The 113,753-nt window shown below is 31.4% G+C and overlaps 7 protein-coding genes and 1 long non-coding RNA gene across 10 annotated transcripts; 7 read left to right on the plus strand and 1 right to left on the minus strand.

Annotated features, from left to right (window-relative positions):
• Window positions 1-3,413: 3,413 nt before the first annotated feature.
• On the minus strand, window positions 3,414-11,326 carry LOC128177178 (alcohol dehydrogenase [acceptor]-like). Its single transcript, XM_052843767.1, has 12 exons — window positions 11,261-11,326; window positions 9,352-9,490; window positions 9,029-9,237; window positions 7,776-7,965; window positions 7,484-7,615; window positions 6,769-6,890; window positions 6,346-6,513; window positions 6,038-6,188; window positions 5,772-5,920; window positions 5,262-5,454; window positions 4,901-5,132; window positions 3,414-4,809 (listed from the first exon to the last, which is right to left on the minus strand). Exons 1-12 carry the CDS (start codon window positions 11,303-11,305, stop codon window positions 4,644-4,646), a joined length of 1,896 nt encoding a protein of 631 aa, XP_052699727.1. The 5' UTR covers window positions 11,306-11,326; the 3' UTR covers window positions 3,414-4,643.
• A 3,431-nt stretch (window positions 11,327-14,757) lies between these two features.
• On the plus strand, window positions 14,758-35,742 carry LOC128175218 (uncharacterized). Of its 2 annotated transcripts, XM_052840674.1 has the most exons (15): window positions 14,758-14,869; window positions 15,019-15,153; window positions 15,662-15,775; window positions 15,855-15,926; window positions 18,711-18,868; window positions 18,956-19,042; window positions 20,504-20,596; window positions 20,695-20,802; window positions 20,925-21,135; window positions 21,518-21,670; window positions 23,734-23,819; window positions 25,357-25,427; window positions 33,766-33,845; window positions 34,294-34,576; window positions 34,700-35,742. In XM_052840674.1, exons 1-15 carry the CDS (start codon window positions 14,806-14,808, stop codon window positions 34,788-34,790), a joined length of 1,806 nt encoding a protein of 601 aa, XP_052696634.1. In that variant the 5' UTR covers window positions 14,758-14,805; the 3' UTR covers window positions 34,791-35,742. The 2 variants fall into 2 exon arrangements, with proteins under 2 accessions (XP_052696634.1, XP_052696635.1); XM_052840675.1 differs by lacking the exon at window positions 15,855-15,926.
• LOC128175219 (uncharacterized) lies at window positions 28,999-31,906 on the plus strand. Its single transcript, XR_008242642.1, has 3 exons — window positions 28,999-29,105; window positions 30,112-30,399; window positions 31,119-31,906. It is a non-coding gene; the product is annotated as an uncharacterized LOC128175219 (long non-coding RNA).
• Window positions 35,743-42,045: 6,303 nt separating the features above from the next.
• On the plus strand, window positions 42,046-47,771 carry LOC128177294 (uncharacterized). The gene is made up of 15 exons (XM_052843955.1): window positions 42,046-42,117; window positions 42,458-42,592; window positions 42,688-42,801; window positions 42,893-42,964; window positions 43,140-43,258; window positions 43,367-43,453; window positions 44,122-44,214; window positions 44,410-44,517; window positions 44,641-44,851; window positions 44,984-45,136; window positions 45,230-45,315; window positions 45,422-45,492; window positions 46,429-46,508; window positions 46,708-46,984; window positions 47,639-47,771. Exons 1-15 carry the CDS (start codon window positions 42,051-42,053, stop codon window positions 47,769-47,771), a joined length of 1,806 nt encoding a protein of 601 aa, XP_052699915.1. The 5' UTR covers window positions 42,046-42,050.
• A 2,160-nt stretch (window positions 47,772-49,931) lies between these two features.
• LOC128177292 (uncharacterized) lies at window positions 49,932-63,362 on the plus strand. The gene is made up of 15 exons (XM_052843952.1): window positions 49,932-50,048; window positions 52,046-52,180; window positions 53,218-53,331; window positions 55,093-55,164; window positions 55,737-55,861; window positions 55,986-56,072; window positions 58,190-58,282; window positions 58,922-59,032; window positions 59,185-59,395; window positions 59,528-59,683; window positions 60,540-60,625; window positions 61,175-61,245; window positions 61,472-61,551; window positions 62,223-62,523; window positions 62,683-63,362. Exons 1-15 carry the CDS (start codon window positions 49,979-49,981, stop codon window positions 62,777-62,779), a joined length of 1,809 nt encoding a protein of 602 aa, XP_052699912.1. The 5' UTR covers window positions 49,932-49,978; the 3' UTR covers window positions 62,780-63,362.
• A 1,558-nt stretch (window positions 63,363-64,920) lies between these two features.
• Window positions 64,921-72,369, plus strand: LOC128177295 (uncharacterized). Its single transcript, XM_052843956.1, has 14 exons — window positions 64,921-65,477; window positions 65,729-65,863; window positions 66,714-66,827; window positions 66,950-67,021; window positions 67,306-67,430; window positions 67,812-67,898; window positions 68,138-68,230; window positions 68,351-68,458; window positions 68,598-68,808; window positions 68,994-69,146; window positions 69,229-69,314; window positions 69,404-69,474; window positions 71,733-71,782; window positions 72,232-72,369. The coding sequence occupies exons 1-14, from the start codon at window positions 65,408-65,410 to the stop codon at window positions 72,240-72,242; spliced, it is 1,386 nt and encodes a 461-aa protein (XP_052699916.1). The 5' UTR covers window positions 64,921-65,407; the 3' UTR covers window positions 72,243-72,369.
• Window positions 72,370-73,002: 633 nt separating this feature from the next.
• LOC128177291 (toll-like receptor 4) lies at window positions 73,003-76,991 on the plus strand. The gene is made up of 2 exons (XM_052843951.1): window positions 73,003-73,080; window positions 74,274-76,991. Exons 1-2 carry the CDS (start codon window positions 73,066-73,068, stop codon window positions 76,560-76,562), a joined length of 2,304 nt encoding a protein of 767 aa, XP_052699911.1. The 5' UTR covers window positions 73,003-73,065; the 3' UTR covers window positions 76,563-76,991.
• Window positions 76,992-90,357: 13,366 nt separating this feature from the next.
• LOC128177293 (uncharacterized) lies at window positions 90,358-108,720 on the plus strand. 2 transcript variants are annotated; one of them, XM_052843953.1, is made up of 13 exons: window positions 90,358-90,433; window positions 90,635-90,757; window positions 92,482-92,592; window positions 92,714-92,791; window positions 92,882-93,000; window positions 93,691-93,777; window positions 94,054-94,146; window positions 100,235-100,339; window positions 102,176-102,368; window positions 105,014-105,172; window positions 105,417-105,502; window positions 108,178-108,248; window positions 108,383-108,720. In XM_052843953.1, the coding sequence occupies exons 1-13, from the start codon at window positions 90,373-90,375 to the stop codon at window positions 108,459-108,461; spliced, it is 1,365 nt and encodes a 454-aa protein (XP_052699913.1). In that variant the 5' UTR covers window positions 90,358-90,372; the 3' UTR covers window positions 108,462-108,720. The 2 variants fall into 2 exon arrangements, with proteins under 2 accessions (XP_052699913.1, XP_052699914.1); XM_052843954.1 differs by lacking the exon at window positions 108,178-108,248.
• The last annotated feature ends 5,033 nt before the right edge of the window (window positions 108,721-113,753 follow it).

The raw sequence follows: 113,753 nt of genomic DNA on the forward strand, positions 1-113,753 counted from the left end.
TTTTTTATTTTACAATCTTGCGCATGCGCATTACACGCATGCTAAATCACAGTATGTTATGTATGTTCAACTTCATTAATTTTCTCCAAAATCTTTTAGGAGGGATTCGATCTGCAATTTTCTGCTAGGCCTACATTACTGATTACGGCAGAGACATTTATATGTGTTATACATGTTATATTATATATCTCTGATTACGGGTATATGGGAGGCATTTCAACCATGGTGAAAGCCTGTTCCGAGACACACTTAGATTATTCTAACAAAGCAGAGTGAAATTAAATTTATAGCATTATTGAAGGCTTAAAGCTTTGTTATGTAAATGTCATCAATACTATGTGTTGATCTATCTATTTTGTAAATGTCCGATATAACATGCAATGTCAACCCGTGCACGCACTGGTCAAAGCCTAGTATATACCTAGAAAAAATAAATGCCCAATATTGATAAACATGTTTTTTGTTTTAATTGCTAAAAACATTTTGTTGGACTTTTTTTTCATACCACAATCTTTTATTTACAAATAAATCTATCGTTAAAGAGAACTTAACATAAAATTATGAGTTTATTCTGGATTGAAATCTAGTTTCCGCATTACATGTACGGTAAGTTATGTATAAAAAAAAGCGGATCCTCATTTCCGTCTTTCATGTATATAAACAATTTTAAATGACATGCAATATCGATCTAGTCTACCAAGAAATAGAAACATTTGTCTTTATGTCCTTTTACTAACCAAAGGCCGAGATTCGGTGTACAGAGTAGAGGAGGTGAGTATTTCGAGAGTTCTTGGACAATTTTTGGACAGGATGGAATAAATGAATTTTACCTCTTGCGTTTTTGCAATCTCGTTCAACATGTCTATCACATTTCAGATTTGCCTGTAATAAACAGCCAGCATAGATATATAGATGTTAGAGTTATAACTCTATAATTTTTAGGATTACTTTTATCTTTGCTTTACCTTTAAAAACTGATATAACCTTTCCAGCATTGAACATTTCAGGAACATGTGCATGTCTAAGTATCGAATTAAACAAAATACATAATTCATCAACAGTTTTATTGCCACAAAAATAATATGTTCGTTCGTGAGAAAATCTGGAACAGATGCTTTCCCTTGGATAGTGATTTAATATGATGTTGAATTTCCTCATGTGATAGCAAAATTTTTGAATTAAATGTTGGATTGAAATTATTGTCAATAGCGTATACAAGCTGGTCAATTCGCTGTTTAAATACCATGTCAAATTTAGTCAGGTCCTGAATTTCCTCTGCTAGACTTAAGTAATAGTCTTTCAACAATTTACACATGTCAGGTATGTTTGCGGACTTGCCTTAATAAGATTTTGAACTAGGAAGTTTGGATAAGGATCATTTCATGTTTTTCCATGCCGTTTTGTAGAACGTCCTCAGGTCAATTTATATTGCCTTGTCGATGAAAAAAAAAAACAAACCATCTCAAAAATCCATAAAACGAAATACAAATTTAAAGCACAGCAACGAAGGACCTCCAAAAAGATAGAGGTGGGATTATGAGCTTAGGAGGAGTGAGCATTCTCTGCTGACCGGTTACATCCGCCGTGTGCTCTTTGTCGTAATCGGGAAAAAACGGAAAAGTCCGTAGACAATTAGGTGATTAAATATTGTCTAACAATTAGTATTCAAAAAAAGGCCAGTCAGCATGCGGCCCATTGGAAGATTGTATTTGCTGACAATGTCGTTGTATCGACCATAAATCTTATGAAAAGATGATTTCAAACGAGACAATTGATAGTCCTGTTTTATCAACTTGTTTGTCAGTAGCTTGCCATGCCTTAGAAACTGTTCATACGAAGAGCATGCCCTTGCGTATCGAATTAACTGAGAGACAAAAACACCATATGCAGGTGATGAGGGTATATTGCTACATAAGTAAGGAAAGCTGTCTATAGAAAAATTGAAGTCATCGCGTTTATCATAATTTTTTTTGTTACCATCAATGTCCATTTCCAGTAAAATGTCCAAATATGAAACAGACGAGCAGACTCTGTGGTAGCTTTTATTTCAAGTTCACTGGAATATATAGAGTCGACATAATTAGGGAAATAACAATTGTCTATTGATAATACGTCGTCGGTATACGCGAATGTTGAGTTGAAGGCCAGTGATTGATTTTTTTTTACGTACAAGTTTCTAAATAAATTCTGCTTCACAAGAATACAAAAATAGGTCTGCTAACATTGGGGCACAATTGGTACCCATGTGATTTTCGGAGCATTTCATTTGGGTATAATTCTCGATAGATTATATGAAGTTTGTGTAAAAACTTGTTTGTTTATTATGTCTGTATTAAAATCTTAAAATATAATGACAGTTCCGGTTTTGCATAGTCGTCATAGAGATCAAAAGGATCTAGGAGCACATCCTTGTAAGCTTCAAAAGACAGGTTGGTCGAAGGAAGTAGGCAACCATTGATTAATACATGACTTTGCCGGATTGTCATTTTGATTGCAAGAATACGTATACGTAGAAAATTCAATCTGATTCTCCTCTTGAAGTATTATTTGTGGTAACACCATTTTTTGCAAATGTTGTAACTTGATTATCAAAAGAGGTCTCTAGAATTGACAGACAATTTTTAGACAGTCAGTGCTCTGATATAAATACGATATCGCTAAACGTGACTACTTGTTTGCTACCTGAGATAATCGAGATATTTTACCGTAAGAAGAATGTTTTTGTTTATTTAACACTGCATAGATGACACATGTAAGGATTTATACTAATATATTCATTCTTTGTAAAAAAAAATTAAATACGTAAAATAAATATATTTTGAAGTACTTCCGGTGACGACCGGAAGTTACGACGAACAAAACAAAATAGTTTAAAAACATCTACAGCTATACAGTACCGATCAGACCCAACCTAACACCAGAGTAAACCCCAACTAAACCCTGGGTTTACTTTTGGGATTCACCTAGGGTTTACTCTGGGTTTACCTTTTGAAAATTTGGGTCCACTCAGGGTTTACTTTGGATTTGTTCGGGGTTTACTTTGGGTTTACTTGGAAAATTGGTCAACTGTACGCACTGCAGTGTGAAACAGACCCGTAATTAATCTTACAATCCTACTGCCTGTAATTCTTGCCCCTTGTGTATTCCAAATACACAGTTAGCGTCTGTTTTCAGGGGTATACTTCTGATCGGGGTTTACTCTCTGTGTCACCTCTGGGTTTACTTTGGGTTTACTCTGGGTCCACTCTAGTAAACCCGAAGTAAACCCAGAAGGTAAACCCAAGGTTCAGTTGGGGTTTCCTTTCTGTTAGGTTGGGTCTGATCGGTACTGTAGGTCTTTCATCCTACAAAGTCTGGATGCTCAAGTCTTTACCGTTTCTGAGATCCCGAGGTGACAAGCTTTTTGTCGCGGAACAGGAAACAAACGACCGGAAACGAATTTTAAAAAAAGAAAAAAAAAACGCCTCAAGTTATTATCATTGTCTATAATTCCCGAAAATTTCAAGAAAATCTACCCAGCAATCTTTGAGAACTCTTGTGGACAAAAAAGGGAAAAAATTAATAAGAGGAAAGAAAAAAAGAAAGGAAGAAAAAAACATTACAATAACTACAAGGTCTTCCATTGGAAACAGAAGACCTTAAAAAGGTAAAAAAGAAACCAATGTCATCTATTCCATTCATATATTCAACAATTGATACATAAGCATACATCTGATGTATACCACAAGTATGAGACACATTATGATACCTAGTCTTACTGATCAAATAAACATATTTTAATATGTTTGTATAATAAAACAATCATATTTCATTTATAATCATTAATACTTATAATGACATCATCAAATTCTTGCACTTTTCTTATGGCAAAAAGATAAATTTACATGTATGAATATAAAGTCTGTAATATCGTTCTCTTGTGTGAAACATATTCTATTTTAGTAATATTTAATTGTAGTTATTAAAAAAGATTAAAACGTGACTAAAACGGGAATCCGGGCCAACATTCAATAAAGGTTTTTAATTCAGCATCAATTTACATGTACATGGGTATATCCCTCATATTAATTTTAGAATCGGTAGGACAACAAAGTCGCTATTTCAATTGCACTTCTTTCATAGATATGTGTTTTTTTTAATCGTCCAAGTGTGCTGCATAAATATCTTGGGACAAATTAAAGTGCGTTTAATTAAGTAATATAGGTTCCATTCTTGCAGAGTGCATATCCATTTTAGTGACATTTGGTATCAAAATGCTTGCGAGAATAGTGGAATCGCAATTTTAAAAGCAATATTCTGAACTGAAATATCATTTGAAGAAAAAAATAAACATGGTTAAGTACAGCAAAATGTCGACCGGAGAGAGATAATTTGATGACCTTCCATTCAAGGGGTCATTCATTTCTGAACAAAAAATAGGAATGGAGCTATAAATCATAATGTTAATAGTTTTGCCTACGGAAAATGTATTTGGACAATACCAACATGTAGGTTTGTTTCTAATACAAAGCTGTTTTACAGAACGTACTAATAACTGGAAATAAATTTTATTAACAAAAGCAAATGTGTTGCGTCTTTTGAGGTCAAGCTACTTATTAAAAAATAACCAGTTTGAAACATTTGTTGATTCATATTTACAACCTTCACAACTTATCAGTTTTTTCTCTCATGGATGTCACACTATTGATATTTCTTATCATGTCAGCTGCCTTTTCCGCTATCATGATTGTAGGAGCGTTTGTATTTCCAGATATTGCGTTTCGCATGACAGATGCATCAACGACGCGTAGGTTGTCTATGCCTCTCAATCTGAAAAAAAAAACTGCCAGGTTTTACACTGTGTCAATTTTTGGAATACCTTTCTAATTTCTAAGAATATATATAACCTTGAGTACAGTACCTGAGTTCTGGATCTACTACTGCCGTCGGGTCATCTTTAGACCCCATTCTACATGTAGATGTAGGATGATACAGTGTATAAGTGTAGTGTCTAATTCTACATATCCAGTAATCGTCGGAGTTAGGTGTGTGACTTTCGCATTGCGGGGCATACAACTCCAGCGGATCCTGGGAAGAGGCACCAATCTTTTTAAAAGTTACCGTGTCGCCCAACTTCAAAACTTCTCGTATCCCTTCAAGCAAAATACATTTTGATAGATCTTTCTGATTTTGAAATATACTTCATATTAAAATGCCAATTTAAAATAATACACACATGTATCGAAAACACAATAATAAAATTCAAACACCAAAGTATTTACCGTTTATTAACGTTTTTATGTCATCTGGATGGTCAAGGTAGTTTGGGTCAATGATCGGTGGATCAAAGGGGTCAGCACTTTTAAGATTTATCGTACCTCTACTCTTTGGATGGAGTAGAATCGAGATTATAGTGAATGTCTCTATGTTTTTGTCTATCTTTTGCTGATACTCCTTTTTCTTGCCCTCTTTCATCTAATAAAGAAAGAATCTGCACAATTATATTTAACAACATTTTGAATGTTCCTTCTCACAGAACTCAAAATGCTATAGAATGCTTAATATATAAACATTCATAGTATATATTTTCAATTCAGAATATTTTATAATTGGAGAATTGTCATATAACATTAAAATTTAATTTTGGAAATACGAAGTGGAAATCCTCAGAGTGCGAAGATAAAAACAATTTAAAATATAGAATATATGTTGCATTTGACCTTAAGCAAACTTAAAAAGTTCCAGATTGACTCACATATTTAAATGTGTACTATCAAATGACTCCAACATACTTTTTTATCAATGTTATAGGAATCTAAGAACACATCTGTATCTTCTGGGTGATAACTATAGGTGAGAAAATGAAGCTGGATTTCTGGAGAAATACTTCTATCGCTCCCAAGAAACGCTGTTCCTTCAGCATGCGTTTTACTCAATGCACCTTATTTTACATGAACAAAGAATGATATTACCTATTTGTCAGTTACCCCGTATTTAAGTGACATCTTTGATAAATCCACTAAATTTTATTATATTAAATGTATTGATAATGATTTACCCGTTCCAAATAATAAGTACTTCAGGATATTCATAGGCGATGCAAGTTTGGGCTGGGTAGCCACTCGCGTCGTATTATCATGAAATTCTAATAACGTCATAATATGATCCTGCAAATTTTTCCCTACCGGAAGATCAGCAACAACTGGAATCTAATTTAAAAGTACGTTAAAAACTTCACGAAGAATATCATTTTACACTTAATATATGTTCTGATTTACCATTTTCTCTTTTTGTCAGTTTTTTTTTGTTTCATAATCTTAGTTTTCTAAAACAAATTTAAATTATTCTATTTTATAATATACCTACCTCTAATGATTCAAGGTGTTCTTTTGGTCCAATTCCTGAAAGCATTAGTATTTGTGGGGAGTTAACAGCTCCGGCGGAAACGATAACTTCTTTGTTAGCCATTATCTCATGCTTTATGTTGTCTCGAACAAACCATACACCTAAGGCTTTTTTGTCTTTTATAATAATCTGCAAAAGTAGGGAAAAATCAAGGACTGGTAAAATTAATAACTGTGGTAAGATCGACTCGTTTTATATATAAATTGTCTCTTTTAATTAAAAGTTTTAATTTCTTTTATGGTGTCGGTTATAATCAAAATCAGTAATTAGAGGAAGGCTTTTTTTTATTATGAAAATGATATGTTTGATATAAGTTTTGATTAAACGGAACTTTTGAAGTATACTGTATCATTCCATACAATAATAACATTTTATTTTTTTTACCTTGGTGACATGTGAGTTCATAGACACATGAAGGTTATTACGTCCCATGACAGGTCTGAGGTATGCCTTGGCGGTACTACTGCGCTCACCATTCTGAACTGTTTCCTGTGATGAACAATAACCTAGAAAACAATTAAATGAAATAGTTAAAGTTGAAAATTAAGTTTCGAAATGGAAAAACTTAAATGAAAGATACATCTAATTATCTGACAAAATGCAAATACCTAATGTTAAAAATAATGTCCAAGTTCAGTTTGAACAAAACGCACCCATCTTTACTTTTAAAACAACAAATCCAACACTTGCAAAAGTGTAAACTTCCATGATATCAACAATTTTTTAATCATTGTTTACTCCTTGTTCTCTAAGTGATAGAAAAGAGGTCGTAATTTTTAATTGAGCTTTCGAGATAAAATATGTTAAGATTATTTTTGCGAAATCATCGAAACTCTGCAAGTTTGCATTCTTTAAGATGTTTATTTTTTTTTTATTTGTAAAACAGTATATTCGTATAGTCGCGGATATCTCTTTACACAAGTATGTTGTCTTCGTACTATTCAATGTTATATCTATGGTCAGGATGTGCGGGTTTTATAGAATTATTTGGTAATATATATAAAACAGGCTGACCCACAGCCTAAAACGCATAGAGTTAATGTACAAAAAACTTAATTCATACTTTGCATGCAATCGACGTCATACTTGTAGCACTTGCCTATCTGTGATTTTCCGTTGCAGTCTACCGTGGAGTAGCCAAGCTCTTCCATTGCTCGTGCATAAACCTCTTTATTGAGGGGCGTGGCAGTTCCATCACTGACAGACAGGTATCCTTCTCTACCATGATAGTCTAACATAAATATATCAAGCGTAGTAATGTATCCATAATTTGCTCAAATTGAATATTTTAGTGTGATAAAATCTGAATATAAATATTCTTAAATCACAACATTTTCATGAATTTAGAGGAATAAGAAAGATATACATGTACATTTAAACAAAATAATTACCAGAATTATGGAGTTCAGGTATTTTTATATTTTCTGATTTTATGAAATAAGGAAGAACATCTTTGTAACTCCAACCAGTACATCCCTCGGCGGACCATCCGTTATAGTCATGACGACTGCCACGTACATACTGCAGGTAATTTAGACTACTGGTACCTCCAAGAACACGTCCTCGTGGCCAAGCAGACCTCTGTTGCAAAACAAATCATTATGTGTTTACAAGTCAATCATTTTATCTTTCTGTGACGTTACTTTTTCAGAAAAACGCTTCTTTTTCTTATAACGTTAACATTTTCCGAATCCTATAACAAATATACGTACTTTTGCAACGCACTTTTAATGAAATACTTAACTTGGTGTTTTTTTTCAAAGTGCTTTTATTTTGGGACCAACACACCGCACTCAGTTTTTTTTCCCAAAGTGTGGTGCCGCACAGTATATTTTTACAGAGAGTTATTAAAAACCCATTAAAAATTTCTATAAATATTGTATATTGTAACGTTATTGGCTATTATTGACATTCCTCTGTATCAATATTACAAAGAACTTCAAGCTTCGACTATCTTACAATATCTTACAGTCATCATAAAAATTAAAACTGCCCCAGTAACAGTAAGACTGTTGCACGAACCAAAGAGACTATTACTTTAAATAACAAATTATATAAGAATATAAAGACACTTAACGAAAAAAAAAACGTTAGTTATGGTAAATGAAAACTATTTGAATGTCGCTATTACATGTATATTGCTTATGGAGGAAAACACAAAATCAATACATGTAATCATGCACTATCTTAAAACTGAAAATAGGTGATTATTGAAAATATCATTTCATTATCGAGTTTTCTTTCTTGAAAGGGTATTTGACATTGTACTACATTTTTCTTTATTAAAAAAGTGTTAGTAAGTAATTTTTCAAACCCTTTAAAATTGAATATTTAGGCCAGATATATAATACTAGTACCAGGAAGCCTTGGCCTTGATTCAAATTTGCCAATGGACATCATTACACTATATTTTTTGGTGTGTTGTGTGGGTTTTCATTTACATGTATATATTTTGCAAAAATGAAATCAAATGATGGCTGAAAGACATTAACATGCATGATGTGGTTTAAAGGTGAATATCTTAACCAATTTAAAATCTCATTGATTGTTTTCCAATAAAAACCCAAAAGATTTTCACTGCAATGTAAGTTTCAAATTGAATGCACAATTGTGTCAAATAACATGTATATGTAATGTTACATGCCTGATCCCGCAGGGCTAAACACGCTTTCTTTTGTGGTACAGATTTGAATTGCCAGTCTTGTTTAGACAGAGGTAGTGTAGGTGAAGCAACCGGAATACTGATGTTTGGATTTTCCTGTTCTGAGCCCCCAGCTTCTAAAATGAGGACTGAGACATCTGGATCTTCCGAAAGTCTATTTGCGAGTACACACCCAGCAGAACCTGCACCTACTGTAATTAAACAAAAGAATCATCGATATACTTAACATTATAAATCATATGAAATTGCGATGGCATCTTTGCAGAGAAGAATTAAAATCAATACCTTATTTTTTTTTTACTTACTTATGATATAATCATACGATGAGTTGAGTGAAATGATACCATCTTGAGAACTATTAGAAAAGTTCTTTTTAAAATATATAATTAGTACTGCAATGATTAAAACAATGGCTGATCCTTTCAAAATGCCCATGTCACATTTCTATAAGAACAAAACAAAAGTTAATCATTGATTCTGATGATTTGAAATTTCAAAGATAGAAGAACTTCAATGTTACGTGAACTCATTTCAAACAATGCGTACAGAACAGATTGACTGCAATAAAACCTCTACGCTATTTCCTTTGATCAAATACTTGGTAAGCCACTGTTGACTGTAGATCATATATAAAAGGTATACACATTGCAATATTCAAAAGTTGTTAAAATATGTGTTTTATTCATTTAAATCTTATAATGTTTTAATGCTGAAGAGAATTAAAATACAAAAACATAGATTAAGATATATAATTGCTACCACTTAATACAGTTACCTTTATATTTTTACAAAAACACTGTAAGATAACAGGATTTAATGTATTATAAAGAATTAAAGGGTTGTTTGTGAACTTGATGTTTTTAATTAATATAACTTTCATTGTTATAATACTTTTTCTTCAAAATATTTCAAATAAACCCTCAAGATTACATGCGTTATTTCATAAAGTAATCACATCAATTATTTTACTTCTTTACATTGGAGATCAAAGTACTGAAATCTTGACGGGAGTTGATTTTATCGATTATTATGTATTTCAAAATAAACGATATGTTATTTTGCATGCTAAGCATTTTTCTATATGTATTTGAATTACGCACATTTTTTATTATATAAATTCTCCGACAGGATATTCGTGAAAACCCCATATGAATCTTGTTGTGTAATATTCGAAGAATTAATTCCATCAAACTAATTGTGAGTAATCGAAAAAGCTCTGAGAAATTGTATGGATTTATGCAATATTGAACTCTAGGTCTCGTTCAACCGATCGACGTTCGGCTGTCTCCGTTAATATCCGACAAGCGAGAGAGATTCTCTGCTTGTCGGAAATTTACGGAGACAGCCGAGCGTCTGGTTGAACAAGGCTATATTGACTTCTGGCGTAGGAATACATACAATGTACGACTACAAAAAATATCTAAATTGTTCGTACCATTTAAAATCTGACTATTTACAAGGTATCTATAAATAAGTTTTCTTGGAAACAAGGCTTTAAAAAACACTACATCGAATTTATCGATTAGAACTAAATGTTTTCAGCGATGTTGATCTGTGCATCGGTCCAAACACTGTTCACTTTTGATTTGCAAGAGTAACTGCATAGGAGAGTTGATAAAAATCGACTCCCAAAAAGTGATTTATAATCGTGATTGCCTTTAACGTTTAAAAATTAACACTAAAATAGCACAGCACTTCTCAATACTCCCAGTGCTTTGACTGTCTTGAAATTCGATACGTTCTCTTGAGTTTTTTTTCTTCATTTTTCATGTTTACGTCTTAACGTCTTTCTTAGACAAAAACTTGTTTTTCTGTAATTGGGGGAAGGATGTTCAACATGTTGTATTCGGTTACTGCCACAATGTTAGACTATATCACACTGACATTTTCTTTAAAAATACATGCTGAGTTGGCGGATTTAAATTAAACGCTTAATTCACATAATCAATACATCATTCCTCTCACGGTTATCCACGGAATTACAAGCAAATGGAATTATAATAATTATCCATACATGAATTATGCATAAATTAGCTTTCTTTAACAAGTGATGTGCAGCTTTAATTAACGTCAGATAATGTAGAAAAAAAGATTTTTTATTAATTTCTTAAGTTCAGCTGTTTTGAAGTTGTAATATGTTAATTAATGACTGAAAAAACCCATTGCGGATTAAGAAAGAAAGATTATGTTTTCAACATTAAGTAAGTATGTTACCTTGAAGCTCTTCGCTGGAGTTAATGCCTTCTTATCCAAATACATAATGTATATACGTGTTCTTGTGACCTTTTATAGGGACAATTTAACAGATAGGATATCCATTGTTTACATTTAGCGTTAGATTTAGTGATAAACAGAATGCAATGTTATACAATTTCATTGTACATCCTGCACGTGCCTTCCATATGTTTACCTTAAAGTGCACGTGCATGTAAATGTATGGTCTCTAATTTCTAGTAAATGATAGGTTATAAGCACGCGGTATTTCAGGGTTAATTGTTATAACGAAATATATTACACTGATGTTACTAAAACTTTACCCCTATCAACAGTGGTGCTGTTTTTCTCTGCGCCGCGTGTCAAATCATAATGAGGACGTACAAACTAAATCTCGTATATTAAACACAAAATCTCGTATATATGACACAAAATTTCGTATATATGACTTTGACCTTGTATGTCAGAGATGATTTATATTGGCAATGCCTGATCTCCCATTCGTTTATGTGATGCATAATAAAATATTGTTAAAGTCAACTAAATGTAGGTTTATCAGAAGAGAAGGCACTGTGAATGATATTTCACAGACGACAGTGTAGCTTGCATATAAGAGATAAACAATGAATCAAGATTTTATCAGCCATTTTATGCTCCACTCATTAAAGGACTGAATTTTGATAAATGATATATTTCATAATTTGTGTGAAACTTTTTTATTTAAAAAAAGAGAAAAGAATTAAGGTACATTGCCGCAATATCTATTTATTACTAGAAACTAAAAATGCTAGTATTGTACATGTATAATTATATTGTAGTATATGTACTAGCTTACTAAATTATCTCAGTATGTTTATTGGATGTTATCATTTTCTCAATGGAGATATATTTCATTCTACAACGGTTTTTCACAAACAACAGCACTTACACATGAATTAAAATATTTAAAAGTAACCGTAGGGCCGCATTCTGACACTATCCTGAATGTATTTAAATGTGTTACATTTTTACCAGTAAAGGATATGAAATTACATTTTTTATTGTATAAAGATTTTTTCTTCTCTTCTGAGAAAAATCACAATTCCTAGTAGAACGTCCGAAGAAAAAAATATTTTTCTGTTGGGAAACTCTTGATACCTTTCTCACATTCAAGCAATATTTTTTCCCATTATTGCATTATACATACATATACCTAAATTAAGAATACATCGGGTTATAATAGTTTTTCTACTAAAAAGCAAATATACATGTATCGTATATGTTATCTTTATGTTAATCATTCGATTTATGTAAAGTTTAATTAGTTTCTGGAACATAAAAATTAACAATTTTTTTGAAAATGATTTGTTCAAATGTTTGACGCAATTATCTGTTTGATTACTTTGATCGTATGCTCATCCTTGTAACATTTTTATGCCCATGGTGCAAAAATCTACTTTCCCCGGAAGACAAGTGACTCTCTAGACTCGTTAATAGAATAATATTATGAATAATAATTTTATTATTATTATAGATTCTACTATAGTTATTGCCGAGATCAAAGAGATGCCGCGGACATTATTCTCCAATATACCACGAATGTCATCAGTAAATTATCAGATCAGAAATACCTATTTGTCTCGCACTGACTATGAAAGTACAACTTCAAACCGTAAAAAGTTTTAAAACCATGTCAGTTTCACGTGTTAGTTCCAGTCAAAACGATGTGTATTGCCTCAAATGTTTATTTTTAAGAGATCAATGCGGCTGTTCCTTGCACCTCCCTAGCATTTTTTCACTGCATGTTTTTACATAAAATATATATCGTGTAGTAGTAATAATCGTATTAAATTGCCTTTATAATATTAGGAACATGATTCAAAGATATTTTATAAATAAGATAAGAGTATTAAAAAACCAAAGAAATTTCTGTCGTCTGCATGTGATTCCTTTGATCGATACACATGTAAACATTACCAACAAAACCATTGGGGTTACACGGAACAGCCGTCAAAATGACCTAGATCGTCTCTCTATAGGAGAAACGATCCGTAGAAATACTGGGCTGTTATTAGAATAGAAATAAAGTTCTTGTTATCGTGAATGTTGCAGGAAAAACCTCCTCGGTCTCGAAATGTTGTTTGAAATATAAAAGCCTCGGCTAACGCCTCGGCTTTTATATTTCAAAACAACATTTCTCGACCTCGGAGGTTATTCTGCAACATTCACGAAAACTCGTACTTTATTTCTTAAATAACATGTTTTCAGATTATAGCCATTACTTGACATTACTTCACCTTGTACATGTAAAATATTTCAGCATTAACATTCTGAAGGGAAGTATCTCTATGTACCTAAGCTTCCTCGAAGGGTAACTCCCCTCTGATATATATATAAATATATATATAAAAATTATATATATATATATATATATATATATATATATATATATATATATATATATATATATATATATATATATATATATATATATATATATATATATATTTGTCATGTTGCTAATCTCATTCGCATTTTTATCTAGAAAAGAAAGAATGCCCGATATTAATGAAAATTGTTTTAAATGTTATAAATGTGTATGTAACTAAATTTTCATATCACAATTTGTTTTACAATGTATCTATTTTTAATCATCAATGTAAACTTAATCTTTTATTAGGAGTATTTTATGGATTGAAATATAGTTTCCGCATTTCGGTTATGATAAAGCGGATCCAGTTCCGGTTTTCGTGTAAATAAAACATTCAAATGACATTCATTATTCAACTATACTATGAATGTAAGATTTGTAGAGCCTCAGTGCGCTCAAAGTTAGAGTATTTTTAGGATTCTAATAACAAAATTTGTTTTTCATTCGACAGACATTTCAATACATGTATTGAGAATAAAACTGTAATATTACCTTCCTGTATTTGTATTTCATTGGTAATGGCCTTATTATACAACATAAGAGCACATTGATCATCCTATATATTCATATAAAGGGTCTTGATAAAGACAGTCAAACAGTCGTACAATGTAATATACATGTACGTTTGTCAAAATATCGCATTAACAATGTATTGTCATCACAAGATATACACGTCTGCTCATGAGTTCCGCAAGGTGTTGTTATGTAATTAAATAAATGTATCTAGAAAATCCCAGAATGATCAGAGACGGATGAACGAGTCCTTCGCGTATGCCATATCACTGTCTTAATATATCTAAGACTCGAACACAACAGATACATGTACATGTAAAATGTAAGTTTTTAGTCGAATTGATGATGAAGCCCCCCGCCCCCCCTCCCCTCCATCCCCCACCCAAGAAAAAAAAAATAAATAAAAATTAATTAATAAAATCAGATTTTAAAAATGTAATCAAAGTATACTTTTTCACAATATCATACGGAAATGAATGAACTTACCCAAATTATTTATGTATCAATAAAAATGACGAGTGCATGAATTCTCATTATTTTATGTAAAAATATACACGACATGACTAAAATAATTGTAAATCTGGTGGCCTTGTTTAGACTAGTTCATGCATTGTAAAATACAATGGGATCAGAAAGACGTTGGTTTAATTACTGGAAAAATAAGGCATCTGAAGAAATAAATCAAAGTAAGTTAATAATTTTTTTAAGTCAAATTTTGATAATTAATATTTAAAAAAATAGTTTCTTTGAACCACTAGATGGCATATATTTTTGCTTTTGTGGGGCTCTTGATTTTTACGGTTTGTAATTTTTTTTTTTGTTTCTTGACTCGTAGATAGAGAAAGCTTACATTTAAATGGCCGTGTTTATGGTACGTATGTCACAACTGTCTTCTTACTGGATACATCAGCAAACATGGCGGGGAAAGGTCTGGAACAAATGAAAACAGCGTTCAAGGATATCATTCATGGTATTTGATAAGACAAATTACGGAAATAAAATATAAAGTAATAATTCGTGTTTTATATATATATATATATATATATATATATATATATATATATATATATATATATATATATATATATATATATATATATATATATATATATATATATATATATATATATATATATAAAGCACTAAAAATGGCTAACGACACGAACAATAGAAATTGTCAAATTTTCGGGACAACCAGTCCCTTCTTCAGGACCAAAAAATAAATTACATGAGTCGTGTCGTTAGCCATTTTTAGTGCTTTTTATATTCAGTTTACTGGCTTAGTATCTATATATTAGATCCGACACTTTAAAGATGCCTAGTGTTGTTGATTCTATTCAGTGCTTATATATATATATATATATATATATATATATATATATATATATATATATATATATATATATATATATATATATATATATATATATATATATATATATATATATGTTTGATGGTCATTTTTGTCGTTTGAACAGAGTTCTCTCAGCATCCATCAATAACAGAGAATGTGACAGTGATAACGTGTGGACGGGACGTCAAAGTCCTCCAGTATTACTCCGCAAACTACACAGAGATATCAGAGTGTGTCGGTAATACATTTATTTTGTTTAAGTAAGTAAATATAAACAGAAAATGACCAAAAATGATACCTTTGTCTCTTCTGTAAAGATGATATAGAGTGCAGCGGAGGAAGTCCATTGGGAGCAGGAATAATATTTCGCAATTCGGGCATCTGGTCAGGTATGGAGTTTATTGACCAATTTTAAAAGCGCTTAAAATCAAAATAACTCACTAACTTACTATAAAAGTTCGCCAGTAAACGATCAGTTATGAAATGAAATGAAACTTTAAAGCAGCAATGAAACCAGACCCAAGTTTGTCAGTATAATAAATGAACGAGAGAGAGAGAGAGAGAGAGAGAGAGAGAGAGAGAGAGAGAGAGAGAGAGAGAGAGAGAGAGAGAGAGAGAGAGAGAGAGAGAGAGAGAGAGCCCAGCCCCTGATTGTAGGTGTGTAATTTCCAACTTTTAAATTTAAAGCTGACATGAATTCATAAAAGCATTTGGACGCCATATTAGTTTCGATCGCTCCTCTACTGCCACTGGGGTATATATACCGGTCGAGAAAGTTACGGTCGATTGTTTTCCGATCGAGGCATTCAGGTTGCACGGACTTCAAAATGCATAATATACACGTTGTAGTAAAATGTTTGTAATAAAGAATAAAGGAAACAACAATCAATAAAATACAAAATATATTTATTCTTTGAAAGAATTTCAAGGAACTAGTATCCGAATTATTTTGCACAGATTGTGCTGCCTTACTTTACATGCACATCGAACACGTGTGTCGTTAAAACAGAGTGCACAACGTCTGCATCTTTTTTGAAAACCCCGGCGGCTTTACATCCAACCCAGTAGCTAAATGATAGTAAATCCAAGAAAGTAACAATGTATCATCTACTCGTTTCCATCGGTTTCTACGAAAACGCTTCGTTTCTAAAATCCATGCGATTATTGACATTGCTCCACCCCCCCCCCCCCCCCGTGTGTTTTTGCGCATGTGCAATGTTATAGCCATAAACAGGAAAACGGTCTACAATTATCAAGGATTTTTGAAGTACGAGTATCTGTGCCTTGATTTCTGTCTGTCTTTTTTCGTCGTTCATTGGATATTCCTAGCAAGAGCAGTGGTTGTCGTATTATTTTTGTTCAAAACGCTTTTCTACACGTCTTTTCGTCGAAGGTAACATGTTCGGGTGTAGGAAATACCTGAATGCGAAGAAGCATGAATAGTGCTTTCGGTCTTATATAGGGGATGTGTAGCGATGAGCAGAACAATAGAAATCGACAACTAATATGGCGGTAGTCGGAGAAAAAAGGGAAATAATTCGTATTTATGAATTCATGTCAGCTTTAATGGTTCGACTATATGCAATATCAACATACATTTTTCAACGTTTATTTTTATTTTATATTTTATTTGGTTCAAAATATCCTATTGTTTATTTCCTTCCTTACATGCATGGACAATTAGCTTAAAAATGGATCGATAAGACAGTAAAGTATGGCTCTTGCTAGTATATAGTATTTATAATATGTTTTACGGTGCTACCGTTCTGGCGAGCGCAGCAAGAATTACACATACATTGTACCTTGCATCATTGCATCATTGTCAACCTAGTGTTATTTAGGTATCAACGAATGTCAAAGAATGTTTGAGAGAGTATTGCTGTACAATAATCAAATCCAATAAAGCCCGAAGGGCTTTATGATAGATTTGATCACGCCCCGACCGAAATTATCACCTCAAAATATTCAAAGAATATCTATATAATTTCAGGCCATCGTACGATTAAATCTTTAGATATAAATAAGCAAACCCCGCCGGCGCCTCAATTCGGCGTAATTTGTATTATGGGTTATAGAGTACAAAATCGATACGTAGTGTTATCACAGACAAAGACACTGGAAAATGTAAATATAAAGCTTTAATAATCGGTCGTGTATTTTAAAAGATCATTTCAAACTAGTTAAAGTAGGATTTATATAATAAAATTCATTTAGTATTGGTGTTTCTTCATTTGGAAAATGCAGCTTCAATTAATTTCCTTAAGTAGAAGTAGCACAAATTTGAATATTATAAAATGTACTATTTCTGTCATTTAGAAATTGTGGTTTGATGTAATAAATGTCTCAAAATATATCATTTTATCTATTTTGCTGTTTTTTTTACATGTAGTTTGTCAATTCTTTTCTTTTAGAAAATTTATAGGAATTTTAAGATTAAATATTTATTGATTTTACTATTCTTCGGCTTACGGATTTGCACTTTTGACCAACTTTTGACCAGTATTTCTTTCCTCATTTTATTTTTCCTTGGGGTCTGAACATGATTAATACGTTTAATCAAGTCCATGGCGTTTTCAGATTACAAGGAATTGTTTGAAGATATTAAATAACCGATTTTCGGTTTTCAGTTTCTCAATACAGCCAATTAATCAAATTCATATATGTATATGATTATTTATTACTATTTGAAAATTGATTATAATTACATCATAATAAGATCAAATGCAGAATTGCGACATAATTCAATTAAATTTTAATTTTAGAATTACGTTTAATATTATTTTATATAATTTTACGTACTGATGTGTTACAAAGTTATTAACAATTAAAGTCACGCTGGTGGCAAAGAACTAGAGCAACATATACCATGTCTTGTTTTTTTTTTTTATAATTATATAATGTATCGAAAGATGGAGCTGATGGTCATATATCAAGTAAACTACATAAGGTATAGCCCCTTCATACGAAAATCAATTATTGATAAATAGGATAACTAATCAATCTTACGTAAATCTGCTTAGTCATACTGTACTTAAATTTATGCGTTCAACTTTTTCAAAATGACAGTCAGTCCTGTAAATGTATTTCGAAAGTATGGTACTTTAATTGTCTTAGCGTATTTAATATATGATTAATTGCATATGATTAATCCATCATTTATTTACATTGCATAGCTCCTTATTGCTCAATGGGATCATTTGATATTCGAACCAAAATAGTCATTATAACCTGTGGTAAACCTACAGCTTTTGACAGTGAGAACGACAGCGGTATCTTTGGGGATACGGACCTAAGTATTCCGGGTATTCAAAATCCGTATGGCCTTAACAAAGTAATCATGTCAAATATTTCATCTATTCTGTATAGTATTATTACGTTATATTAATAATATTACTTTTAAAGTCTTTGCTCGTTACAGATAAAAGAGTCAATAATTAACCTAGTAATGATGATAGGCAGGTATAACCCAATCTTTGTCATTCCTGTAGGAGATGAACCTGACATTGTGAATATTGTTAACGTTTATTTATTGTAAATGTAATATATTCATAATAAGGCCTTTCGTAAAAACGAATTCCGAAATAACAATTTTAAAAATCCCCAAAATAAACGCGGCAAAAGTACGAGGGTCAATCAAAAAATACGAAGACTTTTGTCATAGCTATGTTACTTAACGTCATATCATTACTAAATTTGGTAGACATAATTTAGCAATAGTTTCAAACAATTTGCAAGAAATTTTTTTAATAAATTCCTTAATTTCTAAGAATTATTTAGAATCTAATCCTGCAAAAATGAGGTCACGGCGCACGGTCAAAATTTGTTTTATGTCAACAATAAACCATATAATGTTGAAAGTAATATCTCTATAGATTGGGCTTAAAATCAAAAAAATATTGAAACCTCAAATTAAGTATTGTCATGGTATTTTATGTTCCAAATAATGACGGGATATATTGTTTTGTCGAACAGATATTAGTAACTAAAGACAGATAGTCCTCTTTAGAATTGACTAAAAACATCTACGTCGACGGACGTCACGGCGCAACGAGAAGTACAATCAAAATGGATTTAACTCAGGAAAAAGCCGATACAAGCTATGAAAATGCTCAATGGTGCAAAAAATAAGTCAGCTATTATTTGCAAGTTTGTGTTTAACTGTAATGAATTTTGTGGGTGTGGTGGAAATTGTATTTTGATTATAAAACAGTCCGAAAGAGAGTAGAATATCTGTAAATATTTGGTAAAAAAAAAAGTAACGTCAACCGACGTTCAGGGTTATCCTTACTGTAAACTAATAGGTACATGGTTAGAAAATGAAAACTTTGAAGAACTAACTTCTGATTCTTGAACAAATGTGTGCAAATAAGATGTTAAGTGGTTCAGTGCCATTTTAAATTGTAAGGAGAAAGGCACAAGAGACTAAGCGTGATATAAAGATGGGATATATCTATAAATTGTGCGTGTTTAATCTTGACGTTATGTTTTGAACGTTACCGTGCGCCGTGGTGACTAAACATGTTGTTTTTAAAAAGGGGTAACAAAAATACCGTTTCACCAAATGGACTAAAACTTCGCATATCAATAACATAAGTGTAGGTTCACAGATTAATCTGTTAAGTATGACTTTAATGAAAAATATATGATAGACAGCCACATTGTCTTCGTATTTTTTGATTGACCCTCGTAAAACAAAAATTTCCAACATCGACATTATGCATTAGATTTTCCTTTGAGATTTACAAATGCGTTTTCAATAGTAAATATAAAATTTTGCAATATATAACGTAAAGCATGCAATTCCTGTCAGAAAAATGGCAATATGTACAAACAATTGAAGCATATATAAAAGAACAAAGGATTTTATTAAGGAAGTATTCCGTGCATCTTTAAATGTTAACAAAACAGGCTTTGATTTTGAAAAGATGTTTTTTGAAAGATCGCATTTTGATGATTTTGCTTTTAGTGTTTTTTGGGAACGATGATTATGGGATGTCATGGTGGCAAAATTATTCCGTTACACGAAGCCAGACAGTTTGGAAGATATGCTTTGAATATAGTATGTATGATAAAAATAATCTTAAAAAAGTAATATAACGAGACAGAACACCACTTGTTATGAAAGTTCTTTAAAAATTAAAATCCTGTTATTCACAGATCTTGGCATCAAAAGCAACTCAGCGACATCCAAAAGAGGCAAATATCTCCAAAGAAAAGATTAAGATGGAAGTTTCTGGTCTTCAGAATGTGTCTGAAAAAGATTTGGTAAAATGGTTGGTTTTTTTTTAAAAAAAACTCAAAAAACATATATGATACTGCTGTATATTTATAAGCATTATCATATGCATCTATTTATTATTAACACTAGGCTTACATGTGTTATTTAGGAAGACGTCTGTGAAATCATAGAAAAGAAACACGCATACAGATCTAGCAGTTGCATCGAAAAGGAAATAGAAGAATCAGAGGAAGGAGAGTTTCAAGAAAAATATGCTCATATGCCGAACGTCGGGACTCGTGTTCAAAGAGGACCAGACTGGAGGTGGAAAAATCAAGATGGACTTGGAGCGGGAACTGTAATTGGGCATTCTGAAAAATGTAAGTCATAAAACACCATTTAAAAAAAGCTTCAATGATCTTTTTCAATGTTTTTTTCTTTTAAACAATTCTTATAATATTACATGTACTGTTAGGCAATTTTACCAGGTATGTTGACAGGGGATATTTTTAAGAAAACCAAATTCCATTATATAGGGGATCTTCGATATCATTATTCATTATACAAAAAAAAAAAAAGAAGCTAAATTGCTTTTAGTATCTTCTCAAATATATCTAGTATAACTGCTCAACTTGGATCTTAATCAAAGTTGATACTAGTAGTATGAATCAAAAGAGGTGCACAACCATGGAAAAAAATGTCCAGTTGGAGTTGACTGCTGTTCTGCTACATGCATAAACATTTTGTACGATGTGATTGTAGTTGGATGGGTCAACGTTGAATGGGACACTGGGCTTACAATGCCTTATAGATATGGAAACAACGGAATGATTACTGCGTATGATATTGAACCTTGCAATGAACCTAGAATTCTTGAGGACCAGCCAATTGCTGTTGGATGTCTTGTCCGCAGAGGTACTCCATCGCTTGTCTTTGAACGATACCTAAAAGTATTGAAATCGAGAACTATGTAATATGTAAATATTAGGGATGGCAATCCTCAACCGGTTACATTTTAACCGATTTCGCGGTCGGAACGACGGTAATCAGTTTCAAAATTTGTAATTGGTTAGTCGTATAGAAAATATAAAAAGTGTATATTTTAAAGCAAATTCAAAATATTGATTGTTTTTAGTCTTTCGAGACTTTTCTCAAATATCAAGTTAAATTGTAGACCGTTAAGACCCCTGGGCTGAGCTCTGACTAGACAATTGGTCAGTTGGTGTTAATTATAATTATTATTAAAACAACATGTCACTACCTTGTTTGTTTAGCTTTTCATAAATCGTTATTGAATGATACTAGTTTCACTGTTCATTACCGTAACATTATTTTAGTTACGTTCAATATGTTTATTCTTCCTTTTTCTTTAGTTGTAACACGACATCAATTTATTACATAGAATAAACAATTGTCTAAAATAACACATACATGTTCCTACTAATCAAAAAATAGTTCTATATGTGAGATTATGGAAAAGATGCTTCTTAAATGTATGTTTGATTACATTAAGTATCATGCTTTCTTTTCTAAATACCAATCTGGCTTTCAGCCAGGGGATTCTACTGTTAGGCAATTGTTGGAAATTTATGATAATATTATGTCAAACCTTGACAAAGGTAAAGACGCTTTATATTTTGTGATATTTCAGAGGCATTGATAGGGTGTGCATAAGGGTTTGATATTTAAATTTTAAAATCTGGGTTTTGGTGCAAAGATCCTAGGGTGGATTCAAGTTGATGATTATCTTACTGATAGATTTAAAAGGTTTTTCATTTCATTTCAAGAATACATTCTGGGGGTACCACAAGGATCGGTGCTTGGTTCTTTTTTGTTTTTGTTATATATTATTGATATTGGTAATGGCATATCAAATAACATAAGATTATTGGCTGTTGATACATTAGTTTGCCATTGATAATGATATAATTATTACACCATCTATGTCTCTTGCTGAGGATCTTAGAAAAATGTTTTTTAAAAAATGATCCAAATTTTAGGCTGTTGATTTTAATAGTGAAAAAAATCAATGTTAATTTCACAAAAGAACAGAGGCGTTATCACTGCATACAATTTGGTTATGGCGGTGATTATACTGAACAATCAAATGCTCATGTTACCCTTTATGGCTGATGGAACTTGGGCAAACCATATAACTAGATCATGTTTGTATGATGAACTGGGCTAGGAAACCCTATGTCTTAGGAGAAAGAAACATAAACTACATATATTTAGTGTATAAGATTGTTAATGGTATACGTATACGTGTATTTATTCTTTAGATTGTCGTGTGAACCTAGACATCAATGTTGCTCAGTCGATTACTTGAGTGACAGAAAGGAAATAACCAGCGTGCGTTTTATCGAGAGCATTGTGTGCATTGTATATGTAAACCAAACCGGATTAGATGATTTAAGGTCGAAATAATTATTTTTTTTTGTTTTCAATTCAAAAGAGTTCTGCACCATGTCAGCCTCCTGTAAATGGCACGGAATTCGATTTCTCTAATTCAAATGTGCATTAAAGCTTAATTATGTAGTATATTTTCAAAACAGCGTGACCACTGTGATAGTTTAAACCACTTTAATAGACATAGCACATGTATAAATAACATTTTTTTTTCTACTTTTTAAGATTTCTTTTTTAATAATTATCATGAAACACAATTTTAAAATTATATTTAGATTTACAAATTAACAGAATATTCCTATTGTGTTTTCTGTGTTACTTATAACAATCATTTAAAATGATAATAACATGTCAAATATCTGCATATTTTGATACGCGTAACCGTTTAATCGGTCGGAACATTTTGTGATTAACCGATTAGCATTTCTGAAACCGATTGCCATTCCTAATAAATAGTGTTGACACAAAGTCAAATAAAAAATACATTATTCAAGTTTGTCGAATGAATTTCTTATAATTGAACACATTCTGGTTAAGTTTTCTATTTTGCTAAATTTAAATATCGATAGGTCCTGATTGGAAGTGGGGTGATCAAGATGGTGGAGAGGGTAACATTGGAGCAGTTTATCGTCTTAAGACACCAACAGAAGTATATGTGAGTACACTTATAATGTAAAGTCAAGTTAATCAATAAAATATAACATTATTAATATCTAGATAATAGCCCATTCAAGCGCGGGAAATATCACTTTACACATTACTGGGCTTTGAAGTTGAACCCGATTTTTTAAACATAGATTTATTTTGTATATACTATGTCTGAGTTTTATAATATATTTTTTCTCAACCATTTTTGATAACTGAAAAAAGTAACTGACTGGATATTTAAAGGAACGGGCAGGAATGTAAATCCAAAATGAAATTGGTTGCACATGACTGAAAATCTAGAATTTTTTTTTTCGGCTTTTGACTGTTTATCCCATATGCAGTTTTTTTTTGCTGCAGCTGGGAATATTTTCATTTTTTGCATTATATATTGTATTATATGTCAGCCCTTAATAATGAAAATATTCTATTTATTTTAAAACGGGGGTTGTGTAGCGCGTCGTATCCCTTTTCTAAATTTGTTCTTTGTGTCAATTTTCACTACACTGTACCAAAGTTCGAAGTTTTTACCCGATATAATGCTTTGCTATATAAAATAAACACGTTTGTGTTGCTAATTATTTGACTGCTTTTCATCTAACTTCTAAGTGATTAAAAACGATGAAGCGATCCTGACCTCTAATTTCTAACCGAGATCTTGACCTTCGTTGGACTTCACGAAATCATTCGTTATGGTTGAATTTGGATTGCCTAATATTTAAAACAATGTCGATTAAAGCGATTACCATCTCTAAACACCAACATTCCAACGCCTCTGGCTCATTCATCAATTTTACCCGCAATTCATAGTCAATTTCGTATGAATCATTTCTAAGTTAAGAGCTAAATTAATGTAATTTGGTGAGCATAATTCTTTGCCAATAATTGCCTAGAGTTTATCAGATTGCTAACTGTAGCATATCAAAATATTTATATTATTGTTAATCATATTAATTTTATAAATTTTAGCACATTATGTGAATGATAAAATTTAATACCTTAAGTATATTTTAAATGAGTAAACTTTTTATGTCTTTTTATCAGTGCTTTCCCCACTTTACTTTTACAATCTTACTTACTATCAAGAACAAATAATTTTAAGTAAATGGTAATGCCTGTATTGCTATACAAACAATATCTACAACTAATTGGATGTTTATATAAGTTCCCACCTCGCATTAATTAACCTCAGAGCATTGAGGCGAAATGGGAATATCAACTTCTACGATTAAGGCAAAATGAGAATAAACCTACGAACACGATTGTTAAAATATTACAGGTGTAAGCATAGCTCTGGTGCAATCATTACGTAGTTTATTGGCAAAATATTTCATTTATAACTATAGATTTAAAAGTTGAACATATTCTTACTTCTGATTCTAATTGCATATGTATCAGTTTTATCATACTATTTTATCTCATTGGTTTTAAAGGGAACCAGTGTAAGCAATGTAATGAAATCATTGCTACCTGCACGTTATGTGTGTTTTAAGTTGCAATTTTGGTAAAATGAATACATACTGTTACTTTGGTTAACTGTATTTAAGGTCCGATGGCCCAATGGAAAAAAGAGCAATTACAGATTTGGATATAGAAACTGTTACGATGTGGAAATATGGTATGTGGAATACTCCTTTCTTTCCATCTGCATAATTGAAGATACCCACCCCCCCCCCCCCCCCTCGAAAAAAACCCCAAAAATGGGTAAAAAAAAAAATCAAGAGGCCCATGGGCGACATCGCTCACCTGAACAAAAGTTCATGTATTTCAGTCGAAATACTGAATATGATTATCTTCTAAAATATTGTAAAAGTCACAAAAACTCTTACATATAAAAAAGAAACCTACTTTTATAGATATCATATCCTAAGATTTAAGATGCATCAACTGACTAGTCTTATTATCCTTGGCCTCTACATTTCAAAGATAACAGAATTGGAAAACAGCTGTTTATAGATAATTATGAAAAGTAAAAGAAGGTCATTGTGACCTTGCTATAAATACATGAAGATATACTTACAAGGATGTTTGCATAGTAATTTCACAAATTGTAGCATTGTCGTTGTTGAGAAAAGTGATTTTTTTTTCAAATATATATAAATGTTGAACCCTTCTTGGGCCCTAGAATCTAAAATTTCAAAAGATGTTTGCAAAGTTATATAACAAATTGTAGCGTTATAGATCTTGAAATTGCGTTTTTTAAATATTTCCCTTACATATGTCGTATGTTGAATATTGAACCCATCCTTGAGCCCAAGTATTAGTCGGGGGGGGGGGGGGGGGAGGGGGCACATTTTGTACAATTGCAGTCTACTATCTTAGGATATTTGCATTGTTATTTCATAAATTGTAGCATTGTAGATCTTTAAACATTTACAAATATATTTGGATGTTTAAACTAAACCTCTCTTGGGCCCGGGTGTAATGGCTTTAACAATTTAAAATCTTTAATGTCTGAAGTTGTATGCATTGTAAGATCACGAATAATAAAATTGTAGTTTTTGAGAAGGAGATTTTTTAAACATATTCCCAATATACCTGTATATCTATGTTAAAATTTGAACCCTTCTTGGGGCCACAGTATTGGTCCGGGGGTCATGGTTTTACGAACTTGGAATCTACATTATTAAAACCCTCCCCCGCAAACAATTTTTGTGATGTATATAGGAATCACCTTGTCCGTCTGTCCGTCCGACTTTCTCTGCAGTCGTGTCCGGACAATTTTGGCAAGTTCAAAGTCACTGGAAGAAAAGTGCAAAATTCGTGTCCAATCCATATTTTTCTTATGGAGAAACGTTGGTGGTTCTTATTTCACACAAAGGTTGCTAATGACCTTAGGATGTGCCATGATTTTGACCCAAGGTCGTTTGGGCAAGTTGAAGGTCACTGGAAGAAAAAGTGCAAAAGTTGTGTTTGGCCTATACCTTTCTTTTGGAGAATCACTGAAAATTCTTACTTTATACAAAGATTGATTTTGACTTTCTGGTGTGTCTTGATATAGCCAAAGGTCATTCGGGCAAGTTGAAGGTCACTGGAAGGAAAAGTAAAAATTCGTGTCCAATCCATATCTTTTTTATGGGGAAACATTGGTAGTTCTTAGTTCACTCAAAGGTTGCTTATGACCTTAGGGTGTGCCATGATTTTGACCCAAGGTCATTTGGGCAAGTTGAAGGTCGCAGGAAGTGCAAAAATTGTGTTCGGTCTATACCTTTCTTTTTGAGAAATATTGAAAACTCTTACTTTACACAAAGATTGCTTTTGACCTTCTCGTGTATCTTGATTTTAAACAAAGGTCATTTAAAGAAGTTCAAGTTCAATACAAGAAAAAGTTTTTAGTTTGTTTCTGGCCGAAATACATAGAATATTCCTACTTCAAATTAAAACTGCTTTTGACTTGAGGGTGTGTCGTGAACTTGACCCTGGGTCAGTTGTGCAAGTTCAAGGTCATTGTTAAAAAAAATGCACAATTCCTGTCTTGGCCTACCTTGCAATGGAAAATGATAAGAAGCTGAATTTTGACCCAAAGATTCCCCGTGACCTGTAAATGTGTCCTTATCTTGAGCTTTGGTTATCTGTGAAAGTTTAAGGTCACTATAAGAGAAATGGTGCATATATTACTTTCCAGTAGAAAAATACTTGAGTTAATAGAATTTCTTAGCGGGGGGACTATAAATCGAGCTTGCTCACAGTAACTCTAGTCTGAGGATGCCTGAATAGTAATATCACAAACTGTAGCATTGCTCTTTTCATTGTTCTATTATTTGTACTTACATTTAAACCTAAACTCCTCTTGGGGACTACAGAATTAATTTGGGGGTCATTTGTTGTTGTTTTTTTTTTAATAAATCCTAATATTTATTAAATATAAAAGTTTTGGTGTACATATTGGCATTTCTGGTGCAGTGATTCTTGAGGAGAATATTTTTTAAGACATACGCCCAATTTGTACTGTATTTTTAATATCTCATTGTTGAAAAGGATTTATCCTCTATTTTGACATTCAATATTCCCTTCCCATTAGAGTGCTTTATAGTAAGTTTGGTTATATATTGTCCACTGGTTCTAGAGAAAAAGTAAAACAAATATGAAAAGTTTACGGACGGACAGACAAACGGACATTTCTTCGTTAAACATTAAATACATTCAATGTCTGATAAAGTCTGTTCCAGCAAAAAAGCATTACTACAGGACTACGATTACAGCCTAAAGTGTGGAAGCTCATAACCCCCCCCCCCCCCCCCAATACACTAAATCTAACTAAAATTAATGTTTACAATCCGCTCATCTACGAAAGTTTAACACTTTTCTGTACGTAGCCGCCTTTATAAAATAAATGTGTATTTCAAAGAAATTAGTTAAAGAGATTCAAACATTTATTTGCACGCTAAAAAAATTCTGCATCAAATTCACATTAAGCATAAAAATCTTACATAAGGATGACGTGTACTCAGTGGTCAATGACCTTCTTTTTGAGTTATTGGCCTTTAAATTTCGTTTTGAAAATTCTCTTCAATTTCAGACTGATTGAAATCTTCTTAAATGTTAGAATATTACAAATGACAATATCTAAAAATTGAAATAAAATACAATATGTAGATAGCAGTGTAGCCAAACCGATAAAAAACATTAGGTTTTCAATAACATTTTTAGGCGGAAGCGCCTATTGCAATTGCTTTCATGACCTTCTACGTCATAGGTCAAATTCCTGCCCTTTTTCATGGTAAACTATCGGATGTTATTTAAACTAAGGGCACATAACTCTATACCCCCCCCCCCACTGTTCGACCCCCGTTTAAACATCGTTTCTGATAATAGAACTGTGGCGTGTGTGGTATGTCTCTAAATTTTTACTTCATCGTTTTTAATTATCCATTGAAAATGCATATAGCAAAGATAGCAAGTGGTAGATTTACGTTTTTGATAGTACAGGAACGAACGATAACTCTTGCGATGGTATGCGACATAAACAAAGGATAAGCACGGAGTCTGATGCCTGTAGATGAAATTCCGAGGGAAAAAATAGTTCAATTTGCAATTGCGTGTTTATGAGTACAGAAGGAAAAATTGATAGGAAAACAGGTCATGAATGCTTTTTAAAAAAAACTAGGGTGTGTATAAATCTATTTAAAAAAGATTATTAGAATTATACAATGCCTATAAATTATTTGTAAACATATAAACGTTTCGCGTAGTAATCTCAGACAATACTGCATTAATACGTTATGCAGTGTAAGATTTTTGTCAACAAACCCACGTTGAGAACAACCGGTGACTGTCCATCTTCGACATACGTAAGGTAAGTTAGGTAATTAATGTGTTATCTCTCATAATTGTATAAACGTTTGCCTCATCATTTTAGATTTTCATGTTACAATAATCTTGATCGAGGAGCTGGTTCATTCATAATCCGAAATTCCTCTGACTCTAATCCTCGCTTGTATATTGTGACGTGCGGAGGAGACATGTCACAATATAAAAGCGGGGGTTAGAATCAGAGAAATCTCAGATAAGTACATAAATTTTATGAAAGAATTTATATTGTTTGTGTTAGGCATTCATCGATAATTCTGAAATGTCGGTCTTTTGTTATGAATACTGTACAAGGCGAGGCCTACAGGATATCTTTAAAGATTAAAATTCAGCACAATGGAATCGCATATAAGGGAAGAGAACATTTCCTTTTTTTAAACCTTTAATATTTTGTGACATCTATGCAGATCTATATGTTCATATGGTGATTTTATAATTTGTTACGAACTGCACGGTATGATATAGGGTTTATTCATTTTGCTTACAAATAATTACAATATTCAGCTTGGTTTAAAAATGACTCGTGAATAATGCAAATGAATTTTCTCTAAAAATATCTCAAATATAGCTTGTAAGTATCATACAAGATACAATTCATTGGTTGATGTAATGAATATTCCAGATAGGCTATTAATTGCAAAGATATTTAACTGAACATTTAAAAAAAATTAATATGATTTATCCTTTTACCTACTGTATTTACTTGTATCTCAGAATAACCTTATCATTACTCTATAATGAAAGTGACTAAAATTTCCTATGGAAATTTCTCTACATCATAATTTATATGATAATTTTGATGACTGCATCTTTTGTTTTTAAATTTTAAAATTTCCAATTCATGAGAACTTGGACTATATACCAATATATCTTTGATCTACCATGTTCATGATTAATTGCAATTCCAAAAAGACTCAAATATATACCTGACAATGATTATAGATGATAACCTAACATATATCTATTTGTTCTATATGTATATGTTCTTTCAGATAAATGTCAAGAAACTGATTAACATTAACTGACAAGAGGAGACAATAAATGAGAGCTCAACATCATTCTTCATCTCTGGTGAAGGGGAGAGTTGCTAAATTTGGATGCACAGCTAAATTCAAGCAAAACAAAGAAAAAGACGGATGCTATCAAAATGCCGTGTTGGCTTCCCAGTTCAGCACTTTTAAACAGGGACAAACATTGCACGTTTGCAACTTCTAAATGGAAGCAGGGCATCTGAAATATGCTGGAATCCTCATCTTAATGGCCTTACCGCCATTTTCAATGTTAGTAAATACAACTAAATGTAAATACGATATTCCCCGTGGTTTTCTTTTTTAAGTATGAACTAATTATACCCATGCTCGGAAGGAGAGGGGGTATATTGTTTTACCCTTGTTTGTCTGTTTGTTTATAACACAAATTTTGTCAAAGATATCTCAGCAACAATCGCAGATGCTTGAAATTTTAACTCGGTCTTTGTTAAGGTATGCCATTTGGTAGGATTAATTTTTCAAAATATTTGATGTCAACTTCCCGTTACATGTAATGTTAACTATGCTTTTTTGTATACACATCAGAGCAGGGGTATCACTAGTGAGCATTGACTCACAGATATCTTTTTTCATATCTTTAATAATATAGTAAATATTCTTGTACTAAATGCAATTAAGAACTGGAGAATTTTGGAGAGAAAAAAATTAAACTTTCATTTACAGTTCAATCACTATATTTTCCATTACTTGTATGTAATATACCAAACTAACCTTACAATTATTGATAATTCATATTGTGTGATCTTCTTATATATCTCATCCTTTATTTGCAAAATACATGTATACTTTTGAAAATAAATTTTTTAAGGTAAAAAACATATAAATTCAAAATATTTTATAGATTAATTATTTTTTTAAATCCATGTTTTCTTTATTGGAGGTCAAGTATATTGTAATGAAATATTGCTTGATAACATATCCATTATTCATTTTTCATCAACACATTTTAGAATATCCTGCTGAAAAAGACAGTTTTCATTTGTATAATGGATGCAAGACAACACTAGTGAATTGAAATTGTTGTTACCACAAATGGCACACTCCAGGATAACACCCTTTCCAAAAACACCATTATGGCATGCAGCCATAAAGGGATTCTTTGAAAGTCTATGTTCTGTAATGGTGGAAGTTCTCTTGAAGATTCCATTAGTATTAAAATAAAAACTTAAAAGTTAAAAGTTCAAATGTCTTCAATACTAGAGACCTGTGATTTGACAGTACAACTTGGAGCAATTGTAAAGGACACATAATTTGTACATTATTGAATATCAATATATAGTTATCCATAAATTACTGGGCTTTTACATTGTATTGTAATTCTCAACATTTGCATATATGTTTGATCTTTGTAAAATATGTTTGGTATACAGTACAGTAAGTAAATACATTCTTTCTAAGTTTTAAACATTTGTCAACAAAATATATGAACTGCAATCTGAAGATCAATTAGAGGTCTGCAATTCTCCACATATAAAATGACTTTGAAATCATCCTGTTACTGTTAAACTTGAGAATATATTAAAAAAAACATCAAAATGTCTTTATTGAATACCTTTTTTACAACACATTGCCCAGATATTTTGTGTATTATTCTATGAAGCTGATTTCTCAATGGCTATTGCTTCTCAGGTAAGCAAAGTGACACACATACTACTTGATTCTGTAAAATACTGTAATCAAGTGATGTACAAATGTAACTTCTGCATTTTTGTGAAACATTTTTGTAAAGAATAAAATACTACAGTTTCGGAAGTTCAGTTTACTAAATTATAATTCTATAATATTCTTTCATCATTTTGATATCAAAATGAACATTTTTAATAAATCGGCATAATAAATGAAAATGTACTCTTGTAATTTCAGCTTGCATATAAGTATAAACTGTTATACTAATGTACTTCACAAAACAAATGTTTTGATGTTTAAATTGCTCTTCTCATTGAATCTTTATTTAAGGCATGATGCAGACTAATCTGGTGCAGTAACAGAGTATTTCCCCATTTACTACATGTATATACCTTAATTGACATATTAGAATTATAGTGTTTTATGTTATCAAACTAATTCATAAAAAGAAAATAGTTATGATAACACTATGACATTGACAACTTGCAATCATGCTTCCGCCTATCAGTACTTTCAGTACTTTGATTTAAAATTATTCCAGTCAGAATTTCTTCCATCAGTTTTCAAATCTCTACCCATTTTGTTGATTCAATTTAACAAAATATTGAATAATGATAAAACGAAAATGTTTATTGTCTTAATTTATTATATTGTCTTTATTCTGCTGATTTAAAGTTTATAAAGATCATTGATCAATAATTTTGAGATATGTTGTCTTTTATTGCTTTTATGCTTTAATTTTTTTTTATTGCCTGTCATTCGATTATCTTAAAGAGTAAGTGAGATAAAAACAACAAAAATAATGCAAAATTATATTAACTACAACATATAATCTTAACTTTTATTAGGGTCTTCCGTCTTCAGCGGAAGACCCTTCTATTATTCTATTGTTTCTTTTTCACTTTTCTTCTTATTATTCTTTTTTTTTCTTACCGATTTTGTGCAGACGATTTCTCGGAGATGGCTGAGTCGATTTCGCTCAAATTTTCAATATAAACGTGTTTTTATCTAAAGCTGATACATTTTTTTTAATTTTTGAAAAAACACTTCCGGTCAGAAGTTATCGTCCGTTTACGATTTTTAAAAGTCAATTTTGTCTGTCGGGTTTCTCAGAAACGAGTTAAGATAAAAAGCTGAAATTTTCAGAGATGATAGATCTAGCGTTTTTCTGGTGCACCTCGGTCATGAGAATGTCCGCCGTCACTTCTGGTCGTCACCGGAAGGAAATTGGAAAAATTGAATTTTTCGACTTTTTTATTTTTTTATATTTTTTTTTTGAAATTTTAACACCTTATAGTGACTCTTTTACTGATTAAGAATATGTAATTAGTTTTGAAATCGATCAAGGCGTTCTCGAGAAATTAAGCGTCAAAGTTCTGAAGCGGAGTCCGAGTAGCTCAGTCGTTATAGTCGTGGACATGGCCCAGGCGACCCGGGTTCAAGCCTCGAGTGCCGCAAAATTTTTTTCTCTTTTTTTCGCTTAGATCTACGATTTTATCTTTGAATTGATAAGTTTAATCTTATCTATTCAAAAATCGGACGGAAGACCCACTCGTTGCTCGCAACGAGATCGAATCTAGTTATTATTATTATATTATGCCAAACATTATTTAGTGGAAAATTAAATCCAAAAAAATTATTCAAATATCTTCTGATTTGCAATGAGTCTATTTTTGTTTGAGCCTTAATATAGTCAAAATGTCGAATGTTATGTAAATAATATTTTACCTACATATATTTTTTGTGCAAAATTTATACTCATTAAACTCTTTAACAATCTGAATTCAACAACTCAAACTCTAAGTAAACAGTATCCGTTAAAAGGAAGTTTGTGTGGCATCTATAATAACGTTAACCCGCACTGTATTCGATTCATCTGTGCAGCTCTCCTAATAACGTTAATTACCTGAAAGACTTTGATTTTTTTTAAATACGCGGATTGATAAAGAAATATAAATTATTAATTTTCAGCGATCCATTTGATCCAGACATCGACGAAATGGTAAAGAAACAAATACAATGTTCTCAAACAAGGCACACAAAGGAAATAAGTAAGGATTAAAAAATACTTTTATCTTGAAGTATCTAAAATACACTGCCAATATTATCCATTTTTATATCTTAGGTTTCAAATTCTTGACACTTTCTCCGATAGCGTAATAGAAGTTTTCTTTTTCTATTAATTAAATTCAAAAACAGAAAAAGCATGTATTAACGATCATAAATAAACATAATACGTAAGTTACCATTTACCATTATCTTACAAAATTTATTCGAAAAAGTAAGGAATTGATTTAAGTTAACTTTTACGTATTTTGTTTTTACATTTCTTCGTTCTTATGACTTTCAGTTTTATATGAAAAAAAAAATCATTTTTACATTTGAATGTTTTTTTTTCACTTTATATTAGTTGTAATTAACAACAATATTTCAAAGAAACACAGTCAAGACATTAATACATGTAAAAGAAGTTTTAAAGATATTTTAATGCTTTTTAAGATGCTGAAAGAGAGAATATTACAAATGCGTCATTGTGCTCAACCGGTGCTTTGACTTTAACAATTACAAAACGTAAACAAGGAACAGATGTATATAGTCATGGTACAAGCGGTGGAGGATGTGTTTTCAAAAACACGAGCAGTAAATCGATAGAAAATGTTTGGCAATGGCGATCACCAAGTAATACATGGAATGATTTTCCAAAGGATGCAAATGACTCCATAGTGGATGTGTTTACAAAAGGCAAAGGGACAAGCGTCATTGTGAATCTCCAAGGACAACTGTAAGTTCTGATTAAAAACAAATTGATATGTTTGATGTTTTTGATTAACACATTATACCTTTGTTGACTATTTTAAACAAAAAGCAATAGTTGATGATTGATTTATTCTGTTGAATATTGTAGATGCAGGGTTAATCTGAAGAACAATTCTATGGTAAACACAATAACCAAAGAAACATTTGACATAAGACTGTGGAATGAAAACAATATTTAAATTGTTATATACGTTAGCCCAAGAAGTAATCAACCGAACATTATACCGGTCATTAAGTTTTAAACTGATGGAATGCTGGTAGCAAAATAAATGTCATACTTAAAAGTTTTTAAATGAAAAACTTTTACAAACGATTGGTCGAAATTAATTATTTAATTTCAGGTACCTTTTAAAATAATGTATGAATTTTGTTTTTGCAGTAGATATCGATCTGTAATTTAATTGCAAAAATGCCTTTGTTTTCTGTCGCCCTGTTGATTAAACTGTATATATGGCGGTGCATATTTACATCAGGATCTATTATTCTTCTTAGATCTTACAACAAATCACTGGAGTATAAATTTATTGTGAAAAATATTTTTATGTTCAGAGCTAAGAAATAACTTCAAAAGTTCTTGGGTGCTACCAAATTCCACTGTGGAACGCGTTCTCCTGAAGAATTTCTTTAAAATGAAATAACAGACCTCGTTCAGATGCAGCCGAATTTCATGTCCTATTTCTATAACGTGTATGACTATTTCAAAATACACCATTAATGTTTAGTGCATAATAAGGTATTATTTAATCATTGACATTTGGTACACATATTTGAAGTTTGAATTTACCAAAATTTGAATGAAGGTGATTATTTGTTTGATCTGTTTTAAGAGGCCAAGGTTTTTTCTAATTGTTCATGTCCTGTTTTGTTTACATAAGTAATATATTTATAAAAGTACCGGTTAAATCAGTTTATTTTCAGTTATAAAATATTGTTACATGATCAAACTTTTATTAGTTTTTGTCATTATTAGTCTTGAATCGAACGTGGAATCTTAATTTAGTTTTTTTATTTAAACAACAAACTCGTACAAATCTTGTTAATACATAAAGGGTTGTGAGTTCTGCAGTACGGATGCAAGTCGACATCTCTAAAATTTGTATTGGGTTACAACTAACATGATATTTGGAACAGTTCAACTCAAATTGTAACCGAAACAAATAACAATTTTTAATGTTTTACATAATTATGTATGTAAACTTGTCGATATTAAGAATTAAAGTTTAGAAATACATATAATTGAATTTGAATTAGTTTTGTTTATTTTTTTACTTTTAAGAAAGGCCAGCAACCGTGTGTTGCTGTGAAATAAAAATCGACAACAATAGAGTTGAGTTATAGAATATCAATATCTAGCATTATTATTACAGGGAATTGCAGTAGTAAGCCAAGAATAAAAATAGCGTTGAAAAAATTAAATTCATGATAATTTTACGCTAAATCAATGTTAAATTTACCTGGGAAGTTTGATTGAATTTTCAATAAACGTTGAATAGTTTTTTTTTTTACAGTATAAATCAATAAATGTTGATTTTGACTGTCGGATTAGTAATTGGACTACTGTGGAATCATTTAAATTCGCGTAGACAATTTTCTTGGATCGTAGGTTTTTTGTGCTCAATTTTTGGAACGTAATTTCATGGTAATTTTTTTGTTTTCAGTTTAAGGACGTAGTTTACTTAGGGTCTGAATTCTCAAATTCGGATTGTTATAATGTTCAATGTCAGGAGTAAAATTTGTTCTAAACACTAAAAGTATTTTTGAAATGAATTATTATTGACAAACCATTCGATATTTTTATTTCATAATAGAATTAGGCTCAAAGAAAGTTGGACGTTTAGCAAAACAGGACATTCGAACTAAAATTTTCAGATTTAGTTTTCAACTGAAATTTTTTTGGTAGTACTGTAATTTTCAAACTTGAAATTTTATTCGTTAGTCATCATAATTTTGCATATTTTTGTTGATTTTATCTAACTTTTTCGTTTAGATATTTGAATGTCACGCACTACAAAAATATTGAAAAATGCCGAAAAATGATCAAAGACACCATATCTCAAAATGTTGATCATTAATCTCATATAACTTTTATGAGTACAGAGTAAAGTCAATATACCTAGTTTAATGCTATAAATGTTTTAGTGTTATCATCATTCAGTTTTTAGTATAATTGAAAAAAGGGTAGGAATTTGAGAACTGGTAGAGGAAATTCGGACTGGAACATTCATGAAAATTGTGAATGTAAACTTAATGCTTTGTGTCTGTTAAGTGTCACTGCCATTCATAAACTGTATTTCATTTTTTAAAGAGTGTAGCAATTTGTATTATTTTTACAATTAAGAAAAATTCAATCATATAGTGTAAAATTTTTAGGGACTTTTCTTAAATTTTCAAAAAATATTCAATGGCCATCATCTCAAAAAGTAGGTCATTGACCCACTTTTATGAAAGTGAAAAATAGCACTACCATGATAGGTCTTTAACACACAATTGATTGTTTTTTATTATCATCAGTGGATTTTTTTTTTCATTCTGAGTAAACGTATACCTTAAGTAAGAAATATGTTTTTAATTTTTTTTGTTGAATGTGTAAATATGTGGGAGGAGTGCTACCCAATGAATACAACGCCGAAGTTTCTAGATCAAAGGTTAAGCTCATATCAGATCACTTCAAAAATCATTTGTCTAGAGCATATTTTCCCTCCCCTTAGTCATATGGCTAATAATTAAAATAAACAAAGCTTTTAGATACAGGGTTTGCAGTTACCATGTTTCTAGGTCAAACGTTAAAGTCATAGCTGATATCTTTAAAATCCAGTTTTTGACACAGGGCGAAAAAAAATCTTTAAGCAAGTCCTTAAAGGTAGCTTAAAGGTGGCGTAAAGGTGGCTTAAAGGAGATAAAATCTTTAAGCTACCTTTAAGTCACCTTTAAGCTGAGCTTATAGGTCCTTAATGTCCAAACTTCTTTAAGTCACCTTTAAGCCATCTTTAAGCTACCTTTAAGCATCTTTAAGTGGCATTTACGCTCCCTTTAAGTTGTCTTTAAACCATCTTTAAGTTCCCTTTTAGTCAAGTTTGATCAAACTGAACAATAAAAACATATATTAAATCCAAAAGCTCTTTTAAAGGGAGGGGAGGGGGTGATCCGAATGATGATATAATTTCAAAGGAAGGGGGGGGGGGTGTTCCACGCGGTTTTAATTGTCGCTCCATTAAACACATATCGCTATCATCAACAACGCTCCGATGGACACAGATTGCCGTTAAAAAATTCTTTATAATTTTTTTTTTGGTTTCAAAACTATTCAAAATTATTGTAGGGGTGAGCGCAGTCTCTGAATCTAAATTTGTGCATGAAATTATATTTAAGTATGTTTGTTTCCTATTATAAATTAATCGGTGAAATAAATCTCTCTCTCTCTCTCTCTCTCATGATTTAATTTAATAATCGGTTAAAGGTATGTATTTTTTTAAATTTTAATCATTTCTAGGTCTAATTCTAGATCTGCTAGATACATGTACATGTTAAAGATGAAAAGACTCTCAACTGTCTTTGTTATATCGAGCAGGATATTACTGCTTTGTTTGTGTAGACATAGTTTTGTTCGTTTGTGTATATCTTATTAGAGTCTATTGTTTGTCCAACTTAAGAAAACCCCTGGAACTAACACAGAATATACAAGATATACACAACAGTTGTGTCGTGTGCCCAGGTGCACGTTTGTGTATATCTAATTAGAGTCTATTGTTTGTCCAACTTAAGAAAACCCCTGGAACTAACACAGAATATACAAGATATACACAACAGGTGTGTCGTGTGCCCAGGTGCAAGTCAGGGTTTCTAAAGGCATTGAAATCTTAGTATGTACGTGTATACGATAAGTCTAGTGAATAAAAGTTTATTTACATTTGTAATTTATTTTCAAAGTATTATTTCCTAACTCTGGGTTTTAAAAATGTTACGTCCACAAATTAAAAATACATGTATGTAAGAGTAAAATCTAGAGGCTAATTAATTCCTGTACCGGTGATCATAACTTGGGGTTAATTGTTTAAATATATGTATAAGAGTAAATATGTCACATGCCCGGCCTGGTACATCATACAATTGTATGTACAAGTATATGTATACATCATTTGCAATTGCCACATGCAGTAAATACCTCACCCGTAATTGGTAATATTGTTTGTTATAGAATTGATAGTCTAAAAATCATGTATACAATTTTAAAAATGTTTAAACATACTGGAACGGCGCCGTGATCATGAAAACCGGGAACATTGCGTAGAATTAATACCCTAATAGTTTCAATGCATTTAATAAAAGAAATGATTTCATCTTCTTCCTTGCATTTTATTTAGCTATGAATTAGATGAACGTTTATCTACTCGGTTTCAATTTATTTACTAAGTAAGCCTAACGGTTTTCATTAAGGTATACTATTTTTTTTCACTGAAGATCAAGTTCCGTATTTCATGCTAAATATATGCATGCATGTAATCTATAAGTTATATATGACTGATTGTTACAATTTGAATGGAAGTCAAAATCTTTTCAAGTAAAAAATATATACACATTGAATACATTGATTCATAGGATATAAAAACCTCCCTAAATATGAAAGTTGCCGTGGCGCAGAGGAAGTGAGGTGAAGCTGGTAAACGAAAAGTCCCGGGTTCAATCCTCCTCTTGGGCGTTTTGAATATATTTTTTTCATTTTTTTTTTCTAGAACAAAAACCGTTTTGAATACCTTTTCTATCATTATCATATAGTTAATATATTTTGTTGGTAAATTACGCACAATATTGAACTAAACGATTTTAATGGCTTAAAGATTGCTTAAAGGTAGCTTAAAGGGGGCTTAAAAGTAGCTTAAAGGTGGCTTAAAGAAGTTTGGACATTAAGGACCTATAAGTTGTCCTGAAAGGTGGCTTAAAGATAGTCTTTAAGCTGCTTTAAGCCATCTTTACGCTTTCTTTAAGCTATCTTTAAGCAACACATATAGCTTAAAGGTGGCTTAAAGATCGTCTTTAAGCTACCTTTAAGCATCTTTAAGCTATCTTTAAGGAGAACTTAAAGATGGTCATTTATCCTGTGTGAGATTAAATTCTAAATGACTCAATCTTGCTCGGATGTATTATGATAACCAATCAAGTGCCGAAAAGGTTTGTGATGAACTTGAAATCAAGTTCTATGCATATGCCAACTCGAAAATTTCTAAGTCGAAGATTTTTTGAGATGGATGACAGTTTGTCATTGTCATTTTCATGCTTTTCAGCATAATGCTCATTATTAAAAATGGTCATCATCTTAACTATGTCTAGTTTACATTTTAGCTTTACTGTCTCTAAAACAAGCATGTGTAAACTAACGATATCAGTAAACATGTATCGGATTGCCTTCATCGTAGAAGAAAAATATTAGCAGATTCATTGATCAGTATAACTGTGACAGAATTCAAATTGTATACAGTATATGGATAGAAACCTGGAATTATAATAATTATCAGTCAATATGCAAGACATAAATACTCTTGTATTATACATTTACTATAATTTCGTATTTTCCATCATTTATTTTACCATTGTACGATTATTATTTCAAATTTTATTTTGTATTTCAGAAGGTTATGACTCTTACTTTTATTAGAATTAGATATATATTCCTAGCTATATAAGAGTCCTGTGATGTATTTGCTAAATTTAGTAATTTATAATTCGTTTTATAATCCGGATATACATTCATGTCATCTGTATATCTGTACATTTATATAACTTCCTCCTTCTGTTCTCATATTATAATGACTTGTACAAGTACATGTCAATATCAGGACAAACACTGCAGTAACTATCACAATACAAGAACAAGAGATTTCGGTTTTAAAAAAACCGAAAATTTTAGTTCTGAACTTAAATAGATTTGGAATATATATATATAAAAAAAGCCAATAACGAACCGTCAACCATCTCAAAAATCCATAAAATGAAAATGATAATTTATTCAGATTGCCATTTTTGGACCATATATATCTCATGTATAAGGAATTTTTTTAAGCATGAAGCTGTAGAAAATCCCGAAGTTCTGAACTTAAATAGATTTGGAATATATATATATATAAAAAGCCAATAACGAACCGTCAACCATCTCAAAAATCCATAAAATGAAAATGATAATTTATTCAGATTGCCATTTTTGGACCATATATATCTCATGTATAAGGAATTTTTTTAAGCATGAAGCTGTAGAAAATCCTGAAGTTTCAAACCTTAGATTTTGTAAATGATTCTTTGCTAAATATTTGTTTATATCTATAAAAAAAAAAAACAAAAAAAAAACCAAAAAAAAAACCAAAAAAAAAACAACAAAAAAAACAACAAAAAAAACAAAAAAAGAAAAAAAAAAGAAAAAAGAAAACAATTTTGTCAGAGGTTTTGATTAATAGACACTCAAGCCTCCTTAATTAAGTCTTTTACAAATCTAGCATGCGCAAATAAAACATTCAATAATGTTTTACACTTTAAAAAGACTGGCATTTTAAATGAGCGAAAAAGGAAAATAATATGAATTTCCTTCTTGCAATGGTAAATGGCAAAAACCTACTTTTCAATCGAAACAATCTTTGTAGAATTGCCATTGGAATTGTTATTCAGGTCCCCATCTCTAAGCCGTTTAGTCATTATTGATTTAATCAAATGTCAGCTATATGGAATTTTAAGGATAAAAGTTTAGCATCTGCAAAAATGTTTTCGTATATGATCCTATAGAATAGACAAAACGCAATTCTGTGTGAACTTTTTTATGACGTCACAATGATTATCGCACGTGTTTACCGTTTGAAGCTACCTTGCATTATGGAATAATTCTTTTCGTTTTCTCGCTATGCTTCCAATATCAAAATATTTCTGATTTTTACATATTATGAAGATAAATATTTGAACCTTAATCTAACTCAATTGTAAAATCGTACTAATAAAGGTACACAAAGTGCGACTTCATGAAATGTTTTATCACATATACTGAGTGTGCAATAAAAACAATGTAAACTATTTTTTAAGCATGATCAATTTATTATTCACAAAAACTAACGTTGCTTTGAGTCCAGGATTTCATTTTCATAAAACGAAAATAAACTTATCAAAAAAAGGGTTTCTAACACTTTGTACAAAGCAATACATTGTAAAAGAAGAAGGCATTGGGAACCAATATGAAGGAGGAAATGGAAATGAAGGATTTTCAATCAATGTGAATTCCAGCGTTGAGAAGGAAATTCTAAAAGTCTATTTTGAAATTGTTTTACTGTAGGTACGAATTTCCAATTACATTGCTCGTGATGGTAGTTTTACATGTATAAATTTAGAATAGAAACTATGCAAAGTGTATAAATTTGTAAATTGGAGACTTTTAAAGCACAACATCTGTGTAAGTAATCAGTGACAACATGGAAGCAATGTGTTCTGATCTAACAAGGAGTATATCGAAACTAACAAGCGAAGAAACGGAAAAAAGTAAAGATAATACTTTTTTATTTTACTTTGTGTGAGTGTGTGTGTGTTGCATAAATTTATTTTGAGCTTCTAAATTACAACAAGGCAATCATAACAGAAAGAAGATATGAACCTACGATATTAGTTTAATCTTAGTGAAGTTAACGATAAGAAATTTCAAAGATTTTTCATACATTGGTTTCTTTGACAATTCAATACTATCAGATATACAAACTTTTCATGAAAGGGAGTTTTAATTTTTTAATTTGTCCTTTATTTTTTTACAACGAAAAGGTGATAATCATTCTTACTTTTACATTTTGAAATAAAGGAACTCTTTTATCTTAATTTTGTTTTCCAGATCGCAAAAGCTTGATAAAGAATGGGTGTTTAAGTAGCACGTACGTCACAACCGTTTTTCTGCTAGATACATCAGCTAGCATGGCGGGGACGGGCCTGGAACAAATGAAAACGGCTTTTAAGGATATCATCTATGGTTATTGAAAATATATACAACGCAGTGTCGTGTATTTTGTTATTTGTGTATTTTGTCTTTGCATATACACTGTCGTTTTTTATTCATTATTTTAGAGTTTTCTAAACACCCATCCGTATCTGAGAATGTTATGGTAGTCACCTTTGGTCGAGACGTTAAGGTTATCCAGCACTATTCAGATAAACACAAGACAATTTCTAGATGTGTTGGTAATACATTTCACAGTTTTCATAAAATAATTGAACTTTCTCCAGTTTTTTTTTTAATATGATAATTCTAGTCTTATATGCTGACTTATAGATGGTTTAGAATGCGAAGGAGGTAGCCCATTGCAAGAGGGCATCGTCTTGAGTACGTCTGGCATTAGTTCAGGTTTGTTGTTTATTCCTCTTATATATATACACCATTTCAACTCGTTGGATAAAGCAAATATAAAATCACACAATATAGATATACTCTATATAACTGCAGTAGCTTTTCACACACTTAACATGCAAAAAATATGTGGAATGTAAATATATGTACAGATTGATTGTGCTTTTTATAGCTCCTTATAGCGTGATAGGGTCATTTCATGTCAGGACCAGAATTGTCATAATAACTGATGGTAAACCTACAGGGACAGATGAAGGATACAACTTGGGTCGTCCGCATTCCCTTACCGAGGTATCAAAATATTTATTTTGCATATCTCTTTATGATTTAAAACGATATTTTTAATAAGAATTTTCCCTCGCTTTTATTCATATTTCATCTACACAAGTTTTCCTCCAGTTTAGGGAGCCAGTCATGAATGCTGTAAGAATGATTGGAAAGTTTAACCCGATATTTTGTATTCCGGTTGGAAATGACCCTGATATTGTGAGTTCAAATGTTGACTTAAATCATATGGAATTGAATTTGCACAAGTCAATGTAACATACACATGAATTAACGTCAGGGGGAGAGTTTATCGTTATAAATTGAAAGATGTGCTCAGTATGTCCTTGTACCAAGTCGATGTTACACTGCTGTAAAAATGATGCTTGAAATCATAAAAAAATTCTTCTTCCATTTTATTCACTTCTTTTTATCAGTACTGGATTAGACGTTTCCATACGTGGCAGTGTAGCAACTTTCAGAATTAATTAAATATAGAAAATGACTTAATTCAATGATTTCCTGTGAGACAAATGTGCAAAAATAGACACGATCAGATCAGATAACTAAACGAAATAAAAATTATCATTTTAATAAAATCATATTTCTGAATCGTTAAATTTACTTCGGTTGCCGGTGGCCTCTGCTTAATAGTAAGTAAAATTAGGCAAGAAAGGAATTAACCATAAATTTTTAAATTCAGTTCCATATATATTGATTAATATTAACGTTTACATAAATAATTCTAAAGAACATCTATAAACAGAATTTTTGTACATACGTATATTTTTTGAACATTTTCTAATCTTTTTAAACGAAATTAGCATAGTTTTTGCTTTATTGTTGTATTTCTATCTTTATGGTAGTTTCTCTGTTATTGTTTCTTTTAGTGTTTCCTTGGAACTCTGGTGGCGGAAAATGGAGGAGGAAAACTTATTCCATGCCACGAGGCGAGACAATTTGGCAGATATGCACTAAACATAGTACGTATATATATATATATATATATATAGAGAGAGAGAGAGAGAGAGAGAGAGAGAGAGAGAGAGAGACGTGGCGAACGATAAATCAAATTAAAAAAAGATCATGTAAAAGTTTTGTTGTCGCAAAAAACCAATGTATTTTTCAAGTAATAATTGTTGTAAAATTATGTAATAGATACGTCTTTTTGATTGTAGGACTTAGCTTCAAAAGTTTTAGAGCGTCTCCCTGTTGAAGATCATTTTTCAAATGAAGCAATTAGGATGGCTGTTTCACGACTTCATACAGCAACTGAGATGGACTTGGTAAGTAAATCAAATCAATAAGAATCATATTTACTTGTAGCTATTGAAATTAAGTGCACATACCTCAAAAATAGTGACATCATGACAACAAATTAACGATATTCACTTTTATACTCTACATAGGAAGATGTTTGTGAAATTATAAGCAAACAGCATGTATACAGATCGAATAGTTGTATAGTTATTGAAATGACAAATGAACAAGAAGACGAGTTCCAAGAACGATATCAGCACATGCCTACGGTAGGGACACGTGTTCGAAGAGGACCAGACTGGGAGTGGAAAAATCAAGACGGACAAGGGGCAGGTACAGTTGTAGGACACTCCAAAAGAGGTAAGAACTAATCTTACATGACGAATTCCAGAGTCCTATATTATTCACAGATTTGAAGCATGAAGAAAATTTTTTCGATCTCTCATTTCGTTGAAAAATATTTTGACAACTTTTCATTGATAATATTTTTAGTTGGATGGATCAACGTTGAATGGGACACTGGGCTTACAATGTCTTATAGATATGGAAACAACGGAATGATTACTGCGTATGATATTGAACCTTGCGATGAGCCAAGAATTCTTGAGGACCAGCCCATTGCTGTCGGATGTCTTGTCCGTAGAGGTACAGGGTGATCAATTGTCTGGTAATAAGCTGAAAAAAAAGGTTTACGAAACAAAATTGCTTATATAATACACATCGTTTTTAATTCATCAGGTCCTGATTGGAAATGGGATAATCAAGATGGCGGTGAAGGAAATATTGGAAGGGTATATCGTCTTAAAACACCAACAGAAATATATGTGAGTACATTTGTATTTGAACCAGCTGTAATGAAGAAAAACTTATGTTAACTATTTAAAATCTCCGCATTATGATTCTAGCGTTTTATCTTTTATTCTTTCCCAGGTCCGATGGCACAATGGACATAAAAGCAATTATAGATATGGCTATAAAAACCGCTACGATGTTGAATTATGGTAATGTAAAATTCATACTTTTCTTACACTTCTATTTTCAAAAAATATAACGTTGTTTCACAACAGCACCACTAAGTGGAGCATCCCCATGCGACAGAAAATATAATGAAAGAAAATGGATTATTACGTATACATGTAACTGGGGAGACAAATTCTTATGTTGAAAATCAGGGAATGTGTTATGCATATGTACATATAACTTTTATAAGAGTAAATATAACACATTTTTTTGTCTTCTTAATATTACTTAGATTTCATGATATTTCATTTATCTATATTCTCATGGTCTTCGATGTACAACGAGATACATATACATGGGATGTGGAAGTGGTTTACAATAACGTTGTTGTACAATTTTTCCATATCCTTGCAAAAACATTACAGATATGCTTTAAATGCAGTACTTTATCTACATTATAGTAATTTAAGTTAAGCACCAAGTCTGTTGATTCTTGTTAGGAAAGTAATGTCAGAGTACAGATTCATTATGAAACGTAGCTGCAGATATGAAGTCTGCAATGTGTGAAAATTGGGATTGGCATGTTGTATGTCAATCAAAATGTTTTAGTAGAGTTACATATCTGAATATGAAATCCTTCTTTACTTTTGCCACGTTTGGGTTTTTTTTACCCCTACAAGGTCTAAATATAACAAAATATCAAGTTTATTTGAAATGTGTACTTCACATTAGATACCCAGAAATTGGTGGTGTCAAGTCGTACATGAAATCCTCTTTTTATTCTTTTTATTATCGAATATTTTAGTGTGATGGTTTTCTTTAAATTTTACCTATAATTTGAATTGAAAACACACGCACATTACCGATGATTTACTAGTATCCATTCGCTACTAATTGCTCGAGGGAATGATAAAATACATGTATCTACAAATACAAAATATGTTTACTGTTGAAAATTACCAATATATTTTTTGTAGTGATCCATTTGATGGTCGGATAAAGGAATTATTGAGGAGAGAAGCACATAGAACACCGCTAACAGACGGACATAAATCAAGTAAATATGAGCCCAATACATTTCATCAAAAAATGTACTCTTTTAAACATAAAACATAAATATAATATTATAAGGATTTACAAGATCGTTAAAATCTTATATGAAGATAGGATTTTCCCAACATTATAACAATTTTGAGTTTTGGTAAGGCATTAAACTTATCATTTTTTTAATGTTTTTCTTTTCTATGTGTTTTTAGGTTTTAGAACGTCTTCGAATTATTCCGATGATTCCATGCAAAGAGAAAAATGTTTACCCCCAGGGTTACAAGTTACACAATCTGAATCAGAAAGAACTTCTGAAATATGTTATAAAAGGAAGAGTTATTTCAAAAACTCAAACAAAACAAGTAGAAAATGGCAGTGGCGAGGGCTAGATAACAAATGGTTTGACTTTCCAAAAAATGCAAATGAAGTCATCGAGCAATGTTCGAAAGGCAAAGGGGCAACCGTTATAATTAATCTAAATGGACAGTTGTGAGTATCGTAGAATATTATTTTCAGTTATTACGTGAATTGATGTTAACCAAAATGGATATTACTTATTACTTATCTAGCTTAAGTCCTATTGGCGATACCTTCGTATTTGTACATATTTTTATAAATGTTATCATATGAATTTGTTTAGCTCCTTTTGCAGGTAAATTAATTTGATGTATCGCTTTTAAAATTTAGGAAAATGATATCAGTGCCAGCAGTTCAATTGTTGAAAGCTGAAAGCTAGTAAAACCTATCACTCTATTACATCAATAATCATTACTGCTTCAGAATGTATATCATTGTTTACTTTATAAGTTGAGTATTATATGGTGATCACCTTATAATAATAATAAAACGATTCCTTTTATTCGTTTAATTCATCCCTTAATTTATATAATTTTCAGCCTTTATTCAATTACATTATTGAATTCTTACGTTATTTCATTTTGTGTAATAATGCAAACCCCGCTAACGCCTCAACAGTACGTCATTACTGAAATGTTTTGAACTATGCGTACAAAAATTATTCATAGTGTAACCATAAAAACACCAGAAAATGTAAATAATCAAAAAAATTATTCTTTCCCGCAGATGAAAATTACATTGTATCTTTATATAGTATCTAAATATATGATCTTATTTTAATTGTAGGTGTAGAATCAATCTAAAGAAGAAAACTATGGTAAACACCATAACCAAAGAAGTAACTGAAGTCAGGATACTGGAGAAACCAATTACATCATCAGTTCATGATGTATTAGATGTCAGCAATTTCATCCTTTAAAACGGTTTTGTTAAAAACATACATAACTCGGTGAACTGAAAAAAAACAGTGCCTTCAATGTGGCATTAACGCGTTATTTCCGAATGGAATCGTTTGAATTTTTAGGGTTTTTTTTTTTTTTTTACATAAAAAATTTTTTGTGAAATAAGATTCAATACATTCCTCACTAGTCTTTTAACCTAACCAGAAGTTGTGATTTTAATTTTTCACGTGTCAACAGTTGATGTGTTTATTTAAAATACAACGCCATTCAATCTACAATTAGTGCATTGTTCTTTATACACACAGGCATTTATTATAATCTTAGTTTGCATATATTTATCTCTTATCATTTGTGATACCAATTTTTATTGGGAAATCATTTCTGATGATAGTCAATTTACAAATGACTTTCTAGTACAGCTTATCATAAATCATTTGTACATTTCTGTAGTTATTTTCTAATAATTATACATTTTTTTTATTTCATGAATTGTGTTTCATTTCAATATTATATTATGGCAATATTTACATGTACATAGCTGATCAAACTTGCATTAAGAAACCCAGTCATTTTTACTTAGTATACCATTTTAAAATATTTCCTTTCAACAAATATTCTCATTTATTAAAAAATGACAATCAAATTAACAATCTGTTTTTTATAATCAACGATACATTGATAACTTCAACAATATGATGATATATTTATGATATCAATAATATTGATCATTAAATATATGATAAAAGCTACATGAACATTTTGTTTAAATATGTGCGATTCAAAATGAACATTCCATGATATTTGAACATTGATTGTGTTCTGTATATAAGCAATTGTATATATGTGTTCGTGATAATTTTATGCTTGAAAATGATTGTGTTCTGTATATAAGTAATTGTTTATATGTGTTCGTGATTATTTTATGCTTGAAAAATACATGTCAGCACTATTTATTGTAAACACATTGCACCAAACACTTGTTTGATGGATTTAATCTCTAACTTATAAAGGAAATAAAATAAGAAATAAAGAATGTCTCTATATTAAATTTCATTTTAATATGTGCAACTTCTTGGAAGAAAATGAACGGAAACTGCAAATAATTGGAATTTTTCCAAGCCCAAGGCGCTTAAATCTAAAATTGCTTGATCGCACCATATATCGAACCTGACCTAGATATTATTATGATTAATCAGTACACTAAATATAGTTTCAATACGTGCAACCTCTGCGAAAAAAATGAACGGAAACTGCAAAGAATTGGAATTTTTCTAAGTCTTCGAAGGGGACACTTCTTTGACGCCTGATTTTACCTTCACCCCCCCCCCCCCCCCATTCTTATATATGCGGATATACCAATGCTTTGAAAAGTAGTTCATAGAAACTCATGGGCATTTTATATGCGTCCAAAATGCATAGTCTTGTTTAATCGCTCTTTTTCTTGAGTTGATAAACTTTAAATTAGAATTTCGTCTCATGTTTATTTTGTTTCCATCTATGGGTGTTAGGTAAAGAGAGAAAAAGGTATCTATGACAGAATAAATTTGAAACATCATTTTTCATCCGCCATTTTTCATCCGCCAGATAAAAATATACATGCAATATGTCATATTATATGTACTGTGATTTATTGCGAGTCAAAAATCCCAATTCCGATTAAATGCTTTAAGACATTTTTACATTGAACCTGTTGAATTCTTAACTAAGCAAATTCAACTAATTGTATTTTCATCAGATTTTATTATAAAAATTAAAGTTTTTTTAGATATGTAAATTGGTACACTTTCTTTTTCATCCGTAGGTTCAATGGTGAATACATAAATAAGGAAGCTGATACTGATGATGTTTTTATGTAATTGGCTATACTATTTCCTTCTAACAAAGAAAGTTTTAAAAGTACTTTCATTTCTTAAAAGGCTTAGGTGATATTTTAAAATATACCGAAAGACAAACAGACGACATGTGATAAAACTATTTATTCAAAAACATTTAACTAATGTATCTACGATGGTTGTGTATCTTTACCAAAGAAGAATTGTATTGTGAAGAACAATGGGAGTTTTTCTGGTTTAATTTCCTGGTTTAAAATCAGATAATAAAAAACAAATTAAATCATGCAATAAATCCCATTATTTTGAAACCTAAATAGAAACAATTTTATAAATATAACCATTGACATACCAACTAGTTCTGTCTCTTTTATTGATATGTTGTGAATAACAAGATGGAATCAGAGGATCGAACTTCCTATGTAAGACATTGGGAAAGAAAAGCAAATGAAGAATCATATAAAAGTAAGTTAAACAAAACTAATCATATAAAAATGGCATCATGGTATACATTTCCGATCATCTTTCTTCGCATTACTATTGCTGGTTGATATATCGAATGTTGGGCCAACTTCTATAGAATTTGTTTGTACATGATTCTTTATACCACTTGAATCAATCAATTGGTCTTCTTCCGTCATCGTGCGGGAACATTTTACATGCTTAACTACCTAAAAACTACAAGGCCAATTGTGAACATTTTTTGGTTAAATTATCTCTTGGATAAGAGGAATCTAATAAGTGAAATTTAAGACTTGGCCGCCCGGGATCTCCTGGGCGGGGCAACTAAGTAATATAATAAGTATTCAAAAATCTTCTCTACTCCAACACATGTCGGAAAAAACTAATGTAAATGCATGGTTAGGATGTCCATCTCTTTACACCAGAATAGGGAAATTCTTATGTACTTTCACAGTAGCAGTATTTAACAAACAACATTAGCAAAAACGATGCCTTTTTTAAAATATGCATACTCATAACAAAAGGTAATCTGTTTAAAAGAAAAAATACAATGCGCATGTGCAATCGAAGTACAAACGTTTCCCCCGTCGCTAGGACAGACTGATCATGAATAAATATGCCCAATTTAATGACATTCAAAAGGATAGAACCATTTTTAACACATTATAATTTATTTGCACTTTCAAAAAGTGAACATAATTGTAAAAAATTCTGCTACTATATGGCTCTTTGGATGATATTTAATTTTTTTGAAACCTTGTTACACATCTATCGGACAGTCCCTATTATACCCCAAAATATGAAATGTATGTTCATTAAATCATAAGAGGGGTTCTGGGATCTAGGATTTTAGGAGTGATAAACTTCAACTTTCTGCTACTATTTGACTCTCTAGATCCAGTTTAAATTTTTAAAAACTTAGTGCAAATCTATAGAACAGCTCCTATTATCTTAAGTGATGACGTAGCTACTCCAAAAGTTGTAAGAGGAGTTCTAGGAACTATACTTTTTTTGCCTCAAAAACCCATCTTTTTTTGTTGCTCACCGATCCCCGTGATAAAAAATCATAAATCAGATCACACATCAATATGAAACCTCTAATCATATTCTAGAAAATCATTTGGCTACGGCAAAAAATGTTATCGGCTAAAATTTAACGTTTTCTTTTCGTATTTCCTTAGTTCTTGATATTTTTGGATAAAACTTGACATACTTTAAATGTTGAACTCGTTATTTTTCAATCTGTTAGATAATATCATTATTTAAAACCAATAACATCCTGTTTTGTCCTTTTTAGCACGCCCCGAATTTTTACGATTAACTGTACCACTTTTTTTTCTTTATATTTTTTGTCCCCAAGGACTACCATAGAGTTTTAAAACCTTCTTACAAAACAACATGACCCCCCCCCCAAAAAAAAAAACAAAAAAAAACCAAAAACAAAAACAAAAAAACATGAGTTAAGTTTGCTGGTTTATAAGATGTAAGAGCAGTTTCAGAAAGTAAAACGTGACATACGGACGGACGGCTGGCCGGACCGAGCAGAGTAACAACAATATACCCGAACTTTCTTAAGAAAGTGCGGATAAAATTACAACTTTGTACGGGCCAAATCATTGATAAGAATTTTAGATATTTATGAATATTTCCAAGTCACCTATACTTTTTTTCTAACATGTTAACACTTTTCGAACAATTTTATTCATATTACTTTTATGATCATAACAACCAGAACATAGCCTATTTTGTACACCATACTAAATGTTCATATATATCAACACATAAATTGAATAAGCAGCAACATTTACATTCAGTGTGTATATTCCCTTATGTTTGCATTGGAATTCTGCGACGTTAAATCTCTTGTAAACACCTTTTCAGACAAATTATACTTTCGCAATAACGCACGGTATTCAATTTGTCTGCAAGGCCTGGTGTGTTATAGGACCGACGATATCCAAAAAATAAGAACTCAATGCTTAATTGGAGTTTGTTTTTAGATAACCAAAGTTTACAATACAATGGCTGCGTGTATGGGAAGTACCTCACAACCGTATTTTTGCTTGATACGTCAGCCAGCATGGCTGGGACAGGTTTGGAACAAATGAAAAAAGCATTCAAAGAAATTATTCATGGTAAGAGAATGCATACATGTTCATTTGTACATGAAATTGAATATTGCATAAGAATCAAGAAATGTAATAAGTCACGTTAAAGGGGCATGGTCACGATTTTGGTCAAATTTTATTTTTCTGTTTTTATTATTTTATGCTTTAGGAATGCATATCTAATGATCATATGAAATTTAAGAGTCAGACGTTATAAGCAAGATACAAGGCTCATAATTCTTTGTTATGTAAACAAGGCCAGTGCCCTGTTTTTGTTTTCATAGGTTCAATAAAACCATAAAAAACCTATTTAAAGCTGTGTATACATAGCAAAGAGTTTTAGGCTCTGTAACTCGCTTTAAACTCAACGAATGACACTCAAATTTTAACTGTCTGTTAGAAATACCTCAATGAAATATTGTAAACATTACAATCGAAAAAATATTTTTTGACAAAAATCGTGACGGTGCCCTTTTAATTGAATTAAATGATGTCATAGTCACGATTTTGGTCAAATTATAATTTTCTATTTTTATTGTTTACAAAGCTTTAGTAATACATTTCTAATGATCAACCGAAATTTGAGTACCAGTTGTAGAGTTATAGGCATGATAGAGAGTTTGCAACTATTTGTTATGTAAACAAGACCCGTTACATGGGTTCAATATGGCGTTAAAAGTTCCTTTTCGATCTATTTTTTTTTCTATTTGCTAATTGTTTTGAACATGAATGAACAGTTTCTAGCATTTATCACATACAATTTAGGTCTAAAATGGATTTTATTTTACATTAAAAATGCAATCAAAAACACTAACTGAGCTTTGTTCACAAAACTAAGAATTGTGAGATCTGTATCTCGCTTATCACTCGACGACTGACATACAAATTTGAGGTTGCTTTTAGGAATGACTTATTCGAAGCATTGTAAACAAAAAGAACCGAAAAATGGAGTTTTGACCTAAATCAATTTAAGCTTGCGACCATGTACCTTTTGTATACAGGATTTATGGTTGTATACGTAAACAAAATCTGTTCGATGTTTTAACAAATTGTTGTTCAATCAGAATTTTCTCAGCACCCATCAATAAAAGAGAATGTGACAATTATAACATTTGGACGAGACGTGAAAGTTCTCCAGTACTATTCCACTGATTACACGAAAATATCCCAATGTGTTGGTAATGCTACATCTATTAAGCATTGCATGTTTATGATTGTACATTATTTATATATTTATAAGCACAAGAAGCCATTAATCCACGGCATTTGTTGTAATATGATTGGGAGTTTATATGAGGATTTTTCTTGAAACGTTTTGTAATTTTTGAAGAGGGGTTGTGGGTAAGAGACTCAATGCTATATGTATTGCTATACGGATTCCATTTATTTTTGACGGACGCAGATCAAAACTAATGAAAAAGAATAGAAAGTACAATATTGATTACTGCAATACTTTGCCCCCCAAAAATATCCAAGTTAAACAGGAAATATTTTTTAAAATAATCAGAAATCAAAATCCTAGCAAAATGCACAATTTTGATATATGAACAATTGATTTCTAAAATAACAACTTCCTATCTTGAAAACTGTACGAGGGTTGTCCCAAAATAGCATAGACAGACATAACTTAAAATCTGTTCATTGCAATTTAATTAGATTTCTATGTTTTCTTCAACGGCCCTTTGGCAAACAATACTGAAAAATTCAAATCTGTACTCTATTAATTTCTTGAGAAAATGAATATTTAGTAACAACAAGTTTGGTATGGCGGCGCAATGTGCGACGTCAAACATTTCCAGTCTTAACGTTGTTGCTTCACCCTCCACATCATTTACGATACTATCTAGGATTTTTTTCCAAAAATATCTTGAAAAAAATATTTTCTTTGAACATGTACCATGAGAGCACATTCAACATTTATTTCTAGTTGTTGTTTTTTTTTTTTTTAACATATTTACTAATTACAAACGATATTTCGACTCCAAACGTGCCCGGTATTACTTGTTGTCTAACGTTCGTCTTACCGAAATGTGTTGTTCAGCATTGTCACGTCCATTTCCATCGGTCTGGGTTTCCTTTTTCTCTGTCATCATACTCGTCCAAATATGTTCAATGTTGTTGGACAACTAATTCACAAAATGCATTTCTAAGCGATTTTGTTAATTTTATTTACTTCAAAAGCTGCTAAGGATTTGTTTGAAGGTCTTAACAAAAACTTTTCCCTTACAGCTGCGCCGCCTAAAACGCTGACGTCGTCATTTTATTACGAGTAAACAAATGAATTTGTCACAGAATGCGCTAAAAATCTTTAAAAGCTTTGTTATAGCCAAAAATATTCTGGGTATATAATTGGATTAATAAGGAAATATAAATATAATTTTTTTTTTAAGTTTTTCATTCGAAAAGTACTTTTCCTCGCAACTTTCATTTCATCATGTTGATTTTAATTTTTCGTTTTTGACATTGCGCCGCATGTCGAATTTATGATTTAACATTCTTTTATTTCACTTATTTATTCTCAAACAATATTTAATTTTAAAACATAATTCAAATGCAAATTAATTAAACCCTTTGTGGCACAAGTTTTATCTTTCTGTGTCTTCGATTAACTTAATAACGCCAATTGTCTACGCTTTTATGGGACAACCCTTGTAGGAGGATTAACCCGTACAATAATGATACCCTTTTTACAGCCGTCTGCATTCCATTTTCACGATTTCAATAACCGGATTTTTCCTATTAAAAACCTGGTCCAAAAAATCATCCTAAATAAGAGAATTTTCACTTATCATAATGTTGGTATTAATACTTTGGCCTGATTTATGCCTTAATTCATTTGTCCGTCGCTAATCCTGCCTCGCCTTTCTGCTCTCTTTTCTGCAATACGTATTATTGATATACAGTATTTTGGATTTACTTTTACTCTCTTTTCAATAAAGACGATATAGAATGCGCTGGAGGAAGTCCATTGGAGGCGGGACTTATTCTTAGCTCGTCTGGAATCTTATCAGGTATATTTCACACATGTTTCTTAATTGAAATCATAATTTTTATATAAAATTGATTTCATAATTTATAAATATATATAGGAAATGTTTCAGAGGTAAGCTTCTTATAAAGGAGTTGTAAGAATTGGGTCAATGAACGAAATATTGAAGGCAACGCAATGTATTAGTCAAATCTAACCTTAAAGTTTATCAAAGCCACCAACATTGAACAAGATACTACTTCTGTTACTTTATGTATTTGTGTCAACTGGTGTTAAATATATTATTTCTTAATGTAACAGTGACATTACCAGAGTTGGGTATTGAAGCAGAGGTCACATGTAAAAGTGTCTTTTTCAACAACGTACAGCAAAATAACTTGTAATTAAAAATAATGAACTGCTCTAATGTTTGTTTCACAAAGATTACATGTATACATGCGCCAATATGTTGCAAGCATTGCAAGAAATTTGTCATTACCCACAGAAGCGGCTAACATGTAAGATGGGCAAATTTTTTACTTCAATATCTAAAACTTAATAACTTTTTTTTTTAACTTTAATATAACACTAGTGCCATTTGTATTGATTTTACAGTTCCATATATGACGTTAGGATCATTTGATCTCAGAACGAGGGTTGTTATAATAACAGATGGCAAACCTACTGATTTTGGCACGGAAAACAGCGAGGACGTCTTTGAGTCTATGGGCTTAGATAAAGTAGGAACAAATGTTTTTTTTTAGTAATAATTAGTTTTGTCATCGTTTTGTAATCACTTTGGAATACACGTTTTCAATAATTGGTACATAAATGATTGCATACGCACTTACTTTCCAATAACAGACCAGTGGGACCATTATCAAAAGAATAAGAGGAATGGGTAGATGGAACCCAATTTTCTGTATTCCAGTGGGACAAAACCCAAATATAGTGAGTTTTTAATTTTTTAATGTGAACTATCAAGCCAGATATATTTTGTGAATTAAAAAAAAATAACCACAATAACATATGCAACAGTACAATATAAAGTTTTAATTGAAAAGGTTTTTTGAAATGAATACTAACATCTTAAAAATGTAGATTTATTATATATAGGAATGATACTGCCTAAATTATAATGTACGAAAGAGTAGGAATGAAAGCTGGAGTGCCATCACTATCATAACTTCGTGGATTATACAAATGAAACTGTACTCTTACCTTGCTTTCTCTCTCCCGCATTCTGCCTCACTTTATGATTATAACATTTTTAAAATAAATATTACAGAGTTCAATTGAATAAACACCTGTTTATCCAGATGTACATAATTATGTTTCTTAATGTATTTTCATGAATTTATTGTGATAATAATCTTTCAATTATAAACTTCCAAGCATAATAATTGTTGAAACTTGCTGTTCGTCGAAAATCACTTACGCGTATAATATGTGCCGCGATTACTGTTTAAAAAAATATGCAGAATTAACAGAGCCGTTGACAGACCTCCAAGTCGGAAATCATTATACTTTTTATTGTCTATTAGTTTGACAAACTGTCATTCTGGTTGAAATTTTTTAATCTGCTATAACCTTTAAACTAGAGAAGTTTAAAGGACTTTATTTATCGGAAAATACCCATATAATGCTACAAAACATCAATTTATCGAAATAAGACAATCTTCATGACGTCATTTCTATATCATGACGTCAATGTGGTGATAAACTTTTAGACAATAATTTTCAATATGATCTTAACTATCTTCTTCCTTATTTTTAAAGCTCTGTATAAAACTTTAATTTTGGGGGCGAAAAATGCATAATACCGCACATAGTCCTTTAACGTAGCTCGCGGGTTTGCTGACGTCACAATAGGAATCGACGTAAAGAGTTGACCGTCATAGTAAACTCATAATTTTTTTTTAAAATGACAAATGAGATATTTAGAAAATATTTTAAAAAGCTTATATGCGGTTTATGACTGTTTATACAAAGATTTATAATATCAAGTGCTGAAAATTTAAAGATGTCACATACATAGTCACATTTTGTTCTATAACGATAAAGAATGAGTGTGCGTTAGAACTCTTCCATTTAAAGTCATGTTTTAAAATAGAATGTATGAATTAACTTCGCTTTTTTTACAATTATAACTTCCGTAATCTGTACTACCGTTTAAATTCTTAAATTTCTTTTGGCTTGAGATAACTGTTTTATTCGATTACTTACTTATAATGTCAGTAGTTGCCTGGCATTTTATTTTTGCATTGATTGACTAAGAGTTTCATAAAAACAAAAATAGCAATTTTCTGTATCTTTACAGCCTTACATTAATTGCATTTGATAACATTTACAATAATGTCTAATAAGCATTTACATGTTCTAAAATGTGTTAAACAGCTAGTCTTGTCAATAAATGCATTTCAATTTTGGTGTTCTAAGAAGTAAGGAAATGATGACGTCAGGCTAACGTCGTAAAGAAAATATAAGGTTTTGAGAAATCTTTTAAATCTTTAAAGTTTTTTGCCAAAAAATGGCCGAGAACACATACTGATATTTTTTATGATAAATTCATAATTATCTCCTCTGTTTTTGTGTTGAGTATGATTAATTTCGTCTGAATCGTTTAAAAGTTTGGAGCATAGTTTTGTAATGCGTTTCTCGGTTAAAATGTGCATTTTACTATATATTTCATTGAAATGGCGTTGCTTGATTTTATTAATGACACTGTATTTGAAACACAATAGCATTATTACCGCGCAGACGAATCTTAAAAAAATTTAAGAAATAAAACTATAAAACCTATGGATCACGTGGACACATTTTTAAGGTAGGTTTTCTCACAAGCAGGTAAACCCGCGAGCTACCTTAAGTGAAATATAAAAAAATTGATTCAGTTTGATTAAATTGGCGCAGTTGTTCTGGATATATCTCTACCTGTTTACCGATGTAATGACAAACGATTAAACGACAGACAAAATTGATGTGAATTGGTCAGGTGAGTGTTTAGCTAAAGATTTTACACAGAATGCTGAAAGAATCTTATATATTTTTATTTCATTTACTAATAGTGCCTCTTGGGGACTATGATAATTGAGTCGAATGGAGGTAAACTTATTCCATGGAACGAAGCCAAGCAATTCGGAAGATATTCTTTAAACATAGTAAGAAGTTTTGTTAGATTAAAACTGTCGAAAGGAACACTGTATAGCACATTACACGATAATAATTGATTCATGTGTTTTATCTCCTAGGTTCGTCAAGTATTGCATGGGCAATTTGTTTTTTTTTTCTTTCTTGTAGACTAAAATAATACCATTTATACGTATAACCAAACTCTTTTATGAGTTTTAAAGTTATGAACATGATAATATCTTTTTTGCTTGACTTTATCTCAGTGACCCCCCTCCCCCCCCCCCCCCAAAAAAAAAAGATATCTTCTCATTTAAGCAATCGTCAATATCTGAATGATTTTCCTGACGAAAAAGCGCTAACCCATTTTTAAATATTAGAAAAGAAAACCTGATAAATAAAACTGTTTTCGATGTAAAAGAATAATTTGAAAATATTTTAATCCAAAATATTTAAGCTGGTTTCTTTTATTGTCATTTATTATTGTTTCATCTTTTATATATTAATATCTAGCAATATGATAGTTACATTTATATTGTCATATTTTAAACTTGTTTTTTTCATTGTCAATGTATACCGTTTTATACTTAGCCTATTTACTTCTAGTAAAATGATATTTTACATGAATCCATTTTGTCACATAATGACTACTGCATTACCATTGTTGAAAGGACTTAGCTTCGACGGTTTTCCAAGAACTATCGGATAAAGATGGGTTTTCGCGAGAAGACATAACGTCTGAAGTTTCAAAAATGAAAATCGGTGTGTCTGGAAAAGATTTGGTAAGGGTTTCTCTAGTTTTCAATCTTTCTGTCATTTTATTAAGAAAAACAATAATTGATATGCTTGGAAGAATGCAAAGTCTACTTAAAATTTTCATAGTTAAACAACTGCTTGCATTTTTCAAACATGTATTTTATTTTTTCATAACAAGAATGACGTCTGTGAAATAATTGAAAAGAGACATGCATACAGGTCTTCAAGTTGTATTGAGAAAGAAATAGAGGAAGAGCAAGAACAGGAGTTTCAAGAAAAATATGCGCACATGCCTAATGTAGGAACTCGTGTTCGAAGAGGACGAGATTGGAAGTGGAAAAACCAAGACGGACAAGGAGCAGGAACGGTAACAGGACACTCAAATCGGTGTATGGATTTATTTATAGTCTTTGACTGTCTGTAAATCTTACGTAATTCATTTATAGTTCGATTTCTCAAAATATTTCTCATTAAAATCTTTCTCTAAAATATATGTTCGATAATTTTATTGCTGTGGTTAGTTGGATGGATCAACGTTGAATGGGACACTGGGCTTTCACTGCTGTATAGATATGGAAATGATGGTATTATGACTGCATACGATATTGAACCCTCTGATGAACCAAGAATACTACTTGAGGATCAGCCAATAGCTGTTGGTTGTCTCGTCCGTAGAGGTAAAATTTCGTAGGCGTCTTTCGTTTAAGTGACACTCAAAATGATTTTACGTGATTAAATTGTTCATTGTTCATGACCAGTGCTTTAACCGTTAAACCATCTGAACAAGTTTGAAAATAAAATTTATCTCTTAATATAGTTATGCCAAATACAGTAAAGTTATAAGAGTAAAGTATAGTATGAGGATCGTTTTGTCAGAAAACTTGGTAATATAGCGCATGGATCAATTAGTGTACTTTAAACACAGTGACTGTCTAATTAAGTAGTTGATTTGTTTAATAACTTTAAACAGTCCGATTTTGAAGAATACTAGGACGTATTAATTGCAATATCTGACTGATGCTAAGCAACATATGTCGGACTAATGATTAAACCACTAGAACAATGATTGAATGAACATTTAAATCTGCTCTTGCTTTGAGTTTTACCGTAAAATTACAAAATTAGATTTCCTAGCAGGTTGTTACCAGTGCACTTACCAAGTTCTCGTCTATTCAAGTTTTAAAAAAAAACTTGCTCAAAATGACAAACGAAATCCAGACACGCTGTCACAAATCACTAAATCTTTAAATATTGTTTATTGAGAAGTGTGTTTACATATATAATAGTATACACTCGTGTTTATTAAAACACAATCATTGCACAAACTATACTAACATTTTCTTCCTAATTGTGATGGATAAGGATACTTAATGTGACGAAAGAAAAAGTTAAATTTATAAGTGGACCCTTGGGGTTGACTGTTAACCTTTGGTATCTTACCATAATGTTATGAAGCTTGACGTATAGCGAATGTCTTTGTGTTTTGTTTTTATTTTAATGAATTTTCTTTGTTTTTATCTTGTGTATTTATAGGTCCTGATTGGAAGTGGGGTGATCAAGATGGCGGGCCAGGGAATATCGGAACAGTATTTCGACTTAAAACTCCGACAGAAATATACGCAAGTACTTTAAAGGGGTCAGGCATGGTCACGATTTTGGTCAAAAATTATTTTTTTCCGATTTTAATGTATACAATGCCTCAGTAAGGCATTTTTAATATGCCACCAACATTTTTTGAGTGTCATTTGTTGAGTCAAAAGGGAGTTACAGAGCTTACAATTCTTCGCTCTGTAATCATAACTTGTGTGTACATTTTGAATCATTCTGACTCTCAAATTTCATTTGATCATTAGAAATACATTCCTAAAGCATTTTGAATAATAACAACAGAAAAAATAGAATTTGACCAATATCGGGACCATGCCTCTTTGAACTTTAAAACTATTGTAAATAGTTAACACGTAAGCACCATTAATTTTATCAAAAAGGTGGTGTGCATATTTGAAAAGAAGGTTTGATACATGTACATGTATAATACATTATACACTATTTTTTTTTCAAAAAAGGTAAATTTCAAATTGAAGTATGACACAGTTGTACATTGGAATGTTATGTTTGTATTCAGCTCGGAAAAAAAATTTATACATGAATTTTTCACTAAATATTAGGTTCGTTGGCCAAATGGGAATAAGAGTAACTACAGATATGGATATAGAGGCTACCATGATATCGAAATATGGTATAGTGCATGTAATTGTAAAATGTATTGACTTTTGCATTACATTTTCTAAGTGTATAAATATAGCATCTGATTTAAACTTATTTCATAGCCAAGTGTTAATGTTCTTTATTATGGGAGTTCCAGTTGTCAACTTTATTGAAGCAGCCATTGTATAACGCGAAATGTATTTCGATGCATATCAAAGTAATTGGATTTTGAACTATGAACTTGAATGGTTTTCCAGCGACCCGTTTGATCCATCCGTTTTAGAAACCCGGACAAGGCAAATGACATCTTCAATGTCAAAGCACAATGAAGCATTAAGTATGTTTTTCCAATCTAAATTGCTAAATATGATTGTCTTCATTTCATTGCATACAGCATGTATTAAAGCATCCCTAATTTTGTGCATGTGTTGGTATGTTAGTGTACAAAATTTTATTGGCTAGATTTAAAAAACTTTTTAAAGTTACCCCTGAATGATTTCTAGAAAACTCGTATTTTGAGTACCAATAAAATAGTATAAAATGAGTAATCAGAATAATTTATCAATTTTTGCCTACCTAAACCAATTAAATTTTGCAAAATGCAATGGTAGGACGCTTGCAGCGTTCACTTAATGCATGTATATGCAAAATTATGCGTACTATTACAAAGAAATCGACAAATATAAAACCTGTCGCTAATTTATTATCCATACTTAATGTAATGATATACATGTAGAAGTTCATATTAACCACTATATCTATCATGGAAGTTTAGCCATGCTTTCTTTAGCAATATTTAGCTTTTCGTTAAGGAAAATCCTAATGGTTATATTTTAAATTCGAACGGTATCCTGCAGCTGGATACAAATGTTACCATCTAAAAGAGACTAATGTTGTCTAAATGTTCATTGCGATCCAGTCCTCTTAAATTATTTAAAGTTAGTATGTATAGAGCTGATGTGAGCAACATTTCATAACTTAATCCTTATAAAGTTTTCATTATGTTAGATTCTAAAGAAGCGGCTGATGCCGATGTTACATGGCGCTCAACCGGTGACATGACGTTTAGCAAAGCATATTCATTGAACAAATCCAACGACAGTAAAAAGGACACAGTTTTTTCTGACAGTAGCCACCACGGACGCAGTATATTCAGAAACCAATGTGATAATTCATCTTGCAGTAGTTGGCAATGGCAGTCGCGTTGTGGTCAGTGGAAAGATTTTCCAAAAGATGCAAACGACACCATTATGGAATTTTGTTCAAAGGGCAAAGGAACAACCGTCATTGTCAATCTAAATGGACAATTGTAAGCGCTGGTGTTACTCATTGATATCTGTAGACGCATCTTAACATTCTACTAAGCAGTTTTATTTTGTTTTGAAGACTTTAATCTATAATACAATGTATATCGGTTACTGAATGGAATGTGCATATAATTCACGTATACCCCTTTTTAAAATTGTAGATGCAGAATTAATATGAAGAAGAAGAACATGATGAATACTATAACCAAAGAAGAATTCAATGTCAGACTATATAACAAAAACCCACATGTTGGATAAATCAACTTTGCTTAATGACTAATTTTTCTGATTTTTTATAGGGTCACTTTGTTTCATTGGTGTGTGTTCGAACCTAAGATTTGTTTGAATGAGATGTTGAATAACTTTTTTAAATAATTCTTTCGAGGAAATTATATCTTGATTTGATTTTTTGGATGTATTTTTATTTTCAAATATTTATTACTCACATCAACACCCCAAACATTCAGTGCAATCCTGTTTATCAGCTACAATACCTTGCAATATAAGCTAGATAGAGTTTTATCTTCAAAAGTCAAAGACTTAGTATTAACCCGTACATTAAAGCGAGCAATATCCGTGACACAACGATGCTTGCAAACCTTGCATATTTTGCACACAAATAAAATTACAATGAAGTGTATAATATTTACATCTTTGTATTATTCCAATTTGCACAAGATTAAATCAATAGTTTGTCAAGGAAATATTCTCCAAATAATTGATCGGTGGTAAAACAAAAATTGGATCCATTTTTCCTTGATAACGTAAGAATTTATGTTTAGACAAATATTGATAGAAAAGGAAACCATGCCGTTAAGGAAGACTTAATAAAAGAAAATCAAACCAGTATTTGCGTCAATTTATTATCCTTAATGTGTTGTTATCAGATATCTAGAAGTTAACCCATTTAAAACAAGTTTTATTAGGGAAGAAATCTTAAATTGATTACACTTAACTATTTTTATAACACTGCTCATAGTGTTGTAATGCTGTTGAAAGTTTTTATTACACATAGTGTACAAGAGTTACTACGTTATACAGAACAGTTATTCATGATTATACAGAAGTAATAATAACGCCCCCATTTACAATAGAAAGAGCATATATCAGACCGCCATTATGGATCGGTGTAAGAAGTAAACGGGTGGTCCAGCGTGTTTGGCAACAATAGAACAATGAATTGAAATATTAAAGGGATAGTAACAAAATTGAACTGGCATCGATTTATAATTACTTATACTTTGATTGCTTATCCCATACAGCGACATATCAGTTTTATTCCTAAAACTATTTTATAATGATTTTTGCAAAGATGTAGTTTTCTATCTAATTTGTCCCCCATTGGAATTTCAAATGCCTACTTTTTCGCTGCTGTAGTTTTTTGTTAAAGTTTCATTAAATTTTCAATCAATGAAAATCTAACGAAAACAAAAACGATAACCGTATATACTTCATCAAAGAAATAGTTCTTTATGAAACAAATTGCCTTCACACATATAATGCTTTGGATCAAGATGTAGTAAACGATTCAAGAGTGTCTTGTTGGTTCTAAAACCAATTTGAGGTCATACTGTATTTGATGAATCATTTTCCCATACTTTTTCCTGATAATGTACAATAAATCACGAGAAAAATTAGTTTGATACTTATATTCAATTTAACATCATTTTTTAAAAGAGGAGGTCAAGAGCTTGTTTAATGCTATTTATTTTTGGAAAGACTGTAAGTATTTTAGATATTTCATTAGTCAAACAGGGACAAACATCAGAGATCTGTTTATTAGTTCCTTCATATTTCATATAGAAAATGCAAGTTTTTAACATGATTTTTCTTTGTGCTTACGATACATTTAAGCCACAAAACACCCTATAAAACAAAAGTATTGCTATAAAGCATTATTAAAGGAATTAATATCTTGAATTTCATAAACCCACTTTCACTTATTAAATCTTGACCTTAGATTTGTGAAGTAAAGTAGAGATAATTTAAGTCATCAACAAACAAAAACTCATGTAATTAGGTAATATATGGTAATATATATTCAACTAGTACATGTAATACGATGGTATTTTGCCATAATAGATTTTAATAGCATATATATGTAGCAAATGGAAAAAAAAACCAAGAACCACCCCCCCCCCAAAAAAAAAAAGAAAAAAGAACAAAGAAAAAAAAAAGAACACAAATGTAAAACAAACGAAACGATTTACAGCACCATTTTGGGTTGTTTGGTTTTTTGTTCATGTAGATATTTACTTTTTTGTTACGTTTTTGATTTACCTACCATCAATATTATAAGGCAGTGTTTACACTATTTCAATTTTGCCCTTTATTTTTGCATATAATATTATTTTGCTACAGAATTTTCAATATGATTTTATACATTCGGAAGACCATGGTACAAGTGCAAGTGTTACACAAAACTAGTTTAATAAGTACATATGTGTTGAAACGTGACATTATTTTCACTGATTCACTGCAATATTCTATTACATATTAAAATGAAATAACGTCATTTGTAAGAATTGAAAATATCATTCGTTGAACTTGTTGTCTGTGGTACTTTAAGATAAAATTGCAGAAAGTCTTGTTCTGATATTTAGAAGTTTTCAAGCATGCTTAAAGAACAAGCAGATATATACTTGTAAATTATATAAGAGGACATAAAACTATTCATAGTAACAAAACTACATTCATATTGTTCCGCATCTATTAGGAAAATCCAAATAATCTAACGGATATGCAACAGATATACAAATCATTTTACTTTTAATATCTCTGATGACGTTTCATTTGAAAAAAGAAACTAAACAACAAAAATAACCAACAAAATTGTGTTGTTTTGTTTTTTTAAATAATATTTAATGTGAAGCAGTGCAGAACAAAATGTTATCAGAAACTCGGGAAACTTATAAAAATCATTTGTGTAAGAGGATAAAAAAAGAATCCATTAAAAGTGAGTAACTAAAATGTACATCTTTTAAACAAAAGTTAATATATATCTTAATTCTATGGCATAATTTAAAAATTATATAGATGCCTTCATTACATTTGCACTGTAAAATATGCTTGGGAGCTTCCTTCTGTGTTTTGTTTATACAATTGTATGAGAAATATCATATATAAAACAATTTTTTTTACTGATATATAACTTTCGCGTGATAAAGATAACAAACTTGTTAAGTCAAAATTACAAATACTTTATAGATCACCAAAGCTTGTTAGAGAATGGATGTTTGGATGGAATGTTTGTCACAACCGTTTTTCTTCTCGATACGTCAGCTAGCATGACTGGGACAGGCCTTGAGCAGATGAAAACTGCGTTTAAGAATATTATCCACGGTAATAGAAATAGACTAAGCAATCAAACTTAAAATTAAGGGATGAATTCAATAACTATCAACTTTACACTGATATACACTTGGTTGGAACAATTTATTAAACTACAAAACAAACAAAAAGCCTAAACTTTGTAATATAAAAAATTGTCAACTGCTCCAGCCCAGTTTATGTAAATATAAATTTGGTAGCTATTGACTTCATTCCTTATTATTTTTGATTTTAATTTGTATTATTACATGTAATTGTAGATTAGACCTAGTCATTTGACTTTTAATATGTCAATGGATTGTGTAAAATTCAAACGTGATACGTTAGCCTTACTGAGACGTAGGTAACATTATTTATACAATATAAAATAAATGTTTTAGCCAATTAGAAAGCGTGTTACAAAAAAAAATAATTTATTCTCATTCAAAATTAGTTTTAATACAAATCTTGCCAAAATAAATTCTTTTTTTTTTGTTTAAGCAGGTATAGCGGTGGCGATAGCGTAAAAAATACATAACTTGCGCTAAAAGTATTCTAACATGATCACAATTTCTTTAGAGGAAAACAGAATACTTAGTGAATTCTAATATCTTTCAAAAAAGTTTAATTGTAGGGTACATGTACAATAAAGCACACTTGATATATTTTTGTTAACAAATATTTTCAAAATAAGCACTGTATTTATTATTGTTATATCTTGTTTTTTATTGTCTTTTCGGACAATTCTCTCGTCAAAAAACATCATTACATTATTTATCAATGTTTGATTCTATTCATTTGATGAAGCCTGAATACCTTTTCAGGAAAAATGATGAAAATTGTTTGCTAAACACTAGTGGTATATACTTCTTTTTTATGCTAGAGTTTTCTCAGCATTCATCAATAACAGAAAACGTCACAGTAATGACGTTCGGACAGGACGTAAAAGTTATCCAGTATTATTCTTGTGATCACGCAGAAGTCACAAAATGTGTCGGTAATATACCTAATGAATGCTAAATTTTAAATCAAAATTACACCAAAACCTATACCAAATCAGAAGCAAAAGCATCCACAGGAAACTCCAATTAAAATTGTTTTAAATCTGATCCACGACAGATTATTTAGAATGCCAAGGGAATAGTCCATTGGAGGCTGGACTTCTGTTCTCTTTATCAGGCATCAATACAGGTTAGTTTTGCATATGTAATATATTACTTTATCAGTATTAAAATTTGATCAAATTTGGTTTTTTTAAGTAAATGTAACTTCAAAGATATGATATAGGTATATACTCAACTGAAACTGTCTAGATAGAACTTGTATTACAACAAAAAATAATTTTGGTAGATTGGGAATGCTCATAATGATTAAAAGAACATGCCTCATCTTGTAGACTATTTTTGAATGTATAGAAAAAGTTGTCATTGAAAAACAAGTTCATGCGACTACATAATTTTATACTTATTTTGTAGTTCCGTATACAGCTTTGGGATCACTCAATGTCAGAACTAGATTAGTTATTATTACTGATGGTAAACATACAGATATCGGTGCCCAACACGACGAGGAAATATTTGAGGCATTAAGTTTTAACAAAGTAGGTTGGTCTCTATATCATTTTTTTCTCTCGCGAGGGGATTTAACATCGGTAATTGTGTTTGTGTGTTGGTGGTAGTGAAATATGCACATGTGCATATTAAAATTATCACTCTGATTTCTTAAACTTTGCTTGCTTCTGAAAGCTACATATGTAATGTCTCATAAAAACGTTCACATAATATTACTTTATGCATAAACCTGTATATTTGATGTATATTTGATGTTACTTTTAACCATTAAAACACGATAATCACATGAAATGTTTTGATTCACACTCCATTCAAAAATTATTTCTTTCATGAGGGGATGCTTTTATTGGCAGTGCTCGAAATTATCGATACACTTTTGCTACATTTTTAATGTAATTCCTTAAAAAAAGACAGGTACAGAAGTTATCGATTTAGTAAAAGAAATGGGAAAATGGAACCCAATATTCTGTATTCCAGTTGGAGATGACCCAGATATAGTGAGAAATTCTAACGTTTTACCTAATTACCATGTATATTGTATATGGCAAAATGTAAACTTTGAATGTATTGGAATATGGTGTCATAAATCTGTATTAAAATATGATAAATACAAATTATAATACAGCCAGAAAGATCGATCAGTTTGTTTTATAAATGACATCTGCCGTATGAGTTATTGAATGTTATTAATCAATTCACTTATTTATTATAAGCAATTTTCTGTGTTTTCATACAGTGTTTTCTTGGCACAATGATATTGGGATCAGAGGGGGGTAAACTTGTTCCCTATTACGAAGCCAGACAGCTTGGAAGATATTCTGTGAACATAGTATGTATTAAAAATCAAACCTCTCAACCATTTTTTTTACGCTGTACGCAATTGATAATATTTTATACAAAACTGAGATAAAATCAACAAACTTCAGCAAAGAATGTAAATTTTTTTCAGAATACTGCATCAAATGTCCTTCAACAGTTGCCTCTTGAAGATCTTTTGTCGCCAGGAGATATCAAAATGGAAGTTTCAAAAATAGTCGATGTATCAGAACAAGATTTGGTAGGAAACCTTTATGAGAATATGAATTTAATCCAAATGCATGCAACAAATTAAACTTGCAAATAATTCAAGATGTCAAGATCGTAAAATAGTACTCAAATTGTTTACCGTAACAAGCATATTATTTTGCGGTAACTAGAATGATATTTGTGAAATCGTTGGAAAAAGAAATGTGTACAAATGTGGAAGGGATGTTAAAGATGAAATCGAAAAAGAAAAGGAAACTGAGTTCCAAGAAAAATATTTGCACATGCCTAAAATAGGAACACGTGTTCGCAGAGGACAAGATTGGAAGTGGAAAAACCAAGACGGACAAGGACCCGGTACGGTTGTGGGACATTCAAAAAGAAGTAAGAAACATTATAATTGGCAGATATTAACCAACAATTGGTCCTCCTTGATAGTGGAAAGTCTGAATCCTGCAAACGAAATTAAGTTTATATAAATGAAATAAAGAAAAAATTGAAACATATTTACAGAATATTGATTTTCTTTAGCTCTCTGTCGTAAAATAAATCATTTTTTATCTATTTAGTTGGATGGATTAATGTTGAATGGGATAATGGCATTTTACTGCCATATAGATTCGGAAATAATGGTTTTATCACTGCATACGATATTGAGCCTTGTGATGAACCAAGGATACTTGAAAGCCAGCCAATAGCTGTTGGGTGTCTTGTTCGTAGAGGTATTATCATGCGTTATTTTATTTTTAAAAATGCTAATACATTGCAAAACACTAAAATAAGCAAACTTCGTCACTGTTATAGGTCCTGATTGGAAATGGAATAACCAAGATGGAGGAGCAGGAAATATTGGAACGGTTTATAGACTTAAAACTGAAACGGAAATTTATGTATGAATATTAATATTAGTATTTTAAAAACTCATATAAATTTTTTTAAAAACAAAACGGGTAAATATATACCTTTTTAATCATTATAGGTTCGATGGCCAAATGGAAACAAGAGCAATTACAGATATGGATATAAAAGCTGTTACGATGTGGAAATATGGTAAAATAAACTGAAACGTGCATGTATAACCAATTTAAAAGGAGAATCGTTACAAGTAGATTTAGCAAGCTTATAATGCCGCCATATTTGTTTACATGTTCCTCAAACGAAACGAACGAAAATCGGAACGGATCTGAAAAGTATTTTACTTTACATCGAAGTTAAACAAGCCAGTCAGGATCAATTTACTTTATATAAATTGTTATCTTCATCAAACAGATTTTGACATTATTATCCATAATATTGACGTTTCAAATGCCTAAGCAAACAGAATTACAAATTGCATAGTCTAAAATTTCTCAGCATTTCAAAACAGTTTTTTATGTTGAAAATTATACAAATTTAATCTTAATTTCATATTTTAAGGATTTATAATTATAATGCCGTATGTTTTTAAAACAGTAAAAACAAAAGAAATTAAAACGCCAATTCTTTACTTTTTTGATTATATAAATCAAACTGCGCTTAATTACTAACTTTTTTTTTAAAATATAAGCTTGAATTATATTATGATATTAAACATACATTACAAGTTTATAGATTTCAATTTCAAACTTTATAGTTTACATTTTACCAACGATGCTTACATTTGCAATGAAAATGATGCAAGGGGAAACCTTGCAAATCTTTTTTTTCGTGTTTTTTTACTAGCTAAAGTATCGATAAAACACAAAATGGCGAATCCAATCTCATCGTCAAAAATATAAAACAAGACATCAACAAATGGTGTCATCATGATTAATTATAATATGTAAACTTCGGATTTTAAATTTGAAAGCAATTTAAAAACAATGAAAGATATGTGTTATAATACGTGGCCGAATGTATTTAAACTACTATTTTGTAAGATTGTGATACGGCCTTTACATGGGCATTTAAAGGTTTCTTTCAAAGATAATATGACATACAGCTATTTAGGTAGAATTTTATATCGATCAAAATCTTGTACAGCCAATGCATACATACTTTTTTATTTTAAAAGTGTATGTTAAATGTACGTGTAAATTGTTCTTTTTTCCATCGCAATTAACAGAAGACCTACTCGTTGCTATGCAACAAGCGTTGCTCTAGTTTACTGATTTACTGTTTTATACGCCTTTGATAGAAAAGAAGGTTCGTCATTCTTTTCTGCCTTTTTATTGCTTTCGGATTATGCCACACCTTCCCTTGTTCTTTAAAAATATCGGCTTTCATTATCTGCAGCCAGTTAAGTTTAATTTCGGCTTTTCTCTTCTTCGTCTTCCCTCGAGTCAAGAAAAGCGTGGTCTTGATGATACAATATAAGATTATGGCCAAAACTAATTCTTAAATTATTAAAAAGTAGTTTATAATTTCTTGTCAAACTCATACATGTACGTATTCAAATCATTGACATGATATATCCCCCGTTCCGTTGTGTATTTTGTTCGCGTTTTAGCAACACCCTCGTAAAATAGTTGATGGGATTGGGGACAAAGTTTTTTCATACAAGGCTGTCATTGATTGATCAGTCTCTCACAGCAGAGGATTAATCGTAATAGTTCAATCATAATTTCTCAGTCAAAAGGTTGTTATATGTCTACATATTTATTATCGTTTACATATCTACACCGTTCAATTTCTGGCATAAGTTAGTTTCATTTCATCGTTGGATAACGTTTCAATTAACATCTGTTTTTGATAGTCCCACAATAGACTGGATTCATGCAGAGATCAATCAGGTCTACCATATCTGTGCATCTACATGCCTGTCTTTAACTGGGAAGCTTGTGAGGAGCTTGAGTACTAAAATAATAAATAGCGTTGACCCAATTTAACTTCAAGATACAGAGCTTTAAAAGATTAATCCAACTGCTGTACTGACAATGACAAACTTTTAAAAAAAATGAGGACTATCGGATGCAGCTATCATTTGAAATATTATTTTCAGATGAATGTAACAGATCCTTAAAAGTAAACTATGAGTAAAAATGCTTAGGGAAAGTGTGCATGTTTAACGACGGCAACCTATTTTGTGGACGTTTGATTACTTTTTTATAAAGTTCTCCGGTGTAAAGTAATCGAGTTATCTGATCAAAATAGAACAAACTTTCGAAGAAAAAAACCACGTGTCTTATAATTGTGAAATAAAGTATGAATTTAAATCGATTAATTGAGGGTTTTTTCTTGGATTGTGTGAAAAACCTGTTGTTTATGTCCATTTTTTTTTTCATTTAGATATTTAGCTTTCTATATTTTTACTTTAAACATTGTATATAATCTTACGATATGTTTTGCAGTGATCCGTTTGACCCAGCTGTAATAGAATCAGTGAAACGTCAAAAGAAAGGTATAGCAACCAAAAACTTTAAAGTTATTTTAGATAGCACTGTTACAATCATTTTTGCTCATATTATCTGATAAATTAAATTTGAAAACTCATTTGAAAGACGATGAAAATTTCATAAACAGTAATTTTTATCTAACGATAAACTCTGGCAAAGGAACACACTTATGTACGACTACAAAAAAATATCTACAAAATGTAAATTGTTTGTAACATTCAAACTCTAACTACTTTCAATGTATTTATAAATGAGTTTCTTTGAAAAGCAATGCTTTTGAATACATTACTTTGAAATTATCAATTTGTTCAAGTACTTTTAGAATCTATTTGTATCATTGCAACCTTTAGATTGTTTTTTAAACCAACATTTTCAAATTTCCAAGAGATTAATATAATATTTTATCGATAAATAACTAACATATTGTTGTCTTGATATATTTTTTTTATTTTAGGTGTAAAATGAATCTAAAGAAGAAAATAATGGTGACTACTTTTACGAAAGAAGTATTCAATATAAGACTTTTTGGTGATTAGGATATATATGAATGACGCCTCAATTTTTTAAAACTGATTTTATGGATACTTAGTGATGAAAATGTTTCGATGAATCAGATTTTTGGCGGCTACTTTCTCTAGTATTGTTTTACCTGGCAACAACTTGTTTTCGCAACCAGGTGGTTTTGTATAGCGAATTAAGCAGAAAAAAAATAAGGAACATTATCCGCAACGCTGGAGTGCTTGGAAACATTGCAATTTTTACACACGAACTAATCAAGAATTGTTATATTAGTTTTCATAAATGAACATGGATCTTTGTGTTATTCAAATGTTAAGAACCTCAGATCAAGGGCTTATAAAGGAAATATTTTTTTTTTGATTATTGATCAAAAAAGGACAAAAGATTTTTCCTTGTTAAAGGTAGGCCTTTGAATTGATGTTTAGACAAATATTGATAGAAAAGGAAATTGTGTCGTTAAGGAAGACTTCATAAAAGAAATTAAAATATTTTTTATATCCTAATGTTGACCCATTTTAACATCTTTATTCAGGAAGACTTCCAAAATTAATTATACACTTTGGAATGTCAAAGACAGCACTGTTGAAAAGCCGTTTGAAGTTGGTTTCAGAAAAAAATTAGGACTTCCTAAGTTATACAAAGCAATCAAAATTATACAGAACTAATAAGACGTCATTTACTTATAAAAGCATACATCGCTCTAACATTCTGGGTCAGATATAGGAAAAGACGTGTGGTCAAGTGTATTTTGCAGCTACAAAACAAGGAGATGGTGCAATTAAAGGTAGGCCTATAGTAGAAAGAAATGAGACAGTATTGTTTTATTTGTAATAAGTTTTTACATCTGATTATTCTTATTATAAACGCACTATTCTACCTGATTTTATAGTTAGCTTAGCTACTGATAGGTATGGTTCTAAACCTTTTCTTTCAATCACCAATAGTACTGATACATGTAACAAAACTTGAGCAGCATTGTACATTTTCGTGAATGTGAAGTCAACAATAAATATTTTTGGTAATAACTTAGAGTCTTTTCGTCAGCAATTTGACATTCGCCTCTCTATTGAAGGGGACATTGCAAATAAACGAAGCCATGTAACTATGCAAAGTTCTGAATTTTCTAATCTGCTACATAAAAGTTATGGACTCGATTTTTTGTGCTTTAGTACCGTCAAATCGGATGAGAACTTTTAATTGTTTTAGATATTAACATTGTACCTAACTTAGTCATGCCAATTGAAGTTGTAAACTGTACCCTCAACGCATCATGCTGTATTATACTTATGTAAAAATTACACAAAACATAAAAAGGAGTTATCAATAATCGGTAATTATACTGTTGTATCAATATGAACAAGAACCATGCAAAACCAGTTCTTCGTTTACCTTCTACAATACACATTGACAATGTATAAGATTTTTTATTTATTTGTCGAAATGATTGCTATAATTTTTAATATTTTAATATTTATATGTGATTTATAATATAATGCTTTGGATTTACAATTGAAATGCTTTAAAGGGGCATGGTCACGATTTTGGTCAAAAATTATATCCAGATCTCAATGTTACAATGCTTCATTACGGTATTTTTAATTGTCATTTAAAATTTGGTGCCATAAGTTGAGTTATAAGAGAGTTATAGAGCTTTCATTTCTTTGCTATGTAAACAAAGATTTTGTTTACATTTTGAATGTTGAAGTGAAATTCCAGTTTTAAACCTAAAATGAATGTGTTAAACGTTAGGAACTGTTTATCTATTCTTAAAATGAAGTAGACTGTAGCCCTGTATCTTGCTTATAACTCTACGACTGGCTTTCAAATTTAATTTGATCATTAGAATTGCATTCCTAAAGCATTATAAATAATAAAAAAACAGAAAAATAGAATTTGACCAAAATCGTGATCATGTCCCTTTAACAAGAAAACAATTACTAAAACGCTCTTATCGAATTGTATAACTCTCCTTTCCAGATGCTACCACTAATTTATGTTGGAAATATGGTATTCTTGTTAGCGAAAGGAACAAACATACATTGTTCATCGGAGAAACTGTGTAACTGCTCTCTGCAAAATACAGTTATCATTGCTCATTGTAATGGACTAAATTTAACCACATCACCAAACTTTACAGAGGATGTCCTAGTTATTGATTTGGGACTAAATCGTATTGATGGTATACCGCAAAATTTGCCGAGTGGCTTGATACTTCTAAATTTAACTGGAAATCCATACTTACGAAAAATCGAAATCGATGATTTAGGAAGATACAACAACCTTCAACACTTTGACGCATCACATTGCAGTTTAAGGAATATCAAAAAGTTTGCATTTAGAAACAATACAAATCTTCAATATTTAGACATCTCAAATAATCCTGAACTAACCTTGGATGTACTAAATAATGTTACTCGTGATTTAAAATATTCAAATATCACTACTCTTCGTCTAGATAAACTTCAGTGCACCTATAGCATAAGTACCGTTTTTCGTACCGATTACATAAAACATCTAAGTAACTCTCATTTAAAAGTTCTGTCCGTTGCCTCGAATAGAATATCCTATTTCGAGCATGATGTATTCGTGAGGTTGCCGAATACATTAGAAGAATTAAATGTCGGAGATAATAGTCTAGGCTTTGGAAGTTATCTATTATTTCTAAGTAATCTCAAAGGGTTGAAAATTCTAAATGCAACATTTCAAAATTCGTTTCACCTAACAAGAAGGATTGGTTGTTTTTGTAACGATTCTTGGAATTCAAATTTTCTCCAAGCCTCCACCCCTTGTGCAGGAGGAATCAATTATCAAAATGAAATGAATTTTAAGCCATGTACAAATGGCAACAGTAACCATTCAAAAATGAATACAAACATTCATATATCTACATTCGTTAGTGCCTCCTTAACTATATATGGCCCTCCTAATTTGGAGCGATTCTATTTTCACGATAATATGTACAAACTGGAGGTACGAAATTACCAATTTAACTTAACTTACAGAAAACTTACCCATCTGTTTCTACAAAATAATATTCTTTATAAGTTATCTGGACCACTTCGAGGTCTCCAAAGCGTACAATATTTAGATCTGTCAAATAACTTATGTGAATATATTTCTGTTTCTTTCTTCGATGAGTTTGATGGAGTTATTCAGCTTAATTTATCAAGAAATATGTTAAGCACTTGCATTGAAAACGATACTCAAGGTCAAATTTTTCAGCGATTAATTAAACTGAAAATTCTAGACATATCGTACAATCGAGTAAGAAAATTTCCACGTTTAATCTTTCAATATTTAGATAATCTTTCGGAACTTTATGTCAAGTTTAATTCTTTGGAAACTTTCAACGTTTTGATATCTCACATGCAAAAACTTTCATTTTTGGACCTATCTAATAATCAAATAACAACACTTGATGCGACGTTTCGTACTTCATTACAAAGTATTATACTAAAAACCAAATTTACTCAAATAAATTTATATAAAAACACACTTAAATGCTCATGTGAGGAATATGATTTCATGCAATGGTTAAAAAAGTACAAAGACCACATTTTAAAACTGTCAAAGTACGAATGTATTTCGCCTAATTCAAGTAGTCTAAGTTTTAAAAATTTAGATCACATTATTTCGTCCATGGAAATGTTTTGTGCGACATATTTCAATCTCATAGTTGTACTTACCATCATATTATTTGTCATTATGACTATCATCGTTGGTGCGATATTAAACCGCTATAGATGGAGATTAAGGTACCTTTACTTTCTCGCAAAAAGACGCTATACAGAGGTTCAACATTTACAACAATCAAACACCGACTCATATCGGTACGATGCCTTTGTCTCATACGCTGAAGAAGACAAAGACTTCATTTTGCGAAAATTGAATTTTCTTGAAAAAGATAATAACTTAAAATTATGTGTACACTGTAGGGACTTTATTCCTGGAACGGATATTGCTGACAACATTGCAAATGCAATTCATAACAGTAGACGGACTTTGTGTGTTCTAACATCATTCTTTCTTGATTCGTACTGGTGTATGTATGAATTAAATATGGCAAGAATGGAGTCTATATATTCGAGAAAAGAACAAAATATTCTCTGTATTGTTATTCTAGACAAAACAGTATTTGAAAAGGTTCCACTGAAAATCGTTGATTTGCTTGAAAGTCAATCATATCTTGAGTATCCTGATAATGGAAATGAAGACCTGTCATTTTGGAATAAACTGTCCCTCACTTTGCAATCTCCAGTGTCCTAGTGATTGTAGACGTAACAGCTGCGTAGCATTGAAGACAATAAAAACGTTCAACGAGATACATACTGTTTTTATCCCTAATCAAATGCTTAACAATTTACAAATAAAACTTGATAAAGGTGTTTTCAAGAAAGGAATGTATAATTCTGCATCTATTTTTCGTCATGAATAACAAAACAATAGTGAATGCAGTGACTGAAAACCTAGGACAAAGTTTAAAGACGACAGCTTACAATACTATTTGAAAATTGAAGGCGGTCAGTCATAAGGCGCTCAGCGAATGACTTTACTGGATTTTTCGCACTTTGTGAATTTCACAGTCAAAAGTGAAAGGATAGTGGATGTACTACAATCTGAGTGGCAATTTTATTTGTTTATGTATTCATTCTTGTGCTTAATTATTACCGTATACGCAATTAAATCTGTTTTTCATTTGTCTTTTTATTATAACTTTACCCATAGACACTCATTATACGGCATTAACCCGAATGATCGAGCTTATTTTGTAAATTCGTTACCAAATTTGGTTAACTGACAGAAATTATATTCTGGACAGGAGATGGCATCTATCTTAGGTATAATGTATAATGCCTCCTATCTAATAACTTTACCTGATGAACTAAACTATAAATGAATCTAGTGAACCATAAAAAAGAAATACACTTGTCACCTTTCTTACCTTTATGTGTATTAAATCAGTCTATGGAAGCATTAGAATCTCTACGTGAAATAATGTCCCAAGGCCACGTCAAACGACGAAAACAATAGTTTATGAGTTTGGATCAGTTTTGATATTAAGGATTATAGTTATATTTTTTTTATTTAATTATATAGCAAGAATTTCGATCCCATGGAAAAATGAATATTTATTTAGACATGCAAATTTGGTCGCTTGCCAAAACCCTTATAATTAGGTGCAATAAATTTATTTTGACCTTTATTTTGATTTGTTGTCGTGTTGTAAAGTACAAATTCGCAGAGGCATCTGAAGAGGATAGTTAACGTAAAACATAATGGGTGCAGTGTCTGTTGTTATTGCGATTTTGATAAAAATTTCAAAGAAAACTCTGACATCAATTAACTATTTACATTATTGTCTTGATTTTTCATACAACTTACTGAATTTCGCCAGTCCAGCAGGCGTTTTATCTAAATAAAGAGCCTAACCAGACGATAGAATATTTTTGGCACTTCTATATTTCGAACGAAGTCTGTATTGATGACCGCCCAGTAAAGGTTTACGGAAATGGCGACCAAATGCAAAATGGACGCCGCACAGCAAAACACAACAAACGTAATCCACATGTCATAAACCTCGGTCTGGAGATTGACGGGCATCACTAAGGTGGCAACCATTAAATCCGCCATCGCTTGTGACAAAACAGTTGGTGGCGTTCTGTAAGGTTTTCTCACGAAGTATGGCCGCAATGACAAAAACGTTACTTATAGTTGTCGCTTACGCCATAGCCACCCCCCCCCCCCCCCAAAAAAAAAATCGTGGTAGGAATGACAAAGTCTACACTTTTACCAGGGGCCCAAACACTACGGGCGTTGATATCTCCTCCACCTCTTCACCTAAGACAAAGATTTTAATCCAAAAAACCTGCAAAAATCTATGTCTGTCCGTCTGTCCGTCCGTCCGTCCATCAATCTATCCATCTATCTACTGTAGATTCCTTATTTTACACGAGTACTTAATTCCGCGATTCCACTGTTTTGCATCAAATCACGAGAATATAAAATCGCGAGCACCAATTTTTTGTTATCATAATGGTTTCATATAGCTTAAAAACTGTCTGAAAAATAAGAGCAGGATTTTAAAATCAGCTAGGACTGCTTCTCGCAATTTTACGCGGAAATGAATTCCTCGCGTTTAATTAGGAATTTACAGTATCTATCTATCTATCTATCTATCTATCTATCTATCTATCTATCTATCTATCTATCTATCTATCTATCTATCTATCTATCCATCCATCCATCGATCTATCTATCGTGTGCTGCAAAACTCAGCGCTAGTGAGAGTCATACATTGTAGAACTTCACGAGGTCCGCATCATTGATGGGCGGGTGGTGTACAACTCCACCATGTCCCTGGCGTTAGAGCTCCATTGTGACCCCTTTGAACACTTTGCAGTTTTCCCGGAACTCTGTGCCGTGAATGATATCAATTTTTGCAGATGTCTGTTTTCCTTAATTACGGCGGCTTGGAAGGGCCAGATGAAAAAAAATTAATTTTATTCGTTCGGACGAATTAGCTATTTGTTCGGACGAATAAGTTATTTGTTCGGACGAATTAGGATTTGTTCGGACGAATTAGGATTTGTTCGGACGAATTAGGATTTGTTCGGACGAATTAAATATTTGTTCGGACAAATAAGTTATTTGTTCGGACAAATAAGTTATTTGTTCGGACGAATTAGGATTTGCTAGAGAGAGAGAGAGAGAGAGAGAGAGAGAGAGAGAGAGAGAGAGAGAGAGGGGTCATAATCATGGATACATAAATGTGAAAAGTCTAATCAGTTTACATGATCATGCGTGGATCCAGAAAAAATTACCGGGGTGGGGGGTGGGGGGGTCTGAGAGATAATTTTGTTTGCGGGGTGGGGGTCCAAGGCCCCCGGCCACCCCGGCTCTAGATCCGCGTATAGATGTATGCCAACTCTAGGCAGCGCAGGTTTTTTCCTTGGTAACTATAAGTTTTTTTTCACGCAATGCCAGAAGAAATGTTTCCAATAGTCATAATTATAGGATTCCGCAGGTGGATTTTGATTGTCGATGTTTATATTGAAAATGTAGTCATTCTCCTGTTTACTTGGGACACTGGACATACGAAATTATCTTTCGCCTTAACTTTATACATATACATGTATACGATCAAAGTTAACTGATATGCTTCGTGATCGAATTGTAATAATCGCACAATTACTTAAGTGACTTATAAAACAAACTAATTTTTACTTATACTTTATGATATAAAGTCAGCAAAATAACCCAACATCCTAACTATAATATAAGATAATAATAAAAATAGAATTTTATGATAAAAATACTTATCGTCCGTCAAATAGACCTCTGATGACGTATTTACATGTTAAAATTATCATATGGCTTTGTAAAGTTCTCCTTTGTTTGGAATCTTAGGAGCGCAAAAAAACATTATCAATATTCATACAATTGATCATAACTGATTGAATCAAGTTCTGGGGAAAATTTAAATAATTGTACGATTTTAAGTTGAAATAAAAGCTTACAAAACAATGGACAATTTGATACAATATTTTCAAAAGGTTGTATCTCATTTTTCTTAATTATTATTGAAAAATATTGTTTATCAATCATACTACCAGAAATATCTGACGCCTATTTTCATCGGTCGAATGCGGCAGCCAGATTATTTATAGATAGAAACTGCATATGATGACGACTAACTTTGATTTTGTATCGACGATTTTTGATGCTATGTCTGATTTTAAAAATGAAATAGATTCAAAGTTGACTAAAGAGACAACCATTAGGGTTAACATTAGTTTTAGACTATCGGAAACCCATGGCACCATGATAATATAACTCCAATCCTTTAGATAGATAGAGTTTGAATATTGAGCTTGACAGCACTATATGTCAGATATTGCGTACATGTCAGATAATATACCACCAATGTCTATATTATTAGCAATTCATCATTTGAAGGAAAAGGGTGGCTTGACCCCCCCCCCTCTCATCTACATCATTACCAGAGCAGATAGTCTAAATTACTCCTCATATAAACTAATAACTTATTCGTCCGAACAAATCCTAATTCGTCCGAACAAATAACTTATTCGTCCGAACAAATAACTTATTCGTCCGAACAAAAAACTTATTCGTCCGAACAAATCCTGATTTGCCCGAACAAATAGCTAATTCGTCCGAACAAATCCTAATTCGTCCGAACAAATAACTTATTCGTTCGAACAAATCTGAATTCGTACGAACAAATACGTAATTCGTCCGAACAAATCCTAATTCGTCCGAACAAATAACTTATTCGTCCGAACAAATAATTTATTCATCCGAACAAATCCTAATTCGTCCGAACAAAGAACTTATTCGTCCGAACAAATCGTCATTCGCCCGAACAAATCGTAATTCGTCCGAACAAATAACTTATTCGTCCGAACAAGATTTTTTTATTTTTTCATCTGGCCCTTCCACGCCGCCGTAATTCCTTGTCTGTATGACACCATTTTGGTTTTTTTGTACGTTTTTGAGATAGAGGTAGAATTTGCCTAGCAGACGATCGAGATCTACAGGAAGCAAGCATTTGAAAACCAGCTGTGGCCTTTTTTTGATTGACAACATTCACGCGAAGCACTGATTGCCTGTTTCGTTACACGTTTCGTATTCTTCGCTGTAGTATCACAATAATGTTTCCCACATAATCTTGATCGGTCGTAAAAAACTGTCTGGACCAATGGCAGCAACTTCCGTACTCTCGGCCAACCTTAAGAAGATTGTATTTTAAAAGCAGCATTGTTTACAGTGGAAACTAGGCATAAGACAAGTCGTGTTATATCATATTCCGCGGAAGCGATTTCGCGTCGATATCGGAAAACAACGACTATCACGTAATTTACTTTTAGCCAATGAAAATGATGAAAAATATTCTCTAGAACTGGTGGGGGGATTTAATCAAACTTGATACAAAGTATCCTAGTGGAAAGGGGATTCTAAATTGTTGATATTAGGGACAAAACGCTTAAAAAAGAGATAATTATGAAAAAGTAAAAATAAGGTGTGTGTCTTTAAAAAAGTCTTTTCCCCAAGAACCTCTAAACCAGAAATGTTCATATTTACACCAAAGCTTGGATATATGATAAAGATTCTAAATAGTGAAAATCGTGAAAAAATCTTTAAAAAAGTCTTTTCCCCAAGAACCTCTAAACCAGAAATGTTAATATTTACACCAAAGCTTGGATATATGATAAAGATTCTAAATAGTGAAAATTGTGACCCTGGATTAATATTAGAGCACCATAAGGGGTAGTTCATTTTACAATTTTAAAAGTTTTATAAAACACAATAAGATTGGTCAGTTTTTAAAAAGCATCTTAGATCTTCGGATATGATGTATGTACAATACACAATATATACTACCTTAGCATGCCTGCATAGTTATCTGAATTTCTTTAGAATGATTTTTTAAAATAATTTCCCTTATGCAGCTTTAATACTGGCACAAGGTCACGATTTTTACAATTTAAAGTCTATATTATATACAAGTTTAAGTATAAATAGTGGTATTTCTTCATTAAATTGGTTCGTGAGAAGAACATTTTAAAAATAATCACAATATTTTACTAATATTATCTCCCTTCTGAAAACCTAAGGGTTTTAGCCTTTATTAAAAATATGTAGCATTACCGTCTTATAAGGATACATCGTAACAAGTTAAGTTAAAATAAGTTCAGTGGTTCCAGAGAAAAAAGATGCGACAGACGGACAGAAGGACGGCGGACAACATGTGATCAAAAAAGCACGCTTAAACCTTTGCTTCAGGTGAGCTCAAAACCTTTAATTAGATATGAAAGAACTTTATAAAAATTAAAATCATCACTCTTTTGATAGAATGAGAGTACAAACCCATGGATGTTTACATTATAGAAAAACGCACAGAAGAAATATAGTTGTAACTAGACACGATCTCGTTGCGAGCAACGAGTGGGTCTTCCGTCCGATTTTTGAATAGATTAGATTAAACTTATCACTTCAAAGATAAAATCGTAGATCTAAGCGAAAAATAGTATAAAAAAATTTGCGACAATCGGGGCTTGATCCCGGGTCACCTGAGCCATGTCCACGACTCTATCGATTGAGCTACTCTGACTCTCGCTTCAGAACTTTGACGCTTAATTTGTCGAGAATGCCTGAATTACCTGAAAGCACCTTGTTGCGAGCAACAAGTGGGTCTTTCGTTTGATTTTGAATTGATATGGTTTTGGTACGATTTACTATCATATTAACTTCCTTTTAAACTAATTTTTCAACCTACACTGCGAAATGCAGATTTCCGGAAAACGTCATTTTTAAACTTTAATATCTCTGCAATGCGTTGTCCGATTTTAAAACGGTTTTTAGTTTTGTATTCAGTACAAAAATGTCAACAAAACGCATATGCTTTCAAATTCCAAAAATCAAAATATTAGAATCACTTCCGGTGACGACCGGAAGTGACGGACGACCTGTTCATATCAAAATTTGATAAGTTTAAAACATATTCTGATGGAAAAAATGTAGATTATTTGATTTATAACATTTTTAAAACACAATTTTCCAAAAATGCTGTTTGAGCGGACCGGAAGTGACGGACGATCGTAGTTTTACCTGATCGGCCCTAGAAATTCAAAAATCTATCATTCCTGAAACTTTCAATTTTCTATCTTTAATCGTTTTTGCGAAAAAGGGAGGACAAGATCACTTTTTACAAAAAGAAAAACGAATATAACGGCCGACCGGAAGTGACGTCATCAACAAAAATGTACATGATGAAAGACCTTGATATTTTGTATTATTCGTGAAATTTTCATAAAAATGTATTATAGCATATTTGAGATATTTGAGTTTTAAGAAAAATGTTAAGAAAAAAGAGAATAATAATAGTGATACTCAGTTCAGAGTTACTAAGTTAACATCACTCAGTGCAGTGCAAATTACTTTTTTTTTAAATTGCATTTTTTGACATACACTGTACATTATATGTAACTTTAAGTTTTAACAAACCTATTTTTGTGCTTATTTGTAGATTTTTTTTTATTTTTTGAAGCAAAAATTGCATTCAGTTGTAAATGTAAAGAACTTTTATATTGACATTTCAATTGCAAGTCCTACATTTTTATTCTAAAGTTCTTTTTATGTAAAATATATTGAGGTTGTTTTTCTGATCTGTTTTTTTTTGCAAGGAATTGAATACATGAACTTGTATAGGAATGCAGGTTATTTCAATGGTGCCACTTGTTTAAAACAGAAAGTTTCAGAAATATAGACGAACCCATTAGTTCTCTTCAGTGCCATATACTACATATTAAATCAATACAACACGTATGTTGATAACCAAATCATACATTTATACAAATAATAAGCATGGGAAAATATGTACACTCAAGTAAATCGATTATCTGTGTCAACATAATACCAATACATTTTATACATATGCACTGTTCATGTAGTAAAACTTATCTTTGCTTGTGAATACATGTATTATTTTTTTAAATCAAGGAAGAATGAACAATAAAAAGTCATTTTCCTAATTTTGACTTGTATAGAATTTTGCTTTTTAACTTGATAAAGCTTTTCAAAGGAATACCGGTATTGCACTTGTCTTTAACAAGTAAGGAAAAGATATCTCTTGCATCAAAGGGTCACTTCACATTAGATATTATTGAAATCTCTCCCAAACAGTGTTACATTTACATCTTAATTAGCACATGTTTATTTATTTATTTGAAATCAAACTAAAACTCCTAGCTGTCTTAGTTTATAAATTTTTTTGCAATAAAACATAGCTAATTTAGAAGTTATAAAGAATTTGCTTATAAAGAAAATAACGTTTTTTAAAAAAAAAAAAGGGAAAAAAAAGAAATTTAATGTTCATGTTTTATTACTCAGTACATTTTCAGTAGTTTTTTAGTGCGATAAATTTCAGTGGCGTGTTTTTATAAACATGAATTTTAACTACCATCATGCACTCACTGACCTGACCTCATTATGAAAGCTTGTGGGAATCGGCAGGAAATTCAATTACTTAGTAATATGGGAAAAAATATCAATTCGTTATTTCCAAATTGAAATTTTTTTTATATTTAAATAAGCAATGGACACCGTAAAGGGCTCAGGTTTGTTTTTTGCATTTGAATAAGACTGTACTATGTAAAACCTCATACATGTACATGAATGAAAAGTGATCAATGCAAACAGTTGATGTTATAGCTAAAAGACTCGAACAATAACTCCAACCGAGGGGAAAAAAGTACAAATTAAGAAACACAATTAGTACAATTTCCATGTGTATGTGTATTAAAAAAGAGATAATTATGAAAAAGTAAAAAAAAGGTGTGTGTCTTTAAAAAAGTCTTTTCCCCAAGAACCTCTAAACCAGAAATGTCAATATTTACACCAAAGCTTGGATATATGATAAAGATTCTAAATAGTGAAAATCGTGAAAAAATCTTTAAAAAAGTCTTTTCCCCAAGAACCTCTAAACCAGAAATGTTAATATTTACACCAAAGCTTGGATATATGATAAAGATTCTAAATAGTGAAAATTGTGACCCTGGATTAATATTAGAGCCCCATAAGGGGTAGTTCATTTTACAATTTTAAAAATTTTATAAAACACAATAAGATTGGTCAGTTTTTAAAAAGCATCTTAGATCTTCGGATATGATGTATGTACAATACACAATATATACTACCTTAGCATGCCTGCATAGTTATCTGAATTTCTTTAGAATGATTTTTTAGAATAACTTCCATTATGCAGCTTTAATACTGGCACAAGGTCACGATTTTTACAATTTAAAGTCTATATTATATACAAGTTTAAGTATAAATAGTGGTATTTCTTCATTAAATTGGTTCGTGAGAAGAACATTTTAAAAATAAACAATATTTTACTAATATTATCTCCCTTCTGAAAACTTAAGGGTTTTAGCCTTTATTAAAAATATGTAGCATTACGGTTTTATAAGGATACATCGTAACAAGTTAAGTTAAATTAAGTTCAGTGGTTCCAGAGAAAAAAGATGTGACAGACGGACAGAAGGACGGCGGACAACATGTGATCAAAAAAGCACGCTTAAACCTTTGCTTCAAGTGAGCTCAAAACCTTTAATTAGATATGAAAAAACTTTATAAAAATTAAAATCATCACTCTTTTGATAGAATGAGAGTACAAACCCATGGATGTTTACATTATAGAAAAACGCACGGAAGAAATATAGTTGTAACTAGACACGATCTCGTTGCGAGCAACGAGTGGGTCTTCCGTCCGATTTTTGAATAGATTAGATTAAACTTATCACTTCAAAGATAAAATCGTAGATCTAAGCGAAAAATAGTATAAAAAATTTGCGACAATCGGGGCTTGATCCCGGGTCACCTGAGCCATGTCCACGACTCTATCGATTGAGCTACTCTGACTCTCGCTTCAGAACTTTGACGCTTAATTTGTCGAGAATGCCTGAATTACCTGAAAGCACCTTGTTGCGAGCAACAAGTGGGTCTTTCGTTTGATTTTGAATTGATATGGTTTTGGTACGATTTACTATCATATTAACTTCCTTTTAAACTAATTTTTCAACCTACACTGCGAAATGCAGATTTCCGGAAAACGTCATTTTTAAACTTTAATATCTCTGCAATGCGTTGTCCGATTTTAAAACGGTTTTTAGTTTTGTATTCAGTACAAAAATGTCAACAAAACGCATATGCTTTCAAATTCCAAAAATCAAAATATTAGAATCACTTCCGGTGACGACCGGAAGTGACGGACGACCTGTTCATATCAAAATTTGATAAGTTTAAAACATATTCTGATGGAAAAAAATGTAGATTATTTGATTTCAAACATTTTTAAAACACAATTTTCCAAAAATGCTGTTTGAGCGGACCGGAAGTGACGGACGATCGTAGTTTTACCTGATCGGCCCTAGAAATTCAAAAATCTATCATTCCTGAAACTTTCAATTTTCTATCTTTAATCGTTTTTGCGAAAAAGGGAGGACAAGATCACTTTTTACAAAAAGAAAAACGAATATAACGGCCGACCGGAAGTGACGTCATCAACAAAAATGTACATGATGAAAGACCTTGATATTTTGTATTATTCGTGAAATTTTCATAAAAATGTATTACAGCATATTTGAGATATTTGAGTTTTAAGAAAAATGTTAAGAAAAAAGAGAATAATAATAGTGAAAAATAGAGAAAAAGAAACCTACCAAAAACAATAGGGTCTTCCGTTGGAAACGGAAGACCCTAAATAGATTAACGTTTCCCAATTGCCTAACATCAGATTTAATAAATTTTATTTTAAATCAAAAATATCAGTTTTTAAAATAAATGATGGGGTGTGAAATTTTATAAGGGGAAATTGTAGGCTTGGAGTTGATTTTTAAAGATATATGGTGACGCATAAACCCATGCATACATACAAAATATCAAATTTTACACTATTTCCACATATCTCATATAAAAAGATTAAATTTTAAATAAGCTATTTACGGAGTTCAAAATGAAAAAAAATATCTCGTTAATAAGGAAACATAGAATTATTTATTATCCCATAACATAAGTATTGAGTTTTCCTTCCGCTTCACAATCACGCAAACACAGGGGAATGTAAATACTGCAGCGTGGCATATAGGATGAGCAAGCAACTTTTCAATGAAACCTGATGTCGTTAAGAACTAATATGTTTTCTATATTTATTAAGATGCACTCTGTATGATTGATTTTTAGACGGGGTCACGTGACCCCGTCTCTTGGTTTACTGTCAGCCGAAGTCTCAAACCGGAAGGCACGCGTAGAACACATGAATTGAGACTACGCGTAAGAAAATAGTACAAGAACTTTTTATGGATTTCAGTAAATATGTATTATAAAAACACGCAATAAATCGTTTTAAGATCTCTATGTATAAACCAAATTCTATAAAGAAAATAAACAAATAGCTTTATTGATCAAAACATTCTTGCTCGGGTTCAATAGTTGTAGTGATTTGTGGAATGAGTTACGTAACTGAATGCACAACGCCATCGAGGATTCAGTTGGTGGACAAGTTCATTAATCACTAGAAGAGGTTGAAGGTTGAATCGAAAGTAAAGTTCCCAAAAGCAATGTGCCATTTTCGGAAAGTTATGAATTTTATTTTAACAATCTATCACCTGAAAAATACCGAACTTCATGTGCGAGCTGAGGTCAAAATCTGGACGGGTTATACACAGATGTCTTGCATATTAAATAGGTGTTTCATTGGCTTCCAGTCTACTTGCTGTATGACTGCTGTTCATCTGTAAAGGAATTTTGTATATGGAAAATAAAAACAAGTCTGAATTTGCCTTCTCGTTAATTAAACTGAATTTAGATTTTGAACAATGCATTGTAACCAAATTCTATGTAGATTATACATCTGGGGTGACCAATAGATCAAATAATATATCCAATCTTATCGATGGAAGAACCAAGTTAAATGCTCATGTTCATGTTGTCCGGCTCAGTTGGAATATACAATCATGTAATTTTTTTAATATTATGAGACATAGGTTTACACTTTTTTCTCTACTTTATCACGGACAAATCCAGTCATATTCATGATTTAAAAGAATTCTTCATCAATATCTTAATGTCTCTCATCAGAAACTCAGCTGATCTTTCTCCCATCGGTAAATATCTCGCACCAATATTAGACCTATGAATTCAGAGATAATACATGGTTGTTATGTTTTAAATTTTTAATTTACCGTGTGGTAGTACATGTAAATAAATAAGACTCATCTCAATTTTAAGAAGATAAAAACTACAAGTTTTTATCGTATCGTATTTTAAAATCTGATTTACAAATCCTTTATTGTAGCTCTTCAAAATAATTGAAATTCGAAACTTTCGAAATTAAGTTCATTTTTTCCAAGACACGCACGAAAATGTGCGCAAATATACGAAAGTGTATTGAAAGGACACAGATCCCTGAAATGACAATGTCCTACAGCAAATTCATTAATTTTGCTGTTAAAAGCCTTAATTTTGCATATATTAGAAATTTTAAAATTGAATAATTCTGAATTTTAAATAGTTTAAATTAACAATTTACAATACAATAATTATTGCTTTATTAATTGTCATTAAAACATATTACCGCCATGTGAATATTTTTTCCTAGACATGAAACCAATTCTCCTTCATTAGCACTAAGTAACTGATCTGGACATTTTCCTTATTTTTTTCTAACCAGTCCTTTAACTGACTTATCTCTGTACATTTATCAGTTAATGTCTATATTATTCTGTTGCTTTATTTTTTAGCGACATATATAACAGCCAATCAGGAAAGGTCTACCCAAAAATATGACGTGATTCATTCACTTTTGTTCTCCATTTTCTAGTTTTATCGATTTGAAAAGGAGTTGACTGAATTCGGAGTATGATTTCTAATGAAAGGAACTCTTGTATCGTAATTCGTGAAAATGATGCACGAGTTTACACAAAATAGTAGTAAGTGCCGAACGAATGTATTTTAACCTATATTTTATATAAATCGCTGCAAGAAAATCATGACAGATAAGTCGGTTTAGAAAACCAAAATGGCTACCGTGGCAAACTTTTTTATTGTTTTAGTACATGGGATAGTCTTGTTTTAAAAAGAAATATTTCTAACGTCAGGTACCTGTGTTTGTTACGGTATACAAATGTTATCATTGTTCAGTAATTCAGAGTTTTCGGAGTTTTCATAAACCTTGTACAGCAGATAAGTCCGACTTGTGGATTTTCCCTTAGATCACAAAATCAAATAAATCTAATGATTTAAATTACCTACCTTATTAAATTTGTTTTGATTTTCCCGGTCAGTTGTAGTTTTTAAAAAGTTTAAAAATTTTCCTTAGGGTTTTACTTGTATACTTATACATGTTAGTTTAAACTCTAGATATTGTAAGAATTTTCGAAGTGAAGGAAAACAAATAAAAAGTGTACATTAACCAAAATGCACAGTTCATTTTTTGGATTAGTATTTCAACTTGTATACAAATGTTTATTTGAAGTATGTTATTACTTTTTTTTGCTGAGACAACCATTTTAAAGAGATGGATGTACTTGATAAATAAATAATAGTTTAAGAGCTTGGTTAGGAACTTGATCAAATCCTGTGAATTGCTTTTCAAAATATTTGATCACGTATCAATTAAGTTCATATTACCAATGAACTTTTAACATTGATTGTATTATTGATTATGCGTTAGAGAAAATTTAATCGTTCAAAATTATGAAGAAAATCGTGTGTTGTTTAGTACTACTTAATAGTCAAACAATGGAATCGAACAATTCATATCATGATGCCAAGTGTTGAACTGTTAAAAAGTTCACATGGTAATAGACGGTTTTGCTCTCCACTGGGTTCATATTAGGATTTATATATTGTTTATTGCAAATGTTAAGATTTGAAAACAGTCTAAATTGAGATTTATATAATTATATTAGAACTTTAAAAGGTCATCTTTGAGATCGTGTCCGCCGTTTTGTCTGAAACGTTATCTTTTGTCTTACATGTAAATCGATCCAAACAGAACAATTTATTACAAGTAAGTTATATTCTTCAATGTAAAACGCAACTAAGCTATACAAAAAAAACCCCAAACAACAACAACATTTAAGCTTTTTTTATTCCTTTTTCAAAACAAAAAAACTCACTAAACTTCTTTTTAGATAGGGGCTGTCTGTGTCTGTTTGAGTCAGTTTGGTTTAAGATGATACTCACAATTGAAGGACATTGATTTTAAGTAACTGTGATAACTCCTGTGACAATTACTATGCCAAAAATGATGTATTAACCATTCACTTGTTTTAAACCGATCTAAAATTTGGCAATATATGCAGGTCTTTGGAAATTAATGAACTAGGATTTGTTATTTTAAAATACCGGAAAAACATCGATTTTATTTTAAGACACATAACTCAAAATTAAGTTAGAAGGAAATAATAATTTTATTTCAAATCATCATCAGTATACATTATATGTCGACAATAACAAAGAACTTTTTATTTCTTATTAAAAGTAATTCATTATGGAAACTGAATTAGCTCGACTTTTTTGGAAAAATAAAGCAAAGGAAGAAGCAATTCAAAGTAGGTACTAATTATCAATTATGAAATATTACGGAATTATTTTTACAAATCGTCACTTTCTTGTTTTGTGTTGTTTTGTTTTGCTTTGTTTTCTTTAGTTCTGCCTTATACAATGTAGTTATCAATCCACAGTAGTAATGCCCGTAAATCATATCTTATTTCATTGCCAAAATAGTTCTTATCATTATTTTGCATTCTTAGACCAGAGTCTAAAACTTCAGCATGGTCGAGGAATATGTTCCGTATTCCTTCTGGATACCTCTGAAAGCATGTCAGGGGAAGGTTTGCGACAAATGAAGGAAGCCCTATTATGCATTTTAAACGGTATGTCCTTACTATTATTTATCTGAACCATAGTTTTATGGCATTCTAAATTATATATTAATGTTTTATAAATTAATTACCGTCCATTTTTTGGAATTAATACTGAATATGGTTAAATGTATACAATACTTACTTTGATTAAGTACGATCAATACACGTTCGCCACACCCCACACTTTTAATTTATAACATGTAGCTGCTTGATATTAAAATGAATACAGAATACAAGGTGAACTCTGGGACCAGCTGTTCATCCGTAATAAATTATACCTTATTCATTAATACTTAAACATATTATATAGACCATTAAAAGTCCATGTGAGCATTACTGGTAAGTTGAAATATTCGCTGGCAAGCTCAGCAGTTGTCCCCACAGATTTAGAAGCCGTGACGGATGGGGTCCACTCTTATGGTGGCAACTTCATCCTGAAATTTTTTATCCGCAGAGCCAGAACTAAGAAATTGTATTCAATTTAAATAACATTAAAGCCAATAGGGCCACCGGCAATATGAAAGGGAGAGGTGGGTGGGTCAAATTGAAAGCGGCGACTGATGGGATGTTCTGCAGGGAATCTGTGACGTCACAAGTTCAAGCTAAATTCCCAAAGTGCAAGCGACGACAAGCTCATATGCGTAAAGGTCCCCAGGGGTTGAAGGGTTATTATTATGGAGGAAATATTAAGCTTTGATAAACCGATTTAACTTCGATGAGTTAAATCCAATTAATTTACACAGCAAAACTGCAATAACATAGTCATTACTCTCAATCAAATAACTCTTTAACATCCTTTGAAAGTGCTTCATAAAAATGCTCTTATAAACATTGAGTGGGATTTTGATGTTGCTTAGTGAAAGATTGAATAATTTTGAAATCAGCGGAGCTTTATAAACCCCATGCACTGACCTAAAACTGTACATTAGGTTAACGTAAGAAAGATCAACCCAAGACTGGTTTTATTGTTCAAAGTTAAAAATTATTTATCAGCATTCTCGATAGGTTAATCTTATACTGTATTGGCTATGAGCCTCGATAAGTTCTTTCTCTCACAAATATACATTCATATAGTGTTTGTGCCAAAATTGTCTGAAAACAAGAAAACAAATATTTTATTTGTCCTTGCTTATTTTATTCCTTTCCTTGTTTAATACATTGTGGACTATCCCAATATATTTAGCAAGTGGCATTAACTGCGAGATTATTGTCATATTGTAAAATTAATGTCAAATGTACGAGATGAGTGTAAATACAAACTTTATAATATGACAACAGTACCTGTTGTATTTACCCCCAATTATTAAATACAAAATTTACATTGTGACTCTAAAATGAACTACTGATTTATTGGTTGATTTACGCATTACCTTACAGGACCTGCTAATTTCGTGATTATTTAATAAAAGTGAACTAATCCCAACGTTTGTTTAGAAAGTGAGTTTCTCTTGTGTTGTTTTAGTTTTTATTTTATATTTCTTCAATCAGTCTTTAAATAATTTTTTTTTCTCAAAAATCTGTTATTAAAAGTTCATATGAAAAACTTGATTTTGGGATATACTAAACTATAAATAAATATATTTACATAAACTATGATACAGTGTTTGACAGTATTTTAATAGGTTTTGAGTAATGATATTATTTTGGCCTATTATAAACATAATAAGTAAGGAACGATAACTAAACTTCAATTTCAGTTAAAAGGTCAATATATAACCTGGTATTTTTTTAAGAATACAAAGCTATGAACATGGATGACAATGTTGCTGTCATTGGATTTGGAGAAGAAACAAAGTTCCTACATTATTATTCAAACAGTTACGACTCCATCATAAAATGTCTTGGTAGGTAATCAAATATCAGCAAAACAAAGATAATGTGATTTATGATGGTTTAAAAATTCAAATAAACACAAAAGCGCATAAAACGAATTTTAACATTTATTTTTCATTTCATTTCAAACAGAAAACATCAAATGTAAAGGACAATCTCCCTTAGAAGCAGGAATAATATTGTCTTTTTCGTGCATAAAACTTGGAGGAGGTATTTATTTGTCAAAGGAGTACGTACATTCTTTTTACAGAAATAAATCTCAATTGAATAATGTGTTCCGTTGATTTATTCTTATTTTAGGCCATACTGTAATCTCATCCCCTCTAATTATTCGAGCAAGGGTTGTTGTTATTTCCGATGGGCATCCCACAGATATGATCAACCCAAGAGAAACAATGGCAACAACGACTCAAAGTGAGGTATGGCTCTCTATATAATGTTTAAATCAGTTCTAGAGGGGATTCATAAAGTTACATGTAACAATTTCTTTGTGTATAAAAGTTGCAAAACTTTCGTGATCGTATTGTGACATTACTATTTTCGAACATAGCTTTTTTCAATGCATTTTGACATATGATTTTCGGAATAGTTTACAAGATGCGTAATTAAAGTAACAATTAATGTAGCAAACTAATTTTTATTACTGTTTGAAGATAGTGAACCTAGGCCTTTAATTGTGAAAGTCGTTATATGGATTTATATATGATCATCGCACGGAAGATAAACATGATAAAATTATAAGCAACCACTTACATCTTCATTTTCTACGTTTTGTCTTCCAAAAGATGTACATGCTATCATACCAAAATGTTCATTTACATTTATACATGTATGTCTATAAGTAATCAGTAATTAACATTTTCTCATTTATAAATATTACACTTCACATATACACATTTACATAAGAAAATTAAGTGTGATAATTTTTCACTAAATTCACTGACCCTTTTAACAATAATTTCAATTTAACCATTATAAAGATTTTAACATTGAAATTAATGTTAAATATTAAAAAATATTGAAAAATAAATCCAGCAGTATTACGTTGTACAAGTCAAAACAATTGGAAACGTCATAGCTATAGTAATTTTTTTTCGTATATATTTCAGACTTTTCATAGGATTCATTCTCTTGTTAAACGTCAAGGGAAATGGAATCCGTTTACATTCATACCGGTTGGCAAAGATCCAAATTATGTAAGTTGAATAATTTTTTGAAATTGTTGTTTTGAAATATATAGATTCTTTGGAATGTTTTTCTGTGCAAGGTTGTTCGAATGTAATGTCCGCCTGGTTCTTTTCTTTGTTGAGTTAATCTAACTATCAAGTGTCTTGGACAATTGGAAATAAAGTTGTATATTAGTATTATACATGTGTAACGAATACACTGTGAAAATCGTTGTGGTGATCAAGTAATATGTGTATTGCACAATAAATAAAACTTAAAAAATATATTTATTTTCAAATCAAAAGCAACTATTAGGAGCTTTAGCGGCTGCAGCAAAAGGAGGTCGAATTATTGGTTGGGAAGACGCTCGCTTATACGCAAGACTGTCTGTCAACTTTGTAAGTATATTTATTGAGTTGATTGAAATAAAATAGAGGTTAGTGACGAGTAAATGTTTACCAACCTCGACTGGCTTGCGAAAACATGTTGCATGATTTGCGAGTTCCTAGTCGTCAAGAGTTTATTACGCTTCAATCTTGTTCTCATCATCATATTTCCTGAGGTGATATAAGGAAACTTAAAAAAGATCAGAGACTCCATCATCGTATGCTTATCTAGGATCTTTATAGCAATAGAATGAAAAATCCGGAGACTTCCGAATGGGTGGCCAATTGTATTTTTCCCAGTAGAAACGACGGTTTTTACCTTTCACGTGACTCTCTAGACCAATAAGATGATGCATTATTAAGGTCTTCCGTTTCCAACGGAAGACCTTTCTATTATTGTGCGGGAAAAAAATTAAGATTATTCTTATTTTTCTTTTTTTTTTTGTTTCCTAGACGCAAACTTGGAGGCTTCATATCTTGCTCATTTCTGAACGGTTTTTGCTCAAATTTTCAGGGCTAATGTACTTGACAAAATACTATCTTAAGCAATTCATAAAATGTAGAATTCCCTTTCCGTTAAAGAGTTATTCCCCTTTTAAATTTTTTTAGGGCCTTTTGTTTCCAGACAAAGGCTCCGAGACTATGATAGCTGGGAATGGGAATCCAACGAATTTGAATAACAGAGACATTGTAGTTGTGCACATCTGTTTTTGTTTTAAGATTACGTTTTTTATTTAGGAAAAGGTAGGGGGTCAAAAAACAGGATTCAAAAAAGTGCGAAAATTCAGACATGTTTTCCTTTATATCTTTTAAACGAAAAATATTTTGATAAGACATGTAGAATAAAAGTTGTGCAAAATATCAAGGGCTTTCATTTGACACCAATAAAAAAGGGCTGGCCCCTTAAATTATGGCCAATGGCCCCTAAAAAATTTTGCTTAATAACTCAAAAACGGTTAGGATTTTGATATGGCTGTCGCTGGAAAAGTTGTTTGTTGGGATCTCATGAAGGTCATTTCAATGTTATTTTGTAAGTGATTTGTGTAGTATGAGTGTAAAAAGCTTTACATGTTAGCATGTACCTGTTTTTATTTGACAAGTTAACGAAAGACTTTGTGCGTACAACTGGCATGAAGTTACCGCAGAAAGTATGCTGGTTTATACAGGAGGCATTAATTCATAAGAATTTTTTTTTTAGAATACATGCTTTTTTTTAGGAGTTTAAGTCATTGCTGTTAAGTTTTTATAATGCACAATCCTTAAAACGGGTTTTGGAAAACAAATCATTGTTTTTCTTTTCTAGTAAACCACAAAATATGGAATTAAAAAAATCTATGCATTACATTTTCGTTATTAACTCCATGCATTTAAAAATATACCTTGAATCAGAGCTGTGTGTGTGTACCATTACGTAAGCTCACCCTCGTCCGCGGCCGAGAAAATCGGGGCACGATAGTCGCGGCTTGAATACCTAGCGGTCAGCGGTTATCTAATACACAAGAGTTGCGTCTCTCATATATGAGTTTATTTATCCGCAAACTCAAGAATTGTTTTCGTTTTGATTACACATATTTTTTTATGAATTAAACAATTTGGTGTCAATTAAGAAATCGTTCAGTTAATTAATAAAAGCAATGTCATTCTCAATCTAAAGCAATAATAGACATAGATCAATTATGGGTTTTAAGTTTAAAATAAATAACTTCTATTTGATAGAGTAAGGTCATTATACGGCAATCATTTCAAAGCTTCCTGGATTCTGAGCTGTGCGGTTCTGTGCGTTGTACCTTTACGTAATCTATCGTTCACCCACGGCCGAGGAGATCAGCCACGGCTGCACTACTTAGCGGTTATTTAATACACAAGATTGGCACACCGAGACGCACACTTCCATGCATATGAAGGTGTTTGAGTTAATATAGCCGTAAATACAAGAACTGTTTTAATTCTATGTTATAAAAGTTTGTCCATTTTGGATTTATTTAATTAAATTTGAGTGTAAATGAATATTAATGAACGATATTACTCCAAATCGGAAACATCGTCAGACAGAAATTAATGGTTGGTTTGTTTATGTAAAATATTTTATAAACTGTACAAATAATGTTTTAAATCAACAACAACAACAACCCCTAAATATTAAACATTTAAATGATGATCATCCATCGCACATGGCTGAGGAGATCCGGCGCGAGTGGACAAGTGACCCGCGGTCGGTTCGTGATCTTCTACATGTACCTTATCACGCGCTCATGTTTCAAATTTTGCACGGACACAACTATATTTTGTTATGTTTTCAACTATTATATTGGTTTTATATGAAAAGATAAATTTATTTTACTTGTATAGTTGATTAAGCATTGATGTATACGATAGCGTACAAGGTATAGTTTAAAAATCAAATCAAATTATAATCAAAGTTCCATGTTACATGTTTGCGGTAGGTGCTAGCACGATAAAAGAATGTCCTGAGTTGAGGCATTCGATGATTATTTAAAAGAATATTCACATGAGTTTTAAACAACTTTAGATTAGATTCTATCGGTCATATATTAATCACTTCTGTAGTTTTTCTACATGTTCGTTTCATTGTGGAAGCGAACTCATTGCTGCCCCCCCCCCCCCCCCCCGACAGGAGCTCGCGCTGTATTTTTTTTTTAATTGGCGAAAAGATATCAAGATCTGTCGAAGTCATTTTTGGTGGCTTCTTCTTATGTGTAACATTTTGTTTCACTTTCCCACCCGTTTGTTTATTCGGTCAGTCTGTGTTAATTCAATCGCCACGTGCGACCGAGAATCGTGTGTCGCTTCAGCGCACACAGCTCAGAACATATATAGCCCCGGGTCATCAATTGTTATGTAATTGAGTGACAGTTGAAATGGTGCGTTTACTACATAAAATAATAAATTTAAAAAAATCATCCAGAAAAAAGGTTACCGTAACTCAATAGTCAATACCAAAAATAAAATCCGTATGATTACAAACTTAAATCGGTTTTTCAGTATTCGACGGGATTTGATTTTTCTTTTAACATTAGTATTTTTATTGGTTTCAGAGAATACGATGTAAAAATACAAATAGTAAATAAATCTGATATTATTTACATTGATAATGTTGAAAAATATTTAAAATTAAATTAGTCACATTCGTTAGAAAACAATGTTATACGATCATTTTTTCCTATGTCGTATCATTTGCGTAAATAAATATGGTCTGTACATATTCATGTAGCTCAGAAAAATTCAAATGATTTAACAACAAAGAAAGTTGTAATTACTATTTCTGATTTTTTTTTTCAAAGTAATTTAACATGGTATTGAAAAGAACAAGAAATAATAATGATTTAAATTTTTGACTCAATATTCGTATATATTACCTATGAATCGTATGGTTCTTGGTAATAAACAATACAATACAATACCGGCGCTCCTTACACGTATAACGGCGTACAGTGTATAGATTATCATGATCTATTTGAATTAAGTACCATACGTAAAGATTCCCATAATGATTAATTGCATGACTCTGTAGATTGTAGGCAAATCCCTGTGCGTTAATTACTTCTAAGACCTCTTGTTTTCCGTTAACAGTGGTTTAAATAATTAGAATAATTACTTGTAAAAAATATCTAGAATCGGGATTCCAAAGAACTTACTTCCTGCAATTCATAGAAATGATCAGTATATTTTCTTTCTATGTTTACATTTAATTTTGTTCAAATAATTAATAAATTTTCTATCATTTAAATTGTGTGCTTCATCAAATACTGATTCCGATTACCTTGAAGTCATTAATTTTTCCATTGGTTATTGACAAAAAAAAACAGAGACGCTTGACCATCCAATGAAAACAAATATACAGAGTTTGATTGACAGGTTCAGTCAGGTCTCACCCGATGTCTTGTAAGTTAAAGTTGATTAAGGCTTGTTCCAACAGAAATCATGTTTTGCTAACTGTATTTAATATTTTTTTTTATTTATAGCGAATTTTAATATTGTACAGTCATTTTACCGGTAACGAATCAGTATGCGGTTTCGTCGTGCATGCAACTATTACTATCGGAATTCCAAATGTTTTTATTTTTTGTTTAAATCGCGTTTCTTTGTCCTTCTAAATTGTAGTATCAAACTTCCGAAAATATAAAGGATGAATTACGGAGACAGTAATTTCAACACCCTCTCCATTTTCCTAGTTTCGTATTCGTTTCCCAGTATCGAATTAAGCGCCCTTTATCACTTCTGACCGAATATTTTGAGGCGAATTGATTTCAAAAATATACTAGAGGTACATGTTAATGGACTTATAAATGAACAAGGAAAAACAATTGTGGGAATATGTCATTTAAACAAATAATATGATCGTTATTTTTATCATACCGTTTTCCCGTCAAATTGAAACTGGACTTGAACAGTTTTCATTTGCGTTACTTTATAATATTGAGTTTTCATAAAAACACTTTATAATAGTAATTGATGATAAGTAGTTGCCATTTTCCTTTGTTTTTCCCGTATATCTATCAATATATGCAGCCAAATAATACTTCTGTCGCAATGAACCGAAACTAGGAAAACTACACGTGGTTCAATCTGATACTGGCAAATACTCGTTACCGGTAAAACGACTGTACCAGTACTGAAACATCGTATAAAAACGTTATATATACATGTACTCTGTAACTAGTCGTCTTTTAATACATATACATGTACCTTTCTTTTGCTTGTTAAAAATAAATTCAATTTTGTAAAAAGATAAGTATTTCATTTCTTCTAGATTTTTTTTTTTCATGAAAATACATACAAAAGAGTTTTGCCAATCACAAACAGTTTAAAGTACATGTAATGTAAAACACGGGCGCCATTTTGAAACAAATTGTCAGAGAGTTCCGAATGAAATCTGATGAACGTTTCACATGGTTCTCGCACGCTTTGCTCGAAACGATTTACACGCTTTGTCCGAAACGCTAAACGGTTTACACGAAACGCTAAACGATTCACACGAAACGCTAAACGGTTAACACGAAAAGTTTCTTGCACGTAAGTCACATGCTTTTTTGGTGTAGTAGTACGTTTCATGGTCTGTAAATTTTGTCAGCATGCAACAATTCTAAATTGCACATTGTCTTAAAAAATTTAGAAATATCTAAATAAAGAAGTTATCTTAGAGGAAAGGTTACATGTTTTGTAAACGGGTTCGGTTTAAAAAAAAAACACAATTCCTGACATGACACATGAGTACATACTGTTTATAACAATGCTTGCTACCCTCTGAAAATTTAACTCGCCATTAAATATCTCATTTTTTAAATAATGTTTGTTACGATTACATAAACTGTGTGCGACAAATAGTTTTCCTGAAACATTTTCTTATTTTCTTTTTCAAAACACGTTTTATATGCCGGCTTTCAATCACAACACGTTTTAATAACAAAAGCAGAACTGAAAGTTTAGTAATTATAATTGTTTGACACCATATCACATATATTTTCAACTCGCAGCAACAACGGAAGACCTACTCGTGGCTTTGCCACGAGCTCTGCTCTAGTTTAGAACTATTATAATGAAGTATTATATTGTTTCATGTCCCATGAAATAGGTAGCAACAAATAACAAATTGGCACACGCATCAAAATATCGGACGTAAACCGTTTGTTTTTCTGAAAAACAATATATACGTTGTTGCATTGCAACTGAAATATACTCACAGAGATGTGGAAAAAATTCTGTCACATTAAAAACAATTAATATAACATCTGTACGTGTATAGAAATAAGAGTTTTCTTGTATCGTTTTGTGAGCGGATTCTGCAAAAAATAAAAGTTTATCAAATGAACTACCTGTATATGAATTATTACTACATGTATAACAGTTATAACGTACATTGTTTTATTTTAGATGATTTCAAATGCCAATGAATAATTATTTTTTTTTTCTTTACAAATGCGTTTGACAAAGAATAAAAAGTAATCCTATTTCTTGTATCGTAAGCTGCCTCCATAAAACTCTCTCTCTCTCTCTCTCTCTCTCTCTCTCTCTCTCTCATACACACATCAATTACATGTAATTGTTTAAATTCAAACGTCATTTGAAACATTTTTTTTAGACCGTTGCTGGGGACATTCTATCTCATTTTGAAAATAAAAAAATTACAGAAGATATTGTAAGATGGAGATATTCAAATTATGGAGAAGGGACTGAAGAAGATATCGTAAGTTGAAAAAATTGTTCGCAACAGATTAGGACAATCAATTAAAAATACTTTTATAATTTTGAATTGGTAATCTTGAGTACAATGGGATTTGGTGGACCAAATCGAATGGCGAGGAAAAAGTTTCACGTACTCATTAATAATGATGATGTAATTTACATGTACTCAACAACAGTATATGTTTTACGTAAAAATGTAATCTCCTTGTGTTCTTTTAAGTGTTGTACAATTCAATCAACAGTAAAATATTTAAGCAATGAATGCTTATTTTTGGATGTTGTCGGTCCTGTAACACACCAAGCGGTGCAGACAAATTATCACTGGCTGAGATTTCCTCATGTTCAAGATTACGCTTTTTCAACCATTTTAAAGAAAATACAGCAATCGTTTGCTTTAAATATGATCATAAAGTACAGTGTAAGGAAAATAGATGTTAAAAACTTTTTTCATTCATAATTATCAAAATTTCAGATAATGCTGTTTATATTGATCAAACATTGTCAAGTCAGACCACAAGTTTTGGATTCGTAAAAAGGAGTTGCGTTTGCCATAAACTTTGTTTAATACGGAAGCATATTAGTGCCACATATACACTTCACATTTTTTTATTTTCTACACTTTAAAGTGTAAATTTTACACTTTAATCTGTAAATTTTACACTTAAATCTGTAAAATTCACACTTTACTCTGTAAAATTCACACTTTAATCTGTATATTTTACATTTTAATCTGTAAAATTCAAACTTAAATCTGTAAAATTCACACTTTAAAGTGTAAAATTCACACTTTGATATGTAAAATTCACACTTTAATGTGTAAATTTACACTTTAATATGTAAAATACACATTTTAAATTGTAAAATTCACACTTTAATCTGTAAAATTCACACTTTAATCTGTAAATTTTACACTTTAATCTGTAAATTTCACACTTTAAAGTGTAAAATTCACACTTTAATATGTAAGATTCACACTTAAATCTGTAAAATTTACACTTTAATCTGTAAATTTCACACTTTAAAGTGTACAATTCACACTTTAATCTGTAAATTTTACACTTTAATCTGTAAAATTTACACTTCAATCTGTAAATTTCTCACTTTAAAGTTTAAAATTATTTACAGAATAAAGTGTAAAATTTACAGATTAAAGTGTAGAATTTACAGATTAAAGTGTAAAATTTACAGATTTAAGTGTGAATTGTACACTATAATGTGTGAGTTTTACAGATTAAAGTGTAAATTTTACAGATTTAAGTGTGAATTTTACAAATTAAAGTGTAAATTTTACATTTTAAAGTGTGAATTTTACAGATTAAAGTGTCAATTTGACAGATTAAATTGTAAAATCTACACTTAAAAGTGTAGAAAATAAAAAAAATGTGAAGTGTATATGTGGCACTAATACGCTTCCGTAGTTTAAAGATCAGTTACTTGTTTTTCACATTTATCATTAAATCGGGAAATGTTGCTAGTATTTTATAATTCATTAGTATTTTAAAAAGATTTTCAATTACGAATTATGACTATCTATTCATTGCTAACCGTATTTCATTTTTTATAAGATATGTTATCTGTTAGTATCTTTCTTTTAACCGAGAATGCCATATTGATTGGTCAATTAATAAACATTATCAATTATGACTTTGAAAATTATGTATACACTAGCACAAACGGCCACTAAACTGTGGTGAAGCGTGAACTGTGTGTGTATCAAGTGATTTGTTTTCAGCAAAAATCATTATTTTAGGTGAAAAACAGGTATAACATGTGATATTAGTATTTGAACAATCTTTTTTAATGACATTTGCAGCTAACTTCATTAATTTTGTTTTAGAATCAAGTGTGTGAAATATTGAATGAAAAAGAGGTCTATGGAGATATTGATGAAGACGAAGCCGATGAAAACTTCATAGAACGATATTCCACAATGCCTTGTGTGGGTACAAGGGTTCGAAGAGGAAGAGATTGGCGTTATGAAAACCAGGACAGTAAAGGAGTTGGAACTGTTATCGGACATACCGATCGAGGTTTTTATGAGGCGTTCTCTTGATAAGTTTTTAAGTAGTTAACACGCTTAACACTTCTGAAATCATTCATGTACATGCGCGGATCTAGGGGGAAGTCGGGGTTCCTCCCCCCCCCCCCCCGGGAAAATGAAAATGTATTAAATTTACTTAGTAAAATTATCGCAAATATGCCTCGGACCCCCCCCCCCACCCCCGCAAACACAATTATCCTTTGGACCCCCCCCCCCCCCCACCCCTTCAGGTTATCTATTCCCATAACATAGTGCTAAATGCATCATATTATAAAAATGATAAAACTTCATTTGTTTTGTCAGTGAGAATAAAAAGGTATAACAAACATTTACTACAAACAAACTATATCATCCACTACAAATTGAGTACCTAATTATTTCTAACAACATTTAAAAGAAACAGTCTAGAACAAATTGCTTCACACAAAATTGTAGCCTTACATGTAAATGTATTAGTCCCTTTTACAGTTCTGAATTGCTAAACCTAAACAAGAGTACCAAAAGTAATATAAATAGTGGTCCTAAGCACAGTTTTAATTAGCTTTTTTTAAAAGTGTTCATGGAGTATCAGTCGTGGAAGAAATGGAGTCAAATAGGTATTCTAGACATAAAATTGCGTGTAAAAATTTTGACTTGGTTTTTAAAAATATTAATAGTTATTCAACAGACAAATATCATTACGGCGTAAAATTCCATATACCTAATTTTAATTCCTGTTTTGTTTTTGTTTTTTGTTTGTATTGGGTTACTGTCAGCCGAAGTCTCAAACCGGAAGGCACGCGTAGAACACATGAATTTAGTCTATGCGTCAGAATATAGTGCATAAAGTTTTCATGCATTTCAGTAAATATGTATTATAAAAACACGCATTAAATCTTTTTAAGTCCTTTGTGTAGAAACAAAATTCTATTTAGAAAATAAACAAATAGTTTTATTGATCAAAATATTCTTGCTCGGGTTCAAATGTGGAATGAGTTATGTAACTGAATGCACAGCGCCGTTGCGGTATGACTGCTGTTCGTCTCTTATAAAGGAATTTTGTACAAAGAAAATAAAAACAAGTCTGAATTTACCTTCTCGTTCGTTGGCTCTTTAGTTGATTAAACTGAATTTAAATTTTAAACAATGCATTGTAAGCAAAATCTATAATAAATTATACATTTTGGAAGACTTATACATCATATTATATATACAATCTTATCGATTGAAGAACCAAGCTTAAGTAAAATGTTAATGTTCATGTTTTCCGGCTTAGTTGGAATCAGGCTTGGGGTGAATTACATTGTAAAATAATGCATTACATTACCATTACTTCATGAATTAGGGCATTAAATTACCATTGCCATTACGTAATTTTCTTGAAATAATGCATTACATTACCATTACATGAGTAAAGTAATGCATTACCATTACTTTGTGAAAAGTCAATAAGTTTCAAAAAAGTAATTTAAAAACTAAATAAAGAGTTTTTATTAATATTTCATAAATAAAACATGCTTAAAATATTTACAGGTTCATGTTCATGTTCACTATCAGGTTCAAATTTAATGACTTATACAAGATTGATGTTGCACTTGTAGTTTTCAAAGTAAGGTTGGTCCCGTAACATTAACACGCTAATGGCGGAGTTAACAATCTCTGTTATTTATGTCTCTGATTTTCGGAGTATGATTTTTAATGAAAAGAACGGTTGTAGCGTAATTCGTGTAGGTGATGCACGAGTTTACACAAAAAAGTAGTAAGTGGCGAACGGATTTATTTTTACCTATTAATTTTGCATGAATCGTAAACGAAGAAAATCGTGTCAGATAAGTCGGTCTTAAAAATCAAAATGGCAACCGTGACAAATCTTTTTATTGTCAAAGTTCTTTGAATCTTATTGTAATAAAAATATTTCTAACGTCAGGTGCCTGTGTTTGTTATCGGTATACAAATGTTCACTTTGTTTGTTAATTCAGCAGTTTTCGGGGTTTTCATAAAACTTTTATTACGGATACCCTCCGACTTGTGGATTTTTCCTTGGATCACAAAATTGAATAAATCTAATAATTAAAATGATCTACTTTGATATAGTTGTTTGATTTTCCCGGTAAGTGGTAATTTTAAAAAATTTTCAATGGGTCTTATTTTACAAAATATACCGTTGTAACCGTTATAATATACCGTTATATTTTTTACAATTATGAAGGCCGGGATTGAGTAAAATTTAGAGAAAGTATCAGACAATTGCAAAAAAGCCGAATTAACATAGATTGTACCAACTACCGTAATTCAAACTCATAAATTTTGGAAGCATATTCGAGGAAATCCAGAACAATTGCAAATTCAAACTTTCAAGACCCCGTCTTTCAGTACTCTCAGTACTTTGATTTATTAAAGGTATTATCATAATGATTAAAACCATAATGCATTGTTATTTTAAAAATATGTTAAATATGGGTGCTCATACTTTATTTTTGAATTCATTTCGGTATGTAAAAAAGATATGTAAATGGACGTCATAATACATAGTTATAAATTAAAACAATGACCATAAAAACGTGTACTGTTGATAGCGCCACACGAAACACGTACTTGTCATTGAAATATTTCTGATGACTAAAAAATAGAAACAAAATGTCTATTTATTTCTAGTTGGCTGGATCTTGGTAGAGTGGGATAATAGCAATCAATTTGATTACCGATATGGATCCAATGGTATATGGGCAAAGTATGATCTAGTGATTTGTGATGAACCACGACAGATCCCACAAAATGAAACAATGATAGCTACTGGATGTCTTGTTCGCAGAGGTTAAATAAAGTTATTGTATTCCTTTGATGTTAATGTTTAATTGTTAATTTGAGAATATATATGACACTGCCAAGGTCGTGAACTAAAAGACTTGAATAACGAAATACGGATTATATTAACTTTAAAGGCTATTTATGCATAAAGTATGCTTTTTAAAGAGTTTTCAGCCGTTTCAATATTTCTAAATTAATATATCTTTAATGTGTATTTAAAACTTCAAGATTAATATGATAATTTTGGAAGGCTTAGATTGGCAGTGGGGAGATCACAATGGTGACGATGAGAGCATTGGAACTGTTTATCGAGTAAAACGCAGAGGGGAAGTATATGTGAGTTGGCATATTGCAATTAGAGCATCGAAGTCAAACAATAACAATTTATATCATATATATGAATATATATCTATACCACTATATTAAAATAATAGACTCGAATTTTTGGGCTTTAATACCGAGAAATCGGGAGAGTACTAGTCATAATAGCCTGGTTTATGATAAAACAGAACAAAGTCATATATATTACCCAAAAGAGTATTGTAATATTAATTTTATTATTATCAGGCAATGTAATCTTTTGAAGTTTATAAGACATAATCCCGGTGATTGAGAAAATGAAGTCATTAAAATTAAAGGCGCATGTAATTCGAATTCACGATTTATCTCTGTCTTTAATTTACATTCAAGCCAAACAATTTTCAGCGATGCATAGGACATGTTTATATCAAACATATGTTGTCTGTAGTGTGTTTTTGTTAGACAACGTGCAGCGCTGTTTTGAGCCACTTGTAACTGGTGCATCTGACGATCGGTTATGCCAGGCAGGAGGGCATTGTGATAGTCAAGATGGGATATGACTGTTGCATTGATGTCATTTGCACAAGCTTCTTTGGTGAGATGATGTTTCACCTTTGAAATTCTCCGGATGTTAAAGTACATCTTTCTAACGACAGAGCTGACTTGTTTCTCCATAGATAAGGTAACGTCTAGGACAGCACCAAGGTTTTTTACGTTCGGCATAGGTGTTACTATTGCCTCGCCAATCTTAATGATGATATTTCTCAGACGGCATTGGTTGTGGGAACTAGCAACCACAATTACCTCAGTTTTTGCAACGTTTAGTTTGAGTTTGTTAACAGTCATCCAAAATCGAACACTTGCTATGCAGTTTTCCATGGTGTTCACTTGAAAGATACGCATGGTTGTGTGTTTTACACTCAATCGGCTGTTAAGTTGTGTGTCATCTGCAAATATATGGCGGTTAATGGCATACTTGTTGATAACTCTTTTTAGTGGTAGAAGGTACACCAGGAAGAGAAAAGGGCCAGGAACATATCCTTGGGCCACTCCCGTGGACAGGGCCACATCTAAGGATACACTGTTATTGAATTTATATGTCTGAGTTCGGCCATTGAGATATGACTGCATCCATGAAAGTGCCGTTTCCGTCAGTCCAACCTTTTCTTGCAGTCTCTCCAACAAGTGAGAATGATCTATGGTGTCGAATGCGGCACTTAAGTCGAGAAGGACTAGGAGTATTGCGTCACCTTTATCTAGAACCTCTTCTATGTCTGCCTTAATTCGCAGGATGGCTGTCTTAGTGTTGGTACAGTACCTGACTTAAATGCCGACTGCAGGTTATCATGCAGACCATTCTTGGTAAGATGATTATTGAGTTGCTGTGCTGCAACACGCTCAATGACCTTAATTACTGATAAACGGGATGTTTGAATCTGGTCTATAGTTACTAAAAGTGTTTGTAACAAGTCCAGTCTTTTTCAAACGTGAAGTAACAAGTGCACGTTTTAGCCTATTTGGAAAGATCCCAGTTGAAAGTGATGCATTCATCAGGTCAGTAATGGTCGGTAGCATTATAGGGAGAACAGAGTTGTTCTTCAAGAGCGCTGTAGGAATAGGATCGAGTGAATAGGTCTTACTGGCACAGCTCTTGATGACCTTGTCCAACTCTTCCTGCGTCTGGACCCTAAAAGAACGAAGTTTAGGTACCGGTTCGTCTAGGTCGGGACAAGCTGTATTGTTATTGAAATCTGACTTATCCAAACCTAGTCTGATCTTTTCCACTTTGTTATTGAAGAAGTGTACACATTCGTCGGTAAGGGTCTGATCACTGGTACCCGATGGTAAGGGAGTCCATGTATTATAATTAATGAGACTGTTTATTAGTCTAAACGTCTCTTTATTGTCTGCTGTTGTGAGCTTATCCTGATAGTAACGGGACTTTGCTGTGTTGATCATGTGTACTACAGCTCGGGTTTGCTCTTTAAGCATCTGTCTATGTACCTCCGGGCATGAGTTCTTGGCTTTACGTTCCAACTGTCATCTCTGTTGTCTTGCTTTATGGATGGAATCATTGTACCATGGTTTAAGGAAATCACCTTTGATTGTGGTGGTTCGAAAAGGTGTTATGTTGTCCAAAACATTTTTACTCTAGATTCAAAATCTGATAGGTGATCGTTGACATTGCTTCCCTCTGTGATGAAAGGCAGCTATTCTCCAAGCTGATGTGCAAATATTTCTGTAGAGGTGTGCTTCAATGACCTTACTAACCGAGCTTTGTTTGGCTTTGTTGTTGGACGGGTGTTGACTTCGCACTTAACAACAGTGATCTGATATGCTCATAGTTATATTAGTTCCATCATACTGACCATAACTTTCCACATGCACATGGTATGCCACTAAAACATATTATTTATCGGACCAATTAATATCACCTTCTAACTGTTCACCAAGTTTAAAACCAAAGTTGATAATTTTAATCAATATCAATAAACAAGGACATTGCTAAGCAAACCTTTATTAACATCAATCGTTTTTTTTTTGAACAAATATTTTAAAAAAAGTTCCCCAGATATTATCGTTTTTTCATCTCTTTTGGAAGATCTTTATATAAAGACCGTAGCCCCATATCAAAGGTGTTACAAATTCCTTATACATGAACATGTACGTTGTATATATTTATTTTTATGCATGTCGTTTTTGTTTTACAGGTGCGATGGCCCAATGGAATCAAAAGCAATTACAGATTTGGACACGCAAATAAATATGATTTGTTCTTATGGTTATGTATCTAGTTTATAGGACAAAATTTGTTTGGCAAAAAAATTATATTGTTTTTGTCTTTTTTTTTTCTTCGCTGATTCAATGTATTAAATTGTATGTAATTTCGATTAATAATATTGTTTTTCCCTTTAGCGATCCACGGGATCCGGAAGTAATGTTAAAATATAGGACGCAAATGTGCAAGAACGGAAAAAGTGCAAAGTTAGAGTAAAGACCGTGCACGTGAAAAGTTGCAAGTTTTAAACGTTTACAAGAAATAAATCTGAAAATATCGATCATGCTTAGCGTAATTATTATATTTTTAAGATAAAGTATTGTATGAGGAGGACTCATTAAAATATTTTATACTGACGATTTATTTAAATTGATAGTGGGGTGAGGGGGTAACTCGTGTTTTTATGTTTTTGTGCATTGTTTGTATATAAGGAATAAGGAATCATTCTTTGAGTATTATGAGGTGATAATTTTGGTCGGGGCGTGATGGAATCCAATAAAGCCCAAAGGGCTTTATGATAGATTTGATCACGCCCCGACCGAAATTATCACTTCATAATATTCAAAAAATGATTCCTTATTACTTGTACTTATATTTATATAATTTTAAACTATCGTACGATTAACTGTTTAAATATGTACAGTACAGCTCACGAGTATCCCGACAAAAACACCGACCACCGTGTTTGAAAGTCCACGCTGAGCGTGGAAGTGTCGATACCTTTGATCTATTGTTCTCTGTGACGGCCACGGAACGAGAAAAAACACGGTGCGACACGATGCAACGCGATGCAACACGGACAATAACACGGTGTAACACGCGGTATTTACCTGTGAAAAAAGGAGGATTTATAAATAAAATTATTGATTATTGATATACGTAAAAGAATGAAAGAAAAAGACAAAGAAATAGAAATAAATAAAATTTTTAGGCACGCAATTTTCAGACGTATATGTGATTGTTACGGTTGATTTTTTTTGATATTAAAAATCGATATCGCCCACATAAATGTTTGATCAATTAAAACACTAACACTTTCTTTTCCTTTTTAACATTCAAATAAACGGTTCCATAAGTTTTTGTTTCAGTCCGTTTTTAAACGTAGTAGTAATCGTAGTTACTGTAGTTTGGCAGTTTCAATAGTGCATAGAACCATAACTGTGATCTTTTCTCACTTATACTCTATTCAACGATAACAAATCTAACGGGTTGTCGAAAACAAATGTACTTTCTCTAAGTATAATATAATTATAGAGCTTTATATCTAATATATTTTCAAATTTTCTTTCTTTTATACATATGTGTGATGTACTTGTCCATGTAGACTAAGTACCGCACGGTACATATTCATAGCGCTAAGAATCCGTGGATCGGTACTTGATATTTTTTTATTTCATCTTAATAGCAACTTGAGTTTAGAAATTATTTGTGTTCCAAGAAACTACAGTATACTCGGCATTGCAATAATTACTGTTTGATTGTTTAATGATCGTCATATAAGAGAGAGAGAGAGAGAGAGAGAGAGAGAGAGAGAGAGAGAGAGAGAGAGAGAGAGAGAATACCAGTATGAGTTTGATTTAAGTACATTTTACTTGTAATTCAGTGTAATAAGTTAGATTTATAGTTTCCATTATATTGAACCCTTTTCCCTAAAATTGCGATAGAATATATGCAGTCACGGTCCACGTGCTATTCCTGTCAATCAAATCAGCCCGCGAGATAGACCACGTGCTCCTTCCATGATATGGAAAAATGCCGTTCTATTGTTTTTTTGTAAGTCCGCAAAATAGAAAAATGTTTAACAATGAAGTATTCAGTGTTTGAAATATTTAGTTTCTTTATTCTTATACTGCATGTATGAGGGTTGGAATATTACGTTGTAAAATCTCTCTCTCTCTCTCTCTCTCTCTCTCTCTCTCTCTCTCTCTCTCTCTCTCTCTCTCTCTCTCTCTCTCTCTCTGTACTTTTGTGTAATCATTTTAGAATTATCAGAGTTCTATTTGTATGAATTTAATTCATTCATTTTAGATCCATGGTTTTAATAACAATTTCAACACAATGACTAAAAGTTTGTGAAGTTCACGATGTAATAAGATTTTTCGTTAAAATTTCGACGCTATTTCACATCAATAAAGTTGTGTGTTCTAAATGCTTGCAAAAAGTGACCGGTATTATCTCATTCATCTTTTTAATCAATCAGGTACCCGGTAAATTATTTCTTATCGCAAGTTTATTCTTTGAAATTCCCGCATTTATAGAGTTGCTGAATTGTTCCCCGGATCCACGCGCCGATAGTCTTACGTGTCGTTCTTTGTGTACATATCTACAGACAATTTTTTTTGGTTTGTTAGAGATTAGGAAAAATCATTGAACTAACAAAGTAGAAGTAAGATATATTCAGACCATACACACGACGGGTTGTGATGAGTTACCAAACAGGTGTTCGCGGAAAGGTGTGAATACCGGCATCTCGAGTACACCTGTTCAGACGTCCAAATATACACAAAGTTAGTTGTAAATTCCAATGACACCTAACAAGACAGACAATAACACCTGTTGTGTATAGAACCCAAGATGAAAGACAATGCTGGGTATCTGATCAGCTTCCGTATATCGCACGAGTGATTTTTTTCATGTGTAATCACGAGGCCATTACCAGCTATACGGAAATAAAGTTGAAAAATATTTTAGGAAATGCGGGTATATTTTTAATACATGTACAATGCTTGAATATAATTTAACAAGAGTTTGTTCATGTATTTATTTATAATCTATAATATAAAAGTGATTTTTTGTTTACTTATTGCTACATAAATACCTGAAGTCCAAATTATTCGAGTCACCGGTAATATGGGGTTGTTATTTACCACAGCACATCAACAGCACATGTTTTTAGAAAAACATGATCTGAAATGTTTTCATTTCTCATTTTTAATTGTTTTAAAGTAAGGCTGTAAATTAATTGATAAATTAGAAAGTGTTTACAGATAACAGAAATAAGACGTTTAAGCTCCCGACATTTTAATAGGATCGTCAGTTACAACATCACGTGTGTTTAGAAAAAAAAAACAAGATGAATTAAATTGATTTGAATTTTGATTATATATTAATTGATTATTAAATTTTTTTTTGGTGAATTTATTTCCATTTATTTCAGAACAAATGAATTAAAAGGTACCCATTTACGTCGAGTTTTCAGATCACAAAAAATTAACTTCACGTTGACAGCCTCGACAATTTTCTGAGTCCGTGCAACTTAAGTCGACATTCTTTTTTTTTTAAATGTGAAAAGGATATATATGTTTCAACCCTTGTTTAGCCATAATTTCTTAATTTCTAAACATACGCTATTTCTATCAACGTCTCAGGTAATGATATCCACGGAGTAACACTGTGGCCACGGAGTTATACAGGCGGCCACGGTGCGACACGGTGCTTTTTCTTGAATTTTCCAATACACATACACGGTGTCACACCGTGTGCACGGTGCGACACAGACCGTTTTCCACCGTGTTTTTTACACGGTGGGTGTCGGGATACTCGTGAGCTGTACTGTATAAGCAAGCCCCGCTGGCGCCTCAATTTGGCTTTATGAGTTATATAGTACAAAATCGATACGTAGTGTTATCACAGGCATAGACACTGGAAAATGTAAATATAACAGTTTGTGAATTTTTTTGAGAATCCCTTAAAGTTAACTCTCTTTTGGCAAACTCCGAGTAATAGCTGCGATCTAATTTGTTGCAAAACACAGCGTCATTTAAAATAAATTTTAATCAAAGAAAGAAAAATGAAGAGATACGTAACATGTTTCAAAACCATACTATCTCTCAATCATCTTTTACTTTAAGCTGGTGCTTTGGATCGCACTGCTAGCCACTTAAAACTATACTTTCTAGTCATTTTTTATCTTAAAAGTTTTAATTGCTAATTTGTATTTTTGATGTTGAAATTTGTCCTTCTTATCTTTAAAGTATGAAAAGTATGTTTAACTTGTGGTTTATGTATATACATGTATTTTGTAGCTTAAAGCAAACCAAGCTGTACAAAACAATTTTCTATAACAATATCTTGTGTTTCTTTATGTTAATTTACTTTAGTAGTATTATTGAGATGTTTTATATATTATTAAATCATCTTTAATATTTTTGTTGTTCATTTTCTCGTTGATTGAAAAAGCCATTGCAGCATCCCTTTTTAATTCATTATTACATGAGTAGCTTCTTTATTAAAAACTGCTAATGAGTGGTTTTAATTTTAAGATGTTATAATGTCGTTACATTCAGGTGTGGTCTTCATATGTATTTAACATGTTTAATATATCAAAAATACAAAAAAAAAGGAATTGGTTATAATGAATATGCGAAACGATATCAAGCAACTGTTTTTTCTTTAAAGATGAAATTGTATTGGTGGTAACTTTCGAGTCTTTTCATTATCAAAGCAGCATGCACCAAAGAGGAGATGCATGTTTTAACTTAAAGGTTTCCACTTGCGTAAATAGGGTAAGTTTTGTTAAGATTGGTGCATATGCTGAAAGACGGTCTGAAAAATAATGACTATTAATAATAACAAATTAATTCTTTAGGCGTACATCTAAAGATTAGCGACCGTTGTTTACAAATATATATTACAAGGTACCGGCTTTTTAAGTCTCAAGCTTTGTGGGGGGTTTAAAGTTCCTCGACTCATCAAATATTTCGTGTAAATGAAGAATCCTTCTTGAGATATAATTTCACAAAACAGAGACCGATAGCGGCTTTCAATTATGTTATATAATGAAATATGTCAAATTAATTATTTTATATGAATCTGTTTGTAATTTTAATACAAACCGGAAACAAAACGCGATATTGGTCTCATTTTTGGGAAATCATTTTGCAAAAACAGATTATTTATCGATCTATGATATATTATACTGGTGTGTCAACATTAATTAACCAGATAAATTTTATTCACATATTTCTACTGCATAATTAATTTTTTTGTTGGTTTTGTACTTGTAAAACTGTAGCATGCCACCCCTTCTCGATTAACATTTGCAAGATTTAAAGTGCATGAAACTTATGAAAATAGACATTACAACTACTCCTCCCACTTGGAAATCTTAGAATAGATATGTTAGTTCCTAGGTTCATAAAAATGCATGTACACCATCCCTTACGCTGCGAATAATCAGTTATCTTTAATTTAAATTATAATTTTTGGCTTGACAAAGATTTTTTAAAATCGGATTTTTAAGGGGCAAGAGTAAAGGTGGACTATCATTCCAAAACATCCTAAATCAAGTTAAAATAGAATAAATTAAAAACAAATTATGATCATACTGGACAGTTTATATGAAGACAGTTTACATTCAAAAGATAATTTGGAATGTAGACGATGATTAATAACATTCATAGTTGGAATTATATGGAAAAAAATGGAGAAAAAATAAAATAATTGGAATAGATGTTTGTTAAAGAATCACACAACATGCATGTATTGCAATTTTTTTTAGGTCTTCCT

The sequence above is a fragment of the Crassostrea angulata genome, chromosome 3 (genome assembly GCF_025612915.1).
Source record: "Crassostrea angulata isolate pt1a10 chromosome 3, ASM2561291v2, whole genome shotgun sequence".
NCBI classification, from domain to species: Eukaryota; Metazoa; Mollusca; class Bivalvia; order Ostreida; family Ostreidae; genus Magallana; species Magallana angulata.

Excerpts from the sequence above, each read along its gene's own strand:
- LOC128177293 (XM_052843953.1), top strand. The coding sequence starts at position 90,373 with ATGGAAACTGAATTAGCTCGACTTTTTTGGAAAAATAAAGCAAAGGAA. Across the intron at positions 93,778-94,053 it reads TTGGCAAAGATCCAAATTAT|CAACTATTAGGAGCTTTAGC; the intron begins GTAAGTTGAATA and ends TCAAATCAAAAG. Across the intron at positions 108,249-108,382 it reads AAATATGATTTGTTCTTATG|CGATCCACGGGATCCGGAAG; the intron begins GTTATGTATCTA and ends TTTTCCCTTTAG.
- LOC128177294 (XM_052843955.1), top strand. The coding sequence starts at position 42,051 with ATGGAAGCAATGTGTTCTGATCTAACAAGGAGTATATCGAAACTAACA. Across the intron at positions 44,852-44,983 it reads TGTAGGACACTCCAAAAGAG|TTGGATGGATCAACGTTGAA; the intron begins GTAAGAACTAAT and ends TAATATTTTTAG. Across the intron at positions 45,316-45,421 it reads AAACACCAACAGAAATATAT|GTCCGATGGCACAATGGACA; the intron begins GTGAGTACATTT and ends ATTCTTTCCCAG.
- LOC128175218 (XM_052840674.1), top strand. The coding sequence starts at position 14,806 with ATGGGATCAGAAAGACGTTGGTTTAATTACTGGAAAAATAAGGCATCT. Across the intron at positions 15,776-15,854 it reads AGAGATATCAGAGTGTGTCG|ATGATATAGAGTGCAGCGGA; the intron begins GTAATACATTTA and ends TCTTCTGTAAAG. Across the intron at positions 25,428-33,765 it reads TGTTACGATGTGGAAATATG|CGATCCATTTGATCCAGACA; the intron begins GTATGTGGAATA and ends ATTAATTTTCAG.
- LOC128177178 (XM_052843767.1), bottom strand. The coding sequence starts at position 11,305 with ATGTATTTGGATAAGAAGGCATTAACTCCAGCGAAGAGCTTCAAG. Across the intron at positions 5,921-6,037 it reads GTACTTATTATTTGGAACGG|GTGCATTGAGTAAAACGCAT; the intron begins GTAAATCATTAT and ends ATGTAAAATAAG. Across the intron at positions 5,455-5,771 it reads CCTATAACATTGATAAAAAA|ATGAAAGAGGGCAAGAAAAA; the intron begins GTATGTTGGAGT and ends TTTCTTTATTAG.
- LOC128177295 (XM_052843956.1), top strand. The coding sequence starts at position 65,408 with ATGTTATCAGAAACTCGGGAAACTTATAAAAATCATTTGTGTAAGAGG. Across the intron at positions 65,478-65,728 it reads AAAAAAAGAATCCATTAAAA|ATCACCAAAGCTTGTTAGAG; the intron begins GTGAGTAACTAA and ends AATACTTTATAG. Across the intron at positions 68,231-68,350 it reads GAAGATATTCTGTGAACATA|AATACTGCATCAAATGTCCT; the intron begins GTATGTATTAAA and ends AATTTTTTTCAG.
- LOC128177292 (XM_052843952.1), top strand. The coding sequence starts at position 49,979 with ATGGAATCAGAGGATCGAACTTCCTATGTAAGACATTGGGAAAGAAAA. Across the intron at positions 50,049-52,045 it reads AAATGAAGAATCATATAAAA|ATAACCAAAGTTTACAATAC; the intron begins GTAAGTTAAACA and ends GTTTGTTTTTAG. Across the intron at positions 55,862-55,985 it reads AGTCTATGGGCTTAGATAAA|ACCAGTGGGACCATTATCAA; the intron begins GTAGGAACAAAT and ends TTCCAATAACAG.